At 46.5% G+C, this 141,323-nt stretch overlaps 5 protein-coding genes across 5 annotated transcripts in view; 3 read left to right on the plus strand and 2 right to left on the minus strand.

Moving 5' to 3' along the window:
- The first annotated feature begins 11,072 nt into the window (after positions 1 to 11,072).
- Positions 11,073 to 39,926, plus strand: Glt8d2 (glycosyltransferase 8 domain containing 2). The gene is made up of 11 exons (XM_051139776.1): positions 11,073 to 11,371; positions 20,128 to 20,174; positions 22,131 to 22,214; positions 24,848 to 24,849; positions 28,542 to 28,735; positions 31,744 to 31,861; positions 32,272 to 32,356; positions 33,208 to 33,320; positions 34,720 to 34,886; positions 37,512 to 37,624; positions 39,662 to 39,926. Exons 2-11 carry the CDS (start codon positions 20,156 to 20,158, stop codon positions 39,829 to 39,831), a joined length of 1,065 nt encoding a protein of 354 aa, XP_050995733.1. The 5' UTR covers positions 11,073 to 11,371; positions 20,128 to 20,155; the 3' UTR covers positions 39,832 to 39,926.
- A 2,248-nt stretch (positions 39,927 to 42,174) lies between these two features.
- Positions 42,175 to 62,266, minus strand: Tdg (thymine DNA glycosylase). Its single transcript, XM_051139595.1, has 10 exons — positions 62,103 to 62,266; positions 53,446 to 53,576; positions 51,755 to 51,996; positions 50,821 to 50,890; positions 48,780 to 48,915; positions 48,511 to 48,593; positions 47,916 to 48,010; positions 43,821 to 43,992; positions 43,131 to 43,286; positions 42,175 to 42,638 (listed from the first exon to the last, which is right to left on the minus strand). The coding sequence occupies exons 1-10, from the start codon at positions 62,123 to 62,125 to the stop codon at positions 42,502 to 42,504; spliced, it is 1,245 nt and encodes a 414-aa protein (XP_050995552.1). The 5' UTR covers positions 62,126 to 62,266; the 3' UTR covers positions 42,175 to 42,501.
- A 4,037-nt stretch (positions 62,267 to 66,303) lies between these two features.
- On the plus strand, positions 66,304 to 69,531 carry LOC127183726 (protein BRAWNIN). Its single transcript, XM_051139847.1, has 3 exons — positions 66,304 to 66,442; positions 66,716 to 66,832; positions 69,305 to 69,531. The coding sequence occupies exons 1-3, from the start codon at positions 66,320 to 66,322 to the stop codon at positions 69,398 to 69,400; spliced, it is 336 nt and encodes a 111-aa protein (XP_050995804.1). The 5' UTR covers positions 66,304 to 66,319; the 3' UTR covers positions 69,401 to 69,531.
- A 2,073-nt stretch (positions 69,532 to 71,604) lies between these two features.
- Hsp90b1 (heat shock protein 90 beta family member 1) lies at positions 71,605 to 85,360 on the minus strand. Its single transcript, XM_051172798.1, has 18 exons — positions 85,182 to 85,360; positions 84,173 to 84,275; positions 83,290 to 83,431; positions 82,714 to 82,830; positions 81,311 to 81,642; positions 77,779 to 77,890; positions 77,531 to 77,650; positions 76,476 to 76,592; positions 75,585 to 75,722; positions 75,422 to 75,499; positions 75,246 to 75,311; positions 74,363 to 74,632; positions 73,910 to 74,155; positions 73,351 to 73,487; positions 72,967 to 73,045; positions 72,718 to 72,873; positions 72,223 to 72,342; positions 71,605 to 71,914 (listed from the first exon to the last, which is right to left on the minus strand). The coding sequence occupies exons 1-18, from the start codon at positions 85,228 to 85,230 to the stop codon at positions 71,885 to 71,887; spliced, it is 2,412 nt and encodes an 803-aa protein (XP_051028755.1). The 5' UTR covers positions 85,231 to 85,360; the 3' UTR covers positions 71,605 to 71,884.
- Positions 85,361 to 91,867: 6,507 nt separating this feature from the next.
- LOC127183695 (tetratricopeptide repeat protein 41-like) overlaps positions 91,868 to 141,323 on the plus strand; it is a 51,831-nt gene continuing 2,375 nt past the window's right edge. Inside the window, exons 1-13 of the mRNA XM_051139783.1 lie at positions 91,868 to 92,831; positions 99,146 to 99,326; positions 104,495 to 104,709; positions 110,440 to 110,600; positions 111,892 to 112,333; positions 114,763 to 115,002; positions 118,287 to 118,485; positions 119,723 to 119,901; positions 124,673 to 124,812; positions 127,019 to 127,190; positions 128,381 to 128,528; positions 129,734 to 129,886; positions 131,759 to 131,892. Of these exons, the coding sequence (XP_050995740.1) occupies positions 92,021 to 92,831; positions 99,146 to 99,326; positions 104,495 to 104,709; positions 110,440 to 110,600; positions 111,892 to 112,333; positions 114,763 to 115,002; positions 118,287 to 118,485; positions 119,723 to 119,901; positions 124,673 to 124,812; positions 127,019 to 127,190; positions 128,381 to 128,528; positions 129,734 to 129,886; positions 131,759 to 131,892 (3,175 nt within the window). The 5' untranslated portion in view covers positions 91,868 to 92,020. The remainder of the gene's footprint in view (positions 92,832 to 99,145; positions 99,327 to 104,494; positions 104,710 to 110,439; positions 110,601 to 111,891; positions 112,334 to 114,762; positions 115,003 to 118,286; positions 118,486 to 119,722; positions 119,902 to 124,672; positions 124,813 to 127,018; positions 127,191 to 128,380; positions 128,529 to 129,733; positions 129,887 to 131,758; positions 131,893 to 141,323) is intronic.

The following is a 141,323-nucleotide window of genomic DNA, read 5'->3' on the forward strand; positions in this document are numbered from 1 at the left end:
GGCGCGCCACGCCCTCGAAACTGTTACCGCAGGCACTGGAGAAAAGCTGCCATAGAGGTCCCAAGTGCCCGGGAGCACAGGGAGGGCCCAGGGCAAATCTGTCATCTCGCAGGAGGGGGTCCTCCAGACTGCAGGAACAACTGCCTGGACATGGTGGCACCGATTAGATTTGGAGACGACGACGTGCCTCGACGACAGAAGTTAGCCCCAAAGATGATTTTTGGTTCGTTTGCTTTAAGCCGGTGCATCAGTTGTCTTGTTGCTGTGATAAGATACCCTGACGAAAACCATCGAAGGACGGAAGGTTTGTTTCGATTCACTTACTGAGACTAGCCCATCATAATGAGGAGGCTTGGCTGGAATTGGCTGGTCACAGTTCCACAGTTCGTCTGCAGAGAGCCACGAACGCTGGAACGCAGCTGCCTTTACTCATTATGTAGTTCAGGATGACAGCCCAGGGAATGATGCCACTCACACTTTATGCCCACCTTAATTAAGCTAATCCAAATAGCCCCTTACAGGCTTGTCTCCTAGGTAGATCTAGATAGTATCAAGTCAACAATTTTGACCTTCACAGCAGGTCATTGCAAGCTAACAACTGGCAGGATTTCCATAACACAGACAGCATCCTAAATTACTTTCTCTGTAGCAACGCTGAATCTTTCCAACTGTTCAGTACGGTTGGTCCTGTTACCTCCTTTTTGTGGCTGGGGAAATGAGGCGTATGCTGTAGAAACTTGCTCGGGTACACACAGAAAAAGACGTCAGGGGCATTGGAACACAGCTCCTAATTTCATGACTTCCAGCCTTAACCATGTATTGCCTCTGACAGTAGGCATGTACAGCCCTTAACCCCACCCCAAACGCTTTGCAGTTTGGTTCCATACCAGATCGCAAAGGAAGCAGTGAACTCTTTTGTTCGTGGGACTCAAATGACATATAAGCTGTGATTGACCGGCACACACATAACGCTTAACTGCGGATTGATGAACGTATTAGTTTCCCTATAATAATCTTTTATTATCCAAATGTATACTATAGCATGTTGTCTGCCTTAAATATACACATTTACTTTTTTTTTTTTTTTTTTGGTTTTTTTTTTTTCGAGACAGGGTTTCTCTGTGTAGCCTTGGCCATCCTGGACTCACTTTGTAGACCAGGCTGGCCTTGAACTCACAGCGATCCGCCTGCCTCTGCCTCCCGAGTGCTGGGATTAAAGGCGTGCGCCACCACGCCCGGCTTACTTTTTTTTTTAAAGAACAAAAAAGAGGGGCTGGAGAGATGGCTCAGAGGTTAAGAGCATTGTCTGTTCTTCCAAAGGTCCTGAGTTCAATTCCCAGCAACCACATGATGGCTCATAACCATCTACAATGAGATATGGTGCCCTCTTCTGGCGGGCAGGCACACATGCAAGCAGAATATGTATAAATAACAAATAAATATCAAACAAACAAAACAAACAGGGATCCACCTGCCTCTGCCTCCCCAGTACTGGAATTGAAGGTGTGAGCCACCACTGCCCAGCCTCCAGCTTTTACTATTTAGTTAGGGATTTTTGTTGTTAGAACAGGGTCATTTCATCACATTAACCTGCATAGCTGAGCATAACCTTGAATCAAGCCTTCTGCCTTCACTTCCCACATGATGGGATTGTAGGCATGCGCCATCACGCCTATCTCCCAACTTTTTTTTATGTCTAAAATTGTCAAACTTCAAAACGTAGATAACCAGGAGCTCACATACACGTCATGTAGAATCACAATACGTGGTCCATGTATGTGGCATAGGGCCGCACTCTTATATGAGTCACCTAGATTCACAATGTTTTGTTAAGATTTATTTATTTATTTATTACATATACAGTGTTCTACCTGGATGTAACTTGTGCAGGCCAGAAGAGGGCACCAGATCTCATTATGGATGGTTGGGAGCTATCATGTGGTTGCCGGGAATTGAACTCAGGACTTTTGGAGGAGCAGACAGTGCTCTTAACCTCTGAGCCATCTCTCCAGCTCCCCCTGCCCACCATTTTTGTTTGTTTGTTTGTTTCGAGGCAGGGTTTCTCTGTGTAGCCTTGGCTGTCATGGAGTCGCTTTTGTAGACCAGGCTGGCCTCAAACTCACAGTGATCCACCTGCCTCTGCCTCCCTAGTGCTGGGATTAAAGGCGTGCGCCACCATGGCCGGGCTAGATTCACAATGTTAATATTTGCTAATATCTTGTCACAAACTCTCAAGGCTTTTTATGGTAAGCACAGAAGGTGAAATTCTTGTCTTATATTATTTATAATTACACACAAGTTCAATGTTTTAATGGCTTTAAGATACACAGATGAAGGGGGTGGAGAGACGGCTCAACAGTTCAGAGCACTGGTGCTCCTACAGAGGACTCCCAGCACCCAGATGGCTACACAGTCTGCCACCCTTGGGCACTAGCCTCTTGCTCTACAACTGATTCTTCAGTGGCCTGTAGCTCAGGAATAGGAGTAGAACCAGCAGTGATATAATAAAGACGGTAGAAATTATCATCTTACTAAATGACAACTGTGTGCAAGACCCTGCCCAGGAACAGCGCGTGGTCAAGCTTTCGTGACAATTGCTCGAAAGAACAATAGATTGTCCATGAACTCTAGACGGCCTCTGAAGGAAACAAAATACCAATAGCCATAGAGGTCAAAAGGGAACTTGGCGAGGACTGCCTAAAAAGAAACCACAGGTGGCCAGGTGGTGGTGGTGCACACCTTTAATCCCAGCACTCGGGGAGGCAGAGGCAGGTGGATCGCTGTGAGTTCAAGGCCAGCCTGGTCTACAAAGTGAGTCCAGGACAGCCAAGGCTACACAGAGAAACCCTGTCTCGAAAAACCAAAATCCAAACCAAAAAAAAAAAAAAAAAAAGGGCACAGGCAAAGGGAGGCTCACAAAGGTGGAAGTAGTTTTCAAAGTCAAAACCATAGAACAAGTCCCCAGTTCCCTTTTCCCTTCTGTTATAACCTTTTAAATGCGGGTTTCTTAGGGGTGTCGCCACTGGCTCTCCTCCTCCTCTACCCTTTCAGACATTTCCTCCTGAGCACTGCCTGTGTTGGTGCTCTGTCCTGCTGACACTTTGTTTTCAGACTTCTGTAGAACTGTGGGAGAATTTGACTGTTTTTATTCTGTTTTCAAATTTTATTTTATGAGCTGGGTGCCGTGGTGCACACCTGTAATCCCGGTACACAGGGAGGCAGAGGCAGGAGGATTGCTGTGAGTTCCAGGCCAACCTGGTCTACAAAGTGATCCAGGACAGCCAAGGCTACACAGAGAGACCCTGGTCTCAAACTAATTCTGGAAATAGGTTTTAATGTTCTGTTCTCATCCTCTAGCTCCTTCTGTCTCCACCTGTGTCTAGCTTGTTCTCTGTGCAACCTGTCTCTGTAAAACTGTCCCGGTAAGAAATTCTCAGAAAACAAGAACAAAACAAACCCCCCCCCCCCTCTCTCTCTCTCTCTCTCTCTCTCTCTCTCTCTCTCTCTTATCCTCTCTCTCCCTCTCTCTCCCTCCCTCCCTCCCTGGGCTGCTATTAAATAGTCTCTCTTTTCTGTGCTGTTCTCATGAGAGTTGGGCATATCCGAATCTGTCAAATCTTTCTCTGGCTCATCACTTTGTCTGCTCCTCAATTAGATGTCACTTTCAAACATGGCTGCTTCCTTCTATAAACTAACCTTACCTTCATTGTTTTGGATTAACGGTGTGTACTAAGGGCTTGTCTGTATTCCAGCCAGATCACATAGACCAGGAAGGTCTTTGGATGTGATCCCTTCCCAGAGCTGCAATGTTACTGGATTAAAATTCCTCTACACTTGCCTTCACCCATTAACTTGCAGTAGCTCCTTAGGGAGGGGTGCTCTTCATGATCCTTTACCCCCACAACCCATGAAGGCATACTGGCATTCAGTGGGATACACACACAAGATACGAAAATAAAAGAGAGACTAGTTGGCAAGAAGGAAAGGTTCAGCCTGGCGTGGTGGTGCACGCCTTTAATCCCAGCACTCGGGAGGCAGAGGCAGGTGGGGCTCTGTGAGTTCGAGGCCAGCCTGGTCTACAAAGTGAGTGTAGGACAGCCAAGGCTACAGAGAGACCCTGTCTTGAATAACCAAAAAAAAAAAAAAAAAAAAAAAAAAAAAACAACCAACACCCAACCCCACCCCACCCCCCAAAAAAGAAGGGAAAGTTCAGCAGAATGGAGGAGAGAGACAAGAAGACACCGAGTAAAGAAAAACATAGATATTACCTGAAACATTTTAAACAGACGCAGCAAGGGCCCATCCGGTTGGTATGAGGAAATAATAGGTAACCCTCAACTAAAAGCATAAGGACTCAGACACAGTTTAATAAGTGGCACCACAGATTAATAGTGCACATGAAGGGCAGATGTGTTCACGTTCAGCCATGAGCCTATGTTCTAGATAAATGCGCCGTAAGTAAATGGTGTGAAGTGATATCACGGTATTATATCATAAAGAATTGTTGAGCATATCTAAATGATACAGTTTATAATATACCTGGGCTACATAGTATAGCTTATTAATTAAAATGATTAGCTTCTTACTTTTTAAAGACTTTTAAAAATCAATTTTAAGTGTGTGTAGGGGTGGTATGTGCACATGTGTGCGCAGGTACTCTTAGAAAAAAATGCCAGAAAAGAGCATCAGATCCCCTGGAGCTGGAGTTGTAGGTGGTTGTGAGCTGCCAATCAGAGTACTGTCAATCAAACTCCAGTCCTCTCTAAGGGCAGAAAGTGCTCTAATCACTGAGCAATCTCTTCAACCCACTGATTTCAAACCAAGCCACAGGAGCTGGAGCCTCTGGACTAAGGGTGGCAGTGGCTCCCGGCTGGTGCCAACCTCAGAGTGCTCTGCTATGACTTAACTTTATGTCCCTATTCCGAATGACACTTCAAACAGTGACCTTTTTAATTAATCGATTCGTTTATATATTTTTTTGCCTTTTTTTATTTTGAGGTGGGTTTCTCTGTGCAGCCCTGGCTATCCTGGACTCACTTTGTAGACCAGGCTAGCCTCAAACTTACAGAGATCTGCCTGCCTCTGCCTCCTGAGTGCTGGGATTAAATGTGTGCGCCACTGTGCCCGGTTTACAGTGTCTTTTTTAAGTCTCTGCCTAGATTGGTGGGAGCCATCTGTGTCCTGTCAGGACTTTGATCTACTCGGCTGTAATTTCCACACACAGCTTGCCCAGCCATCTGCAGCAGCACAGCGTGGGCCTTCGATCCTCAGAAAGAAGAGGCTACTCCACTTCTGGCATCAAGGTTGGATTTCAAACAGGAAGAAAGGGCCAGGCTCCAGATGGTCCTTCTGCAGAAAAATAGGAGCTTTCTAGGAAGTTCCAGGCAGCTGCAGGACACTGCAGAGGCATTTAAACTACAGACGTTGCTGTCCAGGTAAGATATTCATAGCATTTCTGTTAGAAAGTATAGAGAAGAATTAAATCATGAGGCCACCAGTTGTCACATTTGTACAGAGTTACTAATGACTTATTGTTATAATTCTTTCCCTATTCCATGCCTTAGGGTTTCTTTATTCAACATGAATAATAAAATTGGCACAAGCACTATGGAAAATAGAAATGAATATTCCTCCTTGCTGGGCGTGGTGGCACACGCCTTTAATCCCAGTACTTGGGAGGCAGAGGCAGGTGGATCGCTATGAGTTCAAAGCCAGCCTGTTCTACAAAGTAAGTCCAGGACAGCCGAGGCTACACACAGAGAGACCCTGTGTCGAAAACAAACAAACAAGCAAGCAAACAAATAAACAAACAAAAAGAAAGAAAGAAAAGAAAAGAAATGGATATTCCTCAAAACAAACAAAAAACAGCATTACCAAGATAGCTCAGTGATAAAGGAGCCTGCCGGGGAGGCTAAGGACGGGAGGGGCCTAATCCCTGGAGCCTGTAGGAGAGATGAGCATGTTTTTGTGTTGATCCCAAGTGTTGGATGGGGAACAGACTTGTGGGAGAGCAGGATGTTTATCCCCTGAGAAGTTGAACCACTTCGTGGGGGAGCTTGGATGTTGCCAGCTGAAACATCCTAGTAGCGACTCTGGGAGGAGATATATATATATATAGAAGAGCCCAATGCAAGAGGCTGGGAGAGAGGATTTGGGATTGTTTTAGCTGTTGATTACACCATCAATACGCCAATCGTTCCTCAGAACAATAGCCTTAGTGTTTCATTATTGTGTTCTTTAATCTCCTTTTCCTATTGTTTGGGTTAGTCGGGTTGTAAAGGAGGTAGGCTTGTTTAGTAAGTTCATAATAAAATATAGTTGTTAAGAAAATTGAAGGGCGTGGTGGCCCACGCCTTTAATCCCAGCACTTAGGAGGCAGAGGCAGGTGGATCGCTGTGAGTTAGAGGCCAGCCTGGTCTACAAAGCGAGTCCATGATAGCCAAGGCTAACACAGAGAAACCCTGTCTCAAAAAAAAAAAAAAAAAAAAAAAAAAAAAAAAAAAAAAAGAAAGAAAGAAAGAAAAAGGAAAAAGAAAAGAAAATTGAGATTACAGGAACCCACATGGTGGAAGGAGAGACCTGACTCCCATAAGTCACCTGATGATGCCTACATGTGCATTATGGACATATGAGCATACAGGTGCACATGCAGGCACACACACACTAAGAGTGAAAAAACTACAGCACGATCCAGCAACCCCAGTTCTGGGTATACACAAAAGAAATGAAATCAATATGATTCTGGACACAAACTGGATGTTGCACATCTGCCAGGCAAGCATTCTCCTACTATCCTAGCCCATAAGAGATGGCAGTGTCCCCTATGCCCACTGCACACTGCTCACCATCACCCGGCTATGCAGACCATCTAAGTGTCCAGTGATGGATGACTGGACACAGAAATCATGGTACATATGTATAATGGACTACTACTTGGCCAGAAAAAGAAGATGATCCTGACATGTGCAGCAACATGCATGAACCTTAACAATCAATTAAGTGAAATAACCAGACAAAGAAAGACAAATACTATAAGAGCTTATGTAAAGAATCTAAAACTGTTGAACTTAAAGAAACTGTGAGTAGAATCACGGTTGCCAGGGATAGGTCCAGGAGAGTAGAGAAAATGGAAATGTGTAGATGTTGGTCAAAGGATTCAAAACTTACAGCTGGCTGGGTGTGGTGGTGCATGCTTTTAATCCCAGCACTCGGGAGGCAGAGGCTGGCAGATTGCTGTGAGTTCAAGGCCAGCCTAGTCTACAAAGCAAGTCCAGGACAGCCAAGGCTACACAGAGAAACCCTGTCTCGAAAAACCAAAAAAAGAGGACGGGGTGGCTCAGAGGTTAAGAGCACTGGCTGCTCTTCCAAAGGTCCTGAGTTCAGTTCCCAGCAACCACATGGTGGCTCACAACCATCTATAATGAGATCTGGTGTGCAGGTGTATATACAGGGAGAACACTTATACATAATAAATAAAAAATCTTTTAAAGAAAAAAAGAAAAACAAAAAAAAAAAATCGAAAAACCAAAACAAAACAAAAAACAGCTGTAAGATGACCATATTCTGGGAATCTGATGTACAACACAGGTGGTGATGTGTTAATTTGGCCTGGTAAGCATTACATACATGTATAAGTGTGTGTGTGTGTGTGTGTGTGTGTGTGTGTGTGTGATGTCATCATTACATATATCTTGAACATATTCAATCTTTATCAATTAACTTTGAATATAAAACTATTACAAAATTAAATTAATTAAATGTTATTATTAAATTTCCATTTAAATATAATTTGAAAGCACCAGATATACTAATTTTAAGTTATCTGGCCTTTTATGACTATTTTACATGCATGATGGGTTTTTATTCTTGCTGTTGGGTTGAGTTTGTTGTTGATGTTGTTGTTGAGACAGGGTTTCTCTGTGTAGCCCTTGGCTGCCCTGGAACTTGATCTGTAGACCAGGCTGGCCTCTAACCCAGTGATTTGCCTGCCTCTGCCTCCTGACTGCAGGGGTTAAAGGCTTCTGCTACCACCATCTGCCTGAGATGGTATTTTTGGTTTTTTGTTTTTTGAGACAGGGTTTCTCTATGTAGCCTTGCCTGTCCTGGACTCACTTTGTAGACCAGGCTGGCCTCAAACTCACAGAGATCCACCTGCCTCTGCCTCCCGAGTCCTGGGATTAAAGGTGTGTGCCACCACGCCTGGCGAGATGGTTTTTTAAAAACCCTTACTTTATCTGACCATAACCAGTCTTTATGCCTTGGAACTCAGCCACCACTGCCTGGCATGCATGATGCATTTTAACCCTCAGTTTGGTTAGGTCTCTCTTAACAGAACTACTAGATGGAGAAACTGAAGACCTGCGACTGTGACAAACGAGCTCCAAGCCCACTGGGTGCCACAGCATCGTTAGGGTGTCATTGATTGCCTGTCTCTCTTTCCCTTCTCATTTATCTCATAAGGAGGAATCCATGCATACAACAACATGGGAACCTTGGCCATAGATAAGAAACCTCTGGTGTCCTGTGAGTTGTTGGTTAAGGTTGTAGGTTAGAGCTCAGAGTCTCCTCAGACGGTACAGGCTATGACAACTGCTCCTGAGTGTACAGCACCCCTCACTCTTCCAGCACTCTTCTTCTCCCCAGAAGGCACAAGGAATAGTGCAGAGGAGATGGCTGAAACAATTTAGGACTCTGAGAATTGGGGCTGTGATGAAGAGCACTTCCTGCTGCTTCAGAGGACCCAAATCCGGCTCCTCACGTGCATGTGGGAAGTCTCATGATCACCTGTAACTCCAGCTCCAGGGGCTCCAGCGCCCTTTTCCTGCTTCCTCAGGCACTGCAGTCACGTGTACCCACACTCAGACACACGTGTACACATTAAAAAATTAAATGAAAGAACGAGGAGGAGGGGGAGTGCTGTGAAACATTGTCTTCTGGACATGAAATGACATTGAGCTCACAGACCTGTCCAAAATCTAACCGGTCAACATCCTCCTGTGAGGGGGAGGGGCACCGAGGTCCTATCCTTGGCTGAGCAGCTACTGGCAGTTAACAGCCAATGTGGAGAGGGAATCGGTTTGTTTTTTTTTTTTTTTTTTTTCCTTCAGCTGTGTAGCGCTGTTAAATTGCACATGATCTAGTAAACAATCTCTCACTCCCTCTCTGTCTCTACCTGTATGCATGAGCGTGCATGCACGCACACAGCTCACACACACAGACACACTTTTTTTTCTAAATGAAAAGAAGCTAGAGGAACTGGAGAGATGGCTAAGAAGTTAGTAACACTTGCTGCTCTTGCAGGAGGCCTGGTTCAGTTCTCCCCACCACAAGGTGGCTGACAAACCGTCTGTAACCCCAGCACCAGAGGACCCAGCGCCCTCTACTGGCCTCTCAGACACCACGCATGCACACAATGCACATACATATATCTACAGGCAAACTCTCACACACAGCAAATATTTTTAAACTAAAAATATATTTTTAATAAGTAAAAATTTAAAGGAGCTAGAGCCAGCTCCCACATTTGATTCAGCCCTTCAGAGGCAGAGGCAGGTGGATCTCTGAGGTGGAGTCCAGCCTGACCTGCATAGTTCCAGGCTATCCAGAGCTACATAGTGAGACCTTGTCTTTAAAACAAAACAAAAGGAGATAGTTGAGGAGTCTCTAACAGGAGTCTGTGCTTCATCACTAAATTACTTTGCTATTGGATGTTATCTGGCTCAAAGCCTCAGTTAGCTCATCTGAATGATGGACCAAAATTTGGTCTACCTAACACAAACACTGTGAGAAGGAAGCGAAGCAGAAGATGTGGCTCTGTTTTGTCAGTGTTCAAAGCCCCGTGTGATTGAAGGATATTTGGGATATCCCCTTCTCCAACTCCAACATAAGGAAACTATCCTCAGGAGTGTTGATACCCAATCCCACAGCTGCCAGCCACGTGGCTGACGGGTACTTAGGCTGAGGGGTACTTAGGCTGAGGGGTACTTAAGCTTAGGGGTACTTAGCCTGAGGGGTACTTAGGTTTAGGGGTACTTAGGCATCATTAGTGTAGTTGGAGAACTGAATCTTAACATTTTACTAAATTTTCATAATTGAAAAATGAATACTGTTTCAGTTGTTAGAACTATTTTAAGTATATTTAAAACACCCTGGCATATATGACTGTAGCTGGGGATAAACTTATGGCACTGTTCATACAGGACAAGAGCTCTACTCAGCCTGCCTGTTGCTCTTTGTTTTGAGGCACTATGTTATTTAGGCTGGCCTTGAACTCACTCTGTATCGTGGGTATCTATGAGTAAAATAAAATACATCATTTTTTATACTTTTATTAACATGGATGATACAACCCCCTCTCTTTTTTTTTTTTTTTTTTCCTACATTGTTTGTTCGTTTGAGGCGAGGTCTCACATAACCCGTGTTGGCCTTAAACTCCTGACCCCCACTGCCTCTGCCTCCTAAGTGCTAGGATTACAGCCAGGCCACACCACCCCGGTTCTTACTGGTCTTGGAAATTCAGTTACCGTGTAATTTGCATTGTATTTGTGAAGGAAAGGACCCCTTGCCATGGGGCAGTCAGCAAAGGCCTCCTTACGAAAGTTAACGAAGGGCCACGGCGGAATAAGCTCCAAGAACCTACACAAAGTGCTGGTACCATTCTTGGGTTTCTTGGGAATCAACTGGAAAACTACATACAGAGCGGCAGAGGTTGCGACCGAGTCTAACCCCCTGCCTGGTTTCTCTCCGCTTTGGCCACTCCATCTGGAAACTTGGGTCTTTACCGCAGCCTCAGAAGACGACGACGGTTGTCTGTGTTTTGGTTTGCCGTGGCGACATTTGAATGTACCGGCGATGCCAGAGTCCTAACACGAATCTGGCTGTTGCTTTCTCTTTTGAAACTTACATTAGACGCATCATGATATAACTTCACTTTCCAGGCATTTGCTGTTTCCTGGGTTTGAATCTTTTCCTCCACAACAGTCCATTTTTGGACAGGGCTGCAAGAGACACACACGGACTGCAAGAGAAAGCTGAGAGCGGATGCCTGCCCCGGCCAGCCAACCTGCCCGGCCTTCGTGCAGAGCACATCTGGAAGTGGTTTCAGGAGCTTGGAGTCCCAGCTGTTGAAGGAGTGGAAGAGAAACCCGAGCCATTCAAAGTCAACGCAAGCGCAAGCGGAGGTGGGTGTGGACCGCTGAGGCACACTGTCCTGGAAACAGCATACTAGCCCTGGGATTTCCAATGGGATCTGGGAAGCGGCAAAAGCAACGGGGAATCTTAGCCGCCCCTTCCAGGCCAGCCGCAGTCTGAACGCTCCGCCCTGCAGCGCTTCTGGACCAAGGAGCTCAAAGCTTACCCTCACATCCACCAGGTAAATAGAGCAATTTTACAGACAAGGTACCGTTTCCATTTTGCCTCCTCTGTCTACAGCACCTGTTTGTTTTGCTGTGGCCTCAAGGAAGCAAATCGGAGGCATCAGACTTGCCCCCTCCAGACTTAACTCCCTAGTTTGTAAGGGAAGCACCCTAAAGAATCTTCACTATTATAGCAAATCCAAGATGCTCAACGTACAAGCCTTTTCACATCTTGGGCTCCCCTCCCCCCTCCCCCCGCCCCCCAGAGCAGAGTTTATCCCTGTCCTCCTGGCCCCAGCTCTAACAGTGTGATTTGTCTGCATTGGATTTGAAGCTTGGAGATCGGGCGTTAGACGGGACAGCCATCAGGGTTAGCATTAAATGTGAGTCTGTTTCTGAGCCAAAATGACTTTAACTGGCTTCTGAGTCATGCATTTGGAATCTGTCCTGAGAAACTCTTCTGGGGCCTTCCATACCCAGTAAGAGAGCTGGCGCTTGTAGGACTCTGTGGTTTGCTGTAGCACAGGAGTCACAGTGTTTGCTCTACCACCTGAAGGCCGTCTTACGTTTGCTTTAGCCGTGCCTGCAATATCTCAGGGGAAATCCACTAACCCTCGTAGACAGTTTGTGATAGGAGTTAAGAAAGGGTGTTAAGCACAGAGCCTGAAAGGAAAGAGAGCATAGATTCTATCTAAACGTGTGAATATGCTGTGAGGTTCGCTCTTGCAACCTGCTAGGCCATGTGACGCTGGGGATGGGGGTGGGGGGAAGAAGGGGGGAGGGGTGTTTTAGCATTTCACTTCTGTGCAATATCCTTTTTGCATTACATAATGGGACTCCAGTCTTCCCTCTGTTACAGCCAACAACAGAGCTGCACCCCAGAGGCGTGAGGGTGTGGGGCTGTGTGCTGCCTGGAAGGCTTTCGTAAGCTTGATTCTGGTCACATCACACAGCGTGTGCCTATATTTCCTCATCTGTAAAATGGAAATAAAGTGACATAATGTAATATGTGACCATCAGGGTCTGAAAAGAGGGTTTTCCCTGGTGATGCTGATATAGGCGGTGGGGGTGACTGCAGCGAGCACACATCCTGCACTGGGCCAGTCTCTGCCGCTGATATGCTCTCTCCCTCTGACACTCTGATGCCTCACACATCCCTCATTGCCCAACACCCTGCTTTCTTCATCCCTCCACTCAGAGCCGCATCCCCAGCTCTACATTCTCTCTTTGCTCTCCATCTTTCTTCTCTGGGGGAAAGGCATGTTCATTAAGCCATGGGTTTCATTTCTCATTCCCAAGGGACACCATTTTTTTGTTTGTTTTTTTGTTTTTTGAAACAGGGTTTCTCTGTGTACCCTTGGCTGTCCTAGACTCACTTTGTAGACCAGGCTGGCCTCGAACTCACAGTGATCCGCCTGCCTCTGCCTCCCAAGTGCTGGGATTAAAGGCGTGTGCCACCACCTCCCAGCGGGACACCATTCTCTTACTGCTTCCTTGGTGTCAGAGTTTTTCAAAGAATTTTCAGAAGGTTATAGACCCCTAGAGAGAGGAGCTCCACAACCCTTCGGGCAGACCAGAGAGTAGAAAAGCACTTTAATGGTCCTGCAAAGTGTCAAAGCAAAGACTCCCACTTAAGGCTATTTAACACACAGTGGTTCCCAAAGCTGAGCCAGTTTGTCACATCAGTGAGTGATGCCTGGAGCGAGCTCTGCAGTCCCGTGTTCTGACCACAATTGTTTTTGTTTAGACTCCTTTATGAAATCCTATTTCGTAGCACTCCCGGTGAGCGTCCAAGGAGCCAGGTCGTCTTCTTCTCCCTCCCTTAATGCTTTGGTTTGGATGTGGTTTGTGGTTTGGAGTTCAGATGTTTAAGACTTGATCCTTATGCCAGTTTTGGGAGATCGAATAGAAACTTTAGGAGTGATGCTTCCTCGCAGGGGGCGGGGGGTGTTTACATCACTCAGGGAATCCCATGTTCGTTCAGTGAGAGAGCTCATGCTATGCCTGCTAGTGCATTAAACATGGTCTCTAACCTAGCAATGTCCAAATCCTCCATCAACTCATTGGAATTGACATCTTTGGGGCTCTGAATCTTTAAGGTAATTTCCTTCGTATTTTTGTCTTTTCTTCCAAGCTAAAGCTAATCTCCTTGGCCACTGCCTGGTATGAAAGAATTCTTCTCAGGTCTAGACACACGAAGGCAGCTGTCCAGGCCCCATCCTCAGGGCTGGGCTTTGAACACGCCATCTTTTCTCAGGTCTAGCCCACCTCTCTATGCTGTGCTTTTCTGCCTAGCCGAGGCCCTCGCCCTCGGTCTTGTTTCTTCTCCTTTTTGAAGCGGCCACTGTCCAGTGCCTTGCCTTGGGAATTCATTGTTCCGTCACTGACATTCAGTGACTCCCACCTCTCCCTGTGCTGTGCTGAAGACGGGCTGACAAGCTTGGCCACACTGCAGGGTGGACCGCTACCCAGAGGAAACTGTCACTCAGAAGTTGTTCAGCCTAGAAAAGCTGTGGGTTTTTCCATCCAGAACCTTCTTCCTGCATCCTTGGATTGGGACCTCTGGCTTGTTCTTGGATAAGCAGATTTCTTTCTATCGGGAGTGACAAGCACGGTGATAAGAGCCTCTTTCCCTTGTTTTCGCTCTCCTGTTGTTCACTCAAACTATCTTTGGGACAAGACAGGCAGACCCATCAGGGAGGCACAGTCCTGTCTTCAGTCACCATGCTAAGGACACAGGCACACAGTACGGAGGCTGGGGTTGATGGTGCATGCCTTTAACCCCAGCACTTAAGAGGCAGAGGCAGGTGGATCTGTGAGGTCAAGTTCCAGGGACAGCCAGGGCTACACAAAGAAACTTGTCTCAAAACAAACAAACAAACAAACAACCCAAAACAAAACAGAAATTGGGGAGAGGGGGAGAAGAAAGAAGAGAAAACAGTGTGGAGAGGTCACAGATCGAATGGATGGATAGAATGGAGAGCGAGCACCAGCCAGGGCACACACTCCCTGAAGGAGATGAAAAAACGGGCATTCCAGGCAGGGATGCTGCCAGAATTAACTCCCAGGAGCAGCAACCTGTAGAGTTGGGTGTGCAGGGGCTAATAGAGATTGACCATGAGCTGTTCAGCATGCCCACGAGTGTGCCATTGGGTTGATTCCTCTTAACTTTTAGTGGGTACCAATGAGCAAGAATGGAATACTCTAGGTGGCGGAGTTAGGCTGCTTCTTTAAACTGGCAGATAATTGTGTATTTTTACAAGGCACGGTGTGTCGTTTCAATTTATGGGCATAGTGATTAGGTGGACAAGTTGTTATTCTATCACCTTGAACATTTGTCACTTCTTTGTATTGGAAACACTCAAGATTGTTAGCTATTTAAAACTGTATGACTGTGGGAGGCTGGAGAGATGGTTCAGAGGTTAAGAGCACTGACTGCTCTTCCAGAAGTCCTGAGTTCAATTCCCAGCAACCACTTGGTGGCTCACAACCATCTATAATGAGATCTGGTGCCCTCTTCTGGTGTGCAGGTGTACATGCAGGCAGAGCTCTGTATACATGATAAATAAATCTTTTTTTAAAATGTACAACTATGTGCTGTCAACTGTAGTTTCCCTGCATTATCAGATGACACGTGTTGCCTCTCCTATGTAGCTGCCCCTATGTGCCATTCAGCCACACTCTCTCCTTCCCCGTGCCACAAATCATTCAGTACGGTTCTAAAGTACGTTGGTTGTCTTGCATTCTCCAAAATTGTCAGAGCTGTGACAAAAGGAGAAGCAGTGGAAGTGACATCAATTAACAGTAAAAAACAGCCAGAGATAGAAAGCCAAGCTACAGGACACCAGGCTGGAACAATAGGAGTTGAATATAGATTGCTTAGTGGGCGATGTTATTAATGTCAGTTTTCTTAGACGTGATCATGGCATTTTGGCTGTGTGGGAAGATGTCTTTGGTTTGTGTTTTACCCTTGTATTTGTGTATGTGTATGTGCACAGATATGTGGCCTTTTCAACACAGCCACACACTCAAAGAGGCCCAGACAGCTCAGAAGGAAGCACAGTTCCACCTTGACTGTGCCCTGTTTCTGATAAAATAGATGAAATGACATCCGTCTGAGGGAATTTCCTGGCGTTCCTCACATCCCGAGACACAGGTTTCTCGTTTCTTTTCTGCTGTTGATGATACTCAGTCTGGTCACTTCGATGAGATGGAATTTTTCCATTCCAATTCTTGAGAAAGCCCCTTTTCAATTAATAAGCAATCTTAGGGTGATACTGTAAAACTGTGAATTTCCCCCGGCATGGTGGCACGCGCCTTTAATCCCAGCACTCGGGAGGCAGGGGTAGGTGGAGTGTTGAGTTCCAGGACAGCCTGGTCTACAAAGTTCAGGACAGCCAGGGCTACACAGAGAAACCCTGTCTTTAAAAAAAAAAAAAAGACTTTGAAGTTGTTTCTCAACAACCTCTCACTAAATTGTTGAGGTTTTCCCACCCCCACCCCCATCCCTCTCATTAGTTATCAAGCATGGTGGTTGCAAAGTCATACTGTAGGCACTGTGAGGTATCTTAACTTTCCAAGGGCAGGAGGGGTCTTCTATATGGTGGAGCTAAGATTTGAACCTAGGTTCATCTGACCTCAAGACTCCCTGCTACCTAGCAGCATGGCAGCCATATCGCAGAATGATCTCTTTGGTCCTATGACTGCAGAATTTCTGTTGTGTTTTGCCATTGGCATTTTGAGGCCCACGAAGCCGAAATTGTAAGAGGGAGAGAAGGGTACAATTTGAACATGCCCTCCCCTCCCCAGTGCTTCAGACCGACCTCCGCACACACTAGGCGAGTGTTCTATCACAGAGACGCATTCTGCCCTCCACATGCTTTGTGTAAAGCACACTTTCTGTGGGGACGCTCTGCGTCTCAAGGAGATGCCATGTGGATCAGGGCTTCCCACACCCATCTGCTTCAGGAGCGTCCCTCCTCCTCGGCTCACTGTGGTACCTTGCTGTTAGACATCCAAAACTTTGTGGTCAGTGAATTTTGATGCTCCAGTGGCCAAGAACTGTTCTACCACTGACCCAATTGTGACTTCGGCATCTGACTGGAGGCTGAAGACAGCAAATGGAATATGAAACCTCAGAAGCCTGAAACACATTGTGGGGAGAGTTCCAGAGACAGGATGGGATGCATCCTGGGGTCTCTGAGCCCTTCTGAGACACATGTCCTCACTTAAAGAATGAAGAGTAGGGGGCTGGAGAGATCGCTCAGCAGTTAAGAACACTGGATGCTCTTGCAGAGGTCCTGAGTTCAATTCCAGGCAATCACATGGTGGCTCACAACTGTCCATAGCTCCAGTTCCAGAGAACCCTACATCCTCTCACAGGCATACATGTAGGCAAAAATACCAATGCAAATAAAATAAATAATTTTTTTAAAGGAAGAGTAGTGTTTCCACATGAAAAGGAATTCTAAGAATTGAAGAAGGCCATGGACCCAAATAATCCCCTCCCCCACCCACATACACACATCTTATTGGCATAACAAATGTATTTATCTGCAAGTAACTGCACATAGCTAGGCATAGTGGTGAACACACAACCCCAGCACTCAAGAGGCAGAGGCAGATCTCTGTGAGTTCAAGGCCAGCCTGGTCTACACAGTGAGCTCCAGGACAGCCAGAGTTATATAATGAGATCCTGTCTCAAAAAAGGAAAAAGAAAAGAAGAATAAGAAAGAAAGAAACCGAGCCTTGATCAAGCAGTTTAGGAGCAAGGGGGAAATTTCTTGGCTTATGTAGACGTGCTAGGGAGGAACTTTCTCCAGGAGCTCTGGACTTGGCCTCAGTTTCTCCCGAGGTACCACATAGCTTCCTTCACTGAATGAGAGGAGGAACCATGTTGCCAAAGCCCATCCTGAGATAGCATTACTCCCAAAAATTAGATGAGCGACTATCACTTAGAGTTATAAATGGATTTAAAAAAAATAATCCCAGCACTTGGGAGGCAGAGGCTAGGGGATCACTGTGAGTTCGAGGCCAACCTGGTCTACAAAGCGAGTCCAGGACAGCCAAGGCTACACAGAGAGACCCTGTCTCGAAAAACCAAAAAAAAAAAAAAAAAAAAAAAAAAAAAAAAAAGAGAGAGAGAGAGACCTACCTCTGAAAGCCCCTAAGCAGCGTGTTGTTTCAGTAAGGATGGAGGGGGGAGAGGGCCACCCTGACATGAGCTCTGAGCTCCTGGTTTTGCCAGAGAGGCCAGGGGAATAAGAGGGTGGGCCTGAGTGCATAGTTGTAGGGAATTAAAGCCTCACCCCAAATATCTGGTGATGAGTTGTTTGATCCCTGCCAACAAATTCTTCCCGCATTCCGGCTCAGACCTTGGCATACCTCCCATTCCATCTTCCTTCTTACGGTGTCTCTGCTGCTGGTTTCTGAAGCTTATCAGTTGCTGTCTGCAGCCTCTAGGCCAGCGTCAAAGTCATAAGTTCTTTGGAAGGACCACACGTTAAACAGACCCACCTACCTTTAAAGTAAACTAAGTTCCCAAGACCAGTTGCTATTTATGGTAAAGTAGCTTTACAAAAATAAAGGAAGTCAGTTTCCATCTCCTGGAACAATTGGTAAGATATTACAAGGAAGTAAATGCACATATGAACAATTAAAAAAAATTACTTTAGGCTTTCAGATTTAGGGAAGCCCAGGCAGGCAGGCAGGTGGGTGAAACAGTGAGTTTGAAGCCAGTTTGATCTAAATAACAAATTTCAGGACGGCTACAGAGTGAGACCCTGTCTCAACATAAAATACAATTTGCATCTAATGGTTGAATCTGTTTGTTGTTGTTTCATTTTTCAAGACAGAGTTTCTCAATGTAGCCCTAGCTGTTCTGGAGCTCAGTCTGTAGCCCAGGCTGGCTCTGGAGCTCAGTCTGTAGCCCAATCTGGCTCTGAAGCTCAGTCTGTAGCCCAGGCTGGCTCTGAAGCTCAGTCTGTAGCCCAGGCTGGCTCTGGAGCTCAGTCTGTAGCCCAGGCTGGCTCTGGAGCTCAGTCTGTAGCCCAGGCTGGCTCTGGAGCTCAGTCTGTAGCCCAGGCTGGCTCTGGAGCTCAGTCTGTAGCCCAGGCTGGCTTTGAACTCAGTGATCCACTTCCCTCTGCCTTCCAAGTGCTGGGATCAGACGCATGTATCACCACGCTTCGTTTATATTGGTTAAACTTTTTTTCTCTCCTGCTTTTCTGTAGGAGTATCTAAGATACCATAATATGTACACAGAAAAAAACTGTAACCTGGAGCTGGAAGTGGTGGCACACATTTGTAATCCCAGCACTCAGGGAGGCAGAGGCAGGTGGATCACTGTGAGTTTGAGGCCAGCCTGGTCTACAAAGCAAATTTGAGACAGTCAAGGCTACACAGAGAAACTGTGTCTCCAAAACAAAACAAAACAAAAACCTGTAACCTGGGAAAGCTGGGGAGGATGGTAACAGGTCTATTTGAAAAGACACAGACATTATTGGGCCCAGCGCTTGGGAGGTAGAGGCAGGTGGATTGCTGTGAGTTCGGGGCCAGCCTGGTCTATAGAGAGAGTGAGTCTAAGACAGCCAAGGCTACACAGAGAAACTCTGTCTTGGAAAACCAAAAACCAAATGAAAACAACAAAACAAAAACAAAAAGAGGATCTGAAGGGAAAGCAATGTGCTTGAAAGAGTGTTGATGTATTGTGGAGGAACTTGAGTTTTCACTCTTTCTGTTTGTTTTGTTGTGGTTGTTGTTGTTTTTGAGACAGGGTTTCCTGTCTGTCCTGGACTCACTTTGTAGACCAGGCTGGCCTCGAACTCAGAGATCCTGCTGCCTCTTCCTCCCGAGTGCTGGGGTTACAGGTGTGCACCATTGTACCAGCTCCTGTTAATCTTGTTCATCACTGTATCCCTAGTGCATCACATGCTGGCTTCCAGTAATGAACAAATTATTGGAGTGGATGTAAAGTTTGCCCACTCTAGGACTGTCTGTTTCCACCTGGGAATCCAGACAATGGAAACACTTCCTTATTTAAAAAGGCAAGCATGGGGTATGTATTACAGACATATTAAGAGACTTCCTTAAATGATACTTCTCTGTAGTCCCATTTACCCCAGTAGATAGTGGAGCTCCTTCTGGAGAGGGATGAAAAAAAAATGAAGAGAAATCATCATCTCTTTGGACCATTTTGTTCAGCCAGAATAATTACTCTTGAGGTGCACTGTACGTGTGTAATGATTATCTCATTGTCAACTTAATGCAACTTGGAGTCATGTGGGGAATGGGCCTACGGGCATTACTTGTGGAATATCTTGATCAAGTTAACAGCAGTGGGAAGACCTGCCCTCTGTGGGTGGCACCATCCCTTAGGCTAGGATCTTGGTGAGCTGCGGAAGTAGTCCTCACTCTCTGCTTCCTGATTGTGGATGTGACGTGTGCCTTGACCTCCTTACCACGGTGGGCTGTACTCTTGAAAACTGTGAGCTAAAAATAAGTCCTTTCTCTCCGAAGTTGCTTTTGTTGGAAAATTCTTTTATGGCAGCAAGAAACTGAGACAACGTTCAAGAAATATTTATTTTCTTCCCAGAATTCTAGATCCAGAATAGTAATGGGTGAAACATACTTCACAACATACCAGATTTCCAGAGGAGAGTCAGTCTTAACACTTGATGTCTTTTTTTGTTTGTTTGTTTTGTTTTTCGAGACAGGGTTTCTCTGCGTATTGATTTTTTTTTTCTTTAGTGACGTTTTGCTTTTCAATCCACAGGTCCTGGTTGTTATTCAAGTCGATACACATGGCTTTTCTACGCAAAAGTAAGAATTGAACTTATGGAATAACTATAAAGAATATTCACTAGAGGAAAAACACAGTATATTTTTGTCACTGGTAACAGCCACAGTAAGGTCAGTCAGGTACTGATTGACTGGGTCACCTCTCTAAACATGGTGGAAGGTGAACAGTAACCAGGTCTCTTGAGACCTACAGAACCGTTTTCTTCCTCCTGGTCTGTGGCTATCCATCCCTGACTCTTGCCCAAAAGGGTGGGAGAGAGAGCTGGAAACTGGAACTAAGCGAGGTTGAACCACAAGGCACAGTGTAGTTTGGGGAGAGACATAAAATTCTCTAGATCCTTTCATTTACACATATGAACGCAAAAGTCTATCTTTAGATAAATAGCTTAAATTTTTATTTGTATCAGAGAAGCCCACAGAGGCTCATGGAAGTTAAGTAATCCATGTGAGTTCACATAGCTAAGAGGCGGTGAAAATGAGGTTGGAATCTGAGTTCATATCCCAGCCCCTTCCCTCCCCACAAGAGTTACAATGTAGCCTAGGCTGGCCTACACTCACTGTGTTACAATGTAGCTCAGGCTGGCTTGGATTCCCTATGATCCTCCTGCCTCTGCCTGGTGAGTGTGGGATCACAGGCTTGGGTCACAGACCTGACTCTCACACGTGTGTGTAGGCTCAATTTTTGTAACAATTATATTTTATCATGAACTTATTAACCGAAAGGACCTTACTTAGAACCCTACTAACCTAACCAATAGGAAAAGGAGATTAAAGAATACAATAATGAAACCATAAGGATATCAGTTCTGAGGAACGATTCTCCTGGCGTAGTCAGCAGGATTTCTTCTGCTGCAACCTGGATCAACCGGAACCTGGAGCCTCAGCCAGAATCCGGAGCCCCAAAGCCTTCCCTCGAGCGGTTCTCTTTAGGAGTATCTCAAAGTGGAGCTATGAACAGCCAAAACTATCCCAAGTCTCCAAAGGCCCCACCTTCTGTTTTGGGCTCACATTTATACCTCCTCTCAGAATTTGTTCAAGGATGTTTTTCAGCTGGTAAACACAGTGGTTCGACTTCTAAGGGGATAAACATCACCTGCTTTCTCACAAGTCTTTTTCTCATCCCCCACTTGTGATCTAAACAAAAAACATGTTTATCTCTCCTTCACTTGTGCATACCCTATGGCAGAGTCACATGTCCCCATTTTTTCTCCATTATGTTCCTTCTGTCTTCCACATCCTTTAAAGATCTTCTTTAGATTCATCCATGCTTAATATTTGTATAATACATTTTTATAATATAAAGTTTCTGTCCTTTCTATAAGTGGAAAAGTATCTATCTCCTGGCACAAAAAGAAGATGATCTGTAAAATATACTTGACTAGAGGAATGCTCAGTTTTGAGTGGCTTGCGTCGCATGCCTGCAGCGTTGAAATCAGAGACTAGCTTTGTCACACATGACTTGATACTGCTTAACCCTGTGAACACAAATGTCCCCAGTCGATTTACCGACAGCTAGCAATGTGTGCATTCTGTACTCAAAAACTGCTGCCCAATACCATCGCATTCCTAGCATCACTAGTGTGGAAAGAGCTTTAGGCTGGGGTCCTCACCTGGAGCCAGGGCTCGACTGGCATTTGAATTCATTGAAACGCAGCTGGGTTCTATTAAGTTTAAGTCTGTTCAGAATTAGCAGTAGCTCATAAAAGGCGTTCTAGAAATGACGCTGTGTATAAGACGGATGAGATATTCACGCAAGGCAGCCTCCTGAGTCTGAGGCCTCCGCCTGGGTTTAGCCCTGGGTCCTCCCTGTGCTCCGAGGAACCCGACCACAGTGAGTGAAGTCAATGCATTACTTCACAGGCTGTGTGCTCAGTAAGTGTCCTCCATTGTGACTGCCCGCGCCCACGTTCTGTTTTGTTTTCCAGTTGGTTTGAGGTTGACTGATCAAACTTTGATGCGATTCCCTCTTCATTTCAGTCAATCAAGTGTTGCTCTTCCTGCTGGCCCTGACCCTTTGTGGCATTCTGTACAAGAAAGTTCATAAGGGAGCCGTTCTCAAGAGTGAAGCAGGTGAGCAAACATAGAGGCTGTCGGGACAAGACACCTCAGGAGGTGGTTTCAGTGTTTTCCAATTGGTTCCTTTCGGTGACTGGGTTCAGGGGTAAACGACACAGCCCTTAGGGCCAGCTTGTAGAGTATCTGCCATAGAGTAACAGTTCGGTTATGCTCCGAGAATTCTATTTACTCTGCATCATGTGGAGGGCCTGTTAAAACACACCTGGGCTGGGTGTATTACACACACCTGTGATCCCAGCACCTGGAGGTTAAGGTAGGAAGGATTGTGAGTTTGAGATTAGCCTGGGCTACATAGTGAGTTCAGGCCTATCTGAGTTACAAAGCAAGACCCTGTCTCAAACAAACAGAGTAGACACTTATTACTAGGTCCCACGACAGAGGTTTGTCACAGACAGTGTGGGCCTGGGGGTCTGCATTTCACAGAAGCTCCAGGCAGGTGCTAGGACTCTTGGTTCTTGGACAATGTTGTCCCCACAACTGGGACTGCTCTGCACCCTGTCCCTTTAGAGCCTCTCCACAGTTTGCTTTTGAGAATTGTTGTTGTTGTTTTTCTCGAGACAGAGTTTCTCTACATTATCTTGACTTAGCAGTTAAGAGCACTTGTTGCTCTTGCAGAGAATCTGGGTTTGATTCCCAGCGCCCATAAGGTGGCTGATAACTGTCTGTGACTCCAGTTCCAGGGCGTGCAACACTTTCTTTTGAACTCCACGGGCACCTGGCACACACATAATGCATGAATGGGGAGACACACACACACACACACACACGACACTCATGCACATAAAATAAAATAAACCTATTTTTTAAAAATAAGCTTCTACAAAAGGCGAGCAGACAGTAGGCTGGTTCATGCTAAAATTGCGTAGTGGTTCTTGTCTACAACTTAGTCGTTTATTTAAAACTCATTATGCTTCGCATGTGTGATGAGCAAGTTTGCAGAAGTTAGTTTGTATTAACTTGCTAGGACTGCCATGGGAATCCATTCTCTCACAGTCTGGAAGCGGTAAGGCCAAGGCGCTGCCAGCTGGCTTCTCACATGGCCTCTCCTTGTTGGCAGATGGCCGCCTTTAGTGTCTCCATGTGACTTTTCTTCTGTACATGTGTCCCTGGTGTCACTTTCCCTTTATTATGGCACCAGTCCTTTAGGCTTAGCGCCCTACCTACAGCCACAAGGTTTTTTGTTTTTTGTTTTTTTTTTTTTGTCTGTTTGTTTTTTGTTTTTATGTCCTCCTCCCGTCCTTTTAATGGTCTCATCTACAAATACAGTCATATTTAGAGTCACTGAGGCTCAGGACTTCAACATGGACTTTGGAGTGGAGCCACAAGTTTAGCTCATCGTCTCAAACGTTTGATAGGGTGAGGGAAGGAAAGAAGATGGCATGAGGGAGGATGGCGTCCTAGTCAGCGTCCTTTCGCTGTGAAGGGACACCGTGACCACAGCACCTCTTATAGGTGGAAGTATTTAACCGAGGCTTACAGTGTCCAAGATTTAGTTGATTGTCATCATGGTGGGAAGCGTGGGCAGCACACAGGGAGACACTGTGCTGGAGAAGTCGCTGCGAGCTCTACATCCAGATCTGCAGGTGGCAGGAAGAGAGAGAGAGAGAGGCACTGGGACTGGCTTGGGCCCATCCCCAGTGACAAGCTTCCTCCAACAAGGCAACACCTACTCCGGCAAGGCCACAGCTCCTAATCCCTCTCAAGCAGTGCCGCTCTCTGATGACTAAGCACTCAACCATACGAGCCGCTAAGGCTTATCCCTATTCAAACCACCACAGATGGGTAGGAGGACCGTCTGCATCTGTGTTCCTCCTCCTGCTACACTGTGTTTGGAAACCGACAGATCCCTTTATCTTGTCCCAGTGGGTAGGTCTTATAACATCTGCTAAACAACTGCAGCGAGGTGCACAGCCTGCTGGATTAACCAGCTATGTGTGTAATAGCAAAGCACGTGGGTGATATGAATGGATTCAATTCCACTTTGTTATCCCACCCAGCATTCAAAGAAAAAAGACAACATGGGCCGGGCATGGTGGCGCACGCCTTTAATCCCAGCACTTGGGAGGCAGAGGCAAGCAGATCGCTGTGAGATTAAGGCCAGCCTGGTCTACAAATTGAGTCTAGGACAGCCAAGGCTACACAGAGAAACCCTGTCTTGAAAAACCAAAAAAAAAAAAAAAAAAAAAAAAGACATCATGATGTTGAAGTACCATTACAAAAGAATAGAGGCCAGGCAGTGGCGCACGCCTTTAATCCCAGCATTAGGGGAAGCAGAGGCAGGTGGATCTCTCTCTCTGTGAGTTCGAGGCCAGCCTGGTCCACAAAGCAAGTCCAGGACAGCCAAGGCTACACAGAGAAACCCTGTCTTCAAAATGAAAACAAACAAACAAAAAGAATAGAGTGTTGACAAGGAGAGAGTCCCATGTGTGCCGTGTAAGAGAAACAAGTTACTGAGAAGTATGGCTGAATTTGCATTTAAAAGTCATGGGGCTGAGGAGATGGCTCAGAGGTTAAGAGCACTGTCTGTTCTTCCGGAGGTCCTGAGTTCAATCCCCAGCAACCACATGGTGGCTCATAACCATCTTTAATGTGATCTCGTGCCCTCTTCTGGCCTGCAGATGTACATGCAGGCAGAGGACTGTATACATAATAAATAAATCTTTGCAAAAAAAAAAAAAGTCATATACCTGGAGCTAGAGAGACTGCGCAATGCATGAGAGTGCTTGCTTTGTGTCCTATCTCTGTAAAGAGACACCACGACCAAAGCATTTAACTGAGGGTTTGTTTGCAGTTTCAGAGGGTCAGTCCATGATCCTCACGGTGGAATCACGGGGCAGGCAGCTCAGCACTGGAGCAGTAGCTAAAGCTGATGTTAATTTCCCCAATGGAGGCAGAGAGAGACTTGGCCTTGCGTGGGCTTTTAAAACCTCAAAGCCCACCCCCAGCGAACGAACAAGGCTACACCACCTAACTCTTCCCAGCAGTCTTCCAACTGGAAACCAAACATTGAAATATATGGGCTGGCAGGGCAGTGGTGGCACGTGCCTTTAATCCCAGCACTTGAAAAGCAAAGACAGGCAGATCTTTACAAGTTCAAGGCCAGCCTGGCCTACAAGCGAGTCCAGGACAGCCAAGGCTACACAGAGAAAACCCTGTCTCCAAAAAAAAAAAAAAAGGCACAAATATAGGAGCCTATAGGGTTGGGGGGAGCGGGGGGGGGGCGGGGATGGGGGTATTTCATTCAAACTACCACACTCTGCAAGCGTGAGAACCTGAGTTTGAATCCCCAGCAGCCATATAAAAGCTAGGCACATAGTCTAGCACATGGAATTCCTCTCCATGCAAATAAAGAGCCCCAACATCCCAGCCCCAACCAATGATATGAGCCCACCCTGGAAATCCCTTCCCATTCCCCAAGCTCCATTCATATAGGTCTCGCTCACCTCAATGAAGCACACAGGCTGTTTCACCAAATACCGCCTAAGGTAAGAGCGGCAGTGTCAACGGGGAGCTCCGAGCTAAAAGGATGTAACACCTAAAAAGCTGTTTGTCGGAGGTTTTTCTCTCTCTGGGCAGTGATTGCTGGACTGGGACTGTGGATCTACACCCTCTGGTGCCTGGATGGTCCAAAGGGAAGAAGCAGTAACACTGAAAACCTCGAGGAGGTCGCCTCTTTCTCCCCCCTGTCCTTCACTTCCCCAGAGGGATCCCCAGGATCCTGTTGACTCATCCGGTCCAGCGCCACCTTACCTTTCCCAGCCCGGTGGGTGTGCAGCCGCTGCTGGGCTCCCTGAGAAAGGAAGCCGAACACAGTGCTTCTTCTTTGTGTCTTCCTTTAGATACCACTCATTTTAGCCAGACAATAGAGGCGTGTACTTTTTGTTGTTTGTTCGGTTTGGTTTTTTCCGAGACAGGGTTCTGAGGCGTGTGCTTTTAATCCTAGCACTCAGGAGTCAGAGACAGGCAGATTTATGTTCTAGAAGCTACCCCTGCTTTTTTAGTCTTCTATTTTTCTGTCCCTACAAATATCCTCAAGGGCTCTCTTCTCTGTGGCTCAGATGAGTTCTTTTCAGTAAACTTTGACCGTGCACTTCTAAGGAGCCAGGCTCAGCGGGGTGAACCAACAAGCTCACAGTCGGAGAATCAGCCACAAAAATGACTCTTCAGAGCTGGGGCGTGGTGGCACACGCCTTTAATCCCAACACTCAGGAGGCAGAGGCAGGCAGATCTCTGTGAGTTTCAGGCCAGCCTGGTCTACAAAGTGAGTCCAGGACAGCCAGGCTACACAGAGAAACCCTGTCTCGAAAAACTAAAAACAAGACTCTTCAGTTACAGAAATAGAGACAGATGACGAGGCATCCATCCCTAGGACAGAAGCAGAGGGCAGAGAGAGAAGTACGCCGCCTTTGCCCTCCCAGTGCTCCCGTGCCATAGGAAGGGACAAACAGTGCAGCTGAGATGGATAAGTGAGAATTAACCACGTAGAGAGTAACTGCAGACGCCAGGAGCAGCGCGTGTAAAGAAGGACACTGTGATAAGAGAGCATGCTCAAAGAAAGACAGTGATAAGCGAGCATGCGCCTGGTCTTGAGGCGCGATCACGAGGAATTTGGTGCCGCCAGCGGTGAGCCGGCACAGCCAGGCCTGCGCGTCAGATCGCCTCACATGGCTGCGTGGTGACAACTCACCGCTAAAGGAACACGGCCACAAACACGTCTGCTTTTGTTTTGCTTTTTAAAACTGGATGCAGTAATCTAACCACTTGGGAAGTAGGGGCAGGATGATCACAAATTCCAGGCTGGCCTAAACTATATGAGATGCTGCCCCCAAAACATTATTTTGTTTATAAAAAAAATAATAATTCACTAGGCACCATGGCACACACCTGTAATCCCAGCACTCAAGGAGGCAGAGGCAGGTGGATCGCTGTGAGTTCGAGGCCAGCCTGGTCTACAAAGTGAGTCCAGGACAGCCAAGGCTACACAGAGAAACCTTGTCTCAGGAAAGGGAAAAACAAAACAAAACAAAAAAACAACCACTTTGCTTTAATTAAGCAAAATTAAAATCACTTATAATTTTATAAATAGACAAAGATAAATTTCTGGCTGTGTATGTATCATGTTTGGATCAAAGACCCGAAAGAATTTTGTTTATGTATTTATTCTGTAGGGCCTCCATATGCAGCCCCGGCTGGCCTGGAACCAAGAACCAGAGAGACTATTTAATGTTTATTAAAATATAGAAAATACACCTAGTAATGTGTTTCAATAAGTGTTTATTGAGTTAAATATCAGCGAGAGCTACCTTGGACCTAGGTGAGAGAGGTTTTGTAAAACTGTCTGCGAAGAGAGGTGGAGCTTAGCAAAACTCAGGTGTGCGCAGGCTGGCTTTTATTCTTTGCAATGCAGGTTGCATTGTGGCATCGAGTTACAATGTGGTAGCATCGCTGTTTCATCTTTTCCCACATGGTCAGTTATTCATCGTGAGTACTAGTCACGCCCTTCTGTTAGTGTCCCCCCACCACCACCCCACCACCACCCCACCCCTCGTCTCTGTTTTGTTTTCCAAGACATGGTTTCTCTGTTGTAGCCTTGGCTATCCTAGACTTACTTTGTAGACCAGGCTGTCCTCGAACTCACAGAGATCTGCCTGCCTCTGCCTCCCTCCCCAGTGCTGGAATTAAAGGCTGGGCCATCACTGCCAGGCTTAGTCCTTTCTCTTGCTGTTAACATTTGAGAAACTCGACTAAGGAATGGAGAGCAACAGAAAAACCATAGCAGTACAGGCCAGACAAGCTCTGACTTCGAAGTTAAGGGTTGCGGGGCCCCCTGGGGCTCTGTGGTTCTTAGTGTGTTTAGCTGCATGTGTGTGAGGCTGTGGACTGGTTTCTGAAAAAGTGTCCTAAAATAACAGAGATCTAGACGTTTACCCTGCATTCACGTGAAAATCTGATGTGTGGATTCCTCAGCCATTCAGATCAAAATCCTTCTTACATTAGGGTCTTGACCTCTCAGGTATCAATCCAGGAAGTTGCTCTGCCTTTTAGCATCACGCCAACAGTGCAGGGGCAGGAGTAGGCTGCAGACTCTGTAGATGCACACGTGACTTAAAGCAACATCCCATTTGTCCAACCTGATGACATTTTTGCAGCAAGGGAATGGGGGGGGCAGGGGAGTGGTTTTAGTGGTTGTCCACATGCCCCCTGAAGTTTCCAACCAAGGGACAGAGAGAGACTGGATGTGGTACAGCAGTCTTCCCCAGCACTGCGGGCTCGGAGCTGGACTGCTCACCCGAGACGTGCCTTGTGCTTGAGTCACTGATTTTGATGTTTCCAGATGACGATTCTGAGTCCCCCGAGGACATGGAAGAAGAGATTCCAGTGGTGATCTGTGCTGCCGCGGGGAGGATGGGCGCAGCCATGGCCGCCATCAACAGCATCTACAGCAACACTGATGCCAACATTGTGTTCTATGTAGTTGGACTACGGAACACTCTGTCTCGAATACGGTAGTTTGTATACTATGGTTTTGGAATGTTCTATTTTTTTCTTTTTCTTTTCTTCTCCTCCTCCTCCTCCTCTTCCTCTTCCTCTTTCATCCTCCTCTTCCTCCTCTTCATCCTCCTCCTCCTTTTTCTCTTCCTCTTCCTCCTCCTCTCTCCCCCCTCCTCCTTCTCTACTGATAACTATCATTAGAATTACTGAGAGGAAGTCATGGCCTTACTTGTGACCTGACTGATGTGTAGTCTAGATGGGGAAACATCAGCAAAGCCTCATTTGTCACGTTTGACAGCAGGTATTTCTGCAGGTGTGAACTGTCTAGTGCACTAAAGAACCCCAGTCCTGAAGCAGTTTATCTGAAAGTCTTTCAGGAATTTGTTCTCAGCCAGGCCTGTGGTCCTAGCTACCCAAAATGCTGAGGCAGAGTCGGGCCTGGTAGTACAGGCCTTTAGTCCCAGCACTTGGAAGGTGAAGGCAGGTGGATTGCTGTGAGTTCCAGGGCAGCCTGATCTACAAAGAGAGTTCCAGGACAGCCAGGGCTATTATGCAGAGAAACTGTCTGGGCAGTGCTTCCCTGAGCCCAGGAATGAGAAGAGCAAGCTGACAGACTTGCCTCTGTAACACAAGAATTCTGAATAATAAAGACCAGCGAACGAGATTAGTTATAAAATATATTATTAAAAAGTATGGCTTACAGCCAGGTGTGGTGGCACATGCCTTTAATCCTGGTGCTTGGCAGGGAGAGGCAGAGGCCAGCCTGGTCTACAAAGAGAGTTCCAGAACAGCTAGGGCTGTTACACAGAGAAACCTGTCTCAAAATCAATACAACAACAAAAATTATGGCTTATAATGAAGAACTGTTGCAAGTTTTCTTTTTGTTTTTGTTTTTGTTTTTTTTTTTTGAGACAGGGTTTCTCTGTGTATCCTTGCCTATCCTGGACTCGCTGTGTAGACCAGGCTGGCTTCGAACTCACAGTGATCCACCTACCTCTGCCTCCCGAGTGCTGGGATTAAAGGCGTGTGTCACCATGGCTGGCCTGAAAATTTTCTTAAAGTTTAAGCCTGGTGGAAAAATGAGAATGAAATATGAGCAGACACCAAGGCCCAGTATTCCATCCACAGTGCTATAAAAACAACTCCAAGTGCCCAGCTCCTGCACTCCTAGTCCAGAGGCTGGGGAAGGAGGGTACAAATTAGAGACCAGACTAAACTGCACGGTGAGAGTTCATCCCCAATAAACAAACTAGCCAAGTAACCAACCGACCAACTGTTGCAGGATCTTTTTACCCCATTGTGATCCCTGAGATTGTGAACTGTAAATCCCTGTTTATTGTGGTTGAGCCCAAACACACCTTTTTTTTTTTTTAATGTACTTTTTTTGTTTTGTTTTTTGAGACAGAGATTCTCTGTGTAGCCTTGGCTGTCCTGGACTTACTTTGTAGACCAGGCTGGCTTGGAACTTAGAGAGATCCACCTGCCTCTGCCTCCCTGAGTGCTGGGATTACAGGAGTGTGTCACCATGCCTGGCTCTAACACACCTCTGATCCAAGGATTTTGTTTATTGTAAACAGTTGATTAAGGTATGGTTCATCCAGACCTAGCACACACCTTTAATCCAAGAGCTTTCTTTCTTTTTTTTTTTTTTTTAATATTTATTTATAATGTATACAGTGTTCTGCTTGTATGTACACCTGCAGGCCAGGAGAGGGCACCAGATCTCATTGTGGATGGTTGTGAGCCACCATATGGTTGCTGGGGATTGAACTCATGACCTCTGGAAGAGCAGTCAGTGCTCTTAACCGCTGAGCCATCTCTCCAGCCCCCAAGAGCTTTCTGTACACAGGATTTAATAAGGTTAACCCTAGATCTAGAGGTGGAGCAAGAAGCCAGCTGACAGGGATTAAAGAGCAGGAGGGACTTTGAGCTGAGGGGTATTTAGGACAGTGTGGAAGCAGAAGGGGCTCTTGGGCTCTTTGGCTCTTCAGCCTTGGGCTAGCAAACCTTCGTGCTGGGGTTCTTGGCCTTTTCCTCCTGGGCTGTCAGATGATCCCGTGAGCCTTCTGAGCCTTTTCCATCAGGATGTGAGCTGTGTAGGAAGGTCAGCTGGGTGCTTTTTCTGCCTCTTGGAACTAGCAGGGTTTTCACCCTAGCATCTGGCTCCTAAGTCTTTATTAGTAAAATAGAACAATCTGGGAGTTTCATTTAAAACAACAACCAACCAACCAGCTAATAAACCCCTCCTCTCCCAATGCTTAAATATCTTGAAACCCATTGTCATTGAAGTAGACCACAGATGTAGAAGGTATGAACCCACGGTACACCTCAGTAAACCACCACAAGCAAACACACCAGAGGAGGCGTGAGCTGAGCTACCTCCTCCCAGCCCTTCTGCCAATTTGCAACCAACAGCAAAGGTGGCCCATATGTGACTTGGGTCATTGCCAACTTTGTCCTGAGATTATTTCTACCGGGAACCTTGTGATGAATCAGACGAAGGATGGACATCCTGTGAGGCTGAGTGAAGAAGGGGAGAGGGTGGAGGAAAGAAGACAGGGCGTGGCGGGACTTGGGAGACAGAGTCATCTTTGGAGCTGGAGGAGGAGGAGGAACCACACGACTGCTGTCAGAGGCTCCGCGCGGCGCGTGTGGCCAGTGTCTCGGCAGAAGCATGGGGTGGTTTGGCGAGTGAAGATACTGCTTGATAAGGAAGGATCGCGTCTTGTTGCTCTGACTTCCTGGGAGAACTTTTGGCTGTGGGGCTATACTTGGTTATCATAATCTTGCTCGTTTCTTTCACAGAGTCATGAGACTGGGGGAGGGGAAGGGGATATTGGAAGTTGGACCAGATAGGGAAACACTCAGAAGGATTTATAGCGCGCAAACTATGCTTACGTACACTTGGTTGTAACTTTCTAAGGCCAGGATAGACTAACCTGGGGATGAGATGCAAATTAAATTGAGGAAAGCTTTGAAATGTGTGCTAATGGGTTTTTGTTTTATTTTGTTATCTCTTTAGAAAATGGATCGAACATTCGAAACTGAGAGAAATAAACTTCAAAATTGTGGAGTTCAACCCTATCGTCCTCAAGGGAAAGATTAGACCAGACTCATCGAGGCCTGAGCTGCTCCAGCCGGTGAGTACACGAGCCGTGCACACAGCAGGGACAGTCCTGAGTCCGCGCCGTCACCTTACAACCCCAGGCACCTGAAGCACACGTAGGCTGGTTCAGTCTCGCGTGTGCTACAACTCCACAAAGCTCTGCTTATTCATAACTTAGCGGCCACCTGCTCAAGGAAGGAGGTAAGATGGCTTCTATAAGCATAATGAAGCTATTGGAAAGAAATGAAGTGTAAAAATATAGACTGTGTGTGTGTGTGTGAGAAGATGGCTGTGGGTGGGACCTAGAGGTAGGCCAGGCAGTGAGGCTAACCAAATCCTCCGGAGCTCTTCTGCTCTGTGCGCAATCAATCATCAGTTAGCTCTGATTCTTCTGGAACCTTGAGCTGTATGCCTGTCCCACCACTGTTTCTCTCGTCTTAACAGCTGAACTTCGTTCGGTTTTATCTCCCTCTGCTTGTCCATCAACATGAGAAAGTCATCTATTTGGACGACGATGTCATCGTACAAGGTACATCACCGGCTGCCAGGAGCGCTTGGAAGGGCACAGCTGCTAAGGAAACTGATTTCTCCTTTCCCTTCATTTTCCATGTGCTAGTTGCCTAGAGACTTCAAATATTTGGTAAAGTGAATACAGCATTATTGTAGAACGGGCTATATCTCGAGGCCAGGCAGTGGTAGCACACCCTTTAATCCCAGTACTTCGGAAGCAGAAGGCTGGCAGCTATCTGAGTTTTTGATTCTCAAAAAACCAAGGACCAAAACAAACAAACAAACAAATGGCCACATTTTGAAAGCAGGGTTTGATGTTTCCCTGGATAATCTATTGGCCTCTGAGGACCCCTCCGACTGCCAAGTCTGCAGTAATTACCTTGGGGGCATCTTCTCTGCATCTGTCAAACACGCGGAAGCAAAATGTCACCAAGGGCACTTTGTAGTGAGTGCGCATGTTTTATAAGCATTCAGAGACTACACAGCAACAGGCCTGATTAACACCCATGTGAATATTTCAAGTGGCTCCCTCAACAGGCATGAACTGTTTTTCTTTTGGGGGGGGGGTTGTTTGGTTGGTTTCGGTTTTTGGTGTATTTGTTTTTGAGACAGGGTTTCTCTGTGTAGCTTTGGCTGTCTGAAACTCATTTTGTAGACCAGGCTGGCCTCGAACTCACAGAAGTTTACCTGCCTCTGCCTCCAGAGTGCTGGGACTAAAGACGTGCACCACCACCACCCCCGCAGAATACCGCCACACCATGGGAAAAGAGGAGCTCTGTACTCTTTGCTCTACTGAAGTCAGGAATTAAGCTAAGGTTCTTTCCAGTTCAGAGATACTTGCATTTTAATTGTTGATACTTCCAAATGCAGGTGATATCCAGGAACTGTATGACACCACCTTGGCTCTGGGCCACGCAGCAGCCTTCTCAGATGACTGTGACTTGCCCTCCGCTCAAGACATCAACCAACTTGTGGGGCTGCAGGTGAGTATGATCAGAGAACCCTATTTTTGCTCTTCCTCTTTTTCCTCTTCCTCTTCCTCCTCCTCCCCATCCAAAGCCAGTGGGAACTACCAGGAGATGCGTAAAGAATGGGGTTCCATTTTCCCCACCCACTCAGGCCAATTTCTGTAACCCTGTGGAGTCCCACTTCCCTAATCTGAAGAGTGGACACTCTCTATTCTATTCTGCTGTGTTTGTGGGATGCTGGGAAGTGTCCAACGTGTAGAGAATGCTCTAGAAATGGTAGTTGTTAAAGTCGCTCATCACCACACGTTGTGTTAGTGGTTTGTTTCCCAGTACCAACATAGAGACTTACAACTATATGTAACTCTGGTTCCAGGGGACCCAGTGTCCTCTTCTGGCTTCCTTGGGCACCAGGCACACACATAGTGCATATACATACATGCAGGCAAAATACTCATGCATATAAAATAAAAATGAAACCATTTTCAAGGGGAGAAGTGAGCAGCACTTGTCAGTAGGGACAGGAAGGCTTCGCTGAGTGCTGACTAGCTGGTTCCAGGGGGTGCTTTGAAGTTGGGACAAACAGGCTTTATCAACAGATTTGGATGAGAAAGGGGTAAGGATGCATTAATGACTCTGTACTTTTGCTCAAATAACAAGGATAGAAATTAGTACTCTACTGAGGCAGACAGGGCAAGGAACCAGCACACCAGGCTGGCCTCAAACTCACAGAGATCTGCCTGCCTCTGCCTCCCGAGTGCTGGGACTACAGGCGTGCACCACTGCACCGTGCTAAGGAGCCAGCGTTAAAACAGGCACAGCTTGCCCGTTGGAGCGGCTTAAGCATCAAGAAGGCAACACCAGCTAGGCAGATGTGGCTGAGACAGATGGAATTCAGAGCCCTGAAACAGGATGGGCTGTCGATGGAGTCAGAAAAGCAAACAACAGGTGCTGGGGAGGAAGGCTGGGCACTGGGCACTCAGAGTTTGGAAAAGGAGACAAACCCAGCAATGGAGAGCCGCGAGATAGCCTGGAAGCCTGACCGAAACCCACAGGGAACCAACTCTAAGTTGTCTTTTGACTTCTACCCATGCATTGTGGCATGCAAGAGTGCTTATGCGTGCACACGTTGGAGTGAACACACCTTTTAAAAACATCCTGGGCATGGTGGCACACACCTTTAATCTCATCACTCTGGAGGCAGAGCCAGATCTCTGTAAATTTGAGGCTAGCATGGTCTACATAGCGAGTTCTGGGACAGCCAGAGCTACAGAGAGGCTGTCACAACAGAACACACCAAAGGAAGGTGGAAAGCTGCTAGTGAGGCAGGGGGAAGCCCAGAGATAGTGCACAACAGCTTCCAGAACATAACCACTTTCCAGAAACAGACAGAAGACTCTATCCTGTTCTTTTGTAGAACACATATATGGGCTATCTGGACTACCGGAAGAAGACCATCAAGGGCCTTGGCATCAGCCCCAGCACCTGTTCATTCAACCCTGGGGTGATTGTCGCCAACATGACGGAATGGAAACACCAGCGCATCACCAAACAGCTGGAAAAATGGATGCAGAAGAATGTGGCGTAAGTGTGTTTGCGCGTCTCTGCCACCGTTGCTCCCAGCTAATCTTCTTTGCATAGCTCAGGAGTTACAAAACCAAAGCAAAACAAAAAGGCATCTAAGGTCACATTTCATAGATTCTGTTGACCGAGAAAAGGGGTGTCGGTGAAATCTTTCCCCAGATGACCGATCTGAAAAATCGAGGTGCTGTGAGGCAAAGGACTCGGTTCCTTTTCAGTTTCCTAGTCAGTTCTTAACAATGTGACTTGACGCTTTCCCATTGAAAAATCTTCATTTATTGCAGTTGAGTTCTTTCATAGGACTGCTTTTTTTTTCTTTTTCTTTTCTTTTTTTGTGGGGACGGGGTCTCATTATGCAGCCCTAGCCTGCTGGCCTGGAACTCAGCTAGGAAACCAGGCTGGCTTTTGCCTCTGATATGCTGGGATTAAAAATGTACTCCGCCACACCCAGCCACAGACCTACTTTAAAATTTTTATTTATTTATTTACTTTACATCCCAATTGAAGCCCCACTCTTCCTCCCTCTTCCCTGTATCCTCCCTCTCCTCCCCCTCAGAAAAGGGGAGCCCCCACCCCCGCCCATCCCAACAAGTCAAGTAGCATCAGGACTGAGGGCCTCCTCCACCACTGTGGCCTGGCAAGGGAACCCCTGCCAGAGGGAAGTGATTGAAAAGCATGCAAAAAAGTCCTTGTCAGACAGTTCCTGCTCCCCTTACTAGGGGACCAAGCTGCCCAATGGGTACATATGTGTAGGGAGGGGGCCTATGTCCAGTCTATACATAGCCCTTGCTTGGTTTTGGTCTCTGCAAGCCCCCTGGGCCCAGGTTGGCTCTGTTGGTCTTCTTGTGGAGCTCCTATTCCCTCAGGGTCCTTCTATCCTTCCTCTCTCACTCTTCCACAAGGCTCTCTGTCCTCTGCCCAATGTTTGGCTGTGTGTCTCAGCATCTGTTCTGATCCATTGCTAGGTGGGGCCTCTCAGAGGACAGCTATGCTAGGCTTCCTTCTGCAAGTACAGCAGTTCACAGACCTATTTTTAAGGCTAATTTCATAGTGCTAGGATTTAAAAAAGAAAACCAACCTTTTATTTGATGCTCACTTTTTAAAACTTTTTAAAAAATATTTTTTATTTAATTTATGTGCGTTGGTGTGAGTGTGTCAGATCTTGGAGTTACAGACAGTTGTGAGCTGGCATGTAGGTGTTGGGAATTGAACCCGGGTCCTCTGGAAGAGCAGGCAGTGCTCTTAACCACTGAGCCATCTCTCCAGCCCCATTGATGCTCATTTTTTATGTGTGGGCTTGCACATACATGTATGGGTGTGTGCCCGGGTATTTGTGTGGAGGCTGGAAGATAACCTCAGGGTTCATCCTTGAGAGCACCATCCAGCGTCTTTTGAGACAAGGTCTGTTGCCAGCCTGGAGCTCAGCAATTAGGCCAGGAAGCTGGCCGTCCTCCTGTCTCCACCCTCCTAGTACAGGGATTACAAACAGGGAGTTTTTACATGGGTTCTGGGGCAAGCACTTTCCTGAGGAGCTTTTTCCAGCACTTTTCTTAAAAGTGACTTTTAAAATTTCAAAGTTCCCCTCCCCCAAGACAGGGTCTCTCTGTGTTGCCTTGGCTCTCCTGGACTCACTTTGTAGACCAAACTATCTTGGAACTCACAGCGATCTGTCTACCTCTGCCTCCTGAGTGCTGAGATTAAAGGCATGCACTACCATGCCTGGCTAAAATTTCAAAGTTTTAATGATCAGATTTCTAAACATAGAGCAAAACATTTATTATTACCACATTATTGTATTTCCCATCAGTCTTCATTATTTCAATATAGTATTTTTAGTATATTAAGATTTCAAAATAGTTTATAAATTAAAAAAATTATATTTCCCCCACTTAAAAAAAATACTAATGTTATGTGCGTGGTATCTACTTCCTCCGTGTATGTGTGTTCACCACATGCATGCATGCCCTTGGAGGCCAGAAGAGGGTGTTGGATCCCTTGGAACTGAGTCACAAATAGCTGTGTAGCCAGCCATCTGGGTGCTGGGAGTCCTCTGTAGGAGCACCAGTGCTCTGAACTGTTGAGCCGTCTCTCCACCCCCTTCATCTGTGTATCTTAAAGCCATTAAAACATTGAACTTGTACAAAATTATAAATAATATAGGACCAGAATTTGACCTTCTGTGATTACCATAAAAAGCCCTGAGAGTTAGTGACAAGATATCAGCAAATATTAACACTGTGAATCTAGGTGACGCACATAAGAGTGCGGCCCTCTGCCACATACATGGACCATGTACTGTGACTCTACATGATGTGTAGGGGAGCTCCTGGTTGTCTATGTTTTGAAGTTTGACAGTTTTAGAAATAAAAAGTTGAGAGGTAGGCTTATAGACTAGGCTGGCCTCGAACTCACAACTGTCCACCTGCCTCTGCCTCCTGAGTGCTGAGATTAAAGGCATGTGCCACCAACGTCTGGCAAATGCCCTTATTCTAACAACAAAAATCCCTAACTAAATAGTAAAAACTGGGGAAAACAAAAGTCTTACATCTTTCTGAAGGACCACATTAGCATCTGCTTTGTTAAGTGAGGGCTCCAGACCAAACATTGCTTTTCTGTCCCATTTCTTAGGGAAAACCTCTATGGCAGCTCCCTGGGAGGGGGCGTGGCTACCTCTCCGATGCTGATTGTGTTTCATGGGAAGCATTCCACCATCAACCCTCTGTGGCACATAAGGCACCTGGGTGAGTACTGCCTGGAAGCAAGGGACAGACACTTTTGTTGTTTTTCCGAGACAGGGTTTCTCTGTGTAGCCCTGGCTGTCTTGGACTCACTTTGTAGACCAGCTGGCCTCGAACTCACAGATATACACTTGCCTCTATCTCCTTCAGTGCTGGAACAACAGGCATGAGCCACTGGCATGAAGTATACTTTTAACCCAGCAACCACCACTCTAGCACTTATAGCCCAAGGCTTGAACCCTAAGGGGTTTGGGCGGGGGGCGGGGGAATGGGGGGGACGGGACGGACACAAACCTTGTGTCCTTAGTGGCCTCATCTCTTTAACCCTCAGGCTCAGAATGTGCATATGCAGACAGCATCTTTAGTTGCCAGAGGGGTGCATTCTATGATTCATGAAGTTTATAGACTAGGGCTGGAGAGATGGCTCTGCTGGTTAGGAGCACTGACTGCCTCTTTGAGAAGATCCAGGTTCAATTCCCAGTACCCACAGGGCAGCTCACAACTGTCTCTGATTCCAGTTCCAAGGGATCTGACACCATCACACAGACATACAAGCAATATACATGAAATTAAAAAAAAAATTAAAAACATTAAAAAAAATGTAAGATAATGCTTAGCATAGAACTTCTGCCTTGCAGAGATCTATAATACACAAAACCTATTGAGGAGTGAGGCATACAGTGGCCTTAGACAGCTGCTGCCCTTTAATGCTGGATTGGGGACATGGCTCTGAGGATAAAAGCACTTGCCATGCAAGCACGAGAACAATATGGCTCTCCAAGCCGGCAATCCCAGCACTCACACAGCAGAGATGGGATTCTCCAGGCAAGCCAGCTAGCCAGGGCAGCCATGCTGGAAGGGCCCAGGTTTAAGTGAGAGACCATCGCCTCGGTATTGGGAAGAAATTGAGGAAAAAACCTGATGTCAACTTCAGTACATGTGTGGTACGTGCACACCCAGCAGACACTTGTGCAAAACAGGAAAAGTTTATGATCCTGGAGCAGGCTGAGAACCACACCCTGTGAATTACCAACTCCTGACATGCAAGACGGGCACAATCTCTCAGGGGAACAGGTCTGCTCCTCTGTAAGGTTTGGACTCAGGCAAGGAATGTTAAAGCGAGTCTACACAGCAGCAGCTGGCAAAGTGATCCGATCTGAATTTGTTTTGGATGTGGGATGCAACAATAATGCTAAGATGTAGTAGGTTTGGGTCTAAACAGAAAGACTTAACATCTATGAAACAAATTAGTTACAACTGCTTTCATCTGGTGCATGCTTATAATCCCAGCAGTACTGAGGGGAGGCAGAGGCAGGCAGATTGCTCTGTGGAGTTTGAGGCCAGCCTGGTCTATAAAGCAAGTCCAGGACAGTCAGGACTACACAGAGACAGCCTTTCTTGAAAAATCAAAACAGCCGGATCGCTGTGAGTTCAAGGCCAGCCTGGTCTACAGAGTGAGTCCAGGACAGGCAAGGCTACACAGAGAAACCCTGTCTTGGAGGAAAAAAAAAAAAAAAAAAAGCAAAAGCAAAACAGATTTCATCTCCTAAACTCATCCCTCTGAGGCAGACCACATTGTCATGGAGCAGAGGTGAAGGATGTTGGCTCGCTCTGACTTCTCACGTCAGAGTGCCTCTTCCCGAATGTGAGCTCCATTTGTGGAGGCTGAGGTGACTAGCTCCCTTCTCTACTGCAGCGGCTGCAGGGCCTGTGCTGAGCAACAAAAGCCAGGCTGGCCATTTCTCTCTACTCAATGGAGTCTGTTATGTAAAGAAACAACAGTAGAGGATATGATTATTTTTTTTTACAATTGTATTTCCATGACCTAGAAGTACCTTAGAAGGTAGCATTAAGTTGTCTTCACTGTATAACCCTTTAGTTTATTATCACTTTGCACGCTGGTAGTATTACACCAATGTGGCCTATCTGAGGTGGGAGTCCTGCTAACTGCAAACTTTTAGCATTAAGCTTGGATTCAAGGCTTCATATAAAGCTGTATTCACTAACCACGCCTGTTGTTTTCCTCTGCACACACCGAAGGCTGGAACCACGAGGCAAGGTACTCGGAGCACTTTCTGCAGGAGGCTAAGCTACTCCACTGGAATGGAAGACACAAACCCTGGGATTTTCCTAGTGTTCACAATGACTTATGGGAGAGCTGGTTTGTTCCTGACCCTGCAGGGATCTTTAAACTCAATCACAATAGATGATACACTCCAACACCTAAAATATTCCCTGGATAAAAATGGAAGTGTGCCTTTGTATCCTACGCTAACACTGTTCTTTATGATCACCTCTGATAGATGTGTGACTTAAGGAACAAAAGCTGATAGGGACCATATAGGCAGATTTACCTTCTTTTAGTTCAAATGATAATCATGACTAATCTCCCACCCCCACCCCTTTCTTTCTGTTTGGTGTTTTGAGACAGGGTCTCACTATGTTTTCCAGGCTGGTCTTGACATGAATGAAAATTACATCTGAAAACTTTAAAACCTCTAATTTTTCACAGTTAAGGTATTTTTGTAGCAGTTCTTTGGTTAAGACAGGGTTCCTGGGTGGAGAGATGGCTTGTGTTTGAGGGTGAATGCTCTTGCAGAGGACCCAGGAATGATTCCAGCACCACGTAGCAGTGTACAATTATCTATAAATACAGTTGCAAGGGATTCGACTCTCTTTCAGCCTTTATGGGTACCAGGCACACATATGATGCAGACATTAAAAACATCCATCCATGTTATTTAAATAATAAAAACAAGTTAGTTGGGTGGTGGTGGCACACACCTTTGATCCCAGCACTCAGGAGGCAGAGGCACGCTGATCTCTGTAAGTTCAAGGCTAGCTTGGTCTACAGAGTGAGTTCAAAGACAGCCAGGGCTACAAACAGAGGAATCCTCTCAAACAACCAACCCAACAACAACAAAATAGGTTCTCTCTATATATAGCCCTGGCCAGCTTAGAACTCACTATTTTGATCAGGCTGGCTTCAAACTTACAAACATCTGCATGCCTCTGCCTCCTGAATACTGGAATTAAGCCCTGTGCCACCATGCCTGGCTGCTGAGTTTTGTTTTGTTTTTAAAAAAAAAAACAACAGGTTGCCAGTTTTGTCTTTTATAAAAAATTATAAATTAAAAAAATTGATATCTGTAAAAGCAAAATATCTAAGTTCTTGTGATTTTCCTATTTTACTCTGCATGGTAAATATAACAAAAGCAAACTGTCCTCAGGGTTAAAGTAGGGGAGAACACCATTACAATTTGCTATAGAAATACTCATGCCTTAAATATAGCCATTCTTAATGTTTATTGCAAAAACTACCAGACTTTTATATGAAGTTAAAATCTCAGTATTATTTAATGAAAAACCTCCTGCCCTGTCACATACAGGATGCACCGACATGTACTACTCAGTGGCCAAGTTCAGTGATAAGCACCAGTACTGCACGTGGAAAGTCCTCACACTCGCTCTCCAGAGTATCTTAATTTAAAGGTATTTTTCCACACAAGGAAATCTACAGTAAAGCTACAACAGTCAGACAGCAAAGCCATACTTAGCTACATGCTTTACAGAGTCCCATGAAAAAAATAGTTGATCCTAATCCCTGATGCGAGGCACTTCAGCGCACCCGCATATGATGTCCATGTAAACAGCAGTGCAGCACACCTCTGAAATAACATGACTGGCACACAGCTTGAGCTAGACTTAAGGGAAAATAAAATCCACCATTCCCACAGCTAAGAGCACACTGAACTTCATCACAAGACACTGCTTCTCTCACTACTCGTAGAGGAGCAGGCGATGTAACCTCTGTGGGACATTTCATACTGAAAAGCAGCGCGTTCCTTGGGTATGCACCAAGTCAGAATATCCATGGGTGACCAGGAGTGAATACAGCAGGCATTTCTGAAGGCCCAGTTTTAATATCGACCAGCCCTAATGGGCTATTTGTAGCACCATGGAAAATGCATTAAAAACCACAAAGGTACAAACTGCAATCAACTGCTCATGAGGTTCACCAAGCCCACAGAAAAACACAGCAGTGACAATGACTCTTAAATTACTGGTTAATGAGTGGCCTTACCTAGCCAGGAAACTGTGTGCATTGTCTTAGCACACAGCACCAGTCTAAACAGGGCTATCAAACACCTGCAGCGCGACGCTGTGCACCCTCCAAGTTCACTTCTCATTACTCTCCTCGTCAAGGGTAAAATCAGAACACTGATAAATACTGACGCTCTCAGGAGCTTACCAGGGCAGCAGACGGTTCTGCCTCTGAGAGGATTAACAGGGAGGAGTGGAGGGCTAAGGAAGGGCTTACGTCGCAGCGGGAACGGCCATACTATTTCTATTACCAAGCACCCGCCACACGCACCGCTGGGGGAGTAAAGAGGTCTGAGAGCGAATTCAACCCAGCTGGGACTCCAGTGCGGGTTAGTCAGCGCCATCCACGGAAGTTGGATTTTTGACATCTGCCTTTGTTTACTAGCTTGATTCTTACTAGCATGCCCTTCTTAGGCATTTAAAGGGATCATGGCATATATAGCTATGCAGAGTGAAGAATCAACTACAAACATTCAGACTGTTGCATTTTAAAATCATAGATCGAACTGACTCCCCAAAGAAAACCAGTTTCTTCATAAATGAGATACAGTATAGAAAAAGCTGGAATGATGGATAATCCAAATACAAAACTCAGATAAAAAACACCCTATTTTTTCTTTCCAAACTACACAGCTCATCGGTTGACTACCATACATAATTACACCACTAGTGTAAAGTACTATTAATACTAAAAGTCTTCAGTTAGCAACTGAGGGTCTACGCCCCGACAACTGCATTAAACTGCAGTGCTGAGGCAGAGCGGAGAGGCACAGTCCCTACGCGTGGCTTCCTTCTTCCTGCGCTTGGGTCCCACAATTACTAAAAGAAGGGATCTGGTCTGCAAATGACTGCGTCATCCACTGCCCATTGGGAATGTCCCCAGGGGCTGACTCTCCTCTCAGGTCCGCAGCTGCTGAGAAGGGAAAAAAAAAAATCTTACTTCATTGTCAAGTTTCAAGTGATCCAATTAGATTTTAAAGTACACTAAATTAGAATTATTAAAATACTGAAAACAGTAAGTTTCATGCCTGGTGTGGTAGCACACAGCACTCAGGAAGGCAGAGGCAGGTGGATCGCTGTGAGTTCGAGGCCAGCCTGGTCTACAAGTGAGTCCAGGACAGCCAGGGCTACACAGAGAAACCCTGTCTCAAGACAAACAAACAGAGACACAGTAAATTTCTACTAGATTTTCAGATCTAGGACTGATAAATCACTTGTTATTCAAGAAAGGAAATGGGTGGGTTGGCTTAGAAGCTGTGACGTCAGAGAATGACCTGTGGAGTCTTTAGACACTTAGTTACATTATATGCTAATCCTCCTAAATCTTCAACAACCGCTCTCCATTTCCATTACGTTCCCGTCACCCCCCCCCCCCACAAAAGAAACCATCTGGACAGAAACCTACTTAGCCCATTGGAAGGAAAGTTGCAAGGTTCACTATTACACGGGTTCTCACCATAAGGTTCACTATTACACGGGTTTTCTCCATAAGCACCGCCATACGCTGCTTCATAGCCTGGGTCGTACTTCTCTTCCTTAACAGCCATCTTCTTTGCATCCTCTGTGGGACAATAAAAGATGATTGAAACTGATGGTGTATAAAAGTTTTCTATGCAAATGTAGCTGAGTTGTATAATTTGAATAGTTTTTTTGTTTGTTTGTTTCTTTTTAAGATTTGTTATTTGTGTGTGTGCGCGGTTGCATGAGTTTCTATGCATGTAGATGCCCAAGGAGGACAGAGGACAATGGACCCCCTAGAACTGCCTCAGGTGGGTCCTGGGATCCAGATCCTGGTCTTCTGCAAGACCAACAGGGCTCCCAAGCACTGAGCCATCTCTGCAGCCTCATTTGCTATCATTCTTAAAATTCTTTGTAGCACATAACTAAATTAGCTTTAAGAATTGGAAAAATCCATCACATTCAACCCTAGGCAGAGAGATGCTCCTCAGACCCAAAATCCCGCAGCACGAGGAGGTGCGAACACACTAAGACCCATCACCACAGCACACTTCTCCTTCCTCCTGCTTTGTATCTGCTACTGCCTTTCTGTTCCATACACACAAGAAGCTAGTAAGAGGAGGGAATGGTAGCAAACCTTGTGCCAGCTGCAGGTCAAACGTGTATTTCACCTCCTGAATGTCCGTGTTGCGTACAATGCCTTTCAGCTGATCTCTCAAGTCCTTCAGCTTAATGTAGTAATGAACTTTGTCCTGGGCTCGAGGAAACTGAGCACATCTGGCACTGGAAGACGGCATGACGTAGCAGAGCTGGGACCAACAAGGTTCAGAGACTTTAACATCTGCTCTTATCTACTCATACTGTGGTTAGAAAAACTTATCTTTAGCCAAGTGCGGTGGCAGCGCACACCTTTAATCTCAGCATTCTGGAGGCAGAGGCAGGAGTGCTGTGAGTTGGAGGACAGCCAAGGCTACACAGTGAAACCCTGTCTTGAAAAACAAAAACAAAAAAGAAAAAGAAAAATGTATGTTTATTTGGCTTAATAACTTGATATATTCACACATACACACATACATACAAACAAAATCAATGAAAGAAGTTGCATTTAAGACCAAAGCCAATATATTAACACATGGTTCCCCCAAGTGTTCCTCTAACAATTAAGTCTTTTCCTTTTTTCTGGTTTTTTGAGACAGGGTTTCTCTATGTAGCCTTGGCTGTCCTGGACTCGCTTTGTAGACCAGGCCTGCCTCTGCCTCCCAAGTGCTGGGATTAAAGGCGTGCGCCACCACTGCCTGGCAAGTCTCTTCTTTTTAAGTAAATATATTTCATAATTCCAAAGGAACAAAGGGAGCAGCATTTCTGCTGAGGTCTCCCTCCCAGCTCTCCTGTTCCTTCTGCTGAGGCAATCACTCTTCATGAGTCCCTGAGGTGTCCATGGGCAATCAAAGGCCTCTAGGTGCAGTTACTGTCCCACATCCTTTTCAATAAACACACAAAACACAATGTGCTCTCCTTCCCCTGCCCCTTGCTCTTGTCACTCAACAGTGTACCTCAGAGACGCTCTTACCATGTACCTAGGCATGAAAGGCCTTAAAGAGTTACATAGCCTTTTATGACTTATTAGCCAGAGCCAACTAAAGGGTTTAGGTTGCTTTAAATTCTTTTATCATCAACTACAGTATTTGGAAATGTTCCTAGAAGTTGGATAAAACACCAGAAGGAGATGGCTACAGGAAAAGACACTTGCATTTATCATTTTGGCTGGGGGCAAACTGTCCTTCAAAGAGCACAACTCATTTTCTATTTTCTCAGTTACACACAACTGAGGCAGTCGACTACTATATTTATGACAATTTGTAAGTTGGTTTCTTTATCATATAATTACTTTGTTTTGAGACATCATCATCACATATTACAATTATTTTGCTTTGAGAATAGAATTCTTAGAAACTCCTAATTGATATGTGTGTAGGTATGTTACCATGTTTTATAACAGCACATTTTCAAGATATTCTTCAATTAAAATGACCCAGAGTAGACTGGCTGAGGGTAATGGCGCACACCTTTAATCCTAGTATTCAGGAGGCAGAGGCAGGTCTGTAGGTCTGAGGACAGCCTCGTCTGGTGTACATAGTACTGATCTACCTACTGACCCACAAGTAAAATAAAAAGAAAGTAAATTGTTTTCACTTGGCACTAAATCACTAGCAACACCAACAGCTTCCTATTTCATGCTAAAGAAAACATTGTATGGGGCTAGAGAGATGGCCCAGAGGTTAAGAGCACTGACTGCTCTTCCAGAGGTCCTGACTTCAATTCCCAGCAACCACATACTGGCTCACAACCATCTATAATGTGATCTGATGCCCTCTTCTGGCCTACATGTGTCCAAGCAAGCAGAGCACTATATACATAATACCAAAAAGAAAAAAAAAAAAAAAATACATTGTATAATGCAGTGCTACCTAGAGAACTGCCAGAGTTGCCATGGTTACTTCTTGGCTGTCAACTGACCCAGGCCTACACTCATCATCTATCAAGAAGGAACTTCAACTGAAGAATTACCCAGATCAAACTAGCCTGTGGCCTTATGCATGAGGCACTTTCTTATTTATTTATTTATTTGGGGGGCGGGGCAGGCAGAGGCGTTCGTATGTGAACAAGTTGGAGGACAACTTGTTGGAGTCAGTTCTCTCTAGGGATTGAACTCTCAGGTTGTCAAGCTTGGCAGAAAATATCTTAACCATTATGTTGGAGGCCGTTCTGGTGCTGCTAATGTATTTAATTGTTAATTACTAGCCCCCAAGGTCTGGGTATACCCTAGATGAACACATTCTCATGTACACCAAGTGATGCTGTGTAACTCTGCCCCCCAATTATCCTTGATTGGTCAGTAAAGCTGCGGGCAGCCTGGGCTGGGCAGAAGAGAGGTGGGTGGGGCTTGGGTTCCTGGGCTGGCTTGGGGGTCTGAGAGAGACTCTGTCAGGAGAGGGAAGAGGAAGCACAGCTGCAGGAAGGGAAGCAGAGAGAAGGACGTCCCCATGGGGCAGAAGGACCACAAGCATGTGGCCATGAGGACAGACTGATGGAACAGATCCATCCCAGACAGGATGACTGACTGGCAAGTAACTTGGGTGTGTAGGCTGGGGGACAGCTAAATAGCTTAGAGGGTTGGTATTTGGCCAGCATTAGTGCTTCATGACAGTCTCTGTGTCAATTATTTGGGAACTAGCTGGGGTAGAGAAGCCTTCAAGAGTCTAGCAGCCCCCTGCACAAGCTGAGTGATCCTGCCAGGCCCATGAGGCATTTCCTTAACTCTAGTGTGGTAGAGGCAGTCCACTGTGAGTACTGCCATCTTAGTCAGATAAGCCTAGTTTTTATTTTTGTTTTTCATGACAGGGTTTCTCTGTGTAGCCTTGGCTGACCTAGACTCACTTTGTAGACCAGGCTGGCCTTGAACTCACAGTGATCTGCTTGCCTCTGCCTCCCAAGTGCTGGGATTACAGGTGCGCACCACCACGCCTGGCTCTTTAAAATTTTTTTTAAAGATTTATTCCTTTTTATGTGCACTGGTGTTTCACCTGTACAAATGTTGGTGTGGGGGTGCCAGAAACCCTGAACTGGAGTGACAAGACAGTTGTGAGCTGCCATGTGGGTGCTGGGAGTTGAACTCAGTTCCTCTGGAAGAAAAGCCAGTGCTCTTAAGCCCTGAGCCATCTCCCCAGGCCTAGAGTGCAGGTTTTTAAAGAAAGCAGGCTGAGCAAGGCAGTAAGCCGCGTTCTTCCTCAGTTTCTGCTCCAATTTCTGCTTCCAGGTTCCTGCTCTTGCCTCCCTTGCCGATGGGAAGCATCGGTACTAGAACATTTGCCCTGCCTAGCATGTGAGAAACCCTCGGTTCTGGCCCCAGTTACCACCCCAGCCAGCCACTACACACAAAAGAGAGCTGGAGAAAACTATGTTTGAGAGCACTAAGGTAAGTTGGCCATGGGGGGAGGCAAAGGCAGGTGGATCAGAGTTCAAGGCCAACCTGGTCTACAAAGTGAGTCCGGGACAGCCAAGGCTACATAGAAAAACACCGTCTAAGAAAACAAAGCGAAACAAAAAACCCAAAAACAACCCCCCCCCCACACACACACAAGAAAGAGGTCCAGGATAGCTAAGTGGCAATTACTTGACATGTACAAAAAACCTAAATCTGATCCCCAGCTCAAGAAACAAGACAACCAAAAACCTATTGCTAACTACATATAGTAATAAAGAAATAAATTGGTAGACAAATAAATAAGTAAAATGTTAAACAGAGAGAAAGAGAGCGCCCGCGCACGCACACGCACGCTCCCACGGGTCCGTCTCATGATGCCTCTGATTACATGACAGTACCAAACGTAAAGTTGGCTGGATGTCTGTCTAGCATGTACTGCTCTCATTAAGCTGTGGTTAAACATACAAAAGTAGTTAATTTTATCAGTGAGGTCTGTGTTTATGCATACGCCTGAATTTGTAAGTAGCCACCACTGATATTGTGAATGTAGTGTGTGCTGACACTTAGCTGACAAATACTTTTTAAATAAAACTCTAACTCACCGGAAAACACAAGCTGGTAACTATTTGATAAAACAGGTGGCTCTTTCCATGGCAGAAATGCCAGTGTCTGGGACTAAGGGAAAGGACCACTAGCTAGAAACCGCTGTGGCGCTAGCTGGCTTATAGATGCACGCAGGTGACTTACAGTTTCTGTGTCTGGGATCTTATGGGGTTGAAGCCCAAATTCCAAGTTCTTAACCTTTACTCCAAAAACTTCTTTACTGAAAATTTCATAAATACCTGAAAGAAAATACAAACATATTTAACACTATCCTTGCCATTAGCAGTAAGAAAAGATAAACTAGAGGGAGCCAGAGGGGTCAAGGAGACCTACAGAGTCACCTAACCTGGGCCCATGGAGCTCACAGAGACTGGACCACCAGCCGAAGAGCATGCATGGGCTGGACCCAGGCCCCCTGCACACATGTTACAGATGCGCAGCTCAGGCTTCATGTGGGTCCCCTAACAATGGGAGTGGGGGCTGTCTCTGACTCTGCTGCCTGCTACTGGATCCCTTTCCCCTAGCCGGGCTGCCTTGTCCGGCCCCAGTGGAAGAGAATGTGCTTAGTCTAGTCCTGCTGCGATTTGAGGTGCAAAGGGGGGATGATACCCCTGGGAGAGGGCAATGGGAAGAAGGGGGTACGAGGGTGGGCCAGGGAGGAGGGAGGAGGCTGAGACCAGGCTGTAAAGTGATTAAATAAATGGGAAAGAAAAGATACAAATGTAAAAGTAAATCTTACATTTTCCATTGAACACCGCTATTCGTGGCTGGTATTTCTGCAGTTTCTGCACTAGGATTCGCCCTCCTTCCCGAAATTCTTTACTAGAATTGAAGTAAGGAACGGGGAAAAGGCAGTGAGGAACAGACCCAGCAGCGTTTGCACTGCCTCAGACAGCCCTCACAAAGCATCACACGAGCATTCTTGGATCTGGGTTTGGACAGGATCCCTACAATGTTGCTAAGTAACCGGAGGAGCCTGCAAGCACAGTACACCCATGCTGTAGCTACCTGGACAGGTCCTTGCTGCCCGGCGTTGTCCTCTCCACCATGTTGGTGAAGCCGATGCCGTACTTCCCGGGTAGGGTGTGGTCATCCATGTGGTTCAGCTGAACCTCACTCAGCCCCGACATGAACAGACACTTCCCTGTGGACAGAGGACTCTGTTACCTCCACACAAAGTGCAAGGCTTTTAGCTGATGGAATGCTCTACATCCTGTTCTCAAAAGTGAAGGGAAACAAAAGACTTGGAATATATCAATTAGTAACCTAGGTCAAATACCATATTGCTCAATGGCCGCAGGGCACCATGTTAATTCCTCTCTAGCTTTACTAATTATCATTTTCCTGCAAGAAACTATCTACCTTCCTTGCACACACACCTTCAACCTGTGTTCTTTCCTCCAAATTGGTAATGCCACCATCTGCCCTAGACTAACCCACCAACTAAAGGCCAACATTCTGAGGGTGAGGGGAACTAAGACACACTTTCCAGAATTTATAATAGTGGGGACAGTGTTCAAGGCCATGTGATTACTTAGCACAAACATCCAGACTCTTACTCTCAGATGAGCAGTGTTTTCTGAGGACATGCACTGCTCTGGTAGGCAGTGTTACGAACAACCTACATGTACAGAGCAGCACCGGGGTAAAAGTACCTGTTTTAAAAGCTTACTCTTAAAGAATGAGCCTTCGTTGTTGTTTTCTTCTATAGAAACTGTCTTTAGAGTCTGTCTCAGATCAAAGCACTTTACATCTAATTGATATCCAACAACCCATATTTAAGAAATTCTTTAATTTTATTTTATGTACATGGTGTGTCATAGTTAGGGTTTCAACTGCTCTGATAAAGACCATGACCAAATGCAATTTGGGGAGAAATGAATTTATTTCAACTTACATCTCTCAGGTCACACGCCATCACTGAAAGAAGCCAGGGCAGGACCTCAGGGCAGGAACCTGGAGGCAGGAAGTGATGCAGAGGCCATGGAGGATGCTCCTTACTGGCTTGCTCAGCCTGCTTTCTTAATCAACTCAGGACCACCTGCCGAGGGGTGGGATCACCCACCGTGAGCTGGACTTTCCCATAGCAATCATTAACCAAGAAAATGCCCACAGCCCAATTTGGTGATGCCACGTTCTCAGGTGAGGTTCTCTTTTCCCAAATTACTATGAGCTTGTGTCACACTGACAAAAAAATAAAAAAATAAAACCAACTAAAAAAGGGTGTTTTGCCTAGAGTGCAGGGTACCATGTATGTGGTTGGTGCCAAAAGAGGGCATCAGGTCCCTTAGAGCTGTGAGCCACCACCATGTGGGTGCTGGGGATCTAACCTGGAAGAGCAGCCGATGCTCTTCATCTCTGGGCCACCTCTCAAGATCCATAATCAATTCTTTTAATCTCTCCAAGAAAATACTACTGACAAAAATCTGGCCACGCCAACATTTTTGTCCACACAGTCACAGCCAAGTATTATTGTTAGTCCATCCTTGAAACATATACACAATCACTCAAAAAAGAAAAAAAGAAAAAGAAATCAATGCCAGGGGGTAGTACATGACTTTAATCCTAGCACTCGGGAGGCAAAGGCAGGCAGATCTCTGTGAATTCAAGCCAGCCTGGTGTACATAGGAGTTCCTAAATAGCCAAGACTACATTGAGAAACCCAATACACACACACACACACACACACACACCATAACAATAATAAATAAAATATTGAAAATAGTTTGAGCAAAGAGAAATGACAGAGGTTAGCCCAGTTGTAGAATATATGCTTAGCATGCTCAGAGCATGGAGTTGGATCCCCAGCTGCACAAAAGGCACCAGGAAGTACTTTTTACTTTTTTATGCCCCGCTTCCCTCCTCTCCACTAATTCCAGTGTGAGTGGTGACATACCATTTCAGCTCCTCGCTTGCCATGCACGTATCAGAGAAGCATGCACAGAGTGTGCTTATTCGTATCATTCTTATATAACTGTGAAACCAGCCCGTCAATCCCACTGATAAAAATACCTCATTGAAAAGCAATTTCTAAGGAGTAGACACTTACAGAAGTGATTTCCAGGCCCAGGGTAATGGTGCCCTTTGTAAGCAGCCATCAGTCCAGGGTTAATGCCAATCTAGAAGACAAAACAGGTAAACATCTTTATCCTTAAAAACAGGCCTTTAAAACTGAGGCAAATATCCCATTTGTTTCATTTGCAAAGTCCAGACAAAAGGCAGGCTGTTCTATTACTGCCCCACCCCTTCACTATGTAGCATACTAAATTACTGTGCATTGTTCCAAAAAGAAAAAAAAAAGAAAACAGCCAGGTGGTACTGGCCCATGCCTTTAATGCCAGTGCTTGGGCAGGAGAGGTAGGTGACTCTCGGAGTTCTCAGTTTGAGGCCAGCCTAGTCTACAGAAAGAGTTCCAGGAGAGCCCTGGCTATGCAGTGAAACCCTGGCTTGACCCTCTCCCCCTCCAAAGAAAAGAAAAGCTACACAATTTGATTTAAAAAAAAAAAAATTAAGGAAGGAGGGAAGGACAAAAAAACAAAAGTTAACAGTGAAACACACTGTTTAACCCCACACCTTTAATCCCAGCACTCAGGAGGCAGAGGCAGGTAGATCTGTGAGTTCAAGGCCAGCCTGGTCTACAAAGTGAGTCCAGGACAGCCAGAGCTGCTACACAGGGAAACCCTGTCTTGAAAAACAAAACAAAAACAAAAACAAAAAAAGTTCAACCAGCCGGGCGGTGGTGGCGCGTGCCTTTAATCCCAGCACTTGGGAGGCAGAGGCAGGTGGATTGCTGTGAGTTCGAGGCCAGCCTGGTCTACAAAGTGAGTTCAGGATAGCCAAAGCTACACGGAGAAACCCTGTCTCAAAAAACCAAAAAAAAAACAAAAAAACAAAAAAACAAAACAAACCCACAAGGCAGTGCTCTTTAGAAACCTTTCCGGAAGAATGCTACTTATTGTCAAACAAGCAAGAGAAATTCTTACAATCACTATGTCTAGGTTGAAGGTCAAAATATCAGGAAGGGTCTTGGTCAAAAGCTCAGCTTCAGAAACACCGTTGAAACGGTCCACTTTTCTTTTCACTTTAAAAGTGTCTGTGATTTTTTCTTGCTTTTCTTTTGCTTTTGTGGACTTGGCAGATTTTTTTGACTGAGCAGGTTTTTTGGGTTCCACTGGGTCCTTGGGTTCTGCTGCTTTGGCTTTTCTCTTCCTTCTCTTTGGAGCTTCTGAAACACAGTGATTTTCAGAATCACTTGAACCTAGAAGCTGCAGGAGACCCCCCCAATGCGGTCACCCCGTGAACACCCATGCTATCTGATCTGAGTTACGTCCCTGTACTCCCAACACCGGGTTTCTCCTTGTCCTCTCCATCTAGGCAGATTTGATAGTCAGACTGATTCTCAATGCCTGCTCGATGGCCTCTTCGTTTTCCTAGGGCTCCATGTACCACTTTATAAGAATCTTATCAGCACGTAAGTAATTAAGAAAACAAATTTTTGAACAAAGCCAGACGAGGCAGTGCACATCTTTAATACCAGCAGTCAGGAGGCAATTTCTATGAGTTCAAGGTCAGCCTGGTCTGTACAGTGAGACCCTGTCCTCAAAGGGAGAGGGTTTAACTCATTTCCCATGAGTAGACAGCCAAAGGCGGCTTACGGCTTATTTTAGAACAAGCTCCACTCACATTCAAAGTGAGTTAAAGATGCTGAGGGCAAGCTCTCCGGGCCGGTAGCACTGTTCAAAGTAAGAACAAACTGTCATTAAGGGCTGTAGGATGTGTGTTGAGGCCTACTCTGTCCATTACAGAGCGTATACCATCACCCATCATTTCTACCCAACAAATGGTGATGCCTTGAGAAATGTGCACAAAACCCCTTTCCCAAAGCAGAGAGATGGCTCGTAGTTAAAAGCAGTGGCTATTCTTACAGAGGACCTGCTTTGATTCCTGGCACCCGCCTGGCAGCTCACAACCATCTGTAACTCCAGTTCCAAGGGATTCCACGTTAGCTTCTGGCCTCCAAAGGTATAAGACAGATAAGTGGTTCACTGACATGCAGGTAACACACACACACACACACACACACACACACACACACACACACACACATACACACGTCACTATAATAACAGGATGGAGTATGACTGGTACTTCAGTGTGTCCTTCTCCCTCAGCATCTCCATGCATTAACTGTAGCCAAGTAACTATACCTCGTGAGTAGTTCCCAGCTCTTTCTCCGTGCTCTGATAGTCTGCAGAGGCTCCCCACGTGTACAGTCTCTAATCCACTTGTGCCTTCAAGCCAGTCTTGCTCTTGATATATCCTCCAGACTGAGTTTCTCTGTGTAGCCCTGGCTGTTCTAGACACACTTTGTAGACCAGGCTGGCCTGATTGCCTCACCTGGTCCTATTTCCCAACTTTTCCTTCGCTGCTCCAGAATCCAAAAGTTCATAATCATTTGGGTGCCATGCCTCCACTCTGTCCCCTTAGCTGTTCCTGAGACATCACTCTACCTCAACTTCTGCAGCGCCTGTGTTACTGCTCCGCTGCCTCGGAGCCTTCGGACCACGTTCAATGCCAATGCTGTAAGGTAACAGTGTGCAGAAGTGCAATGTGTTCACTAACAGCTCTGCCAGAGGCAGAGGCACGTTAGGATGGAGCCATGTATAAGACCTACCTGGGACAGGTTCCTGGGCAGGAGCCTCTGCTGGCATCTGCTGCTCCGCCGTGACAGCCATGTCAGGAGCTTCCGCCGTCGTTTGTTGATATGGAAATGAACAAAAAGGCTGAACTTGCTCCAGAGAATAGCTGAAAGACCAGTTAGGGAGAAGTTCTGTTGCCAAAGTAAAAGTACCCAAGTGTGAGCTTATTGTTTTCTTATTTATTTGTTTGTTTGGTTGTTTTTTTTTTTTTTTTTTCCAGACAGGGTCTCTCTGTGTTAGCCTTGGCTGTCCTGGACTCGCTTTGTAGACCAGGCTGGCCTCGAACTCACAGTGATCCACCTGCCTCTGCCTCCCGAGCACTGGGATTAAAGGCGTGCGCCACCAGGCTCGGCTCTGAAGCGTGAGTTTAAATGGTCAGTTGTATGAAGACTCCCTAGAATCTAAGTGCTTTACAGCCAGATTGTAGCCATGCTTCAGACACGAGGAGACTTCAGACACTGCGCACACTTTACTGGCCTTCACCAAGGCCCCCACTACACGCACGTTAACTCTTGCTACTTAGTGTCCAGAAGTGCCACCAACACAGCCTGCTGGTGCTGTTAAGCTGCCTGCACTGTCTCTGAAATGAGACCACAGGAACTTTCTAGTTGACCAGCTTGAAGGATGATCAACCCACAGGCATTAAAAATACAGTCTATACCCACGTAAGCACCACTCCCCATTTTGGCACAAAGATTTCCCTAATGGTGTTAATTTAGGTTTTCTTTTGGCTTCTTTGTGGGTTTTTTTTTGGGGGGGGGCGGGTTTCTCTGTGTAGCCTTGATTGTCCTGGACTCACTTTGTAGACCACGCCGGCCTCGAACTCACAGTGATCCACCTGCCTCTGCCTCTTGAGTGCTAGGATTAAAGGCCTGCGCCGCCACTACGCCTGGCTTCTTTGTGTGTGTGTGTGTTTTTTAATGTATCCAATAGATTTGTATTTTTTGCTATTGTTGGCTTTTTGTTTTAGTTGTTGCTTGCCACTTTGTGGACAGTAGAAATGGACTATTTTATAAATCTCTCTAAACTCTCTTCTGAGCATGACTTAAATTCCATTAAAGGTAAAGCATATGGGGGTTGGGGATTTAGCTCAGTGGTAGAGTGCTTGCCTAGCAAGGGCAAGGTCCTGGGTTCAGTCCTCAGCTCTGAAAAGAGAGAGGGGGTGGGGGAGGAGAGAGAAAGTAAAGCATGTAAGGCCTTGCTGGGCATGGGGATGCACCCCTGTAACCCAGTCCACCTACAGAGAAACCCTGACTCACAAGGCAGAAAACGAGCAGCCAACCAAAACCCACTCCAAAGCCCAGGCCCTTCAATGGAAGCCACTTCCAAAAGCCTTTCTATAGTGACCTACAAACAATGCCTCAAGCTGCTGCTGTTAGCACAAGAGCAAGGGCCACGGATGCCATCCATGCAGTCTACCGCAGCAGCACACATGCAGGCACTAAATGCAGAATGCATCAGAGTGAAGGGGGAAGGGGAGGGAGGCGATGTTTCCTTTAGCGGCTTTCTTTCTCAGTGTTCTGTGGGGAAAGACAATGAGCTCGGAACACTCGCTGCTCTCAGAGGACCCAGGTCCCTGCATGAGGCAGCTCCCAATCCCCTGGGACTCTAGCTCCAGGTGACTGGACACCCTCTTGTGGACTCCGTGGGCACTTGCACATAGATAGGGCACACATTCTCATATTACACACAAACACACATAAATAAAAAAAGCAAAGGTCAAAGGAGACTAATTCTGTAATAAGATTTATCTCAGTAAAATGGCCAAGTTAAAAGGTAAAAAGAAACTGTTGGTTGATGGTTAATCCCAGCACTGGGGAGCCAGAGGCAGGTGACTCTCTGGGTTCAGGACAGCCTGGTCTACATACAGAGGAATCCTGTCTTAAACACAGAGAAACCCTGTCTTGAGAAAACAAACAAACAAAAATAGCCGACCAAACTAAAACAAAACAAAAAAACCCCGATTTTCTAGATAAACTCAAATGACAACAATAGATTTTCCCATACTCCCTTGCTGTGGGAACTCTGCTCCTTTAGACTTTTGTTTGTTCCTCTGGGAGGAACGCCTTTCCCTAGCTTAGCCATTCAAAACCACTGTGCTAACAGCCTCAACTGCCTTGAGACTTTCTTCCTGGGAGCACATCCAAATTGAGTGACCAGAAATCCTCTGTATGGTCACCACTGCTCCTGTCCCTGTTCTGACCCCTGGGCTATCAGCAAAGCAACCAGCTCTTGAGCAGTGCTGCCTGGAGTCCTCGGTTCTGCTGAATCAATTTGAATTCCTCAGCACAGGTCACACAGGGTAAAGACTGCCTAGGAGAGGCCATCTTAGAGTGCTGCATGCTCTGAGACAACAGAGGCCCAAGCCCAGCGGATAAGCACTGGATTAGCCAGAGAAGGGTCTGGCACCAGTAAGGAATATTAACTCTCTCTTTAAAATTTTATTTTTTATAAAACAAACAACAAAAAATCCCAAACTCAGTAACCTTAAATGTTAATTTTATATGTTAGAGAGTTGCCTACATATATGTGCAACATGTACATGCAGTGCCTGTGGAGGTCAGAGGAAGGTGTCAGACCATAGCCTCTACACCTGAACTTATGGATAGCTGTGAGCCTCCACGTGGGCGCTAGGAATCAAATCCGGGCACTCGACAAGGTCCTCTCAACTCTTACACCCCCACTTCTACACCCCCAAACGTTCATTTCCTTAAACACACTGTTCTCAAATTATATGATGGCTTAATACACTATTGTACAGCAACAATGCAGCTACTAAAAATTTAACTGGTATTGCGAAAAGTACAGAGAAATTATATATATTTAAAATATTTTGCCAGACATGGCGGCACATGCTTTTAATCCCAGCACTTGGGAGGCAGAGGCAGGCAGATCGCTGTGAGTTCGAGGCCAGCCTGGTCTACAAAGTGAGTCCAGGACAGCCAGGGCTGTCATAGAGAGAAACCCTGTGTAAAAAAAGAAAAAGAAGAAGAAAAAGAAAAAAAAAATCTAGGCTGGGCATGGTGGCGCACGCCTTTAATCCCAGCACTTGGGAGGCAGAGGCAGGGGAGTTCGAGGCAGCCTGGTCTACAAAGCAAGTCCAGGACAGCCAAGACTAACACAGAGAGATCCTGTCTCAAAAAACCAAAAGAAAAAAGAAAGAAATAAAGATCTGTGTGTACCTATGTTTGTCTGCATGAGTTTATGTGCATGCCATGTGTGTCATGCCTGTGGAGGCCAGAAGGGGGAGTCAGTGTGACATCATGGGCAGCTGTGAGCCATGTGGGTGATGGGAAACTCATGATCTCAGCAAGACCAAGTGCTCCTAACTGCTGAACCATCTTTCCAGCCCTTGCTCGAGAGGGATAAAAAACATGCCACACTTACGTGCGACTTGGGATAGAATTCTGCAGTGTTTTTGAATGATAAGTCTCCAGGAGAAGGGCAGTAAAAGGGAAACTGAGTCATCATTCGTATTTCTAGCTTCCCCTTCTTCCCTATAATAATGAAGAGTTAGATTTAAGTGTTTCAAACTGAACAGACCCCATATTCATTCCTTTCCTGGCTGGCATGATAATACCTGAGAAAAAGCAACTTACTGGAAGAGCTTAGGCCCAGGCCCAGTACAGAATATAGTCCGTCCTGCTGGGGAAGGAGGGGCAGAGAGAGCCACTTGGTCCACAGTGCTGACCAGGAGGCAGAGAAAGGCGTAGCAGGCTCTTTCCTTTCCCTCCTTTTCCCCAAGTCTGGGACCCAAAACAAAAAAAGGATACAGGAAAAATTAAAGAACATGAGAAGGGGAAGTTTTTTTTTTATTCCAGAGTCAGCCTGAGAATCAGAAATGTTAATACAACTGAAAAGAACCACACTTCCTACAGAGATTGCCTATCTTTCTAAGGACATACATACAAGTACGGATATTAAAAACTGCAAACTGAGCTCAATGAGGCCCAAGAGTGTTTGTGGCCTTGAGTTTAACTGTATTACACACACTCTTCTCATTCCCCTAAATCTAAAGAGCGCACCTCATAAAACCTGTTAGGACTTTACTGACAAGGGACATTCTGTAAGAGGGAAACAAAGGCACCAGTGCTGTGGTTTGAATAACAGTGGCTGAGCAGTCTCACACATTTGCCTGACTAGTTCCTACTTGCTGAACCGTTTGGGAAGACTTAGAAGGTGGCCTTACCGAAAGAAGTGTGTCACAGGGGGTTGGTATGGGGAGGGGGGGCTTTGAGGTTTCTAAAGCCACACCAGGCCCACTGACTCGCTCACGCTCTTGCCCTGCCTGCTGCCTTCAGATCAGGATGTAAAGCTCTCAACTACTGTTCGGTGCCACACCTGTCCACTCCCCACCAGATAACGGACTAACGCTCTAAAACTGTTAGGAACCACCCCCCTCCCAGTTAAATGTCTCCTTTTCTAAGAGTTGGTCATGCTGTCTCTTTCACAGCAACAGGACAGTGACTAAGACAAGTGTATGTATCTCTCTTCACCCAGTCTTTAACCCTTGCTGCAAATTACATCCTTCAAGCACAGTGGGAGAAGGACATGGAATTTTATGTATAGCCACAGAAGACAAGCGGGGTGCGGTGGCACACACGCCTGTAATCCCAGCACTCTGACAGGCAGAGGCCAGCCTGGTCTACAGAGTGAGTCCAGGACAGCAGGGCTACACAGAGAGACCCTGTCTCAAAAAAAACAAAACCAAAAACCAAAACCAAACAGCCACCGAAGACACCTGTGAACTTTTCCCTTTGAGAAGCTGTACCCATGTCTTAGCTGTGTACTATCCTTTTAAACTAAGCCTACCATTTCCCCCACCCCCACTGCCTCTATGCTTGGGCCAGTGACAGCGGGTAAAGGTGCTTGCCACCATGCCTGATGCCCTGAGTCCAACAGCCGAAATCCACAAGGTGGAAGAAGAAAACAAACTCCAGGGAACTGTCCTCTGACCTCCATACTTGAGCTATGGCACATGGGCTTCCCACAGACAGATTCGTGAGCACGCACATACACATGGAGTAAACCATTAAAGGTAAAATAAGTCCTACCAATGCTAACAATACGTAATATGCCTCAACACTACCCAGCAAGCTCTCCAACTCTGCTTTGCTGTGTCTCTGCCTGAGCCTTCTGTGTACTGCAGTCCAACACTCAGCTTAAACTGAGCAGAGGTCTCTGAGGGGGAAAGTCACCAGGCCACTGACTGACTCCTCAGTTCAGCTTCTTGGAAACACCCTAAGGACAGATCTGGAGGGGTGGTCTTCAAGGTGGATGCAGCTCACGTCGACACTGATGACCTACTACAAGCCCCAGACCTTCCAATCTGTGTGAACTTAAAAAAGCTCGCTGAGGGGCTGGAGAGATGGCTCAGTGGTTAAGAGCACACTCTCTGCTTTTCTAAAGGACCCTGGTTCAATTCCCAGCACCCACATGGCAGCTCACAACTGTCTACAACTCTACTTCCAGGTGATCTGACAGCCTCACACCAATGCATTTAAATTAAATAATGATTTTTATTTTTAAGCTCCACCAAAAGGTCCTGTTCTCTCCCCCCACCCCCACTTATCTGTTAGTCTTACCTGCAAATTTCTTCTCTCCTAGACTCCTCCTCTGCTCCCTCTTACTGACCTCCTGTTCCCAGAACTGGCTCCTAGCTGTCTCTTAACACTAACACAGCTGACTTGAGAGGCCTATGGGATGTCACCACCTTGTACAGCTCTAATCCCAGTACGGAAGCAGAAGCAGGATGAATACTAGTTTGAGGCTTGCTTGGACCTACATAGCCAAGACTGTCTCAGATTTTTTTTTTTTAAAGTCTAAGCCGGGAGTGGTGGTACACTCCTTTAATCCCAGCACTTGGGAAACAGGGGCAGGTAGATCCATGTGAGTTTGAGGCCAGCCTGGTCTGTCGCAGACTGTCTTAGTTGGGTATCGGTCCTTGGGTCAGGAGTTTTTGAAGTGTCAGTGGACAAAGATAGGCGAGTGACACTCAGAATCAAACAGTACCTTGTAGACAGACACTGGTCTACAGGACAGCCAGGGCTCTGTAACACAGAGAAACCCTGTCTCAAAAAAACCCAAAAAACAAAAAAAGGCCGGGTGTGGTGGTGCACGCCCTTAATCTCAGCACTCATGAGGCAGAGGCAGGGGGATCAGTGGTCTATAAATTGAGTCCAGGACAGCCAGAACTACACAGAAAAACCCTGTCTCGAAACTCCCTCCCCCACCCCCTCAAAAAAACTCTAGTTAATACAATTAATTCAATTCAGATGTGCCATGTTTTAAATCTTTTAAAGCTTTCTCTAGAAATGAGAAACTCTTTTTTTCTTTTTGGTTTTTCGAGACAGGGTCTCTCTATATGTAGTCCTGGCTGTCCTGGACTCACTTTGTAGACCAGGCTGGCCTTGAACTCACGGAGATCCGCCTGCCTCTGCCTCCCGAGTGCTGGGATTAAAGAAGGTATGCACCACCTGGGCGGGCTTGAAACTTCTTTACTTTTCAATTATTTTGCACTATTTTAAAGGTCTGTGGTGCCATTTTCCAAATTCCTTTAGTCATCTCACTTGAACGAGCATACATGACACTGAATGCCCACAGACCACTGACCAGTGCTAAATAAACTGAGCACTCAGCGCCAGGGAGCTGGTTGCGTGGACTGGGAAGGAACACCATGTACAGTCTGCCGCTGACAGTGCTACACGGAGAGCCGGGCGTGGTGGCGCACGCCTTTAATCCCAGTGGATCGCTGTGAGTTCGAGGCCAGCCTGGTCTACAAAGTGAGTCCAAGATGGCCAAGGCTACACAGAGAAACCCTGTCTCAAAAAACCAAAAAACAAACAAACAAACAAAACAGACAGTGCTACACGGAGAATGCACACTCACCTGTGCGTTAGCTACTACGGCCAGGGAGCACCAAGACCTTAGGACCAATCACAATGTCCAGTTCAAACAAGGCTGTGTAGGAAAGCCATCTGGGAGGCTGAGGCAGGAGGCTCAAAAATTCTAGCCCAGGCAACACAGCAAGATCTCTTGACAAAAGTTGGCTGGGGACATGACTCAGTGGTAAGATGCTCGCTTAGCATACTGGAGGCTCCGGGCTCAACCCCCAACCACACCATCCCCTTGAACTCACATGGATGCCTCTGCCTGGGGTTAAAGGCCACCACACCCAGATTTGCCTGTTTTAATTGCTGTCTCCTAGGATTACTGTCTTAGTCTGGTATCCTAGGCCTAGTCCTGAAAGCTTCTAGCCTCTGTACAATCTAACCTGGGCCTAGAATGTTTTCAGCCTCTGAGACTTACTGCTTAATAAGCTCACCCTTACTTGTTCTTTCTGAGCTCTGGGCTGGCTGGTTCAACTCAGCTGTTCTGGCTCAAACTCTTCTCCCAGCTGACTTACTTAATTGGTCTCTCTCGGCCTGTAATTGCTCTGCTTGGTCTCAAACTAACTCAGCAATCTGTTCTAATCCTCTGGCTTCTTCATCTAAGTGTTCGTTTCCCCCCCCCACCACCACTCTCTCTGTAACCCACCTCTCTATTACTGTCCTGGTAAAAACTGCCTTCTCTCTCTGTAAAACTGCCTCTTAATTAGCTTTCTTTTCCTCTCTCCTGAGAATTGGGCATATTCTATTCTGTCAAATCTCTGATTTGTCACCTTTTCTGCCACTCAATTAGACATCACTTTCTAACCTGGGCTTTCTATCCTTCTACAAACTAACTTTTCCTTCTTTTGTGATTAAAGGCATGTTTCACCATGCCTGGACCTAGGCTTTTCTTTACCTGATACTTGCTCTATACTATTCAATCTATCAGTTCTACAACCCTTGTGAAAGTTGGGCTGGAACACTCACCACTCTCACTAACAGGCCACTGGCACCCTGCAGGTGGTAAACTGTTAAAAACCTAGAGATAGATCCACCTGCCCTGTCAGTAGGGACCGCTCTAGAGTGTGCCCTTGAATCTTTCAATGGTAAACCATCGGCCCGCACCAATCTTCTCAAAAATGCACAGCGTCGGATGGAGAGGCGCACTGAAGACAAGAGTGTCTCACCTAAATTCAATCTCCATTCGCACATGCGAGGCAGGCTAATTCTTCACTAGGCCTAATATGTAAATCAATATCGCGTTTACCTGCTAGGGCCCTGCCATTTTGTTTTTTTCTTATTTAGCTCTCTGTCAAAGAGTCTAAATCTCTAAACCTATACTTTGGCAGGGTACCCCTAAGGGACATTTAAAAAACCCATCCCGGGGCCACTGAAAAGGGACAATCTCTAGATTGCTTTCTCTGCGCGTTATACACAGTCCACCGCAATAAACATCTACCCCACCACCCTTCCTAGCTTCCCGTGAGGATGCGGAGGAAGTAGCCTCCAGTGCACCTGCTCCATCTTTTACGGTTCAGGTGACCGAGGCTGAAGAACTCCACGCGGAGGCTGCAGCCGCGCGCACCGGGCCTTTTAAAGCTCGCGGGTACCAGGGGCTGCGGACCCGCGCGGGCTGGAGGAGAAGCTCGGGGAGGGGAGGTGGAGGTGGAGGGGGGCGGTGAGGTGCCCACCGCGCACGCGCAGGCCGGCCTTTGTGCGGGCCGCGGCCCCCCGCCGACCCCAGCCGCGAGCGCCCGCGTTACCTGCGCGCGGCCTCCGCATCCATGGCGGCGCCGCCGAGGGTGCGGCTACTCCTGCCGGGCCCACGGGCGCCCCGCTCTGCCGCTTGGCGCGCGGGCTCAACACAGGATCGGGGCGGCCGGTGGACGGACGGCGCTGGCCTCGGCCCCTCCCACGCCGCTACATCACCGCGGCGGTCCGCGGCGCACTTCCGCCTGCCTCCGTGGAGGCCGGCGGCCTCGCCGTCACGTGACGCTGGCTAGGCCAATGGCCTCCCCTCTTCGGGGCGCCTCGAAGTCCGCCGCTTAGCCTTTCGGGAAATGTGAAGGCTGGCGAGGGATGGGGTGCGCCCGGGTGACGTCAGCTTTTGTGGGCTGAGTTTCCGGGTGCCTTTTGGGATGTGTAGACGGAAGGTTATGCTTGGTGGCAAATTGATGTCTTTCCACCCCGAATTTTGTGCAGATGGAGAACTGTACCTGGCCGGGCGTGGTGGTGCACGCCTTTGATCCCAGCACTCAGGAGCCAGAGGCAGGAGGATCGCTGTGAGTTCGAGGCCAGCCTGGTCTATGAAGCAAGTCCAGGACAGCCAAGGCTACACAGAGAAACCCTGTCAAAAAAAACCAAACCAAACCAAAAACTGTGCCTATCTTGGTCGGACGTGGTGGTGCACGCATTTAATCCTAGCATTTGGGATGCGGAGACAGACAGAACTAAGTTCGAGACCAGCTTGGTTTATAGAGCAAATTTCAGTACTGGGTAAAACTACACAGGAAAACCCTGTCTTGAAAGCCAAAATAAAACCGGGCGTGGTGGCGCACGCCTTTAATCCCAGCACTCGGGAGGCAGAGGCAGGCGGATCGCTGTGAGTTCGAGGCCAGCCTGGTCTACAAATCGAGGCCAGGACAGCCAAGGCTACACAGAGAAACCCTGTCTCGAAAAAACAAACAAACAAACAAACAAACAAACAAAAAGAAGCCAAAATAATAATAATAAAAACTGTGCCTTACCCCCAAACAACAACAACAACAACAAAAAACAAAACAACAACAACAGAAAAAAAAAAACCTGCCTTTATTGTCAATTCCTGTAACGGGGAGTAGAGCTGTTTGGAATTGGAAAACCTAAGAGTGAAGGCCCCTACCGTTTGGGCCTCAGTTTACTCACCTGTAATGGCATAAATCGATGGACGAACCTTTGAAATCCGTGATGCTGGATGGGTCTCGGCTTCCTCCGAATCTCATACACCAATCCCACTTCCACGTCTCCGTCGTTCGTTTGGTTTTAGCAGTCTCAACTGTGTACCCGATGGGCTTAGAATTTTACACCTGTAGTCTAGGCAGTCCCCGTGCTACATTCAGTCTCTTGAGTACTGACTAGGATTACAAACCAAGTGTTATCACACGTGGCTTCCGGGGGCTCCTCTCTGTCTCTTTTCCCAGACAGGGTTTCTGTGTATAGCCTTGGCTGTCCTGGATTTACTTTGTAGACCAGGCTGGCCTCGAAATCACAGAAATCCCCCTGCCTCTGCCTCCCGAGTGTTGGGATTAAAGGCGTGCGCCACCACGCCCGATAGATTTTTATAGAGTTGCTCTTTGAAGGGCTCCCAGAGCTGTTGCTAAGCCACCACGCCTGTCTCAGAGAAACCCAGAACACTGACACTATTAGCATACAGTCCCCCAGTCTGCCTAGCAACCTATGACGTGTTACCTGCCTGCCACTAGGAGTGCCCCTGCCCAGGATTATCAAATTATCAAAAGAGCAGACTGCCTCTCTCTCTCTCTCTCTCTCTCTCTCTCTCTCTCTCTCTCTCTCTCTCTCTCTCCCCCTCTCCCTCCCTCCCTCCCTCCCTCCTCTTTCACTCTCTCCGTATCTCTTTCTTTCCTCTTCCTCTCTCTTACTGTCTCTATCTCTCTGTCTCTGGTCTGCCCTTCCCACTAATAAGCGCTTCCATACTATAGCTGTTGCCTGGCACCTTATTTCTTTAATCATTACTGACGTCATCTAGTGATTGGCTTCCTTGTTTCTTCAGATTACATGTTCTCTGTGTAACCTTGGCTGTCCTGGACTTACTGTGTAGATCAGGCTGGCCTCGAACTCACAGCCGTCCACCTGCCTCTGGCTCTTGAGTGTTGGGATTAAAGGTGTGCACCACCATCGCCTGGCCCCTGTGTCTTTCTTTCTAGGGTATTTTAAAGAAAAGCATATTGGCAGCTGGAGAGATGGCTCAGCGGTTAAGAGCACTGGCTGCTTGCCTAGAGGTCCTGACTTCGATTCTTAGTACCTGCATGGTGGATCACAACTGTCTCCTACTTCCAATTCCAGGGGAACATGACACCCCCATCTAACTTCCTGGGTACACCAGTCACAAAAGTAGTGCACTGACAAACCTGCAGGCAAAACACATAATGCACATAAAATAATAAAATCCTTGCTTAGAAAAGAGAGGCCTTGACAGGCATGGTGGCACATGCCTTTAATACCAGCACTGGGGAGGTAGGGACAGGCGGATCTCTGTGAGTTCGAGGCCAGTGTGGCCTATAGTGTGAGTTCCAGGACAGCTAGGGCTAAAACAGAGAATCCTGTCTTGAAAAAACAAACAAAAACAAAAACTCAAACCAAAACAAAATAAGAGAAAGAAAAGAAAAGAGAGGCCTTTTGGGCTGGAGAAATGGTTCAACTTTTAAGAGTGGATAGGGCACCAGGCATGATGACACACGCGTGTAATCCCAGCACCCAGGAGGCAGAGGCAGGCAGATCACTGAGTTCGAAGCCAACCTGGTCTGCAAAGTGAGACTAGAAGCGCCAAGATAACACAGAGAAACTGTCTCCAAAACAAAACAAAAAGAGTTGTGGTCATGGTATCTCTTCACAGCCATAAAACCCAAACCAAGATCTTGTCTCAGAAAGGGGTGGGGATAGAATGAGTTTGGAATTTATTTAAAAGTTTCTCTTTATACTACTAAGGAAAAGACAAATCATAGATTGGAAAGTGTTATTTGCAGTGTGTCTGATAAAAGGCTTGTATCCAAAATAAAGAACATTCCTTTGTTTTTGTTTTTGTTTTTTGTTTTTTGTTTTTATTTTGAGACAGAGTTTCTCTGAAACTCACTCTGTAGACGAGGCTGGCCTTGAACTTAGAGATCTGCCTGCCTCTGTCTCTGAGATCTGGGATCACAGGCTTGAGTCAGCGCAGCTGGCTCAGTCCCAGAGTTTTGTTTTGTTTTGGTTTGGTTTTTTGGGGGGGGGTGGGGGTGGGGGTGGTGGTGTTTAAGGCAAGGTTTCTCAAAACAAAACAAAACAAAACAGGGTTTCTCTATATAACAGCCTTGGCTGTCCTAGACTCACATTGTAGACCAGGCCAAAGCATGATCTTTAAAAACACCCATGGATTAAGTAATGTAGATTGGAGGACTCTTTACCAGTAAAACCATGACCCAAGTCACCATGGGGGGGGGGGGGGGGGGGGAACACACTCTGTGTAAAGTATCAAAGAACTTCAAGAACAAAGCTTTGTGCCTCTCTCTCTCTCTCTCTCTCTCTCTCTCTCTCTCTCTCTCTCTCTCTCTCACACACACACACACACACACACACACACACACACACACACACACACATACACAATGGTTTTCAACCTTCCTAATGCTGGGTGGGCCCTTTAATACAGTTCCTCAGTTTGTGGTGACCACAACCATAAATTTATTTTCGCCGCTACTACATAACTGTAATTCTGCTGTTATTGACTCGTAATGTAAATATCTGAGGATATCTGGTATGTGTCCCCTGTGAAAGGGTCAGTGGAACCTTTCCAAAGAGGTCGAGACTGACAGGTTGAAAGCCCGTGCTCCTAAAAGCAAGTGCTCTGCTATCAAACTCCGGACACGTGCAGTTAGTTTCCTTTGTGCGAAAGGTCAAATGATGCCGTAAACACCACAATGGCCAGGAAGGGCAAAGGACAGGATAGGGATAGTGACCAGGAGCTAGGATCGCAAGTTGGTCAAACAAAACAAAAACTCGAAAAGAAAGAAAGAAGGCTGGAGGGATGGCTCAGAGGTTAAGAGCACTGAGTGATCTTCCTGAGTTCAATCCCCAGCACCTCTACTGGCTTGCAGGTAGAGCACTGTATACATAATAAACAAACAAAAAACCCAAGCAAGCAAACAAACAAAACCAAATAAATTTTAAATAAAAGAAAGGGAAAAAAAATAAAATCCACCATCCAGCTTCCTCCAGAAACACGCGAATGCGCCTGCGCGCGTTGCCCTCGCTTTCCGCTCCGTCTCGGCGCCGCCTCCAGCACTTTGGTTCCTGCCAGTTGATGGTCGTCGATAGTCTGACCTGTCATCTTGCGCGTGTGCACTCCAGGGTATGGTCTCGCGCGCGCGTGGTCAGGGGCAGGAGCGAGGGACTGTAGCTTCTCTCGGAGAGGCTGAGGGGGCGAGGAGCTACTCGGCCCACCTCCCATCTGCTCCGCAGGCGGTGGTGGCTGCGCCTGGCGGGGTCACGGCGGAGGAAGTTGCATGCGCACCCGAGGGCGGCGTTGCGACTCCGCCTCCTTTAGCAACCCAAATGCTTCAGCCCTTAGGCCATCTGAAGGTTACCCACCCTTCTAACGCTGTGCCCTTTTGGTCCCTGCCAGCTCTCCACTATGCCCGTGGGCGTGTCCTGGCCCGCCTACTTGAAAATGCTCTCCTCCAGCCTCCTGGCCATGTGCGCAGGGGCCCAGGTGGTGCACTGGTACTACCGGCCTGACCTGGTGAGTGCTGCTGGGCTCATGCCCATCCTCAGACTTACACCCCAGCATTCTGTCCAATTTGCTTAGTTCTGTTTGGATAAACTGTGCTGTAGCAGCTCGCTCTTAAGACGGTGTTAAGATAGCTCGTCAGCCAGTCTGGTCTACAGAGCGAGTTCCAGGACAGCCTGGGCTACACACAAAAAAACCCTGTCTTGGGTGTGTGGAGTGTCAAGAAACTTAGTGGAGACAGAACGTGCCGAGAACTTTTCACGGGAAATGTAATTTTGTGTCTAGCTTCTGTGGGCATCGTTACTAGCAGCGCCTTAAATAATGCCTAGAATTTGATCCTGTGTGGTTGAAGGGTTGTTACCAGCAGGTACCTGTACTTCGGGAGAAAACAACATAAATCTGCAGTCTCTAGGCCTCCTCAGTCTGGTTAGGTGGTATTATTGCCAGTAGGGCATCTGTACTGATAGACTAGGCCAAGGTGGCTGGCTGCTATCGGACAGTGTATACTTTTTCTACTATTTAAGGGATTATCCCAGCCGCCACTGTTGTAACAACTGAAAGGTTCAGGGAGAGAGCAGAGCAGAGGAGCGGGTGATGGCTGTCCAGGGTTGGGACTCAGTGCTGCCTTGGGGAGAACTGCTAAGGATGCTTCGCTTTATTTACCCAGCGTACTCACTGGGAATGCCAAAGAGACAACTATATTCCTTTAGTTATTTAGACTGAAACCCAGGAGTCATGGGAATCCCTCTGTCTTACTGCATGGCTCAACAGATCCCACTGGGTGACTACGAGAAAAGCCCACATCCTGCCCACTTCTCCCCCTTGTGCCTATCACCCTGTTCAGGCCACCCTTAGTTATCTCTTTCCTCAGTTAAGACAGTAGCTTCCCGAACATCTGCCCTCCACTTCTGCTCTTCCTGAAGTCTCTTCTCAGCAAAGCTTCCGTAAGCATCTTTTTTTATCCTAGAGTCAGGTCCCATTGTTCTCAAAGCTCTCCAGAATCTTCCTGCTTGCAAAGTGAAGGTCACTGGAATCTTCATGTCCTCTTTACTACCCACCAACTAGTTTTCTTCTTAAAAAAAATTATTTATGTGAATGCTTGTCTGTATGTACACCTGCTGGGAATTGAACTCAGGACCTCAGAAAGAGCAACCAGCTCCCCAATTAGTGTTCTAACCAGTTGAACACCCTATGGGATGTACCGATGCTTTTCCTTGAACATGAAGGCAGGCATGGTCGTGCCTCAGGCTCTCCGCCCTTGCGATCCCATCAGCCCAAGATACTCCTGGACACCTGCGAGACTTCTTCCTCATCCTCCTTCCCACCTGTGTTCAGGAGTCACCTTCTGGGCCAATAAACCCGTGAAGAAATGCTCATTATCACTAACCGCCCGAGAAACACAATCTGCAGTTCCCACTGCTCTGTGACGGCCATCGTCTTCAGGGACAGGGAAAAGTTGGAACCCTCATGCGCTACCCTTGGGAATAGAGAGGTGTGCAGCTGCTTTGAGAAGCAGCAGTTCCTATTCTAGGTTTCTACCCAGACAACACTGGGAGTCTGTCATGCTTACTTGTTTGACCTTAAACATGTTCAGACATGGGAACAATCCAGACACCTGAAGGCCTATAGTGAGCATGGCACATGTATATAGGGGCATATCATTCCGTGATCCGACATGGATGAACCTTGAAAATGCTATGTGAAAGGATCGAGTCACAAAAGACCACGGGATATATGATAGGAAAATATATATGGACAAAATTGGCCTGTGGGGGGGGGGGGATCCTATGGGAACAGAATAGGTGTTTCTTTTTGGGGGCAGTGAAAAGATTCTAAAGTTTTGTTTTGGGTTTTTCAAGACATGGTTTCTCTGTGTAGCCTTGGCTGTCCTGGACTCACTTTGTAGACCAGGCTGGCCTCTAACTCACAGCGATCCGCCTGCGCCACCACGCCCGGCTGATTCTAAAGTTTTTTTTGTGATAGACTCACAGCTCTAGTTAGACTGTACTGAGAACCTCCCCTCCCCTTTTCCTCTGTGGTGCTGGGACTCAAACTCAGCACTACACATGCTGCACCTGTTTTCTTTCTGCCTCCCTCAAAGGCAGAATTGTCTATGTGTTGCCCGTTTCTTTATGCATTGGCATGCTGGCCACTTTATCTCTTTTGAATACCAGCAGTTATTTCCCAAGCCTGGTGCCTGGGAGAGTCAGCAGAGAGTGCGGGAATGGAGTCCCAAATTCTCACTTGAAATAACTCAGTTGTGAGGCAGTTGATCTGTCCCTGGGAATCCTGTAGGACGGGAGACTTGCCAGGATGATGTAATCACAGACAGACAGACAGAAATTGAGATCAACCAGGAGTCTCTTACTAATGGTCTGTTATTGAGTAGCATGCACAAAGCTTTTTCTTTCTAAAGCTTTTGAGATGAGATCACATTGAACTGTGGTGGCATCTGTTTTTTGGCTTTTGTTTTTATTTTTGTAGACAATACCTGAGATTCCACCAAAGCCTGGAGAACTCAAAACGGAGCTTTTGGGGCTGAAAGAGAGAAACCATGAACCCCAGGTTTCACAGCAGTAGAAACTTCAAAATACAACTGTGCCAAGAATTCTGTGAATAACGTCTGAAATATGTATTTTTAAATTTATTGAGTAAAGCTACTTCTTAAAACACATACTCCAAAGGCAGAAATGCTGGCTGACGAGGGCTGATGAAGGTGAGTTTGTATTATGGTTCAGTCAGTGTTTTTATTTATTTTCCAGACAGGATTTCTCTGTGTAACATTGACTGTCCTGGAACTCAATCTGTGGACCAGGCTAGCCTTGAACTCACGGAGACGTGCCTGCCTCTGCTTCCTGAGTGCTGGGATTAAAGGCGCGTGCCGCAGTTGCTGCACCACCACCGCCTCTGCCTCTGCTGCCAGCACTGGCTTCATTCAGTTTTTTAAAGACAGTCTCTCACTATGTATCATTGGCTCACTTTTTGCTGTGTAGATCAGGCTGGCCTCCAGTTCACAGGCCTCTACAAAAAGGTCTTGCTTGCTGGGTGTGGTGGCGTATGCCTTTAATCTCAGCACTCGGGAGGCAGAAGCAGGAAGATTGCTATGAGTTCAGGCTAGCCTGGTCTACAAAGCTAGTCCAGGACAGCCAAGGGTACACAGAGAAACCCTGTCTTGGAAAAAAAACCAAGACAAAAACCAAAAAGGTCTTCTGTGCTGTGTAGCCCTCACTAACCTCAAACTCAAGATAGTCCTCCTGCCTCCACCTCACAAATTGTGAAATTACAGGTATAAACGACCATGCCTGGCCCAGTGTCCTAATGCACTATGGCCATTTGTCTTAATGCCATGGGGAAAAAAATGCAGGGAGGACACTGTGAAGACAGAGGCATGGCCTGGAGTGTTGGAACTGCATGCCAAGAACCCACATCCTGTAAGAGCAAAGGAAGGATTCTAGTCACTCAACAAGGCCTTCAGAACTGTGACAGCACATCCAGTCTTAGGCCTAGTTTCCTACATCAGCTGTTTTAAAGACTTTGTTCAATCTATAAATACAGAACAAAAGTAATTTGTACAATTGGTTTTTATGTGTATCAGTGCCTCGTGTGCATGTTTGTGTACCACGTGTATGCCTGGTTTCTTCAGAACCAGGAGAGGTCATCAAATACCCAAAAGTAGTTTCAGTTTGTGAGACCCACTTGGCACTAAAGACTGAACCTGGGTCCTCTGAAAGAGCAGTCAGTTGCATGAATGTGTGCACTGCCCATGAAAGGTGTTGGATGCCCTGGATCGTGAACTGTGTAGTTTTGAGCCATCTGTAAGACCAAGTTCCTGCTGAGTTCTCTCTAGCCCCAGAACGCTCTACATGTAAAGATCGTGTCTTTGTAAGCCTGACCTGCTGGCCTTGAACTCAAGGTCTGCCTGCCTTGCTCTCATGGACACTAGGCACATGTGCACATACATGCATGCAAACAATGCAAAACACTGCTATCTCTCTGGTGCACCATCTTGCTCAGCTAGCATGAAATTTACCATGGTAGGCATGCCTTTCATCCCAGTACTTGGGGCAGGCAGATCTTGAGTTCTAGGCCAGCTGGAGTTACATAGCCTGTGAGAACATGTCTCAAAACCCACTGGCAGGTTACTGTAATTGTACTGTGAGGACTTCTCAGTCTAAGTTTCTCATAGTCTTTTTTTTTTTTAAGATAGGGTTTCTCTGTGTAACAGCCCTTGCTGTCCAGGACTCGCTTTGTAGACCAGGTTGGCCTTGGAATTCTCATAGATCTGCCTACCTCTGCCTCCAGAGTGCTAGGATTAAAGACCTGTGCCACCATGCCTGGTACTCGTCGTCTTTAAAGATATTCAAATACTAAATTTTCCCTTCCTGTATATACTCCAGAAGGTCATCATCAAGTCTATACTCAAAAGATTATGTTCTGATCCCTGGAAGGGGAATATTTACTTGTTCAGTAAAAAAAAAAAAAAAAAAAGAAAAAAAAAAAAAAGAAACACACACACACACAAACTAGTTACTCTCTTTTTAAAGAACCTGCCGGGCAAAGTGGTGTGTGCCTTTAATCCCAGCACTCGGGAGGCAGAGGCAGGCGGATCGCTGTGAGTTCAAGGCCAGCCTGGTCTACAAAGTGAGTCCAGGACAGCCAAGGCTACACAGAGAAACCCTGTCTCAAAAAACCAAAATAAACAAATAAAAAAGAACCCAATAGACCAGGGGGGGGGGTCAAGTATTACACAATTCCTGGTTTGTGTTATGAAAACAGGCAGGGGGTATTTGGGATCTTTTTTATTTTTATACACATGACAAGATTTTACACCAATAGTCAGTTAAATAGTACAAATTTACATTCAGGAGGAATGTTAAAAAAAAAACCAACAACAAAAAACCTCAACTAAAAAGCCCACTTCTTCCTGTGACCCATAATCCCAACATTTTACAGTGCAAGGGAGAAGGAGGCTTGGGGGAGCATCCAAAACAAGTCTCTCTCAAAAGAAACAACTTTAAAATTTCACATTCCCTCTCCACACAGGATCCATGGTGAGAGTGTAATTTACAGTTCATCTTTTTCTGCTGTAGATTCCTGTGAAAACATAAAAATTAGAAGACATTACACAAACTAGCAACCAACACTACAGAAAAGCTGTTTCTATTTTGTTGGTACTTGCTTATTTGCAAATAACACAGAACCCACCGCCAAGATAAACTACCTAATGCTATAGGAATAGCAGTGCCCATCTTTAATCCTAGCATTTGGGAGGCAAAGGCAAGCCTAGAGACCCCGCCCCCTTCTGAGCTTGGTTTCAGGAGCTCACTTCTACATGGATTTACTCCACTAGCTGTCATTATGAAGTCTCTTTGCTAGCCTCATGCTGCCCCATCTGCCCAGACCTTTGCTGTTTCCTGTTCTTCCTCTTCCGTCCCTGCGTCCACCTCTTCCTCATCATCTTGCTCTGTGTCCTCTGTTGTGTCCTCCGTTGTGTCTTCAGGCTCTTCTGGCTCTTCTTCTACCTAAAGGCAACATCCCCCAACCTGTAAGTGCCTTCCATCGATATTCAAGGTTTAAGATCATAATGGGTGTTTTAACAACAACTGCAGTAAATCTGCCTAACAGGGAAGAAAACCTGGCAGTTATGGCGCACACCTTTAATCCCAGCACTTGGGAGACAGAGGCAGGCAGATTTCTGTGAGTTTGAGGCCAGCCTGGTCTACAGAGTGAGATCCAGGACAGTTAGGGCTACACAGAGAAACCCCGTCTGTATGTGGGGTATCTCATATATTTCACTCTAGAGATGGTAAAAACTAGGCAAAATTCTAAAGCAGTATTACTTAATAGGGAGACAGTTGTTCTTGAAACTTGTGGAAGAGGCAGGGCGCACCACCAACCTGTGCTTCAGGGTCAATATTCAAACTGAGGCGGAGCATTCGTTCTATTCTGTCTCCATATGCCTTGGTGTCAGGTAGAAGATAACCCGACCGAAGTGTGGCTGTTTCAAACAAAACTACTGCAAGATCCAAGACAGTCTTGTCATCTTCATCTTCCTGATAGACAGTACAATTGATTAATATTAGCATTAACAGTTAGAAAGCACTCCAGTTTAAAAGACAAGAGAGCGGCAGCTCCATCGCCCTCACCTTAACCCGTCGAAGCATGTCTCTGATGAGCGGGTGTCTAGGGTTAATCTCAAATGTTTTCTTCTGACTAGCATAGTAACTGTTCAAGGACAAAATAAGCATTGGTTAAGACACTAATTTTAGGGTCCACATGCCTACTGTATTCTAGCTTTAATTACAGAGAACAAACAAAACAAACCCCCAAATTCTTGCTTCCTTTGATAGAGTGGCCATGGTTAGGTGAAAATGAAATAAAGGGAACTATTTAATGATGAGTCCAGGCAATCAATTTCTACTGAGTGAATGAGCTGGTTTAATGTCTTGTTCATGCCCTTAATACCTTAACTCTACCAATGGGTATGTAAGAGAGCAGGCACCTTTGTAGGGACATCCCCAGTTACTTACTTTGTAGAGATGTCCTTGCCCGTTTGGTATGCTTGTGCCTTCATGATCCTCTCCATGTTGCCAGACCACCCATACTGGCTGGCCACAAGGGCGCAGGGAGACTCTGTGAGGCGCTGTGATACCACAGCCTTTTCAATCTTAGGATGAAAAACATTAGACACAGTGAGGACCAGCAGGTAAGTGGTGGCGTTCACCACTCTAGATTACAGACAGAGGCACTCAGGAATCCTTGAGTGACACTCATTTAATGTTTTTTTCAGCTTCAGATTTAAACTTAAACCCATAAAAACTTAGTACAAAGTCAGTATAACAATAATAGGAAACTTCCGTAAGTTGCAAACTCACTCTACCCTGTATCTAATGTTATTAAATCTTACTCTAAACGTGTGTGTGTGTGTGTGTGTGTGTGTGTGTGTGTGTGTGTGTGTGTGTGTGTTTCTGGGGCTCAAACCCATGGTCTGAAGGATAAATGAGTGACTGAGCTCCACCTCCAGTTTCCTGCTGTTCCTGAGTGTTGGAGGCTATAGGCGAGGCGTGTGGAGACTAGCGTGCACAGCACCTTGTCCTTCAGGGCCTTGTCCTTCATCCAGCTGAGCAGAGGCTCGAACTCCTTCTCTGTGGCTTCCCGACTCTCCTTTGTCTTCTCGCTCTCATCAAATTTCACTCCCTCCTTGGCAACATTCTGGAACCTCTTCCCATCAAACTCGGGCAGGGCCTGAATGCAGTACTCGTCCACAGGCTCCGTGAGGTAGATGACCTCATAGCCTTTCTTCAGGAGCCTCTCGACAAACGGCGAGGATTCCGCCTACACAGGTAAAGGAAAGGAGCTCAAGTTCTGCCTTAGCTGTGTCTCTGCAGCATTTACAACACCGTGGGACACAAGGACTTGAGGCAGGTGTCCCCTAGTGGCTGCCTAACTACTCCAGCCGCACAATTAACATTGTCTTCCAGAACACTGGCTATACATCCTCAGCCAGCTACCAGGAACCCCCGCAGCTGCACACCATCTCACCTCTTTCCTGCTTGATCCAGCCATGAAATAGATTTTGTCCTGTTTTTCCTTCATTCTTTCCACGTACTGGTCTAAACTAGTAATGTCAGTTGAATGGTGAGAAGACTGGAACCTAAGCAGCTTAGCAAGCCGTGTTCGATTTGAGTGGTCTTCAATCACACCAAGCTTGATGTTGGTGCCAAATTCTTTCCAGAAAGTATCATTGTATTTCTCATCAGCAATCTTCTTGATCATGTCCAGAGTTTTACGGACAAGCTTCTTCCGAATCACCTGAGGAGAATGGATCTGGTGAGTAAAATTTCTCTCAAACCTTTTGCAAATGTGAGATCAGGAAAGTCAACTGGGACAGCACAATGGCAGTCAAACCACTGCCACTGGTCAAGGGACAGGAAACAACAGGCGCACTCCCACGTCAGACTCAGAATTAACCACCAAGTGTTTTAATGGTAATATTCTATAATTCTAGAACTCTGATCCTAATAATCCCACATCACCTTATCACTAGGATTACTGTGAGTGACTGTGTGGTAACACTACCACCTCTCACTGTGGATCACACAGTAGGTTTGTCTGCTCCTACTGTATTATTAAGTGTAAGGAGATGTGTCAGCTTAGAGACTCAATAATCCCAGAGTCAAAGAAGCTCCTTTTTGAGAGGGTATCTCACATTAAGTTAGGGTGGCCTTGACTGCTAATTGCTAATAAACCCTGGCATAACAAGCACGGCCTCGTGATCCTCCAGCTTTTCCTTCAAGCTGCTGACATTATGAGCATGCACTGATGTGTTTGGTACAAGCCTTAACATCTAGTTGCTCTGCTTACTGGCCCCACCCTCTGACTCCAGCCAGTGGGCAGGCACCTGGCTAGAAATAGAAAGCCTCACCTTGAGCAGTTTATGTTGCTGAAGAGTCTCACGGGAAACATTGAGAGGGAGATCATCTGAGTCCACCTGCAGGCAGCAAAAGCTCACTGAGCAATCAAAACAAGCCCTGTACCAAAAAGCCCAGCACTGCTGGACCCCGCCCACTAACGCCAGGCACCCACTCTTCAGATACTTACCACACCTTTGACAAAATTAAGGTACTTGGGCATCATATCATGGAAGTCATCTGTGATGAAGACTCGGCGCACATACAGCTAATGGGAACCAAAACAGAGTCACCTTCTGGACAGCACACTTAAAATTTTAGCCTTAGTTTACAATACTTAAAAGCCCACCTACCTTAATATAATCGCTTTTCTTAGATCCATATTCATCAAACAGACCACGAGGAGCAGATGTGGGCACAAACAAAATGGACTTGAAGGTAACTTCCCCTTCTGCAGTAAAGTGGATATAAGCCATGGGGTCATCACTTTCCTGTGAAAAGTACCTTGGTTTGGTTATTCAAGTCACAGGAAAAAGCAGTACAAAGGCTTAGCACTTATTACATGTACAATCACTTAACACAGACGGTCCCTTACAAAGTCAAAGGAGAAAGGGTGTTGGGAGGAAGTACCAAGAAGAAATGACTGACTTTAACTGACTAGGTAAGGTGGTTTTTGATAAGAACTGCAAGTCACATCACTATCTGGTGACAGTGACACCAAAGCAGGTACCAAGTTTCATGCCCTGCCAAGTTTTTCATTTCAACCTATCTATCTTTGTAAGATCCTGCTTAGGGAAACAGGACTAGAATTAAGCTCAACTCTAGTTTTCCATTCTTAGGAGTCAAAACAGATTCAATAATATCTTAAACACACGACTTAAAATAACTGATGTGTGTGAACTCTTTCTAGATCACATTAAAAGCCATTCAGTAACATGTTGTGTTTTATGTTGGAAACCAAAGGCCTATAAACATGTATGTAACGAGACACCAATCTCCATGTGAAATCTGAATGTGGTTTTGCTTAAGTCAGAAAAACGAATTTCAACTTGACACATCATTGTGCCCTCCATACTCTTGCAATAGACATGTAGTTGTTTAAAACATTTTTTCAATCATCTTATTGGGAAAAATGGGGATGGACAATCTTATTTATAGTAATAGATGATATTAAAAGAACAGGCTGCTAACTTTATGCAACTCACTAATAACCCAAGCTCCAGAGCTCTTACGTTAGCCCGTACCTTTGAGAATGACTTGTAGAAAGCTTTGTATTCATCCTCTTCCACTTCTTTGGATGGTCTCTGCCATATTGGTTTGATATCATTCATAAGTTCCCAATCCCACACAGTTTTTTCAACCTGAAGTTAAGATACATGGTAAGTTTCTTTTAGTACTCAATGGTTAACCTATAAGTGATCATAATTTGTTAATTAATATGGGTACTATCACCACACCTGACTAAAAGCAGTGTTGTGTGGTTTTAGAGGAAAGTTCTGGCTATGTAGCTCAGTCTGGCCTCAAACCAAGAACCTCCTGCCTCAGCCTCTCAAGTGCCCTTCAGCCACTTACAGCCAGTACCTAACATCACAGACTCAACAGCTTTTAGCAGTACTTCTCTCTGCTGTTAAGTCAGTTATAGAAACCTGCTGATAACTGATCCCAACATGTTAAAGAGGATACAAAAAGCTTCTAGGATTTTAAAATTTAGATTATAGAACGCAAACTTAATACAAAAAGTCAGACGCTTTCTACAGAAAATTTACTACTTAAAGTATTCCGGGATACCACAGCACAGAAACAAAGGCCCTCTTTAATAATAGGGCCACCTGGAAAACTAGATATATTTAAAAAGCGAAGGCTCATTCATAGTGTGTGTGGTAGTGAAAGCCCAACACTAACACAGCACTGGGGAGGCATGGTGAGATGGTGAGACACAGTTTCAAAAAGCCCAGCAACCATTCAAAGCACAACACACCCCTATAGCCCAGCCCAGAATAAAGTGTCTAGGGCTGGAGAGACAGCTCAGTGGCTAAGAGCACTCACTGGAGGTTTGCGTCCCAGCACCCACAAGGCAGCTCACGACCCTAACTCCAGTCCCAGGGTACCCAACACCATCTCAGGCCTCCATCGCTACTAGATGTGCTGTGGTGCTGGTATGCACGCAGGCGGAACACTCACACACAGTAAGGGTAAAATGATTTACTTTAAGCAATGAAGTGTCTTAGGCCTGCACTTCTGGATAGGCGCTTTGCTCTCACAGATCCTAACAGCGTTACAGTACAGGAGCCAGACCTACTTTCTTAGTTTTTGGTTTCTTTTCTTCCTCCTCCTCTTCTACGGCTGCTTCATCATCAGATTCTCCTTTCTCTTCTTTTGCTGCTTCATCTTCCTCCAGGGGCTCCTCCACAGTCTCAGTCTGTTGATGGACAAAGGACATGACTGCTACGCTTGCTTGTTTAACCCTGATTGTCAAACCCTTGACTTGTCCCTCTGCTCAGCACTTCGGCGCCTGCACAGTCCCGCACGACTGTCCGGCAGACCTACCTTGCTGCTCCACACGTAGATGGGGAAGTTGATGAACTGAGAGTATTTTCTGACCAGGTTCTTAATTGTATCCAATTCAAGGTAATCAGATGCCTCTTCTTTTAAGACAAGACTGAAAGGAAAACAAGCCATTTACAGTCAGTGCTCAGGCTGGATTCTGACTTCAGGTAAACACTTGGGTAATAACAGCCAGCAGCTCTGCTAACACTTGACAGTCACAGGAAGAGCTCCCCTCCATCAGAGGCTGTGAGGGCTAGGAAAGCACAGGCTCTTTCCAGGAGTCCCTCAAGTACACAACAAGGTTTCAAGTACAACAATCTCATTTTGTTGGGTGTTCTCCTATCTCAAGGTGAGAAAGCAGTGAAACATTCTAGAGAGAAATTATCTTCACTTTCATAGTTTTATACTGTTGTTCTGATATCAAATGATTACGGACTACTACACAAAAGGCAGCTCATTTAGTGCAGCGCTTGCTGAGTGTGACTCCCCAGCACCATGGTGTGTGCACTTGTCATCCCAGCCAGATTAACCTCATCTAGGCCAGTGCAGCCTTGCCTCGAAAACAGAAAAAGTTTCCACTGCCAAACGTGCCAGCACAAGCCCCGGACGCATGGGGGGTAGGGGTGTGTGTGTTCAGTCCCACAGCTGATGTCATAGCCTGAGTACTCACACACACACACACTGGGTGCTGCCACACTGCACATCAATCTATAAAGCTCTTCTGGAGGCAGTGCTAGCTTAGCAATGCCTGTTTTTCTTACTCTCCCCCACCTATCAAAAACAAGTCATGGTAGACAGCAAACACAGCCAGTTCATCTGGCAAAAAGTAAAAGCCTCACCAAGTGTGACACAGGCCTTTAATCTTAACACTTGGGCAAAGACAGGTGGACCTCCAAGTTTAAGGCAAGCCAGGGCTACAGAAAAACCCTGTCCTATCTCAGGAGAAAAGTAAATAAGTAATAGCCCCACAATTTAGATGCTCCTGCTACAAATAGGATACAGGCTTTCCAAGCTCAACAGATCTCTGGTTGGTCTTGGTGATATGGAGAGTTATGGATGCAACCTTAGACAATTCAATTACAAGTGTTAACCGCCAGTTTGAAGGATAACAAGATGGCACAGTGGACAAGGGTGCTTGCCTCCGAGCTTGGAGACCAGAGTTCTTTACAGAGAACAGACTAACAAAATCCTGCAAGTTGTCTTTCACACCTCCAACCCACAATAAATTATATAACAAAAAGGCCACCAAGATTCACGAGCACAGACCCACTCGGAAGACCTACTCAGGGCTTAGTTTGCTGTGGACATACTCTCACTTATGCTCTAAGGCTGTATCCAAGCCAAGACAGTAATGACATTTCACAGGCCATGCATCCTACAAGCTCAAAGTACTTACTATCTGCTCCAGTAAGAAATATTCCTGACTTGTGATCCAGGCTAAGAAAATCTGAGAAGCAGAGACGGGACCTGAAGCAGTAAGAGTCCAGGAAGGGCGTGCAGACACTGAGAGAAGGAAGGGCCACAGCTCCACTTCTCAAGCGAGATTATCAACATCCAAGAAATAGGTAAAGAAAAACTATAAAGACAGCAGTGCCACATAAGATGTGGTGGTGCACGCCTTTCATCCCAGCACTTGGAAGGCAGAGGCAGGCGGATCTCTGAGTTCGAAAGGGAGTTCCAAGACAACCAGGGCTACAGAAAAATATCTTCTCAAAAAACCAAAAAAAGATAGGCATGCCACATAGGATAGGTACTGAGAAAACTAGAGGCCAGCAGGAAAGCAAATTCTGTAGGAAACATGAAGAAACTCAAGAAAAAACCACTAGGAGCAATAGTAGTTAAATCTCTCTAAATTCACCGGACTTGGGAACAGACTACTGCAAAGACAGCAGACAGGCCGAGACCAGAGCAGAAGTGACTAAAGCAAGGCAAAGCGCGTACAGCTAGCCTTTCATGCTGTGGGCTCCGCAGCAGTGGATGCACCCAACCACAGGTTGACAATGTCATAGCATTGCTGTCCTGCCTACAGTCAGGCCTGCAGGTTATGGCTGTCTCTGTACTCATCCCATACAGACCACAGCAATAACCGCTTTACACTGCACTAACACGAAAAGTAACCAAGAGGTGATGCAGAATCATACGGGAGGTTACACAGGCTCTATGCAAATACAATGCCATGTTAGACACACAACTCTTCATCTATGGGTTTGGATATACGCAGGGGTTCCTGGAGTAAGCCCAGCAGACAGACAGCAATTCTCAACTGTTCAAGATGCTGCCCTGTGAGAAAGGAGTGTGTAACCCTGGCAGTAGAAAAGTGAATTCATGTTATTCTCCATCTTTCTCCTCTCCCCACAAACACTTGCACACAGAGCCTTCATATGTTGAAGAGAATGTGGTGTGTGGGCAAGTCTGACTTTAAAGGCTAAGGAAGTGAGCAGGACAGTAGCCAGCAACACGCCCAGATTTTCTGACTTTATCATTTAATTCGCACAAATCTTTGTTAAGGGTTTAGAGGATTTAGGGATGGAAATAGAAATGCTACAAAACTGAACTGAACTGACTGATGTCTTCGCTACTTTTTTCCCCTTCAGTCATTCTGGACTCTTTCTTCACCAGGGTCATCCTGTGTTGCTTCTGGAGCCTTCAAACATATCCACCCTGCTTGCTGTTTAGAGCATCTAATGCTAATGTCAACATTCCTGTCTTTTTTGGTAACTTTCCCTGAAAATGCAACATCCCTTAGCGTCCTCTTCTTGTATGTCCTCTGAAGAGCTGGAGGCCTGTGTGAGATGAGGGACCACTTCTGTCCCAGTCTCCACTGTAGCCCCAACCCCAACCCACAGTTGGCATTCAAATGAATATGGGTGACTGGTTAGGAATGAAAAAGAAAATCTCACCCAGAGAAAGCAGACTTGATATATTGTTTCATCTCCTTTATAACCCCCCATGCTATGAAACTGGTCTCATGTATCTGCAGTCAAATGTCAGGCTTGGAGAGTAGAGTAACCATGAAGTCACTGCCTAGGTGACCTTGCCAGGGTCTTGGTACACAGCATCTGGCACACTGTCCATTCACTCCTTCTCTGCAACCCACTCCACACATTATCACTAACGACAAACTTTACCATGTCTAACGTTACTCAGCCTCCTCCCAGCCACCCCTGCATCACCTTCACAACTCCTTTACCAGAGAACCACATCTTCTCCCAGCAACTGCAGCCCGCTGTGAGGCCGTCCTTTAACCCATGACCACGGCAGCCAGGCCTTCCTGCCTACCTATGCGTCTCTGCACACCTCAGCAGCCTCCTCTGATCTGGAAAACACAGAGCTACCTCTTGTGGTCACCCACCAGCGTCACCCTCAGGAGAGCTCACTTCCTGCTTGCACTCTGTGTACCTTGCATATCCTCAAGTCTTCCTTCCACTGTGGCAGACGGCAGGGCCCACAGTAAGCCATGCACTTAGACAGCTGGGACTGGAGAGCCAGGGTCCTCACCCTATTAACTGTTATTAGAAGCACTAATACTCACGTAATTGTGGTCCCACGGCCAAGTGTGTTTCCTCTTGGGTCAGCAATTACAGAGAATTCATTGGAGTCTGATTCCCAGATGTGCTGGGTGTCATTGTTGTGTTTTGATGTGACAATGACCTTATCTGCTACAAGGAAGGCAGAATAAAAACCGACACCAAACTGGCCAATCAGTTCAGAGGTTGACTGACCATCTTCTTGTGCCTCTGTCATTTTGTTTAAAAACTCGCTGGTTCCAGATTTGGCTATGGTACCAAGGTTTTTCACCAGCTCCTCTCTGGTCATTCCTACACCAGTGTCTGTGACATGCAGCAAGTTTTTCTCTTTGTCACACTAAAAGCAAGACAAGAACCAGTTAGGTCTTCCTAATATTCATGTCATGTCAAATGCCAAATGCCAGCCTTGGCTGTTCAGGAATCACTCTGTAGACCAGGCTGGCCTCAAACTCACAGCTATCTTCCTGACTCTGAGTCCCACACAACTTTAGATACATATACTAGTCTGTAGTCTACTTTATGGCATTTTTCAAAAGCACACCTTAAATGCATGTTTCTTTATATTTTATTTATTTACTTATTGGTTTTTCCAGACAGGGTTTCTCTGTGTAGCCTTGGCTATCCTAGAATTGCTTTGTAGACCAGGTTAGCCATGAACTCAAGAGATCTGCCTGCCCCTGCCGCCTCCCGAGTACTGGGATTAAAGATGTGCGCCACCACACCTGGCTCTTCATATTTTTTAACTCAGTGTATTTAACGAAGACTGGATTAATGTCCAAGAAGATACTAACCCAAATATAACACTTTTGAAGATATACACCTAGAAAACTACTTATTTCACAGAAATTAAAAGGACTAAATTGAAATGATTTCTGATTTGGGGATCTGTGACTATTGATGCTCTTCATTAAGTAGTCCTGGCTGTCTCCAAGAGCCTGGTAGGACTCGGCATCCACCTAAGGCCACATGATTATTTCTGCCCAGTCAAGTTGCAGGTGGAAATTGAGGTGTGACTTTCAGGCTGAGCCTTTAATTGGTGTGCGACCCTTTTTACCATGGCAACCAGAGATACTCCAGATGGCTGCTCAGCCAGCCTGTGGACTGATTTTGGCCAAGTCCACACTTGGCTACCTTTTTCTGAAGGGCCAGGTAGTATCTATTTTTTGGTTTTAGGAGCCATAAGGCCCTGCCAGTGATTACTGCCATTGTAGACAAAAGCATTTATAGTACAAATTAGGTGTGACTGTGTTCCAATAAACCTAGTTAAAATGGGCAAAGTCAGATTTGACTCACAGTCTGAGGACTTCCATCCAAACCCACTGTGCCTAAGAAGTTGCTGCTGTGTCTAACTTATGGAGTACATGGCTTCTGAGCATCCTTTTAGAAAGGGGAATTACTGTAAGCTTACCTTAATCTTGACTGTCAACTCTTCATTTCCAGCAAGTGCGTTTTCATCAGTTAGTGAGATGAGCCTTATCTTGTCAAGAGCGTCAGAAGCATTTGAAATCAGTTCTCTCAGGAAAATCTAAAAGGAATCAGATGTAATGCCAAGATTAACCTTCAGACATCACAAGATGTTGGTTCTAAGACAAACTCCCCTCACTTCTCCTCAGACATAAGAAAAGACACTCTGAGGAACCGAGCTTTTTAACGGCACAAGGGATGGCTTTAGTCTCTTCATAAAAGAGGTGTGGCTCTTTATAGAAGCTCTGTGGTGACGACCAGGGATGGCTGCACTGGTGAGAACAGGACTCTTCGCCCTCCATCTTTAGGGCAGTTGGTGTGACTGCCCGCAATCAGCAGCCTGGGAAAATGCCCCCCCCCTCTATGGACCAGTAACAATTCTCATTTAATAAAATGCCCACTCCTATTGGGTATTTAAACTTTGCAACTGCTATGTTCTTAACTCTCTACAGTCTGTTATGAAAGGGCATATGGGCTGCCGCAGTGATACAAACTGCTGCCCTGACCGTGTGGCTCTTACCTCTTTATTTTTATACAGAGAGTTGATGATAAGTTTCATCATCCTGTTAACTTCAGCTTGGAAGGCAAACTTCTCAGATTTTTCTCTAAGTTCTCTTATCTGTGATGCATTTAACCCATCCAACTGAATAGCCTCTTCCTCTCTAAGGAAATCAAATTAAATAACAAATACTTAGTTTCATTCTTCTAAGGTCTCAGGACACAGACTAGCCTCTGCACATCATCTTGTAAAAGGGTAAAAACAGAAACCTTTATAAAAAATATCAGTAACATACCAGATCATTCTTCTCGGAGTTCATGGGCCATGTTTAATACTCAGTTGGAAATAGTTCTTAACCAATTCCCGGAAAAATTAACCCAGCTCCCCTCTACTGAAAACAAGTCATGGCTTGTGTGTGCTTTCACAGCAAACACTTTAGTATTGCCACTAATCCCTAAGAGGCCAAAATTTAAAATACTCCTCACTTATTTAAGAACTCATTTTTTTACAGTTACAGGCGTGACTACTACTTTTCATATTACTAACTTCACACAAGTGAACAAAACCAATCTTTAGCCTTCTCTCAGATCTTAGAAAGCATGAGCTGTATGTTGCACGGCAGCAGCATCGGTTTTCTGTTTTTGGACACTGAGGGGGGGTGCTTATCCCCAGCACCTCACTCGACATCCCTTCTTGAACCAGTGGTCATTTCCAAGGGCAGACTAAGAACTGGGAGAGAATTCTGTGTGCTGAGAACTGGGCGCTCCTAAAAACTTGGCTGATTATTTTGTATCATTAGTAACTTATGAGATGTTATAATCTGGATGTGGGAAGAAGAAAAGAAAGCAGCCACCGTGTCCAACTAACATCCGGGGCTTATCAGCATAGCTTCAACTGCACCAACCTCTGCACAACTTCATCGTCTGTCCTGGAGCCTTCTCGGCTCTTACCCAGGTCTTCTTCTACTGTGCCATCCACATCGACTTCATCGTCAGCTCGGACAAACCCTGAGGAGAGAGGGTAAAACTCTCAAAAACACTACTGCTTTCTCTCCTTGGCACAAGGAGCAAGGCCAAACAGGGTAAGAGGGAATGTTAACGAAATCCACGCGGCAAATGCCGAGATATGGGGATGGAAGAAAGATGTATCGGCTTTAATAACCAAGCCAAGCTAGCAAGCTAAAGTTTACACGTGAATGTTCAAAACCCCCAAGTAGCCTCTGTAAGACCAGGCAGTCATCACTCCTGTCCACCGTTCTTCCGAAACAAGACCACAGCGATACAGAGCCCCATCTACACCCACACGTGTTGCGCGCAGGCGAGAGGAGGCCTCTACCCTGGCCAAGTCAGTTTTCGCTTAGTTTGGGCAGGGTTTGGGCAACTTCTGGAGAGGGGAACTGAAATCCGGCCCAAAGGGGAAGGCAAGTCAAGGACCGCACTCAAAGCACATCGGAATCGGACCCGGGGCCACGGCCACGACGCTGCCCGGAGGCCCGACGCTGGCAAACCAGGTGTCGGGGGTAAAAGAAACACGCTCCGGAGGAATCGGCGGATAGGGGCTATGGGGTCCTCAGGCTCGGGTGGCCAAAGGCCGGAACTCACGACAAAAGTCCTTAGGGAGGGGCCCAAGCAAGGCTCCCCCGGGAGTAGAGTCCGAGAGGCCGCGCCCCGCCAGCGAGACTTAGGGGCGCACTCCGTCTCCATCCGCGGGGCATTTAAACGCCCCGGCTCCAAGTCGCCCTTTCCCATAAATCTCAAGGTAAGCATCATCACCCTAATCTCCTTCGAGGAAAGGCGATGGTCCCTGGACCCTCTAGAGCCCCCTTCGTCCCCCTCCCAGGCTCAACGTCCCAAGAACGTTCGAGAAGCAGCCGCGCAGAAAGGGGACGGCGACGCTGGTGTCCGATCACTCACCGAAGGTCAGTAGGACGCAGCAGAGACCCAGCACCCACAGGACCCTCATGGTGCGTGGCCGGCGATTCGCAAGTCCTCTTCGGTCGCAGGAGCCGCCTCCACCCCCCCCTACCCAGAGTCTAAGCTCCTCACACCTCCAGCAACGCGGTCCGCCCACTAGACCGCGCGCAGGTCGGGCCGCTTTTCACCCCGCTGCTTGCGGCCGGGGGACGGGAAACACGAACCCACCAATCGTGCCTCACCACGCACTCTCTGCACCCAATGGGGACGCGTGGGGGGGACCGCGGCCCGCCAATCGGAACTGTCCAGGTGCGGTGCCTGATGCCCGAAGCGTGGCTCCTTCCGATTGGGCTCGACCAGCACCTTTCCTCCAATCAAATGGCTCCGCGGGCCCCTCACACGCCAGGCCACCCCCTTGGCCTGGGAAGCCTTGGTCCCTGAGGAAAACCGTCCAATGAACGTTAGCGTATAGCACGTCTGTCCTTTCCTAGAGGTCCCGGGGAATCACTTCCGGCGCCGACAGAACGTTTATTCCGTGGCTAGGGGAAACGGTAGCCAAGACAACGCGTTTTTTTACCCTTTCCAGTCTACGACCGGGGTCACGTTGAGAGCCATTTCAGCGATACGTTCGCCGTCACCCTTCTGTTCGGCGTTGCTTTTCGAAAACGAGATGTAAGGGGTTGAATATAAGAAGTGAGTTTGGGTAGTTGTGAGAAACTACAATTCCCGACATGCAACGCACCAGGCTCATGAATGCTGGGAATTGTAGTCTCTGGCATCTGAGCCAGTGGCGTAGTTTGGCCCTTCCTTTATCTCCGATCTTGTCTCTGTGGGAAGCGTATCCTGTGAGATTTAGGATTTCTACCTCATTCTGATTGCAGAATAGATGTATGTTTGTTCCAGACTCCAATGCACACAGTTTTCAGAGTTGGGCCTAGGAAGTCGTCCCGCGTGGCCTTAGCCGCCCCGTGTCCGAGAGCCAGCCCTGGATTCTGGGCTCCACCTCTGGCAGATGGTGGCACGCGGCTTTCCAGGTCCGCTTCCTTGCGCGTCTCTCAGGGCTCCTGGATCCTTCAGCTCCACCTGGGGTTTCGCTGCCGATGTCTCCTGACCTCTCTGGTTTGGTTTGCAGTAGAAGGTAGCGGAGGTTCCCTACCTCCGAGGGAAACTCCAAGGATTCAAATTCCTTTGACCTCCCAATAAATACCGAGGAACGACCTGGCAATCTAGAGCCCCTCTGTGGATCAGCTGGTGAGCGCTGCGGGGAAGTCCAGGCCGGCACAGAACAGGAAAGGACATATGCAGATACTTGAAAGCAAAAGCCCCAGTGCTTACAAATAGCCTGGACTGTGGCTTTGTAACTTCATAAAACCACCTTTCCGCCCTCATACAGCAAAGGGGCTCTTTCTAGTGAGGGGAGTCCCTAGACGCCAGATCATACATCCTGAAATGTTTTTAAAGCTCTTTATGTAGCCTATTTTAACAAAATTTCCACCAGCACAAGTGCCTACCTCTAACACACCCATTCTATCACTGCTTCCTTCAAGAACACTGTTGTTTTTAGGCAATCATCCAAATTCCTGAAGGCAAGCTTCTCAGTGACAGTGACATAGTCCCTTTGACAACTTCCGGAATTTAGACTTGCAGACTTTGAAGCTGTGGTTTGGTGTTTACACAATGTGGCGCTTGCTTATTTACACCTGTCTGTTTTACCTACCTTTCCCCAAAACACAGAGAAATGTAAGACGCAGGCTTTCTGCCTCTGTGCTTGTGTGTGTTGTTTAGGGCATACCAGGATCTTATTTCTTTCTGTCTTTAGAAGATGCCCGTTTCTTGTTTTGTTTTTGTTTTTTCGAGACAGGGTCTCTCTGTGTAGCCTTGGCTGTCCTGGGACTCTCTTTGCACACCAGGCTGGCCTGGAACTCACAGAGATCCACCTGCCTCTGCCTCCCGAGTGCTGGGATTAAAGGCGTGCGCCACCACCGCCATGTGATGCCCGTTTCTTTCTGCATTTGACGGCCCCAGTCTGACATCACCCTTTTTCTTTTCTTTTAAACTGAGCAAGTAAGCAACTGTTCTGAAACTGCATGACCAGTGGGAGGTGGATTGAGCTGCACCTGGGAGGAACTGAGAATGAGATTTGTCCTCCAAAATAAAGCTGGTTTCTTTCTTTCTTTCTTTCTTTCTTTCTTTTAGTAGAAGTTTCTGCACATGATGGTCTCCAGATAGAAAGAAGAAACAAAGAGGTTGGGGTGGACCACCTCCAGGCTGGTAGAAGATAGTAGATGGTCAGGCCCGGTCTGACTCAGCTTTGCTCTTTTGACCTTGCTGGCTGAGCTCCCTGTGAAAGAGATGGCATCAGCTGAGGGGAGATGGTGCAGTGGGTAAAAGGGTTGCCCCATTCGCACTATGACCCGAGTCAGGGTTCTCAGCACTAACCTCATCAGACTGCTCTAACCCCAGTGTTGCCAGTGGGGTGCTGATGGTACAGACAGATAGGGCTATCCTGCCAGACAGCCTAGCCAAAATGACAAACTTCTAGGTTCACTGAGAGGATAGGGGAAAACACACACACACACACACACACACACACACACACACACACACACACGGCACGCACACACACACACAGTCTCTCTCTCTCTCTCTCGTTTTGTTCTTTGTACTTTTGACAAGTCACTGATCTCTAGTGTCCATTTTGCTTTATTTTTTCCCTCAGCATGGATGCTCCCAGGGTTAAGCTCCCCACCTTTGAATCTGATTCTCTTGCTTCCCAGAGAGCCACCTCGGTCCCAGTTCCCAGTGCATGCTGGGAACTGACCCCTGGTCCTCTGCAAGGGCAAGTGTTCTTGTCCACTGAGCTATCTCTTCAGGCCCTTTTGTTTTTATTGTTGTTGTGTTTTGTTTTGTTTGCAAAACAGGGTTTCTCTGTGTAGCCTTGGCCGTCCTATAACTCAATCTGTAGACCAGGCTGGCCTTGAACTCAGAGAGATCCACCTGCTTCTGTCTCCCGAGTGCTGAGATTAAAGGTTTGGGCCACCACCGCCCAGCTTTGTTTTGTTTTAATTTTTAATTTTTTTTTAAGACATAGTCTTTCTGTGTAGTCCTGGGTGTTCTGGATCTTGCTTTGTAGACTCAGCTGGCCTCCACTTGTCTTTGTCTCCTGAGTGGTGACATTAAAGCCAGTTTCCTTCTTGCAGTTAAACTTGAAAGGACATCCCAGATGGGTAAAGGGGATGACACATTAGGGGTAGGAATGCCTTCCTTCATAGACAGAAGTAATCCAGCTGTGGGGAGACCAAGGCAGCAAAACACCTGGCGTTTGGGAGCATTGAAGAGTTGAGGTAAAGAGTGGATACCAAGGTGAACTGCTGGGTTGATTGATTTGTTCCTTCCTTCCCTCCCTTCCTCCCTCCCTCCTTCCCTCCTTCCCTCCTTCCCTCCAGCCATCTCTTCCTTATTAATACAACAGATATAGGGTCTGCTAGGTATGTTTGTGCTCGGTACTGTGCAAGGGGCTGGACTCTCACGGGTGAGCAATGAAGATATGGCCTCTGTACGTACCAGGCACAAGCAAGCGTTAGCCGAGGAGGAGCTCCATGAGTGAGGGTATCTTCTCATGGTAGTTTTGATTTTTTGGTTTGTTTATTTGTTTGTTTGTTTTTGAGACAAGATCTTGCTAGCGATCCCAGGCTGCTCTCAAACTTACCATGTAGCCCTGGCTAGCCTCCAACTCTGGGTGCTCCTGGATGCTATAATTATAGGAATGCACCTGGACACCTGGATGGAAGTGGAAGTACAGAATCTAACCTGAGTAAAGGCACAGAGGAATTCCACAAAAGAGAACCACAGAGCTTTGGTGGGAGCAGTCTCCATCTTGATTATTGGTGGGTGCTTAAAAATCAAACTGAACACTTACAGGGGTGGACCTTTTCCTATTTAACTCTCTAATCTATTTTGGGCTAGTTTTGTTTTTTAAAGATTTATTTTATTTATTGCATATGAGTGCTTTATCTGCAGAAGAGAGCATCAGATCACATTATAGATGGTTGTGAGCCACCATGTAGTTGCTGGGAATTGAACTCAGTACCTCTAAAGAGCAGGTGGCGCTCTTAACCACTGAACCATCTCTCCAGCCTCTAGTTTGTTTGTTTGTTTTTTTTTTTAACAAAGTTTTTATTAGGCAATTTCATGCATGCATAGATGTATTTTGATCTACATACCTCCTGTTAAAATTGAATCCTTTTTTTTTTTTTTTTTTTGAGACAGGGTTTCTCTGTGTAGCCTAGGCTGTCCTGAAACTCACTCTATAGACCAGGCTGGCCTCGAACTCACAGAGATCCACCTGCCTCTGCCTCCTAAGTGACTGGGCAGGACATAGGGGTGCACACCTGACCTTCAGCACTTAGGAGACCAGCCAAGATAACAGAGCAATGAGGAAGAGGAGAGCTGAGGAGACAGCTGTCATGCTGGCAAAGTGCTTGTCACGCAAGCCCAAGGAAGACCCCACGTACAAAAGCTAGGCGTGGTGACATGTGCTTACAATCCCAGCACTGCGGAGGTGGAGACAGGCAGGTCCTGGGGGCTCACTGGCCAACCCACCCAGGCTTCTTGGCAAATTCTAAACCAATGATAGACCTTAACTCAAAAATAAGGTGAATGACACCTGAGGAACAGTATTCAAGGTAAACCCTTGGCTTCTGCACAGGCATAATTGCACATACAATATGGAATACCATATTCTACACACAGAAGTGACCTTTGATCACATGGAAGTGAGAAATGGTAGATTATTTTTTATAAGGTTTGATAATCTATTTCTAGCCCCCTAAGTGACAGGCGAGACGTCTATTAGCAAAATACCCATGGTGTTTATTCTGTCATCTTTACAGTTTTTGGGGAAAAAAAAAAAAAAACCTGTGACATTGAAAAAAAAAAACCAACCTTTTCTATATCTTATTTATTATAAAACGCCTTCTAGGACAGGTGCTTTCTTTTTCTTTTTGTTTTGTTTTTCTTTTTTAAAGATTTTTATTTATTTATTTTATGTATATGAGTGCTTTATCTGCATGTACACCTATCCACCAGAAGAAGGCTTTAGAGGGTATTGATGGTTGTGAGCCACCATGTGGTTGCTGGGAGTTGAACTCAGGACCTCTGGAAGAGCAGACGGTGCTCTTCACTGCTGAGCCATCTCTCCAGCCCCCTTGTTTTGTTTTTCAAGACAGGGTTTCTCTGTGTAGCCTTGGCTGTCCTAGATTCACTCTGTAGACCAGGCTGGCCTCTAACTCAAAGCGATCTGCCTCCCTCTGTCTCCCAAGTGCTGGGATTAAAGGCGCGTGCCACCATGCCCAGCTAGGACAGGTATTTTCTACACATTGATTTATGGTCTCGTCACCATTATAATGCACACATTCTGCCCTGTGTATGTATCTTGGCATTAGGTAAGGATTGAGGCACGTGCTACCAAGGTTGATGACCTGAGTTCATTCCCCAGAACCCACATGATAGAGAAAACTGACTCTCAAAAGCTGTCCCCTGGCTTCCACGTGTCAGCTGTGGCATGCACGTATGTGCAGTGCACACAGACACACAGACACAGACACACAGACACAGACACACACCCCAAGCCAGGCTTTTCACGTACTGTGACTTTGGACGCCCTGTTTATCCCATCCAGACTTTTGAACTGTGTAACAGGGTAGTGGTGTTCTCGCTTGTGGGATTAATTGAGGCAATTCGATGCAGAGGCGTAATACTTTATTACTTTTTTTAAGGCATGAACTTAACATGCTGTTAGAAGACCTTAGGAGCTGTTTTATACTTCTGACATGTTTTACTATGTGTGAAAGGAGTATATATAATTTAAAAAAGTGATATTTGGTGCGGAAGGAAGCTGTATGAGAAAAAGCCTATACAGCAAAGTGGTTTTCATAATTATTTTTAGCTTTTGCAGGCATGGCTGTGTCACCATTGGGGCATTTTTTACTTAGCTCAGTGGGATTAAATGTGGTGTGAGCTTGTAGAACTGCAGAGAAAACCACAGAACCCCAGCCGGCTCCTAGATGCAGACTTTCTTTGGCTGCCAGTCACACTCTTGGCCTCAGAGGTCTTTGGCCTCTTTTTCCTGTGCTAACCTCACGTTTATATCTATTTTTTAATTTTATTTTATTTTCTCTTTTCTTTTTTTGGTTTTTGTTTTTTGAGACAGGGTTTCTCTGTGTAGCCTTGACTGTCCTAGATTTCGCTTTGTAGACCAGGCTGGCCTCGAACTCACATCGATCCACCTGCTTCTGCCTCCCGAGTGCTGGGATTAAAGGCATGCACCCACCATGCCCGGCTAATATCTATCTTTATTCTGGCTTCAGCGACTTGCCGTGAGTTTTCCCTGGCTCTTATTGGTGGTGGGATTGTCTTCCTTTTCTCATGTCGGCATGTTACATTGCACTAATGTTTTCATTTCTATGGGGCAGAGGGAGTGGGTGACCAACGGACCTGGGACCGTCCGACGGCGGGCTGGGACTCTGGGGAGGAAGGGAGCGAGGCCTTGTGTGTCTGTACCCATTGGTCTTAGCTCTTCCGCCAAAGCTGTGTGGGGAGTCAGGGGCAACACAAACTGCTTGGAATCCTAAAACAAATCTGTTTTGCCTTTTTTTTTTTCTGCCCTTACTCAGACTAGATTAACTGCAGCGTCCCTTCCTGAAAAGACAATTTAAAGAAGTGAATTGTGAAAAGCTGACCACTTGCTTCTATCTAGCAAACCCAACTAAGGAGGAGACCCTAGCTATGGGCCCTGGCGATTGGGCCAGGATGGAGCTTGTTTTGTTCTAAAGTGCGACATGAGCTCTGAGCAGCGTGCTATGGATGAGAAGGCGAGCGAGACTGGACAGAGATACAGCACTGTACCCGTTTTAAAGCGCCAGAGACCCATCCAGCCTTACATCTGCTCCACTCTAGATGATTTTCGGGAAGAGAGAGACTTCTTGGCCACCAACATCTTTCCCCGGCTTAACGACCTCTGCAGCCCCCGGGGCACCTACTTCAAAGCCGTGGACCTGAGGTGGTCGGCCCTGAAGGCCCACAAGTCCTTTTCCAGCAACCTGTTCCGACAGTACGCCTGTCTCCACTCCCAGCACCTGAAGCTCTGCCTGGATTACGTGGACAGCTGCTTTCCCTTTTTCATCTGCCTTCTGGGGCAGAGCTACGGAGACTTCCTCCCCGACTACTCGCCTTTCCTGTTCACCAAAGTCAAGGACTTTGCAAGTTTATCTAAGGGAGAGCAGAATCTCTATGTTGCCGCCAGAAATGGTTATCCGTGGGTCCTGAAGACTCCCAACTGCAGCCTGATAGAGTTCGAGATCATCCATGCAGCGTTTCGGAAGGAATCACAATTTCAGTTTTTCTACTTCCGGACCTCGAACGCGCTGCTGAGGACTTTCAGCGAGGAAGAGGAAGAATTGGTGTCCCCGGCCTCTCTGTTGAAACACGAGGGGAAACTAAAGGTTGGCAAGCTCAAGGCGAGGATCATTGGTAAAGGACTTCCTGTCAGATTCTACAGGGACCTAGACGAGTTGGGTGAGCTGGTCTTCAGGGACTGGTCGGCCGTTGTGGAAAAGCTCCACCCAGACACCATGATCATGGAAAACATAGGTTAGCAAATGTAGGGATGCGGGGGGGCGGGTGTCTTCTGTGTCTCCTGGGAAAGGAGTGTGTGTGTGTGTGTGTGTGTGTGTGTGTGTGTAGGGACAACTCTTGGAAGTCAGTTGTTGCCTTTTACCTTGCTGAGGCAGAGTCTCTCCTGTCTGGTGCTTAGCATACTCCGCTCCTTCTGGCCCACAGCTTCCTGTTCGCCTGTCTCCACATCCCATCTCACTGTAGGGGTACAGTGCTGGGATGACAGGTGCAGGCCACCACATCTGGCCTCTGGGAGTTTCCAGGGGTAGAACTCAAGTTAACAGGCTTTCATGTGAAGTGCTTTTACCTGCTGAGCTGTCTGTCTCACTGGCCCAGGAAAGGAACTTTTAAGTAATTGAAAAACTTGTTAAGTGCATTATATTATCACTATAGTCCTGTATTGTGGTTCTTCTCTCTTTTTTTTTTATTTTATTTATTTTCATTTATTATTTATTTATTTATTTATTTTTGTTCTTCTCTTTCTTGGGGGGCTGTTGGCCACCAACTCACCAAGGCAGGAAGAGCAGAGGGCATAGGGCCTGGCAGGCCTTAAGCACGATCCATTGAACACTCCGGGAACCACTTCAGGAGCTAGCTCACCTTTAACCAGGGAGAACAAAGCCTACAGTACCCGTTGCGGGTCAGTGGGAGGGGCTTCCACGATAGGTGTTCATAATTGGTTGGAACCAGGCACTTTAAGGATGCTCGTTTTGCATTTGGCAGCATGCTCCTATCATATGACCGGGAACACAGCACATAATTCTCCTATAGGCGCAGGGAGGGGAGAGCTAGCAGGGAGCTGTGTCAAGGGCCACATGTCAAGTGTGGTTAGGGGCATCTCTGTCTAAAGACACTCTCCAGACGCAGTAAGGCAGAGAGCCAGAGGCCCTGCTGGGGAGGGGGAGTCCTACACCTAATGCCAAGCTCAGAATGGCTATCCAGACTGGGAAGGCTACAACCTCAAACAGCAGAGTTCTTCCAATACCATAGCATATGTTTCTCTCTTTTAAAGCTATATTTATTTTATGTGCATGCACGCTTGTGTGTGTGTGTGTGTGTGTGTGTGTGTGTGTGTGTGTGTGTGTGCATGTGAGGTGAGAAAAGGATGTCAGATCCCCTAGAACTGGAGCCATCAGCAGTTGTGAACCACCACGTGGATGCTCGGAACTGAACCCGGCGCGTTTGCAAGAGGATTTTTGGAGCTGAAAAGAAGAGCTAATAACGGGCCTGGAGACTATTAGGAAGTCAGAGGGCTCAGAGAAGACCTGGAAGGTGTGGCGTTCACGTGTGGGTCTAGAGGGGCGTTTACACCCAGGGTTGATTTTGTTCCCTCCCCTCTTGTCTCATCTGCAGAGGATTCTGGTTGTCGTAAGTGAAGGGGAGCACCGCTGTCTAGTGGGTAGAAGCTGGGCGCCCTAAATACCGGCGGTGCCACAGTTAGGAAAAGAAGGGACCTTATTATCTGGTGATATGTGTGGAGTGTTGCATTCAACCCTTAAGGTTTTTCCCTTGAAGGATAACATTCCAGTCTTGCAGATGAGCAAGTGAAAGCTGCTCTACCATTGCTAAGCATCTTTTCTTTTTTTCTTTCTTTCTTTTTTTTTTTTTTTTTTTTTTGTTTTTTGAGACAGGGTCTCTCTGTGTAGCCTTGGCTGTCCTAGACTCACTTTGTAGACCAGGCTGGCCTCGAACTCACAGCAATCCACCTGCCTCTGCCTCCCAAGTGCTAGGATTAAAGGCATGCACCACCACCGCCTGGCCTTTCTTCCTTCTTTCCTTCCTTTCTTTTATTTTCCTTTCTTTCCTTCGTCTTCTTTTTTTTTTTTTTTTTTTTTTGAGACAGGGTTTCTCTGTTTAATAGTCCTAGCTGTCCTGAACTCACTCTGTAGACCAGGCTGGCCTTGAACTCCGAGATCTGCCTGCCTCTGCCACCCAAGCACTGGGATTACAGGCCTGTGCTTGTACCGACTAAGGGTCTTACACATGACTACTAAAGGACCAATCTAGATTTTCAACTCAGGGCCCTTTGGCTCTCAAATCCTTACCTGTGGAATCCTTTACTACTCAGTGGAATCTATGGACTAACAAGCCAGAGAATTTGCTAGAAAGGCAGAAGCTGAGGCTGGAGAGATGGCTCAGTGGTTAAGAGCATTGACTGTTCCTCCAGAATTCCTGAGTTCAATTCCCAGCATCCACACGGTGGCTTATAACCATCTATAATGGCATCTGATGCCCTTTTCTGGCATGGAGGCAAATAGAGCATGCAAATACATAAATAAATATATTTTTTTAAAAAGAAAGAAAGGCAGAATCTGAGGTCCTATTCCAGGTTTACCTAATTAGAATTTGCATTTTAATGAGCTGACTAGGAGCTTCACATGCAGGTTAAAATGAGAAATGCCACACCCCACATCATATTGCTTCAAAACAAAATGACTGTTAGGCTGTTTTGAAAGTAGCATCCTGGGGGCATGCATGTGATAAATTGAAAAGCCAACAGGAGAGTGCAGCGGAGGCTCCTTACCCAGACAGGCTTCAGGAGGGATCTGTGATGCCCCGAAAGTAATATGAAAGGTGGGATGTTTACATGCCTATGGTCTGTTTAGAGGGTAGGAAGATGACTACGTTTGGTCCCATGCTCAAGGGATGACATACAAAGGTTACAGTTTCTAATGTAAGGACCAGTTCAAGTGGGCATGCAAAATGACAGTACATGCTATATTCCCAGATCCTCTCTGAGACCTTGCAATGTGATAAGGAACAGATGGGTGGGTGGCGAATCCAAGAATATTGACCCAGATACACTAATTTGTATGCAGTGCTGGTCACATGAAACTACTTGCAAAGCCAAACCTTTAGGGACCACAGAAAAGCACATTATTATCAGTTTTATCAGTCTTTCTGTTGTAAGTGATGCCAACAAAAAGGGGGACTGCAGAATTTGGACCCCGTTCCATTCTACTAGATTAAAATTTGCCTATCGAACCGGAAAGCCAAGGCTTAGTCTGGTTTATGCAGGCTTCATCCTGGTGCTCCAATGATATGTGTAGGCTCGGCTCTCAGTGTTTCCGAGCCGGGGTCTGCTATCCTGGTGTGGGATCAACCACTCGAATTCCCCATCATGAAAGAAAACATGACTATAGCAGCTCCAGGTTCAAAGTCTTAGCATTGGGTCATATTGTCTCTGTGAGCCTGGGCTGGACCATGTGTTTGTATTTGGCTCAGTCACTGGTACCAAAAAAAAAAAAAAAGGGCTCTTCTGATGAGCTAATCCTATATCTGGAAGAGCAGTTAGGAGCTAAACAATGTGAGCTGAGACTGAGGGCCCAGATGCTATTCTAGTGCTGCTCCTGAAATGAAGATAAAGCCGGGGGTGTGAGGCAGCCAAAAAATACAGACCAAATAGTTACTGTTGGGATAGAGTTTTGGACTCTCATCCAGACCTGTGCTAGATCCTAAAGCTCAGTTCCAAGCTGTTGAATTTAGAAAGTTACTATTGATAAGCCTTGGTTTCTTTTGTTGTTGTTGGGTTTTTGTTTGTTTGTTTGTTTTTTCTGAGACAGAGTTTCTCTCTGTAGCCTTGACTATCCTGGACTTATTTTGTACACCAGACTGGCCTGGAATTCACAGCGACCCACCTGCCTCTGCCTCTCAAGTCCTGGGATTAAAGGTGTACGCCTTCACTCCCGGCCTCCTGGCCTGATTTTGAATACTATTGAAAGGTTAGTTTGTTTGAGACCTTCTTCTTCTTCTTCTTCTTCTTCTTCTTCTTCTTCTTCTTCTTCTTCTTCTTCTTTTCTTCTTCTTCTTTTCTTCTTCTTCTTCCTCCTCCTCCTCCTCTTCTTCTTCCTCTTCTTCTTTGCTTCTTTGTTTTCTCTATGTAGCCCTGGCTATCCTAGAACTCGCTCTGTTGTCCTGGCTGGCATCAAACCTAGAGATCTGCCTGCCTCTGTCTCCCAAGTGCTGGGATTGAAGGCGTGCACAACACTGCCAGGCTTTACTTTTAGTTTTGAATCTCTTGTATTTTTGTATGTGTAAGGAGTTAGTATGTCTGTGTGTAGGTATGGGTGCACGGGTGCAGGTGCCTTCAAGGACTAAAAGGTGTCAGAAGCCCTAGAGCTAAAGTTAAGGTAATTGTAAACCCCTTGATACCAGTGCTGGGAACTGAACTCAGGTCCTCAGCCAGAGCAGTTATGCACGCTTAACTACTGAGCCATCTCTTCAGCCCCTAGATTTTATTCTTAAATGGATGCATTTGCACTAAATTAATAAGAAGATGCATAATGGGTACATAATAAAAAAAGTTTTAGAAACAGGTGTTAAATCCTTTCCTTGTGATCTTTGATACCCTTTGATAACTCAAGTAGAGTCAGAGTCTCACAGTCTACAGCTAGGCCAGTAGGATATCATTTGGTGAGCTGGTGGTTTCTGAAAAGCAATGTACACCAGTGTACACATATGTATGTGTGTGTTCATGCATATCAGGTACCTGTAGAGACTAGGGGTCAACCACAGGTATCATTCCTCAGGATGCCAATCACCTTATTTCAGGTTAGACTCTTGGCTCTAGAAGTATCTTGACATGGCCAAGCCGTGATGGCCATGACTTTAATCCCAGCACTCAGGGAGGCAGAAGCAGGTGGATCTCTATGAGTTCGAGGCCAGCCTAGTTTAAAGAGTAAGTTCTAGGACAGCTAAGGATACAGAGAGAATCCCTGTCTCAGGGGGGAAAAAAAAATATCTATATATATATATATATATATATAGATATAGATAGATAGATATGTCTATCTATCTATCTATATATGTATGTATAGAACAACCCGTTTTTTGTAATCCAACTTTAAAAATCAATTACAAATACTTTGGCTAGTCATAGAGAAACCTACGTGAGTGAGGGTCAAGACTAATTCAAGAGACTTGTTGGACTGTGAGGTCCTCCTTAACTCTGCTGAAGCTCTTCGAACTTGAAGATGGTGCTGGCTAAACTAGGTCTCTAAGTCTCTTCTGACCCAAATCTGAAGCCCAGGGAAGCCCAGTGCGTTATGGACGTACAAGGGGTGCCTTCTGGGCCTCTACCCGTCCAACCTATGTTATGTTTCATATACAGACACTGTCCTTCATTTCCCACCCCTGCTGCCAGAGAATACGTGTCTCTCTAAAGACAGATGGTGTTTGTGGTAGGCCAGGACACTCTGACTGTAGTCAGGCAGCAGGTTGGGAACCAAAGCACACTGGAGTGGAAGTGAGCCTTTGAGATCCTCTGGGTGTCTGGCTCGCTATATCTTACCAGAATTTAAAGGGCTGCCCCATGGCAGAGCCGCATCTATGCCTGGTGAGCATCCACATTAAACCATTTTACCCTCGAAATATACTCTCCTGCCCAACCTCTGCCATGGAGGGCACCTATGTCCCGCACACTTTACACAAAATCGAACTATCTTTGTGCCAGCTGTCCATTTGAACAGACAATGGAATATATGTGCCAATTCGTGTCTAACTCTTGTGGCTCTGAGGCCATGAAAGTTAGAGTCCGTGTACAAACGCATAAGCAAGGTTAAACAGTCTGTCTGTGGTCGTGGTTCTCAACCTGTGGGTCACAAACCCTCTGGGGATAGTGTTATGATTAATAATTAGATATAAGGTAAGTTAAGGTATAAGGTAATACTAAGGTACCAGACAGCAGATATTATGTTGTAGAGGAGTTTATTAAATGAGCATGGGGGGAGAAGGAAAAGGGGAAGGGGTACCCCAGAGAGAAACAGAGACGGAAACAGGAAGAATAAGAAGAGAGAGAAAGAGTAAGAGGGGTAAGAGAGAGGGAGGGGTAGAGTAGAGGGAGAAAGTAAGAGGGAGGGGCAAGGTGGGACTGTCCTTTTATATAGCCCTGGGCAGGGCCACGCCCCCTCAGCAGGTTAGCAATTGACATCACAGGGAGCCGGATTGAAGAACTCTAGCAGATAGCACATCAGATATTTACATTATGGCATATAACAGTGGCAAAATTACCATTTTGAGATAGCAGTAAAATAATTTTATGCTTGGGGGTCACCACAACGTGAGAGGAACTTTATTAAAGGGTCGGAGCGTTAGGAAGGTTGAGAGCCGCTGGTCTATAGTTTGTTTTCACTATTTTATACAGTGGGCTGTGAGACGTGGCACCACCATAGAGAGAAAGTGACGTAGCCATAGAAGGGCGGGGTCCTTCCCCGGCACTTAGAAGAATCGCACAGAACTGAAGATTCTAAATACCAATCTAACACCTTCCTTGTCTTTCTTTGGTCATTTAGACTACAAACACAGTTTTGAGCACTTGTATCACGAAGAGTTTGCTGAGAAGTGCGAGCAAGTGTTTGTTATTTCCAAGGAGTCCAACAGAACCTTCGAAATCCTGGAAAAATTTGCCTTAAAGGACTTTGAATTTGATTGTGACGGCACCATAGCAGGCTCTGAGTTAGATTCCGTTCTCAGGTAAGAGGTTCTGAAATCCTCATGTCCTTATTTCATGGGGCTAACGTGGAGCAACCTGACTTTAGTAAACCTGAGCCTCCTCCAAATCCAGAGCCGCTGTCTTTCCTTTTCCCATAACTTTCTGTAAGAAAGACCCTGTGAGGGCCGCCACACCCAGGCACCTTACATTATGGCTTCCTAAACAAGACAGCACCAATAGACATGCTAATCTGGAAGAAGAAAATCTCAATGGGAGCGGGGGGGACCTTCCTACCCCCCTCCAACAAAGAACCACAAACAACTAACTACTGCTGAGACAGTGAGAATTAGTCTCCCTGGGGGGGGGGGGGGCAGCCTTCCAATTTGTTACCTAATACCTAATACCCTGAAGTCACATATGTACAATCAACACTAACCGAACTCAGCAGGCTATACTTACAGATTTATATGTATGCATATATAACAGTAATAATAATAATAAAAAAGAGGCCATGAATTTAAGGGAATGAGGGGCATGGGAAGAGAGGGAGGGGAAATTTGTGTACTTATATTTTAATGTAAAAAAATTGCAAAACTGTAAGAAAAAAGTAGATTAAAAAAAGAAATAAAGGAAAAAAGACTGCAAAGACCATGCTTCAGTTAGAACGCTAGAAACCACTCTGCTTTTTTGGAGCTTTTCTGTATTTCACATGCTTGCTTCCAGTGTTCTCAAGATCAACAGTCTCCGAAGGGCAGAGGACCTGTCCTTTTTAAAGTCTCATACATCTTAATTTGTTTAATTCCTGAGAATTATGGAATGACTATAAGCAAAGGAATCTAGGAAATATGAAGTGTTTGGAAAGCATTATGCCGTTTACAAAGAGCTCTTACATATGTCAGTATAAATTATATTCACTGACCGGGCGTGGTGGCGCGCGCCTTTAATCCCAGCCAGAGGCAGGTGGATCACTGTGAGTTTGAGGCCAGCCTGGTCTACAGAGCGAGTCCAGGACAGCTAAGGCTACACAGAGAAACCCTGTCTCAAAAAAAAAAAATTTATATTCACTAAACATGTATTAAAATATGGATAGTATTGTATTTGCGTTGATAAGGATCAAGTTATGCACCTTGCATAGTTCCTTTTTGGTGTATCCTGTGGTCTACACAGTACTGCCAAGCCCCCCTATCTCTTCCACCAGTGGTGATCATAAACCCCTGTTTACTGCCCACAGGCACTGATAAGATAACAGTAAGTGAGACTGAGTTGTCTATAGCTTCCCTTCAAGTCTCATTTCTAAAGAGGGGAAGGCATCTTAGAATATTTTTTTTTTTCATTCTCCTTCTCTGACTCTTACTGTAGGTCTGATGTATTTTGTAAGAATTTTGGTGTTTGAAATGAAGCCACAGTAGCTGGGATGGTGCAGTTACTGTCCGAGACAGAATACTTTCGTCAATGCTCAGAGTGTGCTTTCTGGTGGTTCTGGGTGCTCATGCTAAGGGGAAGGCAATTTATTTGGTTACTACAGCATGACATTCAGCCAATGTCCTCAATACTATCGGAGAAATATATAGGTTATGGGTTAAGCTTGTTAGGCTTGGATAGGCCAGTCCACAGAAGCAGAGTTAGGGCGTGGCTGCCGAGAGATGAGGGTGGGAGCAGAAAGGAGAGTGATTACTAAAGAGGACAGTTTTGTGGGCTTTGTTTTGTTTTGTATGGATACTGGACATGTTCTGGAGTTAAATAGTAGTGATGTTTGTTTAACCTCCTTCGTGTAGAGGAATTTTAACTCAGAGCATGGCTGCTCTGGCAAGAGATCACAATTCAAAGACCTTCTAAGTCTGTGTGATCCTGCTGGAATGCAAACACACCTTTCATCCAGGAGACAGAGGCAAGCAGATCTGAGTTCAAGGCCAGCTTGGTATAGAGCAAGTTTCAGCTAAAGAAAGCGTGGGTACCAGATGTGGTGGTACAGCTGTTAGTCTCAAACAGTGAAGGTAAAATTAGTTTGTAGAAGGAAGCGCCCATGTTTGAAAGTAACGTCTAATCGAGTGATAGAAAAGATGACAATTCAGAGAAAGATTTGACAGAATTGGATATGCCCAACTGAGGAGAGAGAGAGGAAAGCTACTTAAGGGGCGATGCAGGGTGGAGGAAGGGGGAGAGAGGGGGAGAAGGGGAGAGAAAAGGAGAGGAGGAGAGAGGGAGAGAGCTTTACCAGAACAATATAGGCAGGTTGCCCAGAGAGAGAACTCAGGTGAAGACCAAATGAGCCAGAGATTGAGAAGGAGCCAGGAGATTAGAACAGATTGCTCGAGTTAGTCAGAGGCCAAGAAATATCTGGGCTGAGCCAGAAGCCACATTGAATAAGTCATCTTGGAGAGGAGTTTGAGCCAGAACAGCTGAGTTGAACCAGCCAGCCCAGAGCTCAGAAAGAACAATAAAGGGTGAGCTTATTCAGCATTAAGTTTCAGAGGCTGAAAACATTCTAGGCCTAGGTTAGATTTTACGGAGGCTAGAAGCTTCCAGGACTACGTCTAGGTTAGTAGACAGAGGCAGTAGTCCTCCCAGACAACAGCTGAAATAGGTGAATAAAAGTCCCTTTTACAACCTCATATAATGAAAGCCAGCCAACTGTGTACTTTAAAACTGAGGTTTTTGCTGGGTGGTGGTGGTACACACCTTTAACCCCAGCATTTGGGAGGCAGAGGTAGGCAGATTGCTGTGAGTTCGAGGTCAGCCTGGTCTGCAAAGTGAGTCCAGGACAGCCAAGGCTACACAGAGAGACCCTGTCTTGAAAAATAAAAAACAAACAAACAAACAACAACAACCACAAGAAAACAAACAACCCCCCGCAAATAAACCATTTAGGGCTGTGTTTGCTTTGCCTCTGAAACAGTGTGTTTATGCTCAGTGACTTGACCTGCTTGGTGCCACCTGTAGTTTCAGACTCATGGGTACTACAGTGAACAAAAGAGCTAAACCCCCACCACCAACCCCTGCCTCTGTGGTGTTTGATCCTAGACACAGGGACTGAACAGCATGTACAAAGTGTGCAGTGGGGGCTGGAGAGATGGCTCAGTGGTCTAGAGCACTGACTGCTCTTCCACACGATCAGGGTTCAATTCCCAGCACCCACATGGCAGCTCGTAACTATCCATAACTCCAGTTCCAGGGGATCCAACGTCCTCACACAGACATACATGCAGGCAAAACAGCAATGCACATAAAAAATTAAAAAGAGAGAGAGAGAGAGAGAGAGAGAGAGAGAGAGAGAGAGAGAGAAGGATGCTCCGTGTCTTCAAAGGCCAGTGGAGCATTATGGAACACTGAAATGAAAGAGGGCGGGTGATAGAGTGAGAGAAAACCCTAGGAGACAAGGTGACGTTTGGATAATTAATAGAGATAAGTAAGGCAGCCAGCTATGCAAATGTGGCATGGAAAAGCATCGCATCCCAGACAGAAGTCATTGTAAGTACAGAAGTACTGAGGCTGGAGCCATAGCTGAGATGCCAGGCAGCTGAAGGGACAGTAGTGGGGGTGATGCTGGAGAAGACCGACCTGATGGTCACAGGTCACCTGTGTGTCATAGTGCAGCCAGCTCACTCTGGCCGAGGGTCAGAGTAGGCTCAAGATTAAATCCCACGTCTGCCAAGTATTGATGAAGGGATTAAAGTAATAGATCATTGATTTCCAATCCATACCAAGGAAGATTGAATCCTTATGAAATAACTACTTTTTTGTTTTTGTTTTTTTGAGACAGAATTTCTCTGTGTAGCCTTGGCTATCCTAGACTCATTTTGTAGACCAGCCTGGCCTCAAACTCACAGAGATCCACTTGCCTCTGCCTCCCGAGTGCTGGGATTAAAGGCCTGCGCCACTATGCCTGGCTAGAACAACTGGATCTGAACTCAGGTTCACACGGTTCATTTCATATTCATCCAATCGTTTATCCATTCAACAATTTGTTGTCAGGTGCTTGGCCAGCCAATAGCAAGATAATTCTGGGGACTGTCTTCATGGTATTTACTGCCAGTGAAAAATCATCACACACACATACCAACACACATGTGCACAGAGACACACGTATTTTGCACGGGGCTTTGTGTATGGTAGTTGAGTAGTCTACCACTGAGCCATACCCCCAGGTACTTTTCCCCCTTTTTTTTTTCCTCCTTGGAACAGGATCTCACTACTTATCTAGGATGGCCTTGAACTTGTGATCTTCCTGCCTCAGCATCCTAAATAGCAGAGATTCCAGATCAACGCCACTAAACCTAGCCCATACATACTAATCTAGCGCAGTCACCAGCGATAGAGGAGGCCAGCCTGGGTAAAGTGAGGCCCTGTCTCAAAAATAAATAAGTAAGCAAATAAAAGAACCTCAAGTTACAAGGCTAGAGTCTCTACCATGATATTCACAGACCCGAGATGCCTCTTCATAAGCTAAAAAAATAAAGCGCCTTAGCCCACTCAACCATCCTGACATACAAGCCAGGTGGTGGAGGCATATGCCTTTAATCCCAGCACTCAGGAGGCAGAGGCAGGTGGAACTCTGAGTTCAAAGCCAGCCTGGTATACAAAGTGAGTTCCAGGACAGAGATAAACAAACAAACAAACAAACAAACACCTGTCTTGAAAAAAAGAAAAAAAAATGGAGGTGGTGAGGAAGCACCAAGACAAGCTATTGTTTGAGTGGAGCTACCAGTTACCACACACTGGCAAAGGCGCAGCACCTCTCAGTCTCCTGTAGTGGTGGCAAGTTAGCCAGAACTCCAATTCTGCGGGGTTCAGATTTGATGAGTGTTCTTGGTGTGGGAGAGTTCCTGTTCTCCATTCCTTGCAGCGTGACTCATAAGCCACCAAGGCTAGCCTGGTGGTAGTGAGATGGCCTCAGTGGACTGGGGTGGTAACATTTCCCCCACTTGGCCTTCAGTGCTTGACCATACTTGAGTTCGTGTCAGACAATCCTAGGATCTAGTCAGAGCAGCCTTCCGAAGTTTCTAAGTCTTCTGCTTTCCGAGTCTCGTGTGTTACAACACTGCAGCTCCAAGGAGGAATGGTTTCTACAATGCCAACTGAACTCAGCCCACTACTGACTTAGGTCAGAGCGTCACATCTCTTAGGGGGAAAATGTATCCAGGAAGTGTTCCTCTCTCCTTCCCTTTCTTGGTAAGTATTTGTGCTTACCACTTACCCTTCTATTTTTCAGAATAAACGCTCTTCCGACCTATAAGTCTATTTTGCTCTTGTCTGGGGAACGTGGCTGTGGGAAGTCCACTCTGATCGCCAACTGGGTCAGTTATTTCAAAAACAAATATCCCGAAGTGCTGATGATCCCGTACTTTGTGGGAAGCACATGCGAGAGCTGTGACATCATGTCCGTGATCCACTACTTCATCACGGAGCTGCAGCACAGAGCCCACGGTAATGGAGCCAGCCATATGGGCAGAAAGCGAACGCAACCCCCTTCCCCCGCCCCTTTTTGCACTCCACTCTTGATTGACATAAATACCAGTATGAATGCCTTAAACACCCAGGTCCTAAAAGTGTGACTCCTGTTATAAAAAAGAAAAGTCATGAAAAATGCTGCGTTCTTTTCCTGTGAAAGTAAAATCACGACTCAAAGGATAATTAGCATAAGTTTTCAAGTGTCAGCTGCATTAGAAGCAGTGTAGTTCTCGTTCTTGCCCTTGGGGCTGTGTAAATCCCCACCTTCCTAGAAGTCTGTTCTTCCCAGGTTACAGCCTACTAGGAGTCTCTACAATGAGGCCCAAGCAACACTCTTCCCTATGATGCCTGGAGGAAACAGATCCTTTCCACCCAGAGGCCGTGCCTTGTGGCTGGAACCAGAGGCTAGCCTAGTAGTTCTCACCTTTCCTAATGCTGAGAACTGCTGGGCCAGAGGAGAAGAGTGGAAAAGGCACACTTACCCCCTCCAAAGCCAGGCCTGGACTCCCACTGCCATCTTTTTTTTTTTAATTGATTTATTCAGATTACATCTCAATTGTTATCCTCTCACTTGTATCCTCCCATTCCCCTCTCCCTCCCTCTTTCACCCTATTCCCCTCCCCTAGGTCTGTGACAGAAGGGGGCCTTGTCCCCCACTATAAGATCACAGCCTATCAGGTCTCATCTTGGTAGCCTGTTTCCCCTTCCTCTGAGTGCCACCAGGCCTCCCCACCAAAGGGAAGTGGTCAAATATGGGGCACCAGAGTTCGTGTCAGAGTCAGTCTTCGCTCTCCACACAACTGTGGAGAATGTCCTGTCCATTGGCTAGATCTGAGTAGGGGTTCAATGCTTACTGCATGTATTGTCCTTGGTTGGTGCAGTAGTTTGAGCAGAACCCCTTGGGTCCAGATCTGCCCACCATGATGTTCTTCTTGTAGGTTTCTAGGACCCTCTGGGTCCTTCTATTTCCCCATTCTCCCATACTTCTCTCACCTAGAGTCCCAATAGGAAGTCCCCACGTCTATCTCAATCTCCTGGTAAGCGAAGATTTTCATGGGACATGCCTTTTGGCTAGTGTCCAAATAAGTAAGTATATACCATGTGAGTCTTTCTGGGTGTGGGTTAATTCGGTATGATCATTTCCAGTTCCATCCATTTGTCTTCAAATTTCAGGGTTTCCTTGTTTTTAAAGCTGAGCCACTCCCATCTTTTGGTAAGCAGTTGGCCGCGTAGACTATCAGGCAGCTTTGGAAGGCCAGTCCCTCCTTATGGAAGGGATGGTGTTGATGGGACAGGTCACCCTCTCTACTACACTCCTTGGGAGCATCTCACAGTCTAAGGGGCTAACCATATAGAAGTCAGAAGAAAGAGCACTGTAGGCAACAGGGAAAACTAAAGAAATGCTAGAGTCTCAGAGCTGGAACCACAGAGGGTGAGCTAGAAGGGGACAGAGGGCCAGCGTCGCCAGACAACAATGTATGCCATGGTCTAGTGGACAAAGCAGGAGGGGAAGGCAAGGCTGCTTCACATGGAAAGGAGCTTTGTAGGGCAGAATATCAGCCATGGAGTCTGTTAAACGTAGCCAGAGGGCAGTGGAGAGTTTTAAGCCGGGGAATGGTGTGGTGACTTGTGTGTGGGAAACCTGTGTGTGTGTGTGTGTGTGTGTGTGTGTGTGTGTGTGTGTGTGTGTGTGTGTGTGTAGGGAAACAAGCTTGCAGACAGGGAGGGACACTTATTGTTGATTATTGAAATGGTCCTAGCAAGACAATCAACATGTTGGTTGAGGGCATTAGCAGTGGAGAGGGCTTTGTGTACTTTGAGAATTTGCTGAAGAATTGGATGTGGGGTGAAGCAAATAGGGAAGCCAAGATAACTCCCATCTCTGGGCTTTAGGAAACTAAATGAAAGGTGTGGGCTGTTCACTGAGACAGGCAGTGCCAGTGTGTGTGTGTGTGTGTGTGTGTGTGTGTGTGTGTGTGTGTGTGTCCAGGTTTAGAGTAAGTTAAGGGTTCTGTTTTGGATATATGATATTTGAGATGCAAGGGGTTTTGTGCCCGCATTGATGGCCTTCAGGAGGGTCCTGTGCTGGGAGCCCCAGAACCTGTATTCAAACCTATGCCACTACTCACTAGTGATATGGCCTTGGGTAAGTTATTTTAACTCTCTGCGGCTTGGTTCCTATTTGTTTTTGTTTCTTTGTTTTTTGAGATAGGTCTTAAGTAGCTCAGAGGGGTCTCAAGCTTTCCAGGTGCTGGGATCACAAGCCTGCCACACCCAGCTTTGGATTTTTAAAAGGAAAAGTACTTTTTAAAAAAAGGCATTTAAGAGGATTAACTAGGATAAAATACTAAAGACAAAGGCATTCAGGGCACTTCCTGGCTTCCAGTAAGCACTGATAAACATTAGCGACTGTCATTGTGCTGTGCCTGCTGTGTATTTGTATGCATCCACCTTTGCCTGCAGGTGACAGCTCATCTCTTCTCATCCATGTGTGCTTCTAGGTCCAGAGCAAGTCCGAGGTACCTCATGGCGGCTTTGGATGCGTTCATGCAGTTCATACGGGACGGGGCAGGTGTCTTTCTGTGCTCCCTGTGGGCTTCTGTGAACATGCAGGGATGCATGTGGATGGCTGAGTTCTCTTTGGTCGCACTTCCTGGGTCTGTAAATCAGCCGAAGCAGGTGTGACTGTCTCTATAAGGCTCCTAGGCCTATTCTGGCTCATCCCTAAGGTGCTCACTTGAGCCAGGCAGCTGATGATGTAAGCTCGGCTGAACACACCCAATTATGATTTTAGTCCCAAAGTGAGTTGTTATTTTAATGGGGTTTAGAAAGCTCCTAATAAAAACAGCTGCTGTCTTTCCCACGTTCTTTTTAGCCTGGCAGCAGTGGGACAAATTCAGGAAAGCCTATGGATAACAGACAGCTGTCCAGGAGAGAGCACCTTCTTGTTCACGGCGGAGGCTCAGGAAGAGAGCCTCTGGCCTTGAGCCACAGTTCTGACTCTGATCTTGAGCAGTTTACTCAAGCTCCTTTGCCTGTTTCTCAGCTGTAAAAGCTAAGCCCTAAGGCTGTGTGAGATAGGGAAGGGAAAGCACGCAAGGATTGACTGAGGGACCCTCTGGCACCCTGCAGCTAATATTATTTTGTTGCTGTTGTTATTTGCTTTTGGGATTAGCATCCTTCCCTGAGTTGGAGGGGGAAAAAGCAAACAAACAAAGAAAGAAACAAACAAAACCAGCAGGTGCACTATTAGGTAAAACAAGCTACTTCCATCCCCCTTGTAGATTAAGAAGAAAAGATGGAATAGTCTGCAGTGTTGCAGTCTGACTAGGCTGGGTCAGTTTGGGGCATCATCAGGGCTGCCTGTGCTTTCGCAGCACAGCTGGTTTCCGGTATGAGGTGGGTGTGGGCGGCGGGGGGGGGGGCGAGGGCAGAACTGCTGCTGAGGAAGTGCAGGTGCACACCCCACAGAGTCAGCTACTCCGAGGCCCATTTTCCTCTGACCCACCTATGTTCTCTGCATCTGCGGGCGTTTCAGCAGGGGCCTTTCCTCTCCCGGACACCAAATGCCACATGTGACATATTTCTGCCTTTCTGGCCCCTGGTGGAGGGGAACTGCCAGCGTCAGGCTCTCTTGACATCCTCTTCCCTTCCCCTGCCTCGCTAGCAGTGGGCATACCTTCTGTGGCATGCTTTGTACAGTCACATTCTTTCCTTGATGCAATTCCTCGTCACCGTGGTCCATAGAACCAAGCGGCAGCCCTAGACTATAAGTTCTACAGATTGAAGGCCCCCTGAGCACTAAGCATCGTGGTGAGGCTTTCAGTCTTCACCTCGGTCCAGGCCCTCGACCAGCGTTAGTGTCCTGACATCCAGAGTAGCAGGGCCACCAGAGAGTCTAAGCTCTGGCTTTCGTTGACCTTGAAGCTCTTTGTCCTCTGTACTGCACCATGTAGCCTCCTAGAGACACAAAAGGGAAACTTTCTTTTAGAAGATTTCCTTCCTGGTCTTCACCCAGCACTGGCTCACAGGGGAACCCACCTGTGAATTGACCATGTGGGGTAAATGGGCACAAAGCCTTAGCAGGACTTGCCAGGATCACTTCCTAGCTTGGGTTCCTGCCCTTGGCTCCACAAGTTTGGTTTCTTTGGAGTAGGCCCATCACTTCCGGTCCACTTCCCTTGATTTTCCCTGGTGGTGAAATACTTCCTGTTCTTCCATGGGCCACCACTCCATAAGAGGGCTGATGGGCAGCTCTCCCTGACTGTGTAGCCCCAGCCCCGTGTGTGGCACTACGTGTGGGCGTTTCCCTCCAAGTACTGTGAGCTTACCCTGCTTGGTCCCCCCAACTGACTTACAAGTTGTGTGTTGTAGTGTGTGTCTCCCTCGGGAAGCCCTGTGAGTTCTGAGGTCATATCTAGTTTATTGGTCATTGCCACAGAAGAGTCCCAGTTAAATGGCGACCTCCACACACAGGGGCGCACACATGAACAGGTACACACAGAGAGAGCGGCCAGGTCTGCCTATTGGTAAGTCACAAAGTGGTAATTTAAACATTTGTGATATTAACATTTAAATCAGACAAGGGTTTTTAAAATAAAGACAGATGGGCACTTTGCAAACAAAGAGAAATGTGTAGGCTCGTTTTTCAGTGTCGCTGATGCTATCTTTGCCGTTAACATCATTTGAGGAAAGAGGTATATTCACCAGAATGTCTTTTGCTTGGAGCTTCTCTTTATTGTGATGATTTTACTTTCAACTCTCAGTCTGGGGACTCCTGGAGAGGTGGAAATAGGAGGATCTCTGGGGCTCACTGGTCAGTTGGTGTAGCAGCATATGTGAGTTCCAGCTTCAGAAAGAGAAAGGGAGAGGGAGGGAGGGAGGGAGGGAGAGAGAGAGAGAGAGAGAGAGAGAGAGAGAGAGAGAGAGAGAGAGAGAGAGAGCCTGTTTCAAAAACTAAGGTGGAGTGTAATCAAAGAGAACACCAGACACTTAGCCTTGGCCTCCATATACACATATATGTGTGCACACAAGAAACAAAACTGGGCTGGAGAGATGGCTCAGCGGTTAAGAGTACCGCCTCCAGCCGGGCGGTGGTGGCGCACGCCTTTAATCCCAGCACTCGGGAGGCAGAGGCAGGTGGATCGCTGTAAATTCAAGGCCAGCCTGGTCTACAAAATTAGTCCAGGACAGCCAAGGCTACACAGAGAAACCTTGTCTCAAAAAAACCAAAAAAAAAAAAAAAAAAAGAATACCGCCTCCTCTTCCAGAGGTCCTGAGTTCAATTCCCAGCAACCACATGGTGGCTCACAACCATCTATACTGTGATCTGGTGTCCTCTTCTCGCCTGCAGATGTACATACAGGCAGGCAGAGCACTGTATACATAATAATGAATAAATATATATTTAAAAATTTTTTTTGAATAAATAAATCTTAAAAAATAGAAAAGAAACAAACAAATACCACACATAACATTTTTTATATGAAATCCTGAAAATGTATTGGAGACATCTGGTGACAGACTCCATGGCTACTTTGGGCCCGGAATTCTGGAGGGAGCCCGTTAAGCACATGCGGGTGTGTTTCAGCTACGTAGCTGTGCAAAGCACTCATTCCCACCCTCCCTGCCTCCCCTGTCCATCAGCGCATTTCAGCAGAGATGGGAGCGTTTTCACCTAATTCAAAATAAATTTCTGTATTGTAGGCCCCCAGCTTGAAATGGATTTTCTTAATGAAGACTCAAATGTCTTGGTCTTCTCACTTCTTGTAGAAGTGTTCATGGCCTCCATCAGCTTAAAGCCATGCATCCTTGTGCTAGATGGGATTGAAGAGTTGATTGGCATCTATGGGATTTCAGGTCAGAAGGTAACATCTTTTAAACATTAACACTTTTATAAAAAAAAAAAAGACCCCATTATTATTATTATCTTATTGTTTTGGGTTTTTGAGACAGGGTTTCTCTGTGTACTCTTGGCTGTCCTGGACTTGCTTTGTAGACCAGGCTGGCTTCGAACTCACATGGATCCACATCCCTTTGCCTCCCAAGTGCTGGGATTAAGGCGTGTGCCACCATGCCCACCTCCATTATTTAGGATGTATTTCTATTTCTATTGTGTTATATTTCTGGGTAGGTATACACAACATTGATTTTAATTACTGCTTTGTTTTTTTTTTTTATTAGACAAATGTTTACCTGACATTTACCATGGGTTGGACACCATTTTAGGAGCTTAAATGTGTCAACATCATCTTTTTGGCTCAGAACTGAAGGTCTAGAGTGTATATAGTCTTCAGAAAGAGACTGTCCACAATACTTGGTTGGACAGAGCGCAGAGGTGTTGAGTATTGTCTAAGGTCCAAAGATAATTAAGTGGTGGGGTTAGAATCCAGACATAGGGGCCAGTGAGTTCAATACCTCGGATCCACACAGTAGGAGAGATCTGATTCCCCAAAGTTATCCCATGGCATCTGCCTGCACACACACACACACACACGAGATAAATAAATGGAATCAAGATTTTTAAAAGAATCAAGAAAAGGTCATACTAGAGTTTAACTCATGATATTTTTACTGCAAAAGGTAACAAATCTTTTTATTTTAAAAGATGTATTTATTTATTACATATATATTGTTTTGCCTGCACCTATACCCTCATGCCAGAAGAGGGCCATCAGTTCACATTATAGATGATTGTGAGCCACCATGTGGTTGCAGGGAATTGAACTCAGGACCTTTGGAAGAGCATGCAGTGCTCTTAACCTCCGAGACAGCTCTCCAGCCCAGAAGTAACAATTCTTTACCAGGACACAAGGCCTTCTTCTTTTATTAAGTGGTGCAATTTACCTTTTATTAGATTTCCTCCCATTATCCCTGTAGGTTATTCAGAAGCTTGACATTTTATTAAATTGTTCCTAGGAGCCTGTTTTTTAACAGAGTCCAGATTTGTACATTAGATCCATCATAGATGAATCAGTCAAATGTGGCTCCATTCCACGTGAACTTGCATTTCTTACTACCAAATGGTGGCCTGTCCAAGTTACTCATGGTAATCAGAACCCCAGCTGTCTCTTGTACTCACACCCCAAATTTCATGTACTCTAAGATCATCAGCAAAGTGATTTTAAGGTCTTTGAAGTTTTCAAATGTCTCCAATAGGCGAAAGATTTTTCCTGGCTGCCGCGCTCGCTCCCTCCTTGCTGTAAATTCATTCTGAGCACAGTCTCCTCCAGTCTGTCCTGCAAGTCGCTGTGCACCCGCCCTGACGTGAGGACCGTGGAACTCTCCGCCATGGGAGATGAAGACATGAAGTTCAGCATCTTCAGACAGCACCTCTCCCCTACTGACCAAGAGCGCTTTGGGCAGAACAGGCCTATCTTGAGGAAGAAACCAAACCTGACCCCTCTGAAGCTGGCTGCCATTGCCAGCGAGCTTCAGGAATGCCGGATCTACCGCAATGAGTTCCAGTGTCTGCGGGAGTACCTGGAGGTGGCCTCTGTGCAGGAGCTCTGGGAGCTGATCCTCAAACGCTGGGTTGAAGATTACGGCTGGAATCTGAAGCAGAAAGAGGCAAACTTAGACACTATCACTCCAGGAAAAGGTGTGGGTAATATTGACATCTTGGCGGGCGTCCACAGGGACGGAGGTCTGTGGTGTACCCTCGCTCAGGAGACAGGTCTAGGGAGGGAATTGTCAGAGGAGACACAGGACCCCATGACATCTGAATTTCGGATCAACAACCAATAATGTTTTAGGGGAGGGACATAACAAGGAAAGGAAACTATTCTATGGGCTGGAGAAATGCCTCTGCAGTTCAGAGAGCCGACTGCTTTTGTAGATGGCTTGGGTTTGGACCCTAGCATCCACATCAGGTGGCTCACAGTTACCTCAGACTCTGGCCCCTGGAGACCTGATGGCTTCTGGCCTCTGCAGGTACCTTTATTATTCCTATAACTCAATATAAACGTCTCTCTTGATTCCACGGTGCTGCTTTTGGCACAAGCGCATTCACAGAATTCAGGCATATTCTCATGTTTCCTGCCAAGGGGGTCTCTGAAGTCAGGCAAAGATTGTTTCTCTTGGATGGAGCCCCTGCACAAGCTTCTGCTGTGGTAGCTGATCCCAGATGGACCATAATCTTTAAAGTATCCCTTGTGTGGCTTCAGTACGTGTCAGTTTCTCTCTTAGTCTGTCTCTGCTGCCCCCTGCTGGTACAGTCCTTCACCCTCGGGAAGGAGAACCTTATCTCCTGGCCTTTTCTGTTTGTTTAGTTGGTTTGTTTGTTTCTTTTTTCTTTTTTTAAAGATTTCTTTCTTTATTTATTATTATGTATACAGTGTTCTGTCTGCATATACCCCTGCAGGCCAGAAGAGGGCATCAGATCTCATTATAGATGGTTGTGAGTCACCATGTGGTTGCTGGGAATTGAACTCAGGACTTCTGGAAGAGCAGTCAGTGCTCTTAATCTCTGAGCCATCTCTCCAGCCCCCGCCCCCTCCCGCCCTGGTTTGGTTTTTTTTTTCAAGACAGGGTTTGTCTGTATGGCCCTGGCCATCCTGGAACTTGCTCTGTAGACCAGGCTGTACCTGTACTCACAGAGTTCCAGTTGCTTTTGCCTCCCAAGTGCTGGGACTAAAAGTGTGTGCTACCATACCTGGCTCCTCTGACATTTAAAAAAATATTTTTTTATTACATATTCAGTGTTCTGCCTAAATATATGCCTGCATGATAGAAGGGGGCATTAGGTCACAGTATAGATAGATGGCTGTGAGTCACCATGTGGGTACTGGGAATTGAACCTCAGGACCTCTGGAAGAGCAGTCAGTGCTCTTAACCTCTGAGCCATCTCTCCAGTTCTCCTCTGGTATTTTGAGTCCTTATTTCCTCTTCAGCTCTCTCCTAGACCTTTCTCAGTTCTCTAAGAGATCTTTTCTTCCTAGATGGGGGTGGGGGCGGGGGCACACAATATTGCTAGCTCCTCTTGTGAGTCTGTTGTTTGTGATAAACAACTTATTCTTGAATTTGTTCATAATATTCCATAGCTGGACTTCTGAAAAGTTTTTATTCTCTCGGGCACTGTGTTCAGAGGCTTTAGGCCTCTGAAGTCTCCTTGGAAGCACGCTTTCCTCATTTTGTTCCTGCGGAGTCAGTCTCCTCCTCAGGACATGGAACCTAGCCTGGAACGGCAGGGCAGCGGAGAGGGAGAGGAGCACAGGGAGCCTGGAGTCCTGCTGTGCTACACTGTCCTGCCCGCCCAGTTCTCTCTGCTTTACAGTTTGCATTTCTATCAAGAAACTGGGCTTCAAGGTTACTGTACCTTCCCCCACCGTACCTCCACAGAAATGGGAGCGAGGGGCCCTAGGAGAGTTGCACAGGCCAGCTGACCCACTCTGTGCAACTACATCCCCAGGGCCGTGCAGTAAAGCCTGGGGGAAGGCTTTACTGACCAGCAATCCCCATGACCAACGATGGGTCAGGGGAGCTCCAGAGCCTCAGGTCTAGGAAGAGCTTGGCTGAGTTCAGTCACAGGCAGGGGAAGCTTCAGGTCTGCCTTTCCCTGGAGCCTGCAGGGGATAATGGCGTCCCTTCATCAGACCATGATGCCTGGCTTCCCTGTGATCTGAAGGATCTCTATAACTAGCAGATCATAAAGCCAACCGTAGGACCAAAGCTTAAGGGGCTCTTAAGTGGTGTGAACGTGACAATTCTCCAGGAGAAGCACCTGTCCCAACAAACACTACAACCATGCAGAATGCTCAGCCTGGTGACCAGGAAAGCCTAGCCTTTTGAACCCGGTCTTAGTTGTGACACTGCCAATAGTGCAGGAACACCATGGGCTCTGAAGGTAGACTGGGTTCAGATCTCTCTCGGCACTTACTTCTGGGTGCCTTTAGGTAAGTTATTCAGCCTTCCTGCACTCTCTCCTGTGTAAGCCCGGGGCCATTACAGCACTTGCCTTGGTTGGAGGAGAGAGGCTTCAGACCCCTGCTGACTATCTCTCCTGCCCGCCCCTGCCGTCCTGCCCCACAGGGTTGAGTGGCTGGGTGGCAGATGTCCTGTGCTTGCTCTGCATCTCGCACTGCGGGCTGACTGAGGACGAACTGCTGCAGCTTTTGGACATGCTGGGCTATAGGAACCACCAGCAAGTGACGGCAGTGCACTGGGCAGCCTTCCGCAATGCCACCAAACACTGGATCCTGGAGAAGCCCAGCGGCCTCCTCTACTTCGGGCACCAGTCCCTACGGAATGCCGTGGAGCACAAGCTGCTGGGTGAGGAGTTGGGTCTGTGGAAATGCTCTAGGGCTCAAGGGAGGAAGCGGAAGGGACAACGCATGCGGGATCTCTCTAGTGGAAGTGAGTAAACTGCAGGACAGCAGTTGCATCCGTTAAAGGAGCTGTGACTTCAGTGGTTGAGCACTCCAGAGTTACTCCCTCAGGGAGTAGACAGGCTGTTGTTTTTGCTCCTTCCAAAAGATTACCATGCCCCGCCCCCAAGTCCTGGAAACTCGGTCTGTAGACCAGGCTGACCTTGAACTCAGAGATCCGCCTGCCTCTCCCTTCTGAGTGCTGGCATTAAAGACATGTGCTCACCATAGCATCTCTCTCTATATATATCTATATCTATATATGTATACCCTGCTAATTTACCCTGCTAATGTCCCGTGGCAGCCATTTGAATGACAGTTCTCTATTACCTTTGCTGCCTGGGACTATATGACTGAGTGGCCGTGCCACATTCAAGATGAGTCTCTTCTGGCATTTCCCCACCTGCACTAGAGTTTCAGGCCTCCTATCCGAAGACAGACATAATGAACCCTTGTTCTCTCAAGCCACTGTGATTTGCAGTTGTCAGTCTAGCATATTCTTTTTTTTTTTTTTGGATCTCTGTGTAGCCTTGGCTGTCCTAGACTCACTTTGTAGACCAGACTCACAGCGATCCACCTGCCTCTGCCACCCGAGTGCTGGGATTAAAGGCGTGTGCCATCACACCGGGATGTCAGTCTAGTATATTCTAACCTGCTATGAGTCATAACAATGCACAAATGTTCGGGGCTAAGGCTGTTGATGAGAGCTGTGCCAAGGTGATGCTGGGGTCAGGCCTTCGCTTGCATCCCATATGTAGCTAGTGGGGAGCAGTTGTCTGATCTCCTGGTCTGAAGAAGTTTCATTTGGGGCTGGAGAGATGGCTCAGAGGTTAAGAACACTGACTGCTCTTCCAAAGGTCCTGAGTTCAATTCCCCCAGCAATCACATAGTGGCTTACAAGCATCTATAATGAGAGATCTGGTGCCCTCTTCTGGCCTGCAGGTATACATGCAGGCAGAGCACTGCATACATAATAGTAAAAAAATAAATCTTTAAAAAGACATGCAGGAAGAACACTATATAAATAAAACTAACTAAACAAATAAAAGAAAAAGTCTTTAAGAAATTCATTTGTCACACGAGAATTCATAGTCATGTCTTCCTAGTGAGACTATCTTGTAAAAGATAAAATGAAATGTGGTGTATCTACAACAGTCTGTAACCCTTCTTTTTTCACCTGTGCTGGGGACTGAATTTAGGACTGTGTAAGCTAAGTACACACTCCACTAATGAGCTGCACCCCAGCCCAGAATGCTGGTAACTTTAGCCTTTGTGTTTTACTCTTGCAAGTTTGGGACTCAGCATATTATTTGTCTCATTAATTTTTCTCTCTCATTTTCTACCTTACTCTCTCACCGTACCATCCACAAAAATGCCTTCACCATACTGTGAGGAAAGAGACTTTTCTTTTTTTCCATAGGTCTCATATGCATTGCATTTCCACCAGAGCATATGTGTACACCTTTGACCAAATAACACAAACTCTCTCCAGATGTGTGGAGCATTTGAGCTCAAATGCAGAAGGTTAAAAAGTGGGTTCTCCTCAGCTACAGTTCTTATGACAACTTTGGCTTGGTGTGCCATCTAGTGTGTGTTCCGTTCATCTCACCAGAAAGAGTATCAAGGGAAAAAAATGTAAAATTACTCACAATATTTCAAAATTTGAGGATAGATACCACAGGGCCCTGGACTTTTGAGAAGTGGTTTCTGAGTAGTGTGGCCTGTCAGAGCCGAGTGCCTTTGGGGATGAACACACAATAGTTCCGGCTTTAGCATCACATTCCTATTTGCTTGCTCAGAGACCACCAGGCCCTTAGGAGATCCAGGGAGAAGAATCAGGTCTCCCAAATGCTCGCCTTCCCATGCTAGAGAGTACTTGTTCAGGCGGCGGCCATGGTGTGTACTCAAAATAGAAAAGCAGGCCTGGAGAGATGCCTTGATGGGTAAGAGCTGTGGCTGTTCTTCCACAGGACCCGGGTTTGACTCCCAGCAGCCACATAGACTTAACGACTGTTATAACTCTAGTTCCGGGGGATCTGGTGCCTCTTTCTGACCTCTGTAGACACTGCAATATGTGGCATACAGACATATATAATGTCAAAACACCCATTCATGAAATAAATAAATAAATAAATAATATCTTTATATTTCTGACTACCCTCTGTCCTTCTATACTGCCACTCTCCTTAAAAGAAACAAACAAGAAGAAAATAGGAAAGTAAGCTGGGCAGTGGTGGCACATGCCTTTAGTCCCAGCACTTGGGAGGCAGGGACAGGCAGATCGCTGTGAGTTTGAGGCCAGCCTGGGCTACAAAGTGAGTCCAGGACAGCCAAGGCTACACAGAAAAACCCTCTCTTGAAAAACGGAAAAAAAGAAAGAAAGAAAGAAAGAAAGAAAGAAAGAAAGAAAAAGAAAATAGAAAAGTATTTGAAAGGGCTTCTTTGTGGGAATTGGGGGTGGGGTGGGGTGGGGAACACTCAGCATGGAAAGTGCACACATTTACCCTAACCATAACTAAAAATACTTTCTGGAGAAAGTCAGAACACTGTGTAAGGTACTTTTTTTGGTCATGTATATGTGCATTTTTGCCCACCTGTCTGCATGCATGTGTGCATGCATTTGTATGTGTATACATGTGTAGAGGCCAGAGGTTGATATCAGATGTCGTCTTCTCCTCCTCCTCCTCCTCCTTCTTTTTCTTCTTCTTTTTTTGAGACAGGGTTTCTCTGTGTAGCCTTGGCTGTCCTGGACTCACTTTGTAGACCAGGCTGGCCTCGAACTCACAGTGATCCACCTGTCTCTGCATCCCGGGTGCTGGGACTAAAGGTGTGTGCCACCACACCCGGCTAAGATGTCTTAACTGCTTTCCATGTTAGGTATTGAGGCAGGGTCTCTCACTTCAACCCAGAGGTCATGGATCTGGCTAGCCTAGCTAGCTGGCCAGTTAGCCTGTTCTGGAGATAGGATCTCTCTGCCTCCCAAGTGCTGCAATTACAGGTGAGCCATCACACCTGCCTGGTGTTTATATGGATGCTGGGGATCCAAACTCCAGGCCTCATGTTTGTTCAGGAAGAACTTTCCTACCGGGCCTTCCCTAATGATAGCAACAGAGCTGCCATATTTCTGTGGTAATATTGTTGTACACCCAACAAGTCAGCGCTGTGAGGCTGCAGTTTGTTTTGAAACAGGCGTAATCACTCCGGTCAGAGAGTGCAGCCCAAGCGTGGCCCAGAACACCATCAACCACAAGAAGGCCCACTTCCACCAGGTCCTGGTGAGGTACTTCCAGCGGCAAACCGTTTTCTGGAGAGTGTATGAGGAGCTGCCGTGGCACATGAAGATGAGCGGGTGTTGGGAAGGCCTATGCAGCTTTATCACCAGCCCGGGGTAAGTCCAGCTAGCTTTATGTGGAGGCTTGAGGTCACGTTAGCAGCATGGTTTCCCTGAGCAAAACCATCCTTCATTCACGTATGGGAGTTTCGTGTGGAACCCACTTTCATGGTCGGTGGATCCCCCAGCAGGCTCTGTTTTTTGTTTGTTTGTTTTTGTTTTGTTTTGTTTTGTTTTTTTGAGACAGGGTTTCTCTGTGTAGCCTTGGCTGTCCTGGACTCACTCTGTAGACCAGGCTGGCCTCGAACTCACAGCAATCTGCCTGCCTTTGCCCCCTGAGTGCAGCAGGCTCTGTTTTTTGTTTGTTTGTTTTTGTTTTTGTTTTGTTTTGTTTTGTTTTTTGAGACAGGGTTTCTCTGTGTAGCCTTGGCTGTCCTGGACTTACTCTGTAGACCAGGCTGGCCTCGAACTCACAGCGATCTGCTTGCCTCTGCCTCCCGAGTGCAGCAGGCTCTGTTTGGTCTGTCTGGCACTATAGAAGTCTCCCCTCTCATTCCATATGCAAGAGTTGAAAAAGCATCTTTATGGGCTGTGTTCGGGGGGCCAGACTCTTCTCTCGCTTTTCTTGGTTCTCCCTTCTCTCCCCTGCTCCCATCCTTTGCCCTCACGCACTAACTAAGCAAGTTTATTGGGGTCTCACCCTGCCTCTGGCTCTGTCATAGCCCTTCACCAAGACACAGCTCTAAGCTCTTCTGCACATTCCATATGTTTGGGGCAGGGGTGTGGGGGGATGTGGAACTAGACAGTTACTATAGTTGGGGAGCATGTTTCATGTGAAATTGCAAGCATGAGAGTGGGAGGGATGCCTTTGCTTGGGAGGCAGAGCCAAGGAGCCTACCCAGAGGAGGGGGATTCTGAATAGATGGGGAGACCAGGCTCTGACTGTGGAACAGGGAAAGGCTTGTGTTTACCTGGTGATAACCGAAGCTTTAAGGAGTTTGTGGGACTGGCTCTCTTACAAGGCTCTGAGAATATTATGGAAGAGAGGGCAGGAAAAAAAATGTAAAAGCCAAGGGTGGGGACAGAGGCCGGCAGAACACATCCTTGGGCAGGCTGCAGCCACTGTACTTAGACTCTCAGTGCACCTGTGGTTATCTGCACAGGCTCAGAGCCTGGAATATATGAGGTCCTGCTGTGGGGAAAAAAAGCTTACAGCTGGGCTAGTGAAATGGGCAAAGCAGAACACTAGCTCCCTTCGAGACATGAGTACTAACTTGATTGTGTTTGTCACAAGTATCACAGATTTCATTTCGAAAATCCAAAACCCGAGCTTGTGGACCAGGCTGCATCTCATCCACTACTGGGCTGTGCTACTGGAGGCCGGCAATGACGTAGCCGAGGCTTTTCTGCTCTCCGTTGCCAAGATGGAAACGGAACATTACCAGAAAATAAAGAGGCGACCCATGCTCTCAGGTACGCCAGCAACAGTGCTTCTGGCCCATGCTCTCATCTCAAAAGGAGTAGCGATAGTTTATTCTGGAGCTTTGAGTGACCATGGTGCAGGGAACACAGATTTAGGTTACCCCTAATTTCATGTTTCCGTGTGGAAGCAGTTTTATAGAGTTTTTTATAGTTTTACAGAGCAAAGAAAGTTCAAAATACCTCAGAGATGCAGGCACAATGAGATGCAAGGAGCTTTTCTATGAGCCCAAGATGCTATCTCACGATATCCTTAGCTCTAGGATTGGTGGAAGCTAACGGTCTGCTAAGCTAGCAGATGCCGAAAGATCTTAATCTATCACTCATAAGATGTCAGTTCAGACACAGAGGGGGGCAAGGAATGGCTGTCCTGGAGGGCTAGAGCTAGCCCAAGATCAGACTGTGGGCTGTGGCCATCCAACCTCTCTACAGTGCTCTACAGGAGCCAGTCGGTCGGGGCAGACACGGACCCCTCCAGGAGCTTTCCTCCACAGCCACACGGAAGGCTTGTTCGCACCTCCGATGCCTCAGGTTAAGTATGTGAAACCCAACTGCTGGTGGCTGTTTCCTCCTTCCCTGACCCCACCTGTCTGCTGTTGAAGCTGGTCTCAGGCCGAGCAGAATGCTGCTCTTGATGATCTGTGTCATTCTTGGGTTTGGCTAACACTTTGGACAGTACTTTTCACTGCTGCATCCATAAGTAGGCCCTTTGCCTGCTCCCCTCCCCATCCTGTGTTTCCTGCTTATTAAACAGAGGGATAATATTCTTCATTCTTTTTCTTCTTTCTTTTCTTTTCTTTTCTTTTTTTTTTTTTTTTTTGAGACAGGGTTTTTCTGTGTAGCCTTGGCTGTCCTGGACAAGTGCTGGGATCAAAGGTGTGTGCTACCACCACCTGGCAATATTCTTCCTTCTTAAAATAGGTTAGCCAGGCACCTCTCCTGGCCGTGGACTCACTAAAACAGCAATGGAGGTCCTGCCTTCTCAGGTGACTCTCTGGAAACCCGAGAAGACTCTGATCCCTTCTTTTCTTCTTCTTCTTCTTCTTCTTCTTCTTCTTCTTCTTCTTCTTCTTCTTCTTCTTCTTCTTCTTCTTCTTCTTCTTCTTCTTCTTCTTCTTCTTCTTCTTCTTCTTCTTCTTCTTCTTCTTCTTCGAGACAGGCTAAGCATGAACTTGCTGTGCAGTCAGGTGGATGTCACTCAAATTCTCAGCCCTGTTGTCACAAATTCCCGTTGCTGAGGTCGTACTAAATGCCAGCCAGCTAGGGACTTTATATCTGCACCGTCTTGGAACCTGTGATGTAGTACTCATGTCTTGACTGACATGAAGGGAACTGAGCTCAGGTGGGGCAGGATCCTCAAGGTCTGTCTCCCGGATAGTTAGCAATGGACGTGGACTTTGCCATCCTTGCATCACTCTTGGACCACCTAGCCTTTGCCTTTGTACTATTACACAGATATTCATGTAATCTTGAAATTCATCTGCAACCTCCCTAGGAATCACTCTGGGAATACTTCTCTTGTTTTTAGAGAAAGAAAATGTGTAGCCTTTTGAGAATGATTCCAATTCAAAATTTAAAGGTGTGTGTGTTTGTGTGTGTGTGTGTGTGTGTGTGTGTGTGTGTGTGTGTGAAGATAGGTATGGTTTAGTACAGAGTGAAGTTGAGCACTCATAGGATGAGAGAAGAGAATGACAGAGAGTATTAGTTTTATAATGAGAAAAACTATTTTCTCGTTGGTTGGGGGTGGGGGTGGGGAGAGAGGGCACACGCCTTTAATCCCAGCACTTGGGAGGCAGAGACAGGCAGATCTCTGTGAGTCTGAGGACAGCCTGGTCTACAAAGGAGTCCAGGCTACACACAGAGAAACCCTGTCTTGAAAAACCAACCAACCAACCAAAACTATTTTCTCATCTTTTCTCTTGTGTCTGAACAGGAAGATGTGGTCAGTGGGAGGCAGGGTTCTCAATGGTCTTTCTTTCTTTCTTTCTTTCTTTCTTTCTTTCTTTCTTTCTTTCTTTCTTTCTTTCTTGTTTTTCAAGACAGGATCTCTCTGTGTTAGCCTTGGCTATCCTGGAGTCGCTTTGTAGACCAGGTTGGCCTCAAACTCACAGTGATCCACCTGCCTCTGCCTCCCGAGTGCTGGGATCGAAGGCGGGTGCCACCACGCCAGGCTTCGTGATGGTTTCTTAAAGTGCTTTCAGTGGTGAAGTGATTGGTAGAACAAGGCACCATAAAACCACAGCTCTCATTATAAAGGAAATTAAAAAGTTGATTTTAGAGCCATTTTGAGTGACCATGACCTAAAGACACAGATTTGGGTTACTCCACATTTCCTGTAATGTGAAAGCAGTTTTGTGAGGTTTTTATAGTTTTACAGAACATAGAAAGTCATAAATCAAGGCAAGTCGAAAGTGTAGCAGTGGGTACATCAGAGAAGCAGGCACAAAGAGACAGGGTGAGCTGTTCTGTAGGCCCAGGGTACCCTCTGATGACATTCTTAGCTCTTGGATTGCTAGAAGCTAGTGTTCTGCTAAGTTAATAGCTTCTAAAGGGTTCTTAATTATCATCACGAGGTGTTAGTTCAGGCATTGACTGTTCCAGAGGCTAAAACTAACCCAAGCTAAAGTAGCTAGCCATGAACCTGCGAAATTCTAGTCTCTCCACTGCACTGAAATTCCAACTGGGCCATAAGTCTCAGGGGACACAGACTCCTTCCAGGAGTTTTTCATTCACAGCCAGACACAGCCTCTTTTTAGGAATTTTCATTCATAATATTAATCCATTCAAGCCCAAACCCTTGACAGGCATCCGGACCTTCTAATCTCCTTGGAATGCAAAAATCCCCACATCTTTTTTTTTTCTCCAGGTTTTTCCAGACAGGGTTTCTCTGGGTAGCCTTGGCTGTCCTGGACTTGCTGTATAGACCAGGCTGGCTTGAACTCACAGCAATCTACCTGCCTCTGCCTCCCAAGTGCTGGGATTAAAGGCGTGTGCCACCATGTCCCGCAAAATCCCCACATCTTTCCAGCTGTTCTTCCTCACCTGTTGCCTCTTCTGAGTAGCTGTTGTGGTTCTGAGGTATCTCCATTTCCTGTTTCTACTCTTAAGTTTTTATTCTAACCTTAGTCCCTTTGCTTTTCTGATTACTTTGGACAAACATCTCTGACTTTAGCCCTCCACAATCCTCTCCTGTGGCTGTCTGTGCTTCTGCTCTCAGACCGGAAGCACGTTAGCCCACAGCTGCTTTATACTCCTTAGGGATGTAGTCTGTTTGTTTTCTCAGGCCCTAGAATGCTGCTTGACACACCGTAGGTACACAGTGCATGCTGACTCTGTGTATGACTGTGAAAGCAAGAAGGATACAGGTCACGGTGGCCCCCAAAACAACCCGTGAGGATAAGCAATCACTTGTGACAAATGCGTTAGACCCACCCAGTAATTTGAAACAAACAAAACATGTAGAAATTTAAATCCTGTGGATCACGACCCCTGTGGGGTCCCATATCAGAAATCTTACATATCAGATTCATAACAGTAGCAAAATTATACTTATGAAGAAGCAATAAAATGATTTTATGGATGGGGGTCACCACAATTGAGGAACTCTATTAAAGGGTTGCAGCACCAGGAAGGCTGAAAACCACTGCTCTAGAACATATGAAGAGAGAAGTTAGGACAGTGCCAAGGCTGTCAGTTGTCACACCGTGCACTGAACTAGATCTTTGAGCCGAAGGTTTCATATGTTTTTATTTGTATATAACTACAGACAAATACAAGTGTACATCCTTTATTTTGTTTCTTTTTATTGCTTTGCCTTTTTGTAGCACTTATATGAGCTAGGCAAGTGCTCTATCACTGTGCTTTTAGACTTTTGACTTTGAGACAAGGTCTCATGAAGTTGCCCAAGTTGTCCTTGAATTCCCAAAGTGGTCCCTGCTGACCTTGAGCTTGTGATCTTCCCTGCTCAGCCTTCTGAGTGTGTGTGTGTGTGTTACAGAGCTGTCTGTGTTCCCCGAGTTCTAACATTTTCTTTTTGTTTAACTTAGCAATTGGAGATAGTTGTAACACAGGGTAGAATTGTGTAAGAAATACAAACTTTTTCATTCCTGAAAAAAAAATCATTCTAAACCACAAATTATAAGAATATATGGATTGAGCTATATAATTGTTTAGCTCTTTAGAGTCTAACATTTATATAACTAGGTTGTATGATACTATTATAGATTTTGATGGCATCATTTAAAATATTTGCCAATATTTGTAAAAAAAAAATGTCCTGGTATCTTTAACAAGAAATTGAAAGCTGGGCATGTTGGTTGGTGCACGCCTTTAATCCCAGCATTCGGGAGGCAGAGGCAGGCAGATCAATGTGAGTTTGAGGCCAATCTAGTCTACAAAGTGAATCCAGGATATGCAAGGCTACACAGAGAAACCCTGTCTCAAAAAACCAACAAAACAAAACCAAACCCCGAAAGAAAGAAAGAAATTGAAGCTATGATGGCATGTATCTATAATCCCAGCACTTGGAGACAAAGGTAGGGGATAGTGGGGTCAAGGTTAACTTGGGCTACAAAGTGAGATGTTACCTCCAAAAAACCTCAAAGAACTTGTCACAAAGAAAACAAGCAGTCACCCCCCACCCCCCCACCCCACCCCGACAACAGGAACGAGAAATGCAGCTGTGGCATCTTGCCGCAGGAGTAAGCCCAGGTGGCCTGCTCCTTCCCAGCATGCTTCAGGCCTGTTTCCTTTTCTTTCTGTTCAGTGCTGGAGTGCAGCCTCTCCCAGATTAATGCTGCTGATAAATGCAGGATGATACTCTTTGTTGGAAGTTTCCTGAAGCTCATGGGCAAGATCAGTGAAGCCGAGAGGCTGTTCCTGAGTGTGGAGGAAATGTTACTGAAGGTAACGTGAGAAAAAGAGTTAAGTCCTTCACGCTTGCTCCTCCTTTTGTTCTCTCAGAAGCCATTGACCTTCGCTCCTTTATAACTTACTATACAAGTAGGGAAGGGCTCATCAAAGAGGAGGCTACAATTCTAGCTGAAGACTTTCTGTTGCCCTAAACCCATGTCCAAGTAGCTTCCCTTGGTGAATGCCTCACAAGAATAAATGGGTTGCCGGGCACTGGTGGCGCATGCCTTTAATCCCAGCACTCGGGAGGCAGAGGCAGGAGGATCGCTGTGAGTTCGAGGCCAGCCTGGTCTACAAAGTGAGTCCAGAACAGTCAAGGCTACACAGAGAGACCTTGTCTCGAAAAAAAAAAAAAAAAAGAAAAAAAGAAAAGAGTAAATGGGTTAAGTTTATGAAGTGTCAGTTAGTAAAATAAATATGCTAGACCTATTGGAAATAAGAGAACAAGTCCAGGTGACTAGTGAAAACAAGGCAATTTTTTTGTTTTTATTTTTGTTTTTTGAGACAGGGTTTCTCTGTGTAGCCTTGGCTGTCCTGGACTCACTGTGTAGACCAGGCTGGCCTCAAACTCACACTGATCCACTGGCCTCTGCCTCCTAAGTGCTAGGATTAAAGGTGTGTGCCACCGTGCCCAGCCTGAAAACAAGGCAATTTTTTTCTTTTTTTAAAAATTTTTTTATTAATTTATTCTTGTTACATCTTAATGGTTATCCCATCCCTTGTATCCTCCCATTCTTCCCTCCCTCCCATTTTCCCCTTATTCCCCTCCCCTATGACTGTTCCTGAGGGGGATTACCTCCCCCTGTATATGCTCATAGGGTATCAAGTCTCTTCTTGGTAACCTGCTGTCCTTCCTCTGAGTGCCACCAGGTCTCCCCTTCCAGGGGACATGGTCAAATATGAGGCACCAGAGTATGTGTGGAAGTCATACCCCAACAAGGCAATTTTTAAAATTTATTTTTATTTTAGGAACATTGGTGTTCTGTCTGCATGTATGTCTGAGTGAGGGTGTCATGTCATGAACTGGAGTTACAGAAAATTATGAGCTGTCATGTAGGTGTGAGACTTGAACCCAGGTCCTCTGGAAGAGCAGTCTGTGCTCTTAACATCTGAGTCATCTCTCCAGCCCCAGACAAAGCAATTTTAAATATACAATTCAACAGAAAGGGACACAGCATAGAAAAGTGGCAAAAATGGCTAGAGTACTGATTTGGGACATGACAACTTTTTTAAAAATTATTTAATTTTATTTTATGTGCATTAGTGTGAGGATATCATATCTGTTGAAACTGGAGTTGCAGACAGCTGTGAGCTGCCATGTGGGTGTTGGGAATTGAACCTGGGTCCTTTGGAAGTGTAGCGAGTACTCTTAGCCATTGAGTCATCTCTCCAGCCTCCCCACCCCCAACCCCCCATGACAACCATTTTTAAAGTCTCCCAATCCTGAGAAATTCCTGTCCTCTAGACTTGCTCCCTTCCCAAATTCCCCATTTCATTGGTTTAAGACACACAGCGTGCCAGTCTGGAGAGATGGCTCAGAGGTTAAGAGTGCCGACTGCTCTTTCAGAGGTCCTGAGTTCAATTCCCAGCTACCACATGGTGGCTCACGACCATCTATAATGTGACCTGATGCCCTCTACTGGCCTGCAGCTGTACATGCAGACAGAGCACTGTATAATCAATCAATCAATCAATCAATCAGTCAATCAATCAATCTTAAAAAAAAAAAAAAAAAGACACACAGCCTTATTTTGGGAGCTTGCCTCCTCTTCTGATCATGGGCTCAGTCACACAGTCGGACACCTGTAACTTTCCAACCTCTCCAGTTCTAAGACAAGCTGGGCCCTGCTGCCAGTGAGGGGAGGGACCTAATCAGACCTCCTGCTTGTCTGTGACTGATGAATTCTAAGTACTCCTCATACCTAAAATAGGCCATAACAACTTCTTCCTTTACAGACATTGAGAAGACTTTACATTACAAACGTGTCACACATGAAGACTTGTTACCACTAACTAGTAACCTCTGAAAACATTCTCCAAAATGCATTCTTAGTTTGACATATCTCCTTATAAAGATTTCATTATAGCCATTTATCTAATAAATATTTAAATTCCCCTGAGAAGTGATGTAGGGGGTGCTGGTAGCTGTCACTGCCAACAGTCTGTTTTCAGGAGTGGCTCCCTTTGTCATTTTGTACAGAACCCATCCATGACAGAAATGCTCCTGAAAGCTCAGAATGTCATTGGAGAATTATATCTTGAAGTCGGGATGACTCAGAAAGGACTCATATACTTTCAGAAAGCTTGGTCAAATCTGCTGCAGTTCACACTCAGTGACCTAAAAATCAGCTCGGAGCTGATGAAGCAGAAAGGTAGGCAGACACCTGCAATTCAGAGAGCTACCCTAGGGTCCTTCTCCCCCGGGGGATGGGTGAGAGAGACTTAAAGAAGACTATTCATAGCCATCGGTGGTGGCACACACCTTTAATCCCAGCACTCGAGAGGCAGAGGCAGGCGGATCACTGTGAGTTCGAGGCCAGCCTGGTCTACAAAGCGAGTCCAGGACAGCCAAGGCTACACAGAGAAACCCTGTCTTGAAAAAACAAAACAAAACAAAACAACAACAACAAGAAAAAAAGAAGACTATTCACATCCAAGTGTGGTGGTGGATATTGTTAATCCCAGCACTTAGGAAGCACAGGTAGAACCCATGTTAAGAAGGTGAGTGAACACAGTAAGCTGGGCATGATGGTGCACGCCTGTAATCCCAACACTCGGGAGGCAGAGGCAGGCGGATCTCTGTGAGTTTGAGGCCAGCCTGGTCTACAAAGTGTAGCCAAGGCTACACAGAGAAACCCTGTTTTGAAACAACAACAACAACAAAAACAAAAGAAGATGAACATGGTAGCATATGCTCGGGATGCTGAGATGCAGGAAAGGGGCCGCCGGAGGCTCTCTGGCCAGCAGCTTAGCTTGCTAGTAAATTCTAGGCCACTGAGAGGCCCTGTCACAAGAAACAAAGAAACAAAAAAGGTGGGTGGTCCCTGTGGAATGAAACTTAAAGGTATCCCCTGCTCTGCCTCTGCCTCCCCTCTCCCGCCCCCTCCTCTGACTTGTACCTACACGCTCATGTGCACCTATGCCATCCTCCCTCTAACAGATCCACTCTTCAGGTTCAAACCATTGTCTTAGTTTGTTGGCCCTGTGACTGCCACGTGCACACAGATGCTTTCTATGGGAACGAACCCTGTTCAGTATAGGGCAGTGGACGACTTGTCCAGAAAAACCTGGGCTCTTGGCATGATGAAGACATGATATTCAGGCCGGGTATGGCACGCCTTTAATCCCAGCACTTGGGAGGCAGAAGCAGGCTGATCTCTGAGTTTGAGGCCAGCCTGGTCTACAAAGAGAGTTCTAGGACAGCCAGGGCTGTTACACAGAGAAACCCTGTCTCAAACCTCCCGACCCCCCAAAAAGAATGATAGTCAGTGCTAGGCCTGCTGTCGTTCCGATAAACAGAACCTTAAGCATCATATTCTTTGCCAACATTTATTCCCTGTAGTCAAGGTGATGAATAACCTGGCAAAATCGGCGCCGGAGGAATTCTTAAGAGAAAACCACATTTTGGAATATGCCATCGAAGTCTCCAAGTTCATGACTGATAATACCCGTGATCAAGCTACCATGAAATATACTGAAGGTGTTCTTGTGTAAGCATGATTTTTTTTCTTAATCTTTCTTGCTTTCTGCATTAGCGTCTATTCTTTTTATTAATACGCTCAGGGGCTGGTGATGTAGTTCAGTTGGTAGTTTGCCTTGCATGTATGAGGTCCTGGGTTCCATTCCCAGGTGAGCCTAAGCTGGGCACAACGATGCATGCCTGCAATCCCCGCACTCGGGCATGCATCATTGTGAGGGGTTCGAGGTCAGCCTCAGCCTCACAGAAAATGTAAAGTCAGTCTGGGCTAACATGAGACCCCCATCTCAACAATGCGTGTTTGTGTTTACATTTGATCTGACTCTGTTGTCAATAACCCCTCTCACCCATTGGCTTCAGTGCTGGGCACTGGAGCACGGTCTTCCAGCATAGTGCAGCTCAGCCACGGATGGTCTGGGACTTTCTCAAGGCACTTCTGGCAATATCCGGTCATGATTCTGGTTAATGTGTCTGGCTGGAGGGTTTTTATTGGCATCTAGAGGTGGAGGCCAGGGATGCTACCTACAGTATGCAGGGAGGTCAGATCACAACAAGGAGTTATCCTGCCCAAATGTCTATTGTGCTGAGAAGTATGGTAGTTTCTTCCTCCTTTCCTTCTTCTTCTTCTCCTCCTCCTCCTTTTCTTCTTCTTCTTCCTCCTTCTCCTCCTTCTTCCTTTGAGTCAAGATCTTGCCAGGTACCCAGGCTGCCCTGAAATACACTATGTAACCTAAGCTGACCTTGAGCCATGGTTCTCCTGCCTCAGCCTCCCAAATGCTAGGATAATAGGCATGTTCCACCAGGCCTGGCTACTCTGGTTTCTTTATAAAGATATTTCTGGGGACAGGTGGATGTAGCTCAGTGCTAGAACATGTGCTAGCATGTATGTACAAGGCTTTGGGTTGAATCACTAGCACTGCCCCATGCTGAAGACACAGGTCACACATGCTCATGTATACACATGCACACAGACACACACATACACAGACACACATACACAGACACACACACATAGACACAAACATACACAGACATACATACATACACACACACACACACACAGACACCTGAGTGCTTTTGAGGTTCCTGATTCCCCCCACGGTTACAGACTGTTCTTACAGGATCTGATGAGAGCCACTGCTAGCCCGGAGAATCTGGATCGTGGGCTGTAAGCATTCTCCATGCCTGCTAAACCACAGGCCTGTGTTTCATTCTCAGGTTGGCTGCTGGAAACGTGGCCCTTGCAAAAGTGAAGTTTCAAGAGTGTTTGAATATCAGAAGACGTCTATTTGGCAATAGAAACATACTGGTTGGAGAAGTTATGGAATTTTTAGCAGATTTGCTATTTTTTTTACTAGGAGATAATGAAAGGTAAGTTTTTCTTTATGGACGGTTTCAAGGACTGTGTCCCTCTCCCAGTTCTCCGACATCTGGCCTATCAGGGCCATCTTGCTCCTGTGTCTCTGAGTCTTTCCATAAACTGAGTGAGGATGTGCCCTTCCTGAGGGTTCTGCCCTGCTGTGTTTCTTAGGGCATCTCTGTAAGACATTCTGAAAGTGCCGGGCGGTGGTGGCGCACGCCTTTAATCCCTGCACTTGGGAGGCAGAGGTAGGCGGATCCCTGTGAGTTCGAGGCCAGCCTGGTCTACAGTGTGAGTCCAAGACAACCAAGGCTACACAGAGAAACCCTGTCCTCGAAAAACCAAAACAGAGCAAAACAAAACAAGACATTCTGAGAGCAACGTGGAGGCTTTGGCAGCAGGGAAGGACACAGGGTCCAGGGCTCTCAGTGCGAGGTTCCTCCAGGGTTCCTGCCAGGGCTGTGAGTGGGTGTGCTTCATTAGGGCTTCTGTGTAGGCCTAGGCCCTGGCTGCTGCCTGTGTGACTGAAGCCAGAGTCCACTGCGTCTCAGGTCAGGCTCACCTGCTGTCCCTCTGACCAGCAGCCTTTGAGATGTGGCTCTGTCCTCAGCCCCTCACACATCTAGGTGTAGAAGAGAGTGGTAGCGATCTTCCCAGGGCCCCCATACCAGCATGTCTAGATCTGACTCTTTTTTCCGCTGGCTGCAGGCTAGTGTGGGAGGAGTTGCTTGAGGAGGAGGTTTTATCGCGGAATTGAGGGAGAACACAGACAGAGGCATCTAGAGAAGTCCAGACTGAACCACCCATGAGAGGGGAAAGATGAGGAGTTGGGGGTGGGGGAGCGAGGAGGGTGGGGGGTGAGGAGGGTGGGGGGGTGTGAAGGGTGGGGGAGTGAGGAGGGGGGGGATGGTCAAGAGAGAAAGAGGAGAGAGGAGAGAGGGGACCAAGAGCCAAACGTGGAGGACCAAGAAAGAAGCCAATAAAGTGTGTAGCCAGGATGGCTGAGGTTATATAGGAACAGGAAGCTGGGGGAAGGGAAGTGAAGCTCGCTCAGGGGCTGGAGAGGCTTAGGGTAGGGGGCGGGGTGAGACGCTGTGAGGAGCCAGGACACTCACAGGTAGTAGCAGTGCTGGGAGACCCTGCTAGACTGCTCACTTAGCCATTTGTCTTGGGTTTCTTTGAGGCCTAACAGTAATCTATAGTGCTTGAGTTCTGGCTGATATTTAAAAGATGAAGACTGATGCAAATAAGCAAACAAGGGAGGGACTAGGTAAGGTGGTGGGCTTGTGTGCCACTGCCGGATTCACGATTTTGTTTCTGTTGCTGAGTAACTGTGAAGTCGGACAGGTGTTTGCCATCCTGGGATCTCATCCACTTACTGGTTTGTGAAGCGATGGGTGTGGTTCTGTTGCTCCACAGCAGGTGGCAGTAGAGGCACCAGATTGTTTGAGGCCCGCAACCCTCCCCCCTCACCCCCCATCTCCAGAGGAGCACTTCCTGTTGGGAAGCAGAGAGCTTACCTGCAGAACCATTCCTCCCCTCTTCAGCTTCAACCTAGGCTGCAAACTCAGCGATCCTACCATCTTCTTGAAGGGCTAGGGGTATGGCTCATGCTCAAAGGGGTCAGGATGAGCACGTGTGAGGCTGTCTTTCTATTGCTGTGACAAAATACTCCGACCAAGAAAGCCTTTAGTTGGGCTTACGGTTTCCGAGGGCCAGCGTCCACAGCGCCGGAAGCATGGCAGCAGGAACAGCTGATGGCTCCCACCTTACTCTTCTTTGCCCCACCCCATGCTAAGGCCAGCATTTGGAGACTATTTGTTGAGTGAGCCATATGCCGTACTTCTTCAGTGCAATACCTTAATTGAATTTCTGTCTCCTAGATCTCAAAGGAAGCAAGCGATTGAATACTATAAACAAGTAATAAAAATCAAGGAGAAAGCAGATAGCGTGGCCACCTGCAAGCTTGTCAGGAAGCAGCTGAGCATAAGCCTAAGCGACACTTTGTGTAAACTAGGTAATTGCTCCAAGCTGTTCATGAAATGGCAGCTTTTCCTCGGAGGATCAGTTTCCTGCTTTGTGTATCTTTAAAATGGCGTCACATCTTGCTTTTTTTTTTTTTTTTTTTTAACTGTTTGTTTGTTCTTTCTTTCTTTCTCTTTCTTTCTTTCTTTTCCAAGACAGGGTTTCTCTGTGTAGCCTTGGCTGTCCTGGACTCACTTTGTAGACCAGGCTGGCCTCAAACTCACAGGGATCCACCTGTCTCTGCCTCCCGAGTGCTGGGATTAAAGCTGTCCTGGACTCACTTTGTAGACCAGACTGGCCGCAAACTCACAGGGATCCACCTGTCTCTGCCTCCCGAGTGCTGGGATTAAAGGCTTGCACCACCACCACCTGGCAATTTGTTTTTTTCAAGACAGGGTTTCTCTATGTAATTTAAAACAAATTTAAAAAATTGCCTGTACTGAGCGTGTGTGTGTGTGTGTGTGTGTGTGTGTGTGTGTGTGTCTGTCTGTCTGTCTGTCTGTCTGTCTGTCTATGTGTGGAGGTCAAAGGACAAACTGCAGGAGTGAGTTCTCTTCCTCCAGCACGTGGGTTCAGGTAATTGAGCACAGGCTGACAGACTTGGCAGCAAGCCTTCACCCTCTGCCTTAGTTACTTTTCTTTCGTTGCACAGAGACCAAGGCAACTTATAAAAGAAAGCATTTGACTAGAGGCTTGCTTACAGTTGGAGAGGCGCGAGTCTGCGACTATCATGGTGGGGGGAACATGGCAGCAGGTAGGCGAGCATGGTGATGGAGTTGTAGCTATGAGCTTACATCCGGTTCTAAAGTTGATGACAGAGAGACTGGGTCTGGCTTGGGCTTTTTGTTGTTGTTGTTGTTGTTTTGTTTTTCAAGGCAGAGTTTCTCTGTGTAACAGCTCTGGCTATCCTGGAACTTGCTGTGTAGACCAGGCTGGACTTGAACTGCCTCTGCCTCCCAAGTGCTGGGATTAAAGGCACGCACCACCACCACCTGGCTCTGGCTTGGGCTTTTGAAACTTTAGCGCCCACCCCCCAGTGGCACACCTCATCTAACAAGGTCACTCCTCATAATTCAACCAGACACTTCTAACAACCGGGGACCAAGCCTTCAGATACATGAGCCTGTGGGGGCTGTTCTCATCCAAGCCACCTCACTGGCCCGCTCCTTCAGTTTTTGTTGTAATCCAATTGCCTTCCATTTCTTTTCTAGCCAGGGATGGTAGTGTACTCCTGTAATCCCAGCATTCTCTTTCAAGATGGGGACCCGAGGACTGAGAGTTCAAGGACAATGTGAGATATACAGGGAGAGCTTAGCGCAAGCACAAGCAAGCAAGCAAGCAAAGCCCAGCACTAGAGTTGTTGTCTAGTAGGGGAGGAGCTCCGGCCTTGCCTTTGTGAGAACCCCTCTTCCATCTCCAACCCCAAAAAGAAAAAGATTATTTTCCATGCCATTTTTCATTCTTTCTTTAAAAAAAAAAAAAAGCGGTAAAGAGCTGAGCATGGTGGTACATACCTGTAATCCCAGCACTTGGGAGGCATAGGCAGGCATATTGCTGTGAGTTCGAGGCCAGCCTGGTCTACAAAGTGAGTCCAGGACAGCCAAGGCTAACACAGAGAAATCCTGTCTTGAAAAAAAAAATTGCACCAGCTTGGTCTCTTGCTGAAGAGAAAGAGAGAGAGAGAGAGAGAGAGAGAGAGAGAGAGAGAGAGAGAGAGAGAAACAGAATGTTTTTCAGTGGGCGGACTTAGGTGTGTCTGTGTGTGTGTGAACAAATAGTCCCCCGCCCTCCATAAACCCTTCCAGGCTGACAGGCCGAGGTCTGTGAAGTGTCTTATGTAAAACTAGAAAATGCAGATGCTGTATAGAGAAAATATTTGGAAAAGGAATTGGTATGCCTAGTCTAATTTCTCCACAAGGTCTTTTCTGTGACAGTTTGGGTCTCTTGCTCACAGTGGAAGTAAAAGACATCCATTTACCTCAGAAAACAGGCATCTGTGACAGTGTCGGGTGTAGCATTTTTATGACCCTTGAAATAAGGCTGTACAAAATGGCTCAATTTTGCAGTCTATTTTCAGTGCGGTGTGATCCAGTTTCTTTTTCTTTTTTTCCTTCAAGCAATTGTAAAAAGGCTTTTTATTAGGGGTGAGGGAACACATGCATACAGCAGGCACATAGAGACATCCAGCAAAACAGAGTGGGCTGGGATTCTGGGAGCCCAAACAGCTTTTTTTTTTTTTTAAAGGGCTGGGAGCTTTTAAAGTCTCTGAAGGGTCTTCTTCCTTCCCTGATTTAGAGTTTGGTCAGTTTGAAGAAAGCCAGGCTGATGGCTGAGTGGCCCACAATTGTTGTGTAGACATGTTCTGATCTGGCCTTGAACTTGTAGCCAGTCCATTAGTAGGGGGCCCTATAGGTAGGAGAACAGGCCAATGAGGGCTTTTTTTTTTTTTTTTTTTTTTTTTTAAGCTACTAGGCTTTGTCTTAGGCCAGGAGGGTGAGGAAGAAGCCAGCCATCTTGGAACTTCACCATCTTTATTACAGGGCAGCAGTTGGGGGCCCTCAGAGGGAAGGTTGAGAAACTGATGTCACAGGTTCAGGAAGCAAGAGAGCCCTGTGAAGACAGCATACGTCCATGGAGTGTGCTATGCCAGAGAGGCGGCATCTGTATTATGGAGAAGAAAGTGAGGCTGTGAGCTGCGCTGCATTTCCTGTTAGGCTATAGGAAAGTGAGGGGGGCTGTTTTGCCCTTATGAGATGAAGAAGATCAGCAAGTAACATTCCAAAACATTCTAGGCAGCTTGTCACAGGCATCAACAAGATTGATGGCTTGGCACGAGAGAGAGAGAGAGAGAGAGAGAGAGAGAGAGAGAGAGAGAGAGAGAGAGAGAGAGAGAGAGAGAGAGAGAGAGAGAGAGAGAGAGAGTTTTTGTTTTTGTGTTGTTTTTTGAGACAGGGTTTCTCTGTGTGGCCCTAGGACTCACTTTGTAGACCAGGCTGGCCTCGAACTCACAAAGCTCTGCCTGCCTCTGCCTCCAGAAGTGCTGGGATTAAAGGTGTGCACCACCGACCCAGCATGAGGAGAGATCTTTAATATTCTGATTCTGTTTATAATATTCTGATTCTGTTTAGTGAGGTGAAGCACAGGTGAGTCCCTGGCTGGGCTGTGTAGCAGAACCTTCATACAAGAACGCTGTAAAAGGAATGTCAGAGAAACGGTCTTCTTATGTCAAGATGGACATAAACTGAGTTTAACAGGTCACAGTGTAATTGTACAACCAATCAGATGTCTGTTGGAGCAGACTCCTGCATAAGGAGTCAGCAACAGGAAACTCTGAGAGAAGTCAGTTCAAGGAACTGTCCTATTGGCAGTGCCTTGCCAGCTCTGATGCCTCTGTCCAGGAGGGGACAATATGGACCAAACCTGAGTGAAAGCCAGGTTTCATGTTAGTGTCATCATCAGACACCAGCATCTAACTGACAATCTAAAAGAGGAAAAAGATCTCACAGGCCCTTTTTGTAGGATTGTCCAAGAGTGTGCCTGGGAAGAATTCCCTGTCCATCTCATGTAACTTTCCTCCAGCCGTTTCTTCTTCTTCTTCTTTTTTAAAAGATATATTTATTTATTATGTATACAGTGTTGTTTCTGCATGTACACCTGCACACCAGAAGATCTCATTATAGGTGGTTGTGAGCCACCATGTGATTGCTGGGAATTGAACTCAGGACCTCTGGAAGAGCAGCCAGTGCTCTTAACCTCTGAGCCATCTCTCCAGCCCCAGCTGTTTTCTTCTTTAAACCTTCCAACACATTTTATTTTCTCCTCCTAAGCTTTTCTTGGTATTTAACATAGTCCCTTACTACTGAAAATTATTTGCTTGTTTCTCATTATTATTATCACGATTATTGTCTGCAACTTTTTCTTTTCAATAATTTATTTGTACTTTATGTACATTGATGTCTTGTCTGTACATATGTCTGTTGTGAAGGTCTGAGTTACAGACAGTTGTGAGCTGCCATATGGGTGCTGGGAATTGAACCCAGGTCCTCTGGAAGAGCAGCCAGTGCTCTTAACTACCAAGCCATCTCTCCAGACCCATCTGCACCTTTTTGTAATAGAAGAGTTGATTTCTCTTTACTACCATTGCATCTGTCAAGCCAGCTCATTCATGAAGGAGGAAATATCTTAGCTAATTTTGATTTACCTTCTCTCATGAGAAAAACAAGTATAGAGCAGGGCAGTGGTGGCACATGCCTTTAATCTCAGGACTCAGGAGGCAGAGGCAGATAGATCTCTGTGAGTTCAAGGCCAGCCTGGTCTACAAAGTGAGTCCAGGACAGGCAAGGTTACACAGAGACACCCTGTCTCAAAAAAACCAAAATATAAAAATAAATTATTATTATTTTGAGACAGGGTTTCTCTGTGTAGTCCTGGCTATCTTGGAACTCACTCTGTAGGCCAGGCTGGCCTTGAATTCAGAGATCCACCTGTTCTCTGCCTCCTGAGTACTGGGATTAAAGGCGTGCACCACCTCCCTACCCCCCACCCTGCTGAGATTTGACTGTTAATTACTTCTTATATCCTTATCCGAAAGTTCTTTAATTTGTTCAGTTATTATTAATAATTCATTCCACAAATATTTACTGTGCCTCTTACACATCGATCTCTGTTTTTGTTGCTGGGGAGACAGCAATGAACAGCTAGAGCCCACCTGGACTTGAGCAGAGCTCACTTTACGGGAGAACTAAGCACATAGCTGTTTAGCTTAAATGGTGCACAGTGCCACTTGCAGACTGCAGTGAACACAATGCTGTGGTAACAGAGAGCACCTTAAGTACAGTCAGGAAAAGGGGTATTCTGGGAGAATCCAAGTGCACCAGGGACCATGCCTCCTCCGATGGATGGGGCAGGCAGGGGATGCTCCTCAGGAAGTGATCCTGGGACGACTAGAAGTTGCTCAGTAAGGAAGGTCCAGGAGTCAGAAGGACCCTCCAGGCAGCAGGGGCAGAGTATTTGAGGCTGGAAGGAACCGAAAAGGTGGCTCGTTATGGCCGGTGTGTAGGAGCAATGTTTGACAGGTCTGAAGCCTGGGCAAGGATTTGCAATGGTACCATCAGAGCAGCCGCGAGCCAGGGCAGTGAGTGTTAGGAAGAGTCATCCCCCTGGTACACCCTTCACTGAGACCTCTGAGTTATACTTCGGGTCAGAGCCACCTCAGAGTTCAAGGTCCCTTTCCCATCACTGTTGTTTTCATTGTGTGTGTTTTTTTTACCTCTCAGACTGAGAATTCCCAGGGGCAGGGCACTTAGTATTCCAGCTGTATGAGGAATCATGAGTAAAGAAATAAGGGTATTGCTGGGTGTTTTACACAGTGTGCCCTGGGTTATTCAGATTCTGTTTTAGATAGTGACACAAGGATAATTGCTGGCTTGAGTGTCTTGGTAGCTTCCTTCTTATTTTATTGTTAGAGTAGGTCAACAAGTTGATCCAATTTAGACTTTAACAGGCCACGAAAAGCGCGGCATCCAGGACGTTTTGATTATTAAGACTCCGCCCCCCCCCACCCCCGAGACAGGGTTTCTCTGTGTGGCCTTGGCTGTCCTGCACTCAAACTCACAGCGATCCGCCTGCCTCTACCTCCCGAGTGCTAGGATTACAGGTGTGCGCCACTGTGCCACGTGATAATTAAGACTTAAGTTATAATCACAAAATATTTATGCGTGAGCCTATAACAGCAAAGCATCGCATCTGTAGGTAGGTGACAGTTCCTTCATCTTACGATCACTTTCATGAGGCACTCATTACTAAATTGAACCTCTTCTGTTCAGTAATCCTTCATAGCTCCCGCATTAAGTGCAAACCTTAGCTGCAGCTCCCACGCCAACCATGACTCGAGGCCTCCTGCCATCTGGGTTCCGAGCTCCCTCCCGCAGCAGCAGTCTCTCTCTTTGATAAATGCTGTAAATTCACTATTGGGAAACCACTGCTGTGGGAGAAAAGAATAGAAACTCAGCTTCCATTTTCCATTGTGTATGCTGAGCCTCTGTACTGAGCAGTTTATTTTGGGTGGAGAATGACAGATGAACACATTGCTGCTTCCCTCTCTCCAGGAGCTTTCTCTTTAAGAGGAAGTGCCAAACTTCTAGGTCAAGTTTAGAAGGAAGAAATTAATGGTGCCAGCGGGTGCCCCTCAGCAGGGAGCGTCTGTCCCTTTCCTATTTAATTTCAAAGCTCTTACCTCAGCCAGAACCCTCAGCTAACATTAGTCTTTCCTCTGATCCAAGAGTTAGTCAGTAACCAGGCATCCCTCACAGTTAAGTTTTGACTGAGGTCAAAATGTCGTCACTTCCCCAAATCTTTACGTGCTGCCTCAGGTTTCTCTTCCCTTTTAAGAGTGGACCCTTGGCCAGTCGTGGTGGCGCACACCTATAATCCCAGCACTCGGGAGGCAGAGGCAGGTGATCACTGTGAGTTCGAGGCCAGCCTGGTCTACAAAAAGAGTCCAGGACAGTCAAGGCTACACAGAGAAATCCTGTCTCAAAAAACAAACAAAAAAATTAACCAAACAAGAGTGGACCCTTGGATAGGAAGTAGACGCCATCTCTTCTGAAACACACAGCCCACAAATTCTAATTTGAGTTTCTAAAGATTGAGGGGAGCTTGGTTTAGTCTCTGTGCAAGGTCCTCTGAGATGCCCACCTGATGTCTTGTCTTGCCTGCTCATACCTGGAAACAGTGAACTGTCTTAGCATCTCACGGGACTGAATCTTTCTAAAGCATTTAGTCGGGTTTTCATAGACAGCAATTCCTTTGCATCCCAAGTCTTTTTTAAAAATTTTTTATTATTAATTTATTCTTGTTACATCTCAATGGTTATCCCATCCCTTGTGTCCTCCCATTCTTCCCTCCCTCCCCTTTTCCCCGTATTCCCCTCCCCTATGACTGTTCCTGAGGGGGATTACTTCCCCCTGTATATGCTCATAGGGTATCAAGTCTCTTCTTGGTAACCTGCTGTCCTTCCTCTGAGTGCCACCAGGTCTCCCCCTCCAGGGGACATGGTCAAATGTGAGGCACCAGAGTACGTGAGAAAGTCATATCCCACTCTCCACTCAAGTGTGGAGACTGTTCTGACCATTGGCTAGATCTGGGTAGGGGTTTAAAGTTTACCGCCTGTATTGTCCTTGGCTGGTGCCTTAGTTTGAGCGGGACCCCTGGGCCCAAATCTGCTTATCATATTGTTCTACTTGTAGGTTTCTAGGACCCTCTGTATCCTTTTATTTTGCTATTCTCCCATGCGTCTCTCATTTAGAGTCCCAATAGGATGCCCTCCCCTCTGTCCCAGTTTCCTGGTAAGTGAAGGCTTTCGTGGGACATGCCCCTTGGGCTAGTATGCAGATATAAGTGAGTATATACCATTTGATTCTTTCTGCTTCTGGGTTAACTCACTCATTATGATCATTTCTAGCTCAATCCATTTATCCACAAATTTCAGGAATTCCTTGTTTTTAATAGCATCCCAAGTCTTACCTGTTAGTTCCTACTTAATCAAATTACTTAATTAGAATAATGTGCCTGGCTGACTCTGGATCATGCTAGCACATAGCAGAAGTAGGCCTGTGGAGAAGAGCTGCTAGCTGCAGACATTTAGAGCGTCTTGGGTGATGGACAGCAGGTTTTGTAGGAGAGTAAAGGACCCTGGTACCACACAGACCGGCTCCTTCCTGGTAATAATACTAGTTTACAATGTTTCCTTCCTCTCTTCCTTCCTTTTTTCCCTCTTCCTTCCTTCATGCATTTGTGTGGGTGTGCATTGCAAGAAGTTGGTCCCCTCCCTTTACCATGTTGGTCTTGGGGATCACACTCAGGTGACCAGGCCTGGTACAAGAGTCTTTACCCACTGAGCCATCTCTGCAGCTGGGTGGTGATTATTTTGAATCTCCTAAGGAATAAGCATTCTCTTTCTTGCTTGTAGACTTTTGTCTGGAATCATGGGGACTGAGAATCTCAGATGCACCACTTTCTGGGCTTGGGGACATCACTGCCTCAGTTTTCTTAGTGGCCAGAGGGGATGATAATGCCTGCCGGTGCGATTATTCTAAGGATGTAATGAGATAGAACAAACGACAAAAAAACCAGGTGTGAGGCTCCTTCCCCATCCAGAGCAAAAGTTGGCCATGGGAGAAGGCCCAGAAATTCCTCAGTGATCCACATCCCAGGCTCAAGGGGACTGACCAGACTAAGCCAGCTGGTACCAGTTCCAGAGTAAGGTTTTCTGTTAGGCCAAGGCAAGGACACCCGATCCTGTTGACAGAGAAGAAAGAATCAGGTTGTGTCAAAGGCCACTCCAAGGTCAAAACTATAGCCATAGATGTCCCTAGGGACACAGAAGAAGGGCCCTGGGGCCAGGTGTTGGCATGAGAGAAGTCTGGCCAGCAGGCAGGCAGCAGTGGGAGCTGCTCCTGTGACGGCTTAGCTCTGTAGTGCCTCTCAAAGAGCTCGTGGGAGAACACCAGTCACTCGGAAGGATCTGGAGATGAATGGCCAGAGAATCTCTTCCAGTAGGTTCTGCCTTACCAGCTACATGGGGTATTCTGTGTTTCTCCATTGTCCTTTTAAGGCCAGTTAAAGTCCCTGGAACTCAGCCATCATGACTGAGTAATTCATATAGGCGTGCTGCAGATCTTGCTGGGGGTGGCTGGAAACGTCACAGGGTGCCTTGGAAGAATTCAAAACTAGAGACAGAGCTGCAGATGGTTAGGCAGGCGGCCTCCCTAAACTCCCTGCTAGGCTACAGGCAGCTTGACTTAGGCAAGAGAGCTTCAGAGAAAAGGAAAGCAAGAAGGAGTCAGTGATGCATATTATAGTCAAGGATGGGCTGGGTGGGCCTACCATGGACCAGACCATGCCTAAGAGATGATCAGAGTTGGGCACGCACTGAGCATTCTTTAAAGGGCACACTGTAATCCATGGCACTGCTTACAGAGGCACAGGGAAGAGAAACACTTTTCACTTCACACTTGGGTCCATTTTCATGTGAAAGAGACTAAAAGGATAAGACAAACATGACCGTGTGGCTCTTTTTGGATTAGCAGACAGAACGGTAACTACAGTCATGAGCTTTGTTATCAGCACAGGCGTCTGGTCACATGTCCATGCTTGTAGCCCTCACATCCTCAGCGGTCTCTCTATTACATGTCCAGGTCAGTGTCCTACTGGCACAAGCCTTACCATGCATTTGTAATCAAGACCGTAAACCCTTTAAGTCAGCAGTTCTGGCTGGCTGGTGGTGATGGTGCACACCTGTAATCCCAGCACTCAGGAAGCAAAGGCAGGTAGATCTGTGAGTTCCAGGCCAGCCTTATGCACAGAGTGAGGTCCAGGACAGCCAGGGCTACACAGAGAAACCCTGCTTCAAAAAAACAAAAA

This window comes from Acomys russatus, chromosome 31, assembly GCF_903995435.1.
Source record: "Acomys russatus chromosome 31, mAcoRus1.1, whole genome shotgun sequence".
NCBI classification, from domain to species: Eukaryota; Metazoa; Chordata; class Mammalia; order Rodentia; family Muridae; genus Acomys; species Acomys russatus.

Excerpts from the sequence above, each read along its gene's own strand:
- Hsp90b1 (XM_051172798.1), bottom strand. The coding sequence starts at position 85,230 with ATGAGGGTCCTGTGGGTGCTGGGTCTCTGCTGCGTCCTACTGACCTTC. Across the intron at positions 75,723-76,475 it reads TCTACAAGTCATTCTCAAAG|GAAAGTGATGACCCCATGGC; the intron begins GTACGGGCTAAC and ends TACTTTTCACAG. Across the intron at positions 71,915-72,222 it reads AAGAACAGGAAACAGCAAAG|GAATCTACAGCAGAAAAAGA; the intron begins GTCTGGGCAGAT and ends ATGTTTTCACAG.
- LOC127183726 (XM_051139847.1), top strand. The coding sequence starts at position 66,320 with ATGCGCCTGCGCGCGTTGCCCTCGCTTTCCGCTCCGTCTCGGCGCCGC. Across the intron at positions 66,443-66,715 it reads TTGCGCGTGTGCACTCCAGG|CTCTCCACTATGCCCGTGGG; the intron begins GTATGGTCTCGC and ends GGTCCCTGCCAG. Across the intron at positions 66,833-69,304 it reads GGTACTACCGGCCTGACCTG|ACAATACCTGAGATTCCACC; the intron begins GTGAGTGCTGCT and ends TTATTTTTGTAG.
- Glt8d2 (XM_051139776.1), top strand. Across the intron at positions 33,321-34,719 it reads ACCAACTTGTGGGGCTGCAG|AACACATATATGGGCTATCT; the intron begins GTGAGTATGATC and ends GTTCTTTTGTAG. Across the intron at positions 34,887-37,511 it reads TGGATGCAGAAGAATGTGGC|GGAAAACCTCTATGGCAGCT; the intron begins GTAAGTGTGTTT and ends CCCATTTCTTAG.
- Tdg (XM_051139595.1), bottom strand. The coding sequence starts at position 62,125 with ATGGATGCGGAGGCCGCGCGCAG. Across the intron at positions 48,916-50,820 it reads TGGGCCTGGAAATCACTTCT|GGAAGTGTCTGTTCATGTCG; the intron begins GTAAGTGTCTAC and ends CTCTGTCCACAG. Across the intron at positions 43,993-47,915 it reads AGATCCCAGACACAGAAACT|CTCTGCTACGTCATGCCGTC; the intron begins GTAAGTCACCTG and ends TGTTGGTCCCAG.